Genomic DNA, 144,179 nt, shown 5'->3' on the forward strand with positions numbered 1-144,179 from the left:
GGAGCACTGTGAGAATCTAAGAGTTTGAAAGTAAAGGCAGGGAAGAACCTGCAATCAACTACAGCTAATTCCAAGGCTTTTGATCATGACTCTCCTAGGATGAAAGCTGAAGACCCTCTCCCCAGAAAAATGTATCTCTGCTTTTCATACCAAATTCATGTTATATCTAGAGCCATTTATCCACAGAAACTCAGGTTAAGAGGAACTGACCCCATGAGGAAGCTTCACAGGCAGCATTAAGGAAGACAGACATTTTAAGAGTAGAAATAGAAGGGTCTTTCTTCTTCCATAGTGCTAGTGATTCAGGTGGGTGATCTAGGGCCCTTTTGTGGGCCTTTTAGAAAACATAAACAATTTTAGGAGAGTTATTAACAGTTTAGTGTAAGAAGATTCAATCAGATTATTTTTCTTCTCATACACCATCAAGATCAGAAGGATTGGAGGAAGGAGGGTAGTAACTATTCTGGAGCCTAGAGAACATTGAGAAATGAGATGGACCCAGGAAATGTACATTTCTGAGCTCTGGAAGGACATAGAGGAGATAAAGGACTGCAGACAAGAAGGAGGAATTTCAGACCTAAACTCACCAAGGCCTGAAAAAAGAAACCACGTTGTTGTTGTTTTAAAATATCTACTATGTTCCAGGAATAGTCTGCTTATTTTACTATCACATTTAGCTATCCTAGTAAAACATTTTCTCTCATTTTACAGATTAAACAAACAACAGCAGCTCAAACCACAAAACTCACCAATACAGAATAACTCATCCAACTCAGCTGCAAAGTGATAGAGAAGGTTTCAAAATTCAATGAGTTCCTGTTCCTACCAAGCCTTTTTCCCCACGTAGTTTCTTTGGATTAAAATATAGCCATTCTCTACAAGACTTTCAGTGAAGAAATGCAGGCCAAAGGCTTTCCTTACAAACGTTTTGAAATACCAAATATTTTCTTTTTTTTTTTTTTTTGTCGGTGGTGGGGCTTGAACTCTGGGCCTGGGCGCTGTCCCTCAGCTCTTCAGCTCAAGGTGAGCGCTCTACCACTTGAGCTACAGTGCCACTTCCGGTTTTCTGGTGGTTTATTGGAGATAGGAGTCTCACGGTCTCTCCTGCCCTGGCTGGCTTTGAACCGCGATCCTCAGATCTCAGCCTCCTGAGTAGCTAGGATTACACGCGTGAGCCACCAGCGCCCGGCCCAAATATTTTCTAAGTGGAGGCTGCCTGTGTTCTTCTTGGTGGTGATGCTCTTCATTGTGGAGTGGACCTCATCTTAGGATGGGGCATTGGTCTTATGAGCTCTCCATTTCAGTGCCTGCTTTTGAGAGAATCCCACTGCAAATCTGCTGCCATTCTCCAAGCAAACACATGCCTGGGTGTTATTTAATTAACCATGGAGCTATGAACATTGTGAAGTTCAAGTTTACATATGTTTTCAAACAACATATTTTAAATGAAATTATTTGTAACCAGACAGGAAAGCTCATTTATTCTGTATATATTCAACTAATCATCTATCAAATGTAGAACAGGAATTGCAGCCTTTCTTCAAAGAAACCGTATCTTCTTAAAACCTCGTCAACAAACTTTGAGATGTTTTTATTAGTGTGCCCTTGTGGAGTTTAAATATAAAAAAATCTATGTGTTGAGAAGAAAAGTCATGGAAATAGCCTTTCCACCAAATAAAACATAAATCGTCTCTAGATTTTGCTGCTCATCTGGTGCACTTAAAAGTGTTTCTTGGATGAATGCCTGTCATTCAATCAAAAATCCACCTTGTTGTCTATATGGAGTGCATTATAAGTTGTAGTGAGGGAAAATATACACATGTTCTTAAGTAGGCTGCAGTCTAATAGAAGACCTCACAGGCTAAAATAAACATGAAAGCTCTAGGTCAGGTGGTAGCAACTATTTTCTGCAAAGGGCTTGGTATGTATGTTAATTTTAAGCTGTCCAGTCCATATGGTGTCTGTTGTTGCTACTTAACATTTCCATTGTGGCATAAAAGCAGTCATAAATAGTATATAAATAAATGAACAAAGCCATGTGCAAATAATAAATTCACTGCATTTATAAAATGGAAACAGGGTGGGTTTGACCTGCAGGCTACCATTGACTAGCCCCTGCTCCAGGCAAAAGCAATTTTCTATGACATCTATACTCCAGTTGATGGCTAACAGTGATACTGAGGCATCCTTCTCTTCCTCATCATAGGACATAAGTCCTTCCCAAAGTGATAAGGCCATCTTCCCAAAGGAATAAGCAATAGTTGGGCCAATGATTTCTTGAGTCACTGGATTCCTTTGCCAAAACTTCCATGAAATCACAAATTTCAAACTTGGAATACTAAATTAAAATTGTAAGTGATTGGTGAGAAAAATGGGAAGGCCTTTGAAAATGGAATAGATCTAGACTCAAAAGTGGAAGAGTTTGAGAGTATGAGTGACAGTCAGATGGCAGGAAGGACTATGTCTACAGCAAAGGTCAGTTTCCATTGGAGGATAGGATGAATCCTTGGAGCTAGAATTTTAACTTGATTTGAAAAATAAGCAGGTGTCCTTTAAGCAAGAGATACCATATGATAAAGTTAAGGAAAGGTGGGAATGGTGGCTTACACCTGTAATCCCTGTTATTCAGAAAGTGGACATTGGGAGGGTTTTGGCTCAGGATCAGTTTGGGCAAAAATTAGCAAGACCTAATCTCAATAAAACCAACAAGTACAGCATCATGAGCCTGTTGTAACAGTTACCAGGAGGAGATTGGAAGGCCATTGGTAGGAAAAATCAGTCAAAAACCAGCTCCAGGCAAAAAAGAGCAAGATCTTATTTGAAAAATAACCTAAAGCAAAAAAGGGTAAAGGTGTGGCCCAGGTTATAATGTGCTTGACCAACAAGGGCACAAATCTTGAGTCAGAACTCCAATGCCAACAAAAAAAAGTTGAGGCAAGAAAAATGTGGAGTCTGGAAGTCAAAAGCTAACCAGATCAGTAGTCTAGGTATAGTGTGCCTAGATGAGTTATGGAAGTGAAACTAAAGAAAAGAGAAAGCCTAATAAAGCTTGGTCAAGCTGCCTAAGATGACAGCATCAGGACAAGCCATGTTAGGTGACACAGTCCCTACTTGGGCAGAAACAGGCTAAATATTAGGAGTCTCATGTCAGAAGCAGAGGCAGCTGATGTCATAATGAATCCTAAATCAAGCACACCACATTCACAACGGATGACCTCCAGGTAGTCCAGTATTTGCTTATCTAACAATCCCAAATAGTCCTTGCCAATCAGTTAACACTTAAACTTTGCTTTCCTAATTAATATGGGATATACACAGTTTGTTTTTCTCTTAAGAGACCTGTTCATCCTTCCCTAAACCACATCCCCTAGAGTTTAATCTCTCTGGGATATTTCCTTGTAGCCACCTGTTTTTCAGACTTTGGCACATTTGGGGGGGAAGGGGGGTTTGGTCGTGGGGCCTGAACTCTGGGCTGGGTGCTGTCCCTCAGCTCTTCATCTCAAGGCTAGCGCTCTACCACTTGAGCCACAGTGCCACTTCCGGCCTTTTTCCTTTTTGCTTATGTGGTGCTGGGGAATCGAACCCAGGGCCTCATGCATGCAAGGCAAGCGCTCTACCACTGAGCCACCTTCCCAGCCCCCAGACTTTGGCACTTTAATGTTTTCTTTTCACTTTAATGAGCAAAGCAAATTTCTTCTACAAAATTCTACATTTTTTCTCTATCTTTTTTTAAATTTAATTTTATGTTATTGTAAAGGTGGTGTACAGTGGGGTTATGGTTGCATAAGTAATGTAATTAATACTTGTTGAACAGTGTTACCTCCTCTCTTGTTTACTCCCACTTTTCCTCTCCACCTGATTTCACTCCCCCCTCCAAGTTGTTAAGTTCATTTCCAACACTCTTGTGAGTATCAATGTTCCATTGGTTCACCCTTTGTTCTTTGTCTCACCATTTTGTTATTCCTGTTTCCTTCCCCAAATCAGATAAACGTATATACAAGACATAGGTACCAAATTCAGTGACATTTGTTTTACATCCAAGGGGTTCTGTCTTGTTTTTGCATCTCTATGTCCACTTTATAACAGTAACCCACTTTCCTTCCCATCTGGTTAAATTAGGCCCAACAAATAGTTACTGAGCTTTACACTGTCCCAGACACTGTCTTAGGTTTTGGAGACATAGTAAGAATAAAGTATTACATTTTTTCTCAGTGAGTTTACTGACAAATGGGTTCATTTGCAGTTATAGAGAAAAGGATTTTATCTATAATTTATTAGACATTTGTTAATGATGCATACACCATTGTAGTAAGAGTTCCTTAAGTATTGATAGTAATAATATTTTACACTAGTTTAAGCAAGATTACAAACTCAAAAGTCTTCAGGATTAGGCAGCTTATGCAAATTAATAAAGCATGACAGATGTTAAACTTGTTAAAGACTGTCACTCATCTGAGGACACCTAAATTTAAAATATGGTTCTATTAAAAGCCATCATGTCTCCAGGCTATGTGATTGAGATCATTGGTTTAGTTGTGAAGTACATTCATATGTACTTTTCATTTGACTGGCACAAACTACAAGGCAGGCTAGATAGCCATTACTATGCTTATTTTACCACCATGTAAACAAGTCATAGCACCCCTCCTGTACACCTGGATAAAGCTGCAATTATTGTTCTAGTAAAGTAGGCTAAGTGTCAGAAGATAAACTGGATTTCTAGGGAAGGATCCCTGGAGTTTGACCTTTTAGGATAGAATTATGTAATAATGTGCAATGCTGTCATGGCCTCAGTTATCTAGCACTGTTATCTGCTGCTGAGCCTCTTTGGTTATACCATGCTTAAATAAAGGGCTATAAAAATAGCCTCTTAGGGACACCTGATTTTCACCTATCTTTCGATATTTAGCATGCAGAATTAGGCTCAGTGACCAGTACTTGCCCTTGAGCACCATAGTTGATAAGTAAACTTTAGTATAAGACTGGATAAAAGGAGACTGTGAAGATTTTTCTGCTCCTGTGGTTGGAAGAGGAAGGGCATATAGGCTGGGATGTGTTTAGTCACCTTTTCTGAACGTTGCTTTTGAAATTCACAGCAGTAGCTGGCTCCAAAGGAAAGAAGCACGTAATGTGTGAAAAACTAAAAGTCCTTGCTGCTCCTACAAGGGAAATGGCTAGTCCACATTATTCTAAGTTCTTTGGGGGAAAAATTTCATTTATTTCTATAAACTCCCAGATGATAGCTTTTGGAATTTCTGCAGTGGGCATTCAATAAATTTGAGTTGAAATAGATTTTCCTTTCTGTGTGATCTGAGAGAAGTGTAATGGAAAGAGTAGTGGGGGTATTCTGAGGATCTATTTACCAGTGGTAACAATGCCAGGACAAGTGTGCATGACTGAAATTCTCAGAAACAATCCAGAAGAGGATCTTATGACTAAAGAACCTTATGAGTGAAACCAACATCCTGAGATGCCTAAGGGAAACACTGCTCCCAGTTCTGAAGAAATAAACAGTTCTGTGAAGAGGACACTTATCCAAGAAAAATGATAATTATCTATTATCTCAACCTATTGTCTAGGTTGAGATCTTCATATCAGAATGTGAGTTGGCATGTAAGATGCATGCCAAATAATTCACTCAGAGAACACTTCAGATTCCTGCTTGTGAAAGGGAGAGGAAAAGAGCAGGATTGGACAAAAGAAGAAGTGGGCTGTGATACAGACTTACCATATGCTTTGGCTGATTCCTAGAGGGAATACTGACGCTAGAACAGACCTCCCAAACTACCTGGTTTGAACAAGGATGTGCAGGTTTGTATAATCTACTTCCATAAATTATAAGATGTCAACTGCCCTAGGAAGTGGAGGCATGATTTTGAGTGAAAACTCTTTGAGAAGCCAAGGAAACCCTTTGATTAAAGGCTAAAGATTGTCTACAAACAGTAGTCACAGAAACTGAAGTAACAAGTGTTTCATAAAAGAGGCAGGTGGCATGCATGCCTCACAGCATCAGATCCAGTGGATGACTTAGGCCACTTGGATGGGTTCATTCGTGTGTGTGTGTGTGTGTGTGTGTGTGTGTGTGTGTGTGTGTGTGTGTGTGTGTGTGTGTGTGCGTGCGTAAAGAATGGATATATATATATATATATATATGAAAAGGATATATATATGAAGAATAGAAATATACACATACACGCATCTATTATATTTACACACACACACACACACACACACACACACACACATACATATATATACACACACATATTCTTCCTATTGGGACCACAGTAGGAAGTTCTTCTAAGTTCTTTGATTCAACAGGTCATTGTAAAGTATTGTCTCAAAACTTATGGGTTAGGTATCTATTTACAGGATGTTATAGTGTTCTATCAGGATATTAACTCCTAGGTGGTACAGAATGATGAGAATAATGGGTCTCACATGTCTACTCCCACTCTTCCTCTTCTACAAAGTGAGTCCCTAAACTGAAATAAAGTTACCTGGGATCCTGTGTCAAAGGACCAAACATCCAGTAAGACTGAGTACTGGTACTTGCTGAGGCCTAGTAGAAAGGAAAGACTAACCTATACAAAAATATAAGTCTATTCCTGCCAGTATGAACTGCAGCTCATCCTGAATAGAAAAATTCACTATAGTCAACTTACTACCAAATGACCAGTTGCCTTGTCAGGAGATGGTAAGGAGACCAATCACCTTTTCAATGTGTTGGATTCTACTGGTTGGGCATTGGAAAATGGCTATAACTATAGCACATTTGGTAAGTGGGAATCTATGCTGTTGGCCCACTCAGACTCTCTAACTAATGCAACCACTACTCCTCTCATGGTCCTTCCCATCTAATATGTTTGTTTTCTTCTTTTAAAAAATTATCTTTAAGTAGTGGACATCAGGGATCTCCTGGTTTTATTCTTGCTTCCTTCTTTAATCTTTTATCAGGCACTTTCACTAATTCACTTTCCCCTGCTTAATTCTTAAGCAATAATTACATCCAAGGTTCTGCGATCTTCTATCTTTTCTTCTATAAACATTCTTCACAACTGAATTCTTCCATTGCCAAGACTTCACCCATTAGTTCTATACTAATATGTTTCAGCTTGAGAATGGCCATGATCCTGAACTTCCTACTTAAATTTTAGAAAAAGAACTATTGGGAAATTATGGAAGGTGGAGTCACGCAACCGTAGTTCATTTATTCTATGAATATTCATTGAGTTTCTATTATCCAGCTGAAATTGAGAGAGAACAGAATCCAAAAGACCAGTACACAGGAAAGTGATGGTTGGAAATTCTAAGTTAACTTGATTTTCCTTTTTTTTTTAATTTTCCTCAAGTTGAAAACCTGAAAATCATCAAAGCCTCACCATTGTCATCTCACTCTCTGACCAAATTGGTGTTTAAGACCTTTTAATTCTACCTGTAATACATCTTTATTTCCACTACCCTAAACTTTCTTTAGTCTTGTGTCAGTATGCCCCAAATAGATGGGATTAGCCTTCTCACTACATTGGAAATGAACTTAACAACTTGGGGAAGAGGGAGTTGGGAGGGAGGGAAAGCTGGAGAAAACAAGGGGTGGGGCAATGTTGTTGGAAAAGAAATGTACTCATTACCTTATTTAATCAAATGATTAACATCATTTTATATGGTCATATGTACATAGCTATCAAGTTATTGTAATCCTCTGCCAGGACTATCCTAGGTATATACTAGTTATTACAAATGAGGGGAACCACGGAGCCTATGTTTCTTTGGGTCTGGCTTACTTCACTTAATTTGATTTTTTCCAAGTCTTTCCACTTCCCTACAAATGGGGTGATGTCATTCTTTCTGATAGAAGCATAGAATTCCATTGTATATATATGTAACACATTTTGGTGACTCATTCATCTACTGAGGGGCATCTGGTAGATTCCATATCTTAGCTATAGTAAATAATGCTGCAATGAATGTAGTTGTGCTGGTAGCTTTAGTGTGGCCTTGTTTGTGGTCATTTGAGTAAATGCCCAGGAGTGGGATTGCTGAGTCATATGGAAGCTCTATGTTTAGTCTTTTGAGGAACCCTATGGAGATTTTAAGATTTTCTATGAGTCCTATGTCTAACAGTGTCACAGTTAGGCGCAAATCCAGATTTCCCACTCTTCATTCCATGTTCTTTGGGATTTTTGTTGTTGTTATTGTTGCTGCTGCAAAGGGCAAAAATTTATTTAAAATACTTTAAGCCAAATTTGCAATAACTAGTATATGTCTGAGACAAGCAGAAAAGTTCAGGTAAGACGATGTTAGGCTAAATGAACCCCCAAGATAAGGACACAAGTGGTTTTTTCTTTCTTGCTATTGTTTCTAACGTATTTATAAGGTGATTTTTTTTGTTGCTTTGTATGTCCCTCCCCCACGGTATAACCCCTGTTTTCACTGTATTTGATGTTGGTATAATTTGGGGAGGGGAAGGGAAAAAACAAATTGTTTAAATAGGGAGACAGGGTGACCCATTGCAACAATGAGTAGTACAAGATGCTATGTCAAAAAACCAACTTTACAATTTTGTGTGTGATGGGGGTGGGGGAGGAGGGAATGTAGTCAAGGAGATGGGAAGGAAAGGATGGTAGGGGAAAAAAGGAGGAGGCAACAATGCTTGATAAGAAATGTACTCATTATCTTGCCCATGTAATTGTAATCCCTCTGTACAGTATTTTCACAATAAAAAAAACTTATTAAAAATGTATTGCTTCATGTAGCAGAAAAGTTCAGGGGTAACAGATGGGACCAGTAGTATTATCTATCTCTCTAAGTCTCTCCAATATATCCATTCATAGCCTAAAACTTAAATTTTGTAACTTAGGTAACTCTAATGGAAAGCAAAAGTTATTCTGATACTCAGAAAATAAGGAAAGAAAATATTGTTACTGATACTCTGGTGAAAGCTTTTACCTGTTCCCTAAGTATAGATCTATTGGTAACAACTTCTCTATCAAAATGGATTTGTTTTGCATTTATACAATTTGAAATAGACATTTTCTTTCAGTACTTTGTACGTATCTTTCCCTTCTGATATTTACTGATGAGAAGAAAATCTATTGGTAGTCGCTTTGTGGTTCTCTGCTAGGTATCTGATTTTTCTTGCTTTGTTTTTTAATCATCTTCTATTTAATATTGGTATTCTGAAAGGTGGTAAGGCAGATAAAAAGTAAATTCTGCGATATTGTATAGCATAGCCAAGAAATAGCCTGTATTGTGAAACATATACAAGCTAGAAGGAAGCTGAGTATCTAATCAAACAGTAACCTGAATGTCCCAATTATTTCTTTACCCTATAAAAGCCATGTAGAATACATAACCAACTTGAAGTAAAGATCTAGTCTTCTTGGAAACTCCACTGTATATGCCTCTGGGCCAGCAACAAGTTGCAGCTCTTCCTCAGATGTAGAAGGTAGCTTCTGATCCAGAAGGAAGATGACAGACTACCTCTTTCAGATAATGCAATTGTACTACAATTCTCCCCCACTAACCTCTTTTCTCATGTATCTGACACAGGAAGAAAGAGTGCAGTTATTCGTCCTCATTCCTATCCCCTTTATTTTTGAGATAACATACAGGTAAGTTCAACTAATTAGGGTTTGTCTTTTCCCCTGAGGGGCAAGTCTCTCAGTCCCTTTCCTTGAAGGGAAGAACTCAGAGGGAGCTAGGATCTGTTATTTTGACTCCAAGGGTGACATCTAGAGGCAGAGATGTGTAGCTGTGGTGCTACTTCTAGTATATGAATTTTCTATCCATCAGTTAAGGTCCTATTTCTGTATAACCCAAGATGTCGCTAGAGTAAGAGGCCATGGGTGCAGACTTCTCCTTCAATCACTAGCCACCACCCCCCTTACATTTCAGACTGCACTCTATTCAGACTTAGTCCTCCACCCCCCTTACATTTCAGACTGCACTCTATTCAGACTTAGTCCTCCATTTTAAAAGCCATCAGCAGGGAATCATGATGACCTGTCATAGGTTAGCCAAATGAAAACAAGTCTTTAAGATTTTCAGCCTACACTTCTGAAAAAATACAGTGTGAATTTAATGAAACAAGAAGACTGTGGGAGCAAGATGGCAAGCATTAAAGTTTAATTTTTGGTTAGGTAAATTAATTAATATGATAATAATAATGGTGATAATAGTTCTAATTAATAGTAGTTGTGTGATCTCTGTTGTCTGGGTACTCTGTTAAGCACATCACATGTATTCATTTATCATTTATTAAATGAGCAATTTACACATGCTAGTCACTATTTCAATAACTGGATATTCAGTTTGGAACAAAATGAACACAAAACTCTTCTATCATGTCATGTTTGCATTCTAACCATAATTGTATACTGAGAAAGTTCAGTGTTGGTGGAGATAATCTCTTCTTAGAGATACAGAGGTATCAAACTTGCTGATACACATAGCATACACATATACTTTACAGATGAGGAAAATAAGGCTTTGAAAATAAACAATCCTACAGTCACAATTACTAAGTGTTGGAGGAAAAAATGTAACTCAGGTCTGTTGAAGTGTATGTTGTACTTTAAAAAAATATTTTTAATAAAGTTTCATGAAAATTCACTAGTAAAAAATGAATCACCTTTTAAGAAGTATTAAAATAACATGTGAAATAAATTTTCTTTAGACATGTAAAATTAAAAGTTTTGAAAAAGAAGTTATATAAAAATAATTGATCTATGACAGAAAAATAGTTAACTGAATTTCTTTTCAACTTAATATTGATTTAATTTCACTCTAGTATTGAATTTCTTATATTTCATAACATGAATCACTTCTGAATGCGATTTTATTACATTCCATTATTGCTTTATTTTTCTTTTGTGATGTATGATGTAATTGCAAAAATCCAATTCACTGAAATAAATGAAATCAGTTTTAGTAGGGAAGAACTTCAAAATATGTGCTCTAATCAAAGTAAAGTTATACAAGACTTCTTATAAACATGAATAGCTTTCAGGGCATTTTAACCATTGAAAACTGGGTTCCTATAATAAAAACCTAATACAACTACTTTTTGACAATTTGCCCAATATAAGAAACATTTGCAAACAGTATGCTTTACAGTAAAATTCTAAAGTAATGTTATAGGGAACACAAGAAACACCACATTTTAGGCCAATATAGAGATGAGAGGGAAGAAACCGTGAAAAAGGGATTATTTACCCATTAGCCAATCATCAGTCTGTGATTATGTTAATCACTATTTAGTGAGGGTCAGCATTTGTAGTGTTCACCAAGCTCTTGATTACATCTTCACATTCTATCTTTCATATTTCATAAGTATTGTTACAATATGGCTCATGCTAGCATTGCATCCCCGTCAATCCAGCAACAAATGCTATGTTAATGAGTAAATCTAAATATTATTAAAAGGTTGAGATTTTATATGCTACATCAATATAAATAATCCATGTTTTGGGACCTGGGAGAATTTTGCTGTGAACACTGAAGGAGTTTCATGGCATTGGGGCTCAGACTGGAAAGATAGTTGAGAATGATGTCAGATAGAAGGTTCCAACTAAGAGCAAATAAGTGAATAAAAGACGTAATAAGACAAGTCAAAATATATGAAACTAAGATTTTAAAAATAACTGATTGTCACTTTGGAAAGCAGTATGAAGATTCCTCAAAAGACTCCACATAGAGCTCCCCAATGACCCAGCAATCCCACTTTTGGGCATTTACCCAAACGTTCACAAACAAGACCACACGAAAGCTACCAGCACAACTATGTTTAGTGCAGCATTATTTACCATAGCTAAGATATGAAACCAACCCAGATGCCCCTCAATAGATGAATGGATCAAGAAAATGTGGTATATATACACAGTGGAATTCTATGCCTCCATCAGAAAGAATGACATTGCCCCATTTGTTAGGAAATGGAAAGACTTGGAAAAAATTATATTAAGTGAAGTAAGCCAGGCCCAAAGAAACATAGGTCCCATGGTTTCCCTTATTTACAATATCTAGTATATGTCTGAGTCAAGCAGAAAAGGTCAGATAAGGTGATGTTAGGGAAATGACCCCTAAGATATGTATTCAAATGTTTTTTTCTTTCATGTGATTGTTTCTAATGCATTTATAAGATTATTTCTTTGTTGCTTTGTATGTCCCTCCCCCACAGTATAACCCCTGCTTTCACTGTATTTGATGTCAGTATAATTTGTGGAGGGGAAGGGGAAAAACAAATCGTTTAAATAGGGATACAGGTGTATCCATTGCAACAATGAGATGTACCAGTTGTTATGTCGGAAACGAAATTTACAACTTTGGTCGAAGGGAGGAGGATTGGGAGGGGCAGGAAGAGGATGGGAAAGGATGGGAAAGGGAAACAGGAGGAGGCTACAATGCTTGATAAGAAATGTACCCATTATATCTTGCTCATGTAATTGTAACCCCTCTGTACAGTATTTTTTACAATAAAGAAAATTATAAAAAATTAACTGGTTGAGCTATTACACTGCTGGTGGGAATGTACACTTATACAACCACTTTGGAAAGCAGTCTGGAGGGTCCTTAGAAAGCTAAAGATTGACCTCCCTTACGACCCAGTCATACCACTTCTAGGCATCTACCCTGAAAAACAGGAACCAATATACAAGGACACGTGCACCTCCATGTTTATTGCAGCACTGTTCGCAATAGCTAGGATATGGAAACAACCTAGATGCCCCACCACAGATGAATGGATCCAAAAATTGTGGTATCTATACACAATGGAATATTATGCAGCCATTAGAAATGACAAAACAATGGCATTTGGAGGGAAATGGATGGAGCTAGAAGGAATCATGTTGAGCGAGGTAAGCCAAGAACGAAGAGACAAACAGTACATGGTCTCCCTGAAAAGTGGATGCTAAATCCAAAATGTTAGGTGATATGACAAAACTAACAGGACTTAAGAAACAAAGAACTCCCAATCATCTGGTTGAACCACTACCAAATATCCCCATGCTGCTGATCACATATATGGTATATAACATGTGAGCACCGTTATATATTACAGACTGTGATAGACAATTTGCTCCAGGAAAGTTAGAATGAACTTGTGACTTTAAATGAGCATCATTATCCCACAATACTGTGAATTTCCGGAAATTATGTAATCACTTAATCACAATCAAAAAAAAAAAAAAAGAACCTCGGGGAAGGGAGGGAGGGAGGGGATGGTAGGGGGGAAAACAATGGAGGGGGTAACAATGTTCAAGAGGAAGTGTACTCATTACCTCACTCATGTAACTGTAACCCTCTGTATAGTATCTTTACAATAAAAAAATTTAAAAAAAATTAACTGGTTGAAACTAGGTGCTAGTAGCTACTCAGGAGAATGAGATCTTAGGCTCTCAGTTCAACACTAGTCCATGCAGGCAAGTCTCATAAGACTCTTATCTCCAGTTAAGCACCAAAAAAGCTGCAAGTGGAGCTATATCTCAAGTGGTAGAGTGCTAGCCTTAGACAAAAGAAACAAAAAACAAAAAAACCCTAAAAAACAGCAGCCAGGCCTTGAATTCAAGCCCCTGGACTGGCACCAAAACAGAAAAACAAACAAATAACAGCAATAACAAACCTGGTTGAAGCTGAGCAGCAGTGGCTCACACCTGTAATCCTAGCTACTAGAAGGCTGAGATCTGAAAGAAGGAAGAAAGTGAGGAAGAACAAAAGAAAGAACAAAAGAAAGAAGGAGGAGGAGGAGGAGGAGGAGGAGGAGGAAGAGGAGGAGGAGGAGGAGGAGGAGGAAGAGGAGGAGGAGGAGGAGGAGGAGGAGGAGGAGGAGGAGGAGGAGGAGGAGGAGGAGAAGAAGAAGAAGGAGAAGGAGAAGGAGAAGGAGAAGGAGAAGGAGAAGGAGAAGGAGAAGGAGAAGGAGAAAGAGAAGGAGAGAGAAGGAGGAGGAGGAGGAGAAGGAGGAGGAGGAGGAGGAGGAGGAGGAGGAGGAGGAGGAGGAGGAGGAGGAGGAGGAGGAGGAGGAAAAGGAGAAGGAGGAGGAGGAGGAGGAGAAGGAGAAGAGGAGAAAGAGGAGGAGGAGGAGGAGAGGAGGAAGGGAGGGAGGGAGGAAGGAAGGAAGAAAGAAAGAAGGAAGGAAGGAATGGAAGAAGGGAGGGAAGAATGGAGGAAGAGAGAAAGAGGAAAGAAAGAAAGAGAGAGAGAAAAAGGAGGATGGAAGGAAGGAATGAAAGAAGGGAGGGAAGAAGGGAGGAAGGGAGGAAAGAAGGAAGGAGGAAGGAAGGAAGAAGGAAAGAAAGAAAAGAAGAAAGAAAGAAGACAGAAAGAGAGAAAGAAAGAAAACTGGTTGAAGAAAGAAAGAAAGAAAGAAAGAAAGAAAGAAAGAAAGAAAGAAAGAAAGAAAGAAAGAAAGAAAGAAAGAAAGAAAGAAAGAAAGAAAAAAGAAAGAAGATAGATAGATAGATAGATAGATAGATAGATAGATAGATAGATAGATAGATAGATAGATAGATAGATAGATAAACTGGTTGAGTTCTACCATCTAGAATATAATAACCTGGCAAGAGTATCACTCCTACTCTAACAGTAAGAAAGTTGGGGAAATATTAAAAATCATTATTATTCATTACAGCATCAGAGAACTGGGGTCACAGGGAAACAAAGTATTTCAAGATTTTCTGACAGATATGCTCATGCAAGGACACATGGGATGTGATCACTGACTCACAGCAGAACAGGAGAAGACAGAAAGATGAGTGCTATACAAGCAAATTGAAATGCTCAGCTCCTTTAAAACTCATTTATTATAGGGCATCTATGGTTCTTATGTGCCACAGGCACAAAGGGAACTAATAATTATTCATAGCTTGTGTCCATGGGCCTTTATTGGATGTTCACCAAAAATATCTAGGGCAGAATGGGAGAAAGCCTCTCTCAGAGGTACAGGTCTGGAACAAGAAGAACAATCACCTTCCTTTATAAAATGAGTATTCAACAGTGTTAGAATTTAAGAAATAAACAACCTTGACTTAAACCATTGAACTAAAGGCAAAAATCTTGCTATCATTCATTCCTCACTCACAACAGAAGGAAGCACTAGGGAAAATTTGGAGCTGAAAGTGATGTTTCAATCACAAATCCCAAACCTTACTCAATCCTGACTATATTGATTTAATTCCTCACACTAATAATCTAGAAGAGCCATTTTCAGCCACAAATATTACTTAGTCAAATATCTACTCTTCTATACATGATGCATATATAATTCAATAAAAACTTATAGACATAGGGTTTTTATATTAGATTATGTTTTAGCTATGTATCCCAGGCTAGCCTTGAACTCCAGATCCTTTTTGGCTCATCTTCCCAAGTGCTGGTATTATAGTTTTGTGCCCTCACACCAGATGAAACATACAATTTCTATAAAGAAAAAAGAAATCACTAGAAAATCTGTGGCCTTCAAAACTGCTAGAGACTTTATATGTTTATCAAAATGGATAGGGTGGGCAAATGTAGTCATAATATTCAATGTACATATGTGAAAGTAGAACAAGGTAACTTGAGGGGATCGGTAAGGGTGGGATTGATGGGGAAGATTGATCAAGATCTACTGCACTCATAAACCCAAGACTTACTGACTGAATTGTATAACTACATAAAGACAATAAGAAATACAATTTTTAAAATGGATAGAATTGTACACTGACTAGAGTGAATTTGCATTATTCCTCAATAAACCTAGATTTTATTTATTTTTGTTTGTCTGTTTATGCAATACCAAAGTATTGAACCAAGGGCCTCATGCATGGTAGGCCAACATTCTATCAGTAAGCCACATTCCAATTCTAAACCTTGATTTTAAAAGAAAGTTGTATTAAGGTTCTCCACCAAAACAGAATAGGATGCATAGAGATGTAAGTAGAGACTAAGGAGAATTGGCTCTCACAATCATGAAAGCCGTGAGGTCCCATGGTATGCTCTTAAAACCTGGAGACCAGTCAGAGTCTAAAGACCTGAGAACCAGCAGAGCCAAAGGTGCAACTCTTAGTCTAGAGCAGAACGCCTGAGATCCAGGGCAATGGTGTAGGTATTAGGGTCTCAGTCCTTGAGAACCTTGTTTTGTGATGCCCAGGAGCATGGAAACATGGATGTTCCATCCACAGAAAAAAGAAAACATTTGCTTTCTCTGCCTTTTTGTTCTATCCAGTCCGTTAATATAGCAACCCACATTGGTTATGGTGAATCTTCAACTCCATCTACTGATTCAAATGCTAATTGCTTCTAGAAATACTGTCATCCACACATCCTGGAATAGCATTTTAGTGGCTGGGTACTCATTAACCCAGGTGAAGTAAAGCTGAGAAAAATATGCAATAAACAGAAACGAAGTACCACTGATCCACAGTGGGCCATACATATGCACAGTGAATGTATCAGTTCATCCTGTGGCAGAATCTTGCAAGAAAGTCTCTTAGAGCAGCTCAGGGGGAAATATCCATGGTATTTATTCATGTCATTCTGTGGATACAAGGGAAGGAAAGGTGTTTGCCTGTCTTTGTACAGTATCGTTTCCCACTGAAATAACTTTTGCATCCCAAGGAATTAACCCCCATGGGAAGTTCTCCTCTCACTTCTGGTTTATCCCCTTATATAGTTGCTTAGGATGCCAGATCCTCTTTCTTATGGTTTGGTATTCCATCCAATTGTCCAAGATGTCAGAAGAACAGCTCTTCAGTTGATCATGCCCTGGGACAAGCTAGCTTTGTGGTGATTTCAAAAGGTGAGAACCCAGCACTCTCCTGTACATTTGATTTGGGGACTTGAGTTGGAACGAGGCAGGTTCAAATAGAGTCTAAAGGTATAGGTAGGTATATAAGAATAAGTCCCATGGTGGCCATTTTATTCATTTGATGAACAAATAGCCTACTAAAGTTGGGTGCAGGTGGTATAGTATGAAAAAGAGTGATTTCAGGTGAGAAAGCCTAACTATGAACTGGAGTCAATAAGCAAGGCTGTTGAAGATTTCTGTATTTTCTAAATGTTATTCAGTGGAAAACAACTGGGTTAATTAGCATTGCAGATCATAACACTATCATCATTATGCATAATCTATTATTTCAATTAATTAAATTTGAAGTTTTATTGAAATATAACTGGCATGCAATTAACTACACATAATAAGCAAAGTGTAGAATTTTGATATATGCATGAATCCATCTCAACAATTAATTGATATACCCATTATATATGTTTCGTAGGGCTGCTGTAATAAGGTACCACAAGTTAGGTGATTTGGAAAAACAGAAATGTATTCTCCAAGAGGGTTGTTTGAAGGCTAGAAGCCTTGTTCAGCAATGTTGATTCCTGGGGGCTCTGATTGGGAATCTTCTCTATACCCATACTCAACCTTCTAGTGAGGGACTGCAATCCTTCACATTCCCTGGATTGTAAATATATCCTTCCTGTTCCAACATTTATCTTTATTTGATGTTATCGTTTGGATATGAACACCCCCAGCTTCCACCAGGCTCATGTGTTAAATGCTTGGTTCCTGGTTGTGGCACTATTTTGGGAAGCGGTGGGCTCTAGCTGGAGGATATAGGTCACTGGTGTATGACTTCAAAAGTTATATCTTCTTCCATTTTTTTTAATATTATTTTATTTTGTTTGAGAACATACTGTACAGAGGGGCTACAATTACATGGGCAGGATAATGCATACATTTCTTACCAAGCATTGCAGCCTCCTCCTTTGTTTACCCTTCACCTCCCTTCCCAGCCTCCCCCCTCCCCCCACCCAATTATACCCCCCTCCCGCCCCCCCCACCGACATTGTAAAGCTGTTTTTGACATGACATTTTGTACTTCTCATTGTTGCAACAGGTCCACCTGAATCCTTAAACGACTTGTTTGCCCCCATCTCCTCCACATGTTATTTTGCTCTTTGCTTCCATTCTGCTGTGAGGTGAAGAATCTCCTTAGCAGCAAGTTCCATCTTTATGATGTTCTGTCCTACTACATGGAACCAAACAGCCATGAATGAAAACATCTGAAATTATGAGACAAAGTCAGTTGTTATGTTGTTCCCTCAGGTATTTTGGTCACAGCAAAACAAAGAAATCAATACACTTGGCATTGTGTCTCTGCATTTTCATGCGATCTCTTCTTATAAAGGTACCACCAATATTGGAACAGTGTTCACAGTAATGATGTAATCTTAATTTAAATTTGCAAATACTCCCATTTCCTATCATATCCACCATTCCTTTAGATATCCTCACCCTTAAAATATTTTTTTAATATATAATACTTTCTTTCTGACTGTTTGGCCTGTTAACCAACATTCACTTTAATTATGGGCTAGTTTACATTCTTTTAGCATTTTCTAAAACTGAAAGTGTACAGTTTAAGCAGCTATCCCTTAGTATTTGTGAGGGATTGGTTACAGGGTCTTTCTAATAGATACCCAAATCAGAAAATGTTCAAGTCACTTATATAAAAGAATTTACATACACCTTTTTGCATATTTTCAATAATTTCTCTTACCAAATGTAAATGCAGTATGAGTTGCAATTTTGTACTGATTAGAGAACAATACAGGAAAAATCTAGACACATTCAGTACATAGTTCTTTCTTTCTCTTCCTTCTTTCCCTCTTCCTCTTTTCTCTCTCTTTCTCTCTCTCTCTCTCTCCTTCCTTCCAATCTTTTCTTTTCTTTTCTTTTCTTTCCTTTTGTGTGGCTGGAACCAGGGCATGTACTCTACTACTGAGCTATACCTTGAACCCCTGAAAATATTTTTTGATCCATGATTGGTTGAATCAGCTTTATAATCCACAGATCTAGAATAATAATTCTACTGGTTTTTGGAATGGGGTAAGGGACAAAGGAGCCTTTCACTTAGCATAAATATTTATGATACTCATGTTGATACATAGATTCACTCCTTTTTATTGAACTGTATGATTATATGAATATACTATAATTTGTCTACCCATTTATTTGTTGGTGGAATTTGGTTTGTTTCTACTTTGGGACTTCCAATTAAACTACCACAGATAGTAGTGTTTACATCTGCATGAACAGTTTTATTTTTCCTAGACACCTGTGAGTGGAATGGCTGAGTCATATTATAGTTGTCTGCTTAGTTTTAAGAAACTGTCACAATGTTTTCCAAAAGTAGTTTTATCATTGTTCATCTTTTTCTTTCTTCTTTTTTAGACACTGTCTCACACATAGCCCATGGTGGTCTGGAACTATATTTTACATGCTATTCTTAAACTGATGTTCCTCCTCCCTTCAGCCTCAGAGTGCTGGGATTACAGATGTGTTCAGTATGTGTGGCTGATTCTGCATTCTTACCCACAATGTATTCAAAAGTTCTTGTTATCTTACAATATTCCATAGGAAGTCAGTTTTTCTAATTTTAAGCCTTTTATTAGATATACAGTGCTATCTTGTTATTTCAGTATACAATTTCCTAATAATTAAGATATTGACTATCTTTCTTGTGTTTGCTGTGAATATATTTTTCTTTATGAAATACTTGAATCTGTAGTATATTTTAGCCAATTTCCATTATACTATCCCTCCTCAAAAAATTGCATTGAATCTATTTAACAAGTTAGAGGAATCAAACATATTTAACAAATCTTTTATTTCACAAACAGGGCTAACATGGTATGCATATCTATTTTTAAAACAATTTTTAATTTCTTTCAGCAATAAGTTGTAGTTTTCAGGTCTCTTGCAGGTCTTTCTCATCTTTTGTCAATTTTATTCTTAATTATTTTATGATTATGATGCTATTAAAACTGTACTGGTAGTTTAAGTTTCGATCCCACTTGTTTGTTGTTAGTATGTAGAGTGTTGATTTTCTATATCTTGAGTCTTGCAGAGTTCACTTACTATTCCAGTAGCTTTTCTTTTTTCAAATAATTTATCAGTTTTTTCTACATAAACAATTCTCTTTTCCACTAGAAAATTGTTAAACAGCTTTTTTTTTCTAATCGGTGTGGATTTAATGCTTTTTCCTCCCCTCTTTCCTTTTGCTTGACTGTTGGCAATAAAACCTGTATTTGGCAGACACCATGCATATCATCTTTTACTCTTGGGAAAATGGATTACTTATTAGATAAGAAGGCTCACAAGGAATGATTCAAAGTTTCTTCCAAGAAGGCTTCACAGTTAAGAAGTAATTGAGTCAATGGTCCCAGATCCAGATTTGCAGGACTTCAAGCCCTTTTTTAAAACGTGCTTATATTCTCTCTCTCTCTCTCTCTCTCTCTCTCTCTCTCTCTCTCTCTCTCTCTCTCTCTCTCTCTCTCTCTCTCTCTCATATATATAATACACATATATGTGTATATGGATATATTTACATTTGCTCATATTTTAGCCTCTGGCTTCTAGTGGGTGGTCCACGAATGCTTAATGGTAGCACTATTTTCAGTTCCATTGCCCTCAACCAGCACACTACAAACTAAGTAACACTAGAAGCTCTCTTAGGAGTGGCAGGCAATTCTCCATCTGGTTTCAAGCTTACAGAGTCCTTCCAAGTTTGGTCAACCCCATGACGACCTCTCTGCAGTCACACCCCGCTTCCGGTCAGGGAAGACCCTCATTCTTTGGGAATACTGGTTTTTCACGGGTGCCAGCGAGCACAGCCTTCCTTCCTTTTCCAATCTGGGCTCTCCTGGAGGGGAACAACTGCAGGCACAGACTCGTGGGTCATCAGGAGCCACCCCTTCTCAGTTCGCTCATCCTACCGGGGCCGCTCAGGCTTCGGGGGGGAAAACCCTGCACCCCAACTCAGCTACTCAACAGCGCTGAGCCCCAAATCCCTCACCAAACAGCAGGCTCCGCCCAGCCGCCCAGAACGCCGGAGACCAACGAGACAGCGGCGGGCTTTGCCGTGGAAGATAGAGCGGCCCCGCCCCGCCTGCGCGCTGACGTCACGCCGCCGCCCGCCGGCGTCGGCCCCTATCGCGTCACGACGGTCCGCTTTCAGGCGGGAGCGCCCGGGCGGGCTGCTGGTGCTGGAGGCTCTCCTTGGTGCCGCGGGCTGGGCGGGTTGCGAACCGCACGGCCCTCCGCGCGGTTCCCCGCCGAGATGCCTCCCCTGGAGAACGTGGTGCTGTGTCGCGAGGCTCAGGTGTCCACCTTGCAGTCCCTGTTCGGAGAGGTATGGCGGTCACGGTGTCTTTTCCACATCTCGGCCGGGTGATCGTTTTTGCCCGGCCTCGCGGCCACCAGGTTCCAGTTTGGAGTTGTGAGATGTGGACGGGGCAGGGGGAAAGACAGTTTGACACGCTGTGTGTGTCCCCCACATTAATAACTTCTCTCCGTCCGTGTTGTGGAGGCTGCCGAGGACGGCCTACCCCGCACCCCTGCACCCCTGCACGGCGCGGTCAGCCCGGAGCTGCTCCAGGTGCTTCGGTCCGCTGTCCCATCTGACCAGGATTCGGTAGGGCCGGTGGGTGAGCAGCGGGCTCTTCAGAGAGGCAGCTAGTGAAAAAGAGAGAAGTGACCTTCCGAGGCCACCGAGGACCGAAGTGATGCTTCCAGGCTTAAACACCAGCCAGTTTTTCCAGAATTGTGAAAGCCCCGAAAGCATATGATGCCGGATTCTCCTCTTGACTAGCTGGTCAAACGATGCTTGGAAAGAGAGGTTATGTTCTCTGGATGAGCACAGTTAGGGAGCAGCCAGTCCTTCCTATAAGCAGGAGGTGGCACTTACCCAAGAGTTCATTTCTCTCTTATTCTGTAGCGTCATTTGCTTCAGACTCATTAATTAGAGTTAATTAGGTTCGAATATTACTTGTGAGGTGAGCAAATAAGAGCAACCAACTTCCGGTTTGCTTTTTTTTAAAAATGTATTTTCCTCTCACTAGAAGTTGCATTTCCAGATCACTTCATATATAGGCAAATCAGGATAAGTGATTTTGTGTTGCTAGTAAAACTTAAAGGGTTTTGACCTTTGCTCCTACTGAAAGTTACATTTAACAAAACAAGTTTTCTGCAAGGTGATGTGTGTGTGTGTGTGTGTGTGTGTGTGTGTGTGTGTGTGTGTGTGTGTGTGTGTGTGTGTGAAATAGAGCAAACAAAAAACATGGTTCATACATCTAAGAAGATTCACTTATTCAACAAGTAATTATATACTGAGCCCATTTTCTGTGTCAGGCTAGAACCTAGCCTATTAACATTGTTAGAGTGATTTATAAAGGTGAAAAATTAGATAATACTGAAGGAGTTCATTATAATTTTAGATAATAATAGAAGATGGTAGATTAGTTTCCAAACAATGAATGTGCACAAGTGTGTAGGATTCCAGTAACGGAGAGATTTAGTGTAGCTTAAAAAACTCTTCAAGAGAATAGTCTTAACATGGATAGCAGGAATACTCACCATCATGCATTTAATTATTGAAACATTTAATTCTTGAAACAATATTTGAGCCCGTTTATAAGACTGTTTACATATAGGTTTAAGGATTCATGTACTAAAATATCCGTTTAGTAGATTTTAAGTATAGTTTTAGCAGGTGACCTGCTTTTGCCATAGGAATTTCCATTGAGAAAGCCTTGCCTTGTAAAAGAATAGTTAATGTAGAGACTTGAACCTGCTAAATGTTTGTGAGTAATATTGCTGTGGTAAAAGATAATCATAAAATACTCAACTTTCTTTTAGAAGTCATGTCATCCATTTTTCTTGTATTTCTTATTTTTCTATTTGTTTATTTTTTGTGCCAATACTGGGGCTTGATCTCAGGGTCTGAGTGCTGTCCCAGAGCTCTTTTGCTCAAGGCTAGCAATCCAGCACTTGAGCCACAGCTCCAGTTCTGGCTTTTTTGGTAGATAATTGGAGATGAGAGTCTCACAAATTTTCCTGCCCTGGTTAACTTCAAACCTTCCTCAGGTTTTAGCCTCTTGAGTAGCTAGGATTACAGATGTAAGCCAATGGTGCCTGGCTTTTGTATTTATTTTTTAAAATGTATGTTTTTCTCAGTAGGCTATAAACTCCATTAGAGTAGAGTTATATTTTACTGATATTTGTGTGTTAAGTTCTCAGCATTTGAGTGTCTCTTAAGTATTCATTGATTAACTGAAATATTTGTAGTACTGAGTAGACAATTTTTGTTTTTCTGTAGGCTGCTGATTTAATGTGCTGCAAAAGCATCTTGGTAATATGTATTTTAACTTTTTTTTCCCCAGTATTAGAGATCAAACCTATGACACTGATTGTGCATGGCAAACACTGTACTACTGATCCAATATGTGAATTTAAATATGTAGATTTTAACCAATGTTTGAATTGTTAAAACACATACATTTATGCTGGAGTCAACAAGTACATATAATTTAAAAGTATTCTAAAAGTTTTTCTAAAAACGAGGCCTGATAAGGTCTTAACCCTATGATTATACAGGTTTAGTTCAAATGTTAAAATGTACATTGAAGTTGTAGCCTGCAAAAGGATTGCATTATTTTTAAAACATTTAGCTAAAAATGGAATACACATGAAATTATACTGAAAATTTCTTTAAAAATTCATAGAAAGTTGAAGATGCAGCTTGTATATGTAAACCTGTGCAATAATAAAAATTAAAATATATATAGCAAATAATAAAATATGCCCAATATAATTTTACAGAATCATTCCATTTAAGAAAGAATATTTGCTACTTTCATTTGAATTTAAGTGATGTGATATGATGAATAAGAAAAAATTCCTTGGAGGTTGGTAATTTCTTTTGTTTTTCTATTTTGTATATGCAGACTGATAACTGTCTTTTTTTCCTTAGAAACATCATTTCAGCTTCCCATCTATTTTTATTTATGGACATACTGCCAGTGGAAAAACTTATGTAACACAAACTTTGTTGAAAACTTTAGAGGTAAGAATAATCTTAAGCTTGATATTAACTGATTTTTATTCATAACTGCTAGAAATGGAAGGGATCTCGAGATTAGTTTGTTTGCTTTTTATAGAAGCACTATCTCCATAAAATATTTCTGATCAAGTTTTGATATCTTCAGCCATTAACTATTAATTTGATAAATCCTTGAGGTTAAAGTTCATTTTCCATTTAAAAAGTTGATACAGATAATAAACTGAACACGTTGCCTTTACCTTGTTCTTTGAGTATTTCCTATCTGTATGAATGACCTCATTATTCAGTTACTCAAATTTGATCCTTCTTAAATCTTTTTCTTTCATCCAGTAAAACAAACCAGTAAACACATTCTATCTATCTCTATCCTTAAAGTCATGACAATCTGCCTTTGACCATAGCCATTGCTGCTTTCTCTTATATATACCACTGTTTTCCAAATATTTCTATAAATCTCCTAATATCAATCTATCTATTCTTATTATTGCAGCTAATCCATGAAAATCTTAAGATCTTTAGGATAGTGGTCAGTGATTTGCTGATACAGCAGGCCTTTTGTGAGCTGAATTCAGTTAATCTTTCATAATATAAGAGTTTAGAGTTTGGTCTGTGGAATATGGCAGACTTGTGTTCTTCCGTATTTACTTAGTGCCTTTCCCATCTACAAACTGGGAAAATAATGAGAACCTTTAGGATAATTATAAGAATTAAACATTAATATGTGAAAAATGTTTTCTGCAGTACCTGGTATGTAATATTCAGCAAAGGTCATCTGTTATCGAGTGTTGTTATAACCTCTTTCATATACTAAGCCATGGATGGGCTATATCTATCTGAATGAATATTGCTCTCTTCCACAGCGACTGTCTCTCTACATAAACAATGGTCAGCCAGTGAACTTTGGTTTGCTAAACCCAATCCTGTTCTACCTGAGGATTCATGTTTAATATGGCATACTGAATAATTTATAGTTCCTATTCTCTTTCAAATCTTGTTACCTGCTGCTTTCTCAGCTTGACATTGCTATTCTATATCCGCTTGCTCTATTAAGTTATTTTATTGTATAACAAATGCTTGTTTATTTATTTATTTTATTTTTACCAGATTTCATTTACTTGTTCTCTGAGAAGTGTTTCCTGACTTATATTAGATGCCCTCTGTTTTGCATCTTCAGCTGTGATCTTGTGTTGGGCTCACCTTTTAGAAGGGTTTCCTGAGGTCATCCTCAGCACCAAGCACAGTGTTTGTTTAAAGCTTGCCAGTTCATTTTAAAAACACAGGTGCTTGCTTATTGATGTATGGACATACTCTAGCTACCATAAAGGAGGGAAACCATGTAACCTGTGTTTCTCTGAGTCTGGCTTACTTCATTTAATATAATTTTTTCCAAGTCTTTCTGTTTTCTTATGAATGGTACAATATCATTCTTTTTGATGGATGAGTAGAATTCTGCTGTGTATATATACCACACTTTCTTGGTCCGTTTGTCCATTGAGGAGCATCTCTCAGCTGATTCCATGTCTTGGCTGATTCCATATCTTCACTATTGCAAATAATGGTGCAATAATCATGGTTGTCCAGCCTTTTTTGTGTTCTGTTGGATAAATTCCCAGGAGTAGAACTGCTGGGTCATGGGGTAATTCTATATTTAGTTTTTGGGGACCCTCCATGCCGCTTTCCAGAGTGGTTGAACAAGCTTACATTTTCACCAGTGTGTAATAGATTTCCCTTCTGGGCACATCCTAGCTAGCATTTGTTACTCTTTTGATAATGGCTATTCTAACTAGGGTTATGTGGAATCTCAATATATAGGTGGTATGTAAGCAGTTACAAATGAATTAACTGAGGTGTAATAGACTATGGAGAGCTCATATTATGTAATTCTTTAAAAGACTTAGTCAAAGCCCAACAAAATAAGAACCAGGAAATGGGTCCTTGCAAGAGGGGAGGTGGGGTTAAGGGGAGATGGGTAGAAAGATGAAGAACTGAGAAAAATAGGGAAAGGGATAGGTCAAAGGGGGGTGAGAATGTTGAATGGATGACATAGATCAAGATTCATTGTATGCAAAAACTGCTTTGTTAAACAGCAAAAAAATTCAATGACAAAAAAATTCAGTATATAACCTAAAAATTAAGTGAGGGAAGAGGTAGGTAGGAAGGATTGTTGAAAGTGATATTGACCAAAAGGCTCTATATTCATAAATTGCTTGCTGAATGGCAACTCCTTTGTACAACTACTTAAAGATATCAAAAATATTTTTTAAAAAAATAACACGGGCTGGGAAGGTGGCTCAGTGGTAGAGCGTTTGCGTTGCATGCTTGAGGCCCTGGGTTCGATTCCTCAGCGTCACATAAGCAGAATAAAAAAAGCTGGAAGTGGCGCTGTGGCTCAAGTGGTAGAATGCTAGCCTTGAGCTGAAAAGCTGAGGGACAGTGCCCAGGCTCAGAATTCAGGCCCCACGACCGGACCCCTTCCCTCCCCCAAAAAATACAGGTGCTCAGGATTCCATACTTGACTTCAGAATTTGAATGTCTTAAGATTTTGGCCCAGGCATTGCTATATGATTAACACTACTTTTGCTATAGATACACAAATAGGCACTTAGAATATGCTGTTATTGAAGGGCAAGACAAGCAGTTATTCAAGTAATCAAGACACTTAGAGATATTATGGAAAGGAGTAAAAGGGTTTAGCAAATACTGATAAAAATGTTCAAGTAATTATGTACCTTTTACATTGGTACTCAGAAAAAGGAAAGCTTTGTTATTGGGTTTAGAATGTCACTAAAAACAGCTGCAGGTTTCATTATTTGTACCAGATGCCACAAGTTATGAATGATCAAAACTGCTTTTGTGGTTCAATTTTTAGAACACACTATATTTATTTTGTTTCCTTGTGTTTGTGGATTTTTTTTTTCATGTTTGTATTGTTAGTTGTGGGGCCTGAACTGAGGGCCTAGGTGCTGTCCCTCAGCTTTTGTTCTCAAGGCTAGCTCTGTACCACTTTGAGCCACAGCTCCACTTCTGGTTTTCTGATGGTTAATTGGAGATAAGAATCAACTCATTACCTTGTTGATGTAACTGTAACCTCTGTACAGTATTTTTACAATAAAAAAATGTTTAAAAAAAAGAATCACATGAGATAGCTCAAGGCCATCTCCTCACAAATAATCTCTGGCTTGAACCGTTGAGCCACCTGGTGGATTTGGTGGTGGTATGCACTGATTTGCTTTTCCTGTTTTCTTTTGAGTGAAGACATGTGCTTGGATATAGGAATAGGAGCAAGTGCTGCATTTAACATCTGTGACTACTTCCAAGAAAAACACTATATGCATTAGATTTTAATTTGCTGTTCATATGCAGAGACCATCTGGAAATTCAATTATAGTTTAAACTTTTACTCTCTTGTACCTACCAATTAAAAATTTTTAAAAAGTATTTGAATCTGTGAATAAACAAGCTGGTTATAGCTTCACTCAATTCAATGGAACCACAGCGAATGAGTACTAGACATAGGATGCATTTTATGTTATTGTGATCCTAAAGTGTAATGGCAAGCAGTATTTTGTCTACTGCTACAGATATCCATTAGCCACTGAGAATTTTACAATGATAACAATAAAAGCCACTAAAATTTGGAAAAAAAAAAAAAAAAAAGGAGTCTCATGGACTTTCCTGCCTGGCTTGGCTTTGAACTATAATCCCCAGGTCCCAGCCTCATGAGTTGCTAGGATTACAGGTGTGAGACACCAGGACCCGGGTTCATTTTGATAGTTTCAAAATTAAAAACTCATCTTAAAATTCTCATAGAAGGATTATTATTGTTTCTAACTCTTAAAGTTCTCCTGTGTCCAAGAACCATTTGTCATGAAATATATCGACATAGAATTATAAATAAGACATTTGACTAAGAATTTTAGCATTCAAATGGACCTGAGTTTCTTAATTAGAGTTCTTAAGAGGAGAATACAAGTTTACTTTGAAGCTCTATGGAAACAAAGGACAAAGTCAAAGAAATGATTGAAGTGAATTTAATGAGAGACTATTTTAAAAGTTGAAACTTGAGGGAATAGAAAAGGGATAGGGCCTTTATTCTCCCTAGGCCTGAAGGGACCTTGGATAGTAGCTGTTTCCAGAACCCAGCAAGAGATATAGTATTAGAAGAGGGAGTGTCCAGTTGAAATTTGTGTAGCCTTTGGTAAAAGAATAGCCACTGTCAAACTGGTCTACAGTGGTGCTGGTAGGGAATCAAAAGAAAAAAATATCATGTTTTTCTTCCTACAACTCTCCTTTTTCTACTATTTCTTTCTTTTTCTCCAACCACAGTCAGGTAATGATAGTCTGGTGTTGACATCTGGGACACAGGATGGTTGGAGAATGGTATAGATTTAGAAAGGCAAATAAAGACTATCCAGTACAACCTTAGTGTGTATGTTTTTTATTGACCCTTTTTGTTTTTGGATTTCAGCTTCCACATGTCTTTGTGAATTGTGTTGAATGCTTTACCTTGAGGCTGCTTTTGGAACAAATTTTGAACAAGTTGAGTTACCTTAATGCTTCAGAAGGATGTTCTACTGAAATAATCTGTGAAACCTTTAATGACTTTGTTCGATTATTTAAACAAATAACCACAGTTGAAAGTCTCAAGACCCAAACTGTATATATTGTAAGTAATTCAACTTGATAATATTATCTTTTGTTTGAACATTGATTGTATGTTTGATTAATTTTTGTATATTTGTTTTTGAGACTGTTCTGTGGAAAGTGCTTTGGAATACAAAAATCTAATCAAACTATTTCCTATTTGTAAAGGGAGCTATTTTTAATAGAAAAGTTATAACATATTCACATAAGACTCTATATAGAAAATGTAAGTGAAAACTATGAGATTCATAGTCTGAGGTACATCTAGTACAGCTTTATGAGGTGATAATATTTGAGGTAGACCTGAAAGAGCAAATAAGATAACATGAGGAAACTGAAGAGTGATTATTTAAGATGGAGCAGAAATATTTAACCAAAGGCATATTGCTGGGAATGAAATTTAGAGAGTAACAAGTAGTCTAGTTTTAACGTTTTACAAAGTATGAAGGGAGAAAATGAAGACTAGGGATAATTGGGGCCAGATCATGGAAAGTCTTGAAAATATACAAAACACTTTATTTCATTTCCTAGACAGTGAAAAGAGATAGTGAGGTTTTTTTGAGCAACAAATATCCCTTAGGAAGAATGAAGGCATTTATCTTTTAAGATTTACAGTATATTAAGTAGATGATTTAGAAGGAGATGAAAGAAATAAATGCTGGAAAAATGATTTTGAGACTGTTGTGATTGTTTATAAGGGGAAATTTGGGCGTCTGCTAGCATTGGTACAGAAGATACAACAAGAAATAAATGGGAGAGACAGCAAATGGATAAGTTTGTGGGAAAAGATTAATTGCTTGGTTTTAGATGGGCTAAGTTTGTGAAAATGGATAGCATTTAACCTGTCTTTTTAGAAATGTAAATAGTATTTCAAAAGTTAAATCAGAAGCTATAATTTTTCTTTATATGGAAAGTTCAAGTTTGAATTTGTACTATATTATATACATATTTTGTAAAGGACTTTGTAATTATTTTGGTGTTACATCTTTTTTCTTTTTCTTAAGGTTCTAGATAAAGCAGAATATCTAAGAGATATGGAAGCGAATCTGTTGCCTGGATTTCTTAGGTTACAAGAATTGGTAAGTATGAGGGTGGTTTTCCCTCAAAATAAATGAATTAGATCTATAAAATATGGACAGATGTATTCCCTTATCAGAAGATTTGTTGCCACAACTTTTCATTTTTGCCATATTGATATATAATATCAATAGTATAAATGTAATTTTCATTTTTCCATTGAATAAAGTTCTATTTTTTTATAGTAAAAACAACTTTTGATAAAATTTACTTTTCAATTATTTCAGCTTTTTATATCTAATTACAAAGTAACTTCTATTAACCAGAGGCTAGACTGAGCTCTATAATAATTGAAAATTTTGTTTTCATGTTAATGACATAAAAAAGATTAAGAAGTAGAGCTGTGGCTCAAGTGGTAGAATGGCAGCCTTGAAGCAAAAAAGCTAAGGGACAGTGCCCAGACCCTGAGTTCGAGTCCTATTACAAGTGAAAAAAAAAGAATATAGATATTCTGGATCATTTCTTTATTTTCTTAATATATATTTTTTATTGTAAAGATACTGTACAGAGGGGTTACAGTTACATGAGTAAGGTAATGAGTACATTTCCTGTTGAGCGTTGTTATCCCCTCCTTTGTTTTTTTCCCTACCATCCCTTCCTTCCCCGCCTCCCCAACTCCTCTGCCTATGGTCATTCAGTATTATAACTCTTTCTATATTTACTATTTTAGTTTGTATTTATAGTTCCATTATTGTTACTATTTTTTTAAACCTCCAAGTATATTTTTAATTAACTTTATAAAGTACTTTTGCATATGTTTTGTGATCAGATAGAGCATACTTTTTTTACCCTATAGAGATATAAATTCAGAGATTCCTAGAAATCAGTGATTTTTGTAAGATGCAAAAACATTTGAAAGATCTTTGCTATCATAAATAAGCTAGTTTTTCCCCCCGGGTATTATTCATTTGTTGAACCCCGCTATATTTGTTAGCCCAAAGAATACCTTTCTAAGGAATGATGATTGGTATATAAGCACAGAAATTAGGAATTAGTAAATAATAGAGCATCATAAAAAACAGGTATTCTACACATCCGGTCTTTTTTATTCCTCCTCTTTATAACTAATACTTCTAGACCAGCACAGCTTAGTGTGGCAGAGATAAACTTGCCTGGTCATGCAATGTATTGCCACCTAAGTGGTACAATCAACTGTCTCCAAAATTGAAAAAACAAACAAAAACAAAACAGTGCTATATGTGAGATTGGGTACTATGAATACTTCGGGATCCAAGCAGCTCTTGTACTGAGTTTTTATACTCAAGGCTAGCACTCTCCCACTTTGAGTTATAGTTCTACTTCTGAGGTAAGAGTCTCATGGATTTTCCTGCCCATGCTGGGCTTGGGACCACAATCCTCAGATCTTAGCCTCCTAAAGTAGCTAGGATTACACGTGTCCAGCCTTGTGCTTGCTTTGTAAGCCAAAGACATGTCAAAAGAATATGGAAAATTAATTTTTTTCTGGAGAGTGTGGAAGTGGATACAGGTTATGCATAAGACATTTATGGCTAGACTATAAAGGAGTAAAAGGCCCATTGAAATTGTTCTTTTACTGTTCTTAAAATTGCATGTTTTTACTTACTGGTTTTTTTTTTTTTAATACTAATACAGTTGTCTGTATTTTAATATATATTCAGCATCAGCTTTACTCAATAATATATAAACTCAATAAAATAATAGTATGTCATGTCTGCTCTTCTTTAACTCCATATTTTCTTTTTATATTTACTGATGAACAAAGCTAAGCTTTGCATTTTTGCTTATTGTTTGAAAGCTTATGATTTTAAAGAAGTTCCTATAAGAGGATTTATCTCAACTTTTCAAGCAAATGTATTTTTAACTTCTATAAAATACTTGTGTGATCATCCTAGCATTCATGGGTAACTGAAATGTTGATTAATCTACAAGTTTTATGGAAATTCTAAGTAATTATGTATGAAAATGTGCAAATGGTTGAACTCCTTGATTAGGTTTTCAAAATACAACTTATTAATATGGAAATAATTTGTTATATGTTGGAGCTTTGCTGGATTTACTTGATGAAATATCTAAATAGAATTATTGCTCCGATTTAAGGTTTTTAAATTCAAGGTTGCTTTTATTTCTCTTTCTTTTACAGACTGATAGAAATGTGACTGTTATCTTTCTCAGTGAAATTATTTGGGAAAAATTTCGTCCAAATACTGGATGCTTTGAGCCATTTGTCTTGTATTTCCCTGATTATAGCATAGGTACAGTATTCAGTCGTTTTTGTTTTGAAAGTTTGAAAGATTAAGCTGTACTTTTGAAATATTTGGATGGGTACTAATCTCAAATAAAATGGTTTAGATTTCTGTAGAAACTGAGAGGCTATTTTTGAACATTGAGAGGTTATTCTCATAAAATTACTGATTTTTTTCAATGACCAGCTCTAATATATTTTTATCACATTTAGTGGATTAATGTGTGTACTATATATAGTGATTATAGCTGTTACACACGTGTGAATCAGCCTAGACTGGTAAAGCTTATTAACATTATATTGAGATCTTTATTATAAACTTGGGCTAAGTACCATTTGGAATGTATCCTCTGATTTTGTGTATTCTATTTTTTTAAATGATAACTCACTGTACTAACTGCTAGTTTATTGGGGGTTATATTTAGTCTTAAAATTTATAGGTCCTTATCATTTTTGCCTTTGGAAGAACACAGTGATTTCTTGTATTATTGAATAGATTTGCAGATTACTTAATCTACTGGACAATTATTATATGAAGATGATACTTCTGATTCAAAGATAACTGTGAAGCATAGATGGTTAGCAGACTATGAGTAAAAAGCATCCCATGAGTGATCTTGGCCCTTTAAAAACTATCTAAACCAATAAGCTGTAAACACTTATTACAAAACTCAGCACAAATTTTCTGTCTTTCAGAACACCGTAACACTTCCTGTTTTAGCTAATTAAACTTAACAAAGTAGATGGAACCATTATTTTCAGGAGCTTTCCAAGTGTGGAAAATGACAAAATAAGGAAAAAGGGGGGAAAAGGAATAAATTAAAGAATTCTGTTAAAAAATTTCTATGACTACTTCATCACTGTATTTTTTATATCCTATTTTATTTTTAAGTACTGAAAAGTTAGGGTTTAGAAAATTATTAAAAAATGTTGATTTTTTTAACATTGTCTAAAGTATGATATAATTGAAAAATGTATTAAAAAGATACAAAGTGGCATAAATACTAAAGGGAGGTTAAAGACAGAATTCAATATAGTTATCTTTCTAATGTTAGAGAGTATAGGAAAGTAGAAAATATAGTAAGAACCATATTAAGCCTGATGATTAAATCTTAAGACCTTTTACGAATCATTTTTTAAACTTAAACACTATAATCAGATAAAGCTATTCTAGGAAGCAACATTATTGATAGCTAAACTATAGGATGATTGTCATTCTATTACGCTAATGCAATACACATATCATCTTTAGAAATGTATTGTCTAATGTTAAGAACATGTTTCCTTAGTAGTTAGGAGCCAGATTTGGAAGTCTTTGTGTTTTGATCTTTAGTACATACAGACTACTTTCCTTCAGATAGATTATAATATACTTAATTGGGATTTTGATTACTTATTTATCAGTCAGGCTAGGTAAAGTTTTCTTCTGATAACTATTTGACATTTTTAGTGACATGGTTTAGTGACACACAGTTTCTTATCTCATGGCTGGAGTGTGGTTCCATTAGTAGAGGGCAAGTACAAGTACAAAAAATAAATAAGTAAAAATAATTTCCTACCTTTGTGCTGTTGTTCTGCATATTACTTTTACTTCATTCTTTTATGTTGGCTTTAGTGAAATTATAAAGTAAGAAAGAAAATATTTTTATTATGTTTACTTATTATTCTATCACAAATCATACTTTTCTAATCTAGTAAGTTTTATTATTTCTGGGCCTGAAGTATTTTTTTAAAACCTTTGTTATAAAGTACTATAAAATAAGATAAAAGTATTATATGCTAGATATTTTAAGTTAACTTATGTCCTGTGAACAGGGAACCTTCAAAAGATACTGTCTCATGATCATCCTCCAGAGTATTCAGCTGACTTTTATGCTGCCTACATTAATATTCTTCTTGGGGTTTTCTACACTGTCTGTCGGGATTTGAAAGAACTTAGACACCTGGTGAGTGAGCTTTCCGCTTACATGTGCCTTTTAATATTTTTTATGTAGAAATGGAGACAAACAAGGAGTCAAAAATGTATGTATTCTGGAGATTTGGATATGACTTTTTGAGGCTAATATGTCGTTTAAAAATTCAATGTCTGAATTAGTATATACTTGGACCTGATGAGAAAATTGCATTTATCTTTGGTGTGGTTTTACTTTCCTTAGCCATGTTGCTTTTTCTTCCTCTTTTCTCTAGTTGCAGAAAATGTAGAACGCTATTAAAATCAAAATGAGTAACAATAACAAGAAGTTTTCAACCTTAAAATTGGTGTGTGTGTGTGTGTGTGTGTGTGTGTGTGTGTGTGTGTGTGTGTGTGTGTGTGTGTGTGTGTGTGTGTGTGTGTGTGTGTGTGTGTGTGTGTGTGTGTGTGTGTGTGTGTGTGTGTGTGTGTGTGTGTGTATTTTTGGTACGGGTCCTGCGGCTTGAATTCGGGGCCTAGATACTGCCTCTTACCTTCTTTTTCTCAAGGATAGTGCTCTACCACTTGACCCACAGCTCTACTTATGGCTATTTTTGGTAGTTTTATTGGAGATAAGAGTCTTATGGACTTTGCTGTCTGGGCTGGCTTTGAACCATGATCCTCAGCTCTCAGCCACCTGAATAGCTAGGATTACAGCTTGAGCCACAGATACCAGACTCTGTGTATTTTATTGTATTTATTTTTTGGTAACATGTTCTTCCAGGCTTCCATGTACATAGAAATGTTTGGCCTGTAATCTAGACTTGAGTATAAGGTGCTTTAATTCAGATCTTAGAGCTAACTTAGAGCTAGTAGTTGTTATATGTTAAATGCTCTAAATTAAAAAAAAAAAGCATCAGAATAGCTGTTTGTATTCCATAAGAAATATGGGAAATGATTGTTTAATTTTTTTGTCTCTTTTAATTGTGGAGATGTAAAAGGAAGGTATCAGGACTATCTTTTCTATTTTCTTTTAAGAAACTTTTTATTGGTAACTAAGATCTTTAAAAAAAAGCCAGTAAGATGGGAAGGCAATTATTTTTAAAGTAACAAATTATCTCTTAGCCTGTTTTCATTGCTATGCACTTTTCCATCCTTTGCTCTGAAGTAAAGGGATCCAGTGTATATTAGAATATGTGTTTGAGTCAGAATATGGGAAAGATGGTCATTTAAAACTGTGGTAATATTTAGTATGTTTGTGGCAGTTTGGGATTTCAGGGCTCTTCTGACTTACATGTAGATGTCAAGCATCTTCTCAGCTGAGATGGAACAAACTAGCTCAGGCTAATCGTTAATAGTCTTCTAGAAGTTGAATGCTTTAGGGATAAGACCACTCATATTTAAGGGGAAATGACAACAGAGGGGACTTACATAAGAAGAAAGGAAAAGGGAAAGGTACCTAGAAGAACCATTACTAGGATTTATATGTAGCTTTGGAATATTTTTATATTTATACATCAGCACTTCTTTTGATGCCTGTGAAATTATTGGATCTACCAGTTTAGAACAACATACTGTTTTTTAATGTATTATTAGCTCACAGTTCTGTACGTTAGAAATCCAGGCTGTGATTGAAACCCCACAACAAAAAAAAAGAAAAAAGAAATCTAGGCTCTGTTTTATTCGGTTCTCTACTTAGGATATCATAAGACTGAAAAATACTGGCTAGAATGAATTCTCTCTTAGTTTGCTAGTTTTTATTTTTGTTTTGTAGTATTAGGGTTTGAACTCAGGGACTTAGACTTCCTTGGCAGGCACTCTAGCACTTGAGCCATGCTTCTAGCCTTGAATGAATTTTTGTTCTGGGGAAAATTCTGCTTACAGGCTCACTCAGATTGCTTACAGAATTTAATTAGTGTTGGCTATAGGAAGATCCCACAGCCTTATTGGCTGTCTTCTGGGAATCCCTTGCAGGGCCTCCTAGAGGAAGGTGCATTCTTTACCACATAGCCATCTCTATCAACAAGACAGAAGTGTCACATAAAATTCTCCTATAATCTCTTTTATGAAAAACAGCAGAGAAACCATTCTGTTTATGAAGAACTTGTGATCAGATTTGGCTCACCTGATAACCTCCCTATTGTAACTTTCCAATAAATTCCATAATGTTTGTGATCTTAATTTTATCAGCAATTCCTTGAATAGTGTTTGATTGAATATCTGAGAGAAGGTGTAAAGAAACCAAGGGACACTCTTGGTACTAACTTAGAATTGGTGCTAACCTAGAATTCTGACTTATGTATATGTATCAGACTAAATTCTAACAATTTCAAATGCTATAATGAAGATATACTGAAAGTTTCAGTGAAGAAGAAATGGTAAGCTTCTTAATTTGTCTTACTTTGTAACTTACTCAGCATTCTTTTTTCTTTTTTTTTTGGTCAGTTGTAGGGCTTGAACTCTGGGTCTGGGCACTGTCCCTCAGCACTTCAGCTTAAGGCTAACGCTCTACCACTTGAGCCACAGCACCACTTCGGGTTTTCTGGTGGTTAATTGGAGATAAGAGTCTTGGACTTTCCTGCCTGGGATGGCTTTGAACTATGAACCTCAGATCTCAGCCTCCTGAGTAGCTAGGATTACAGGCCTTAGCCACTGGTGCCTGGCTTATCAGCATTTTTAACTCATTATTTTACCTCTTAAAATGTCAGATTTTTCTTTAAAAGAAGGGAAATATTCTTGAATGAGGCATTGATAAGATTACTAATTTTAAAAAATCCACAAACCATAGATCTGCAATCACAATTTCAAGCAATGGGATCACTATGAACATATGGGCAGATTATACTTTGGTTCTGTTTCCTTAGCTGCCAAATGGACATAATAAATGTGTAGTTTTCAGGAATAAGGTAGTTACAAGTGACCATTTTGAGTTCATGATGATTATGCTTATGTTACTGTTATTAGCATGGATATTTTTGGTGCATTTATTAATTTCTTAATAAAGTTATACCTTTATATTTTTCTCCCTTTTAATTTGTTAAAGAGTTAAAGAGTTAACTCTTAAAGGTAAGGAAGAACACATTTGAATGTAATAAAAGCTGCAAGAAATTTTTTGTATTTGGACAAATATTAACTTATAAAATCCACTTATTACTAAGGATCAGTCTTGTAAGTTTACTTAAATAAAGAAATTGTGTTTGGAAAGTTAATGTAGTCATTATACAATTATATAGTTTTGTGCATTCACTATCTTTATTTGCAATCACATTAAGATTAATTTTGCTTTTATAATTTATGAAAGTAAAACTAGATAATAGACTCTTAAAATTATTTTTATAGCTCTTCATAATTATTTAACATATTTTAATATTTCAACCAAAAAGAAAAGCAGTATGTTTTAATTTAGCTGATTATTTACCTGTTAGTTTTAACATTATAATACCTTAGTGTTATGATCAGTGCTTAGATCTGAAAATCTTAGTTGACCAACGTGGAAATTTCTTCCTTAACCTCTTTCTCAAATTAATATTAGCACTTAGTGTTATCCCCTGAATTGAGATTATATAATTATCTTTTCTGTAGGTCCTGTTACTGGATTATTTCAGTATAGAATAGTTAGGACCAAATTAGTCTTTTTTAATGGCATCAGTATTTTTTTTAATCAATTAGCTTAAATTACCTTTTAATAGAATTTGAGTGTAAGTTTTGGAAAACTACTAAATAGTTATGATAAGTTACAGTTTCTGAGACTTTAAAACACACAATTTTTAGAGAGATAGTTAAAATATAGCTTCCTGGGTTTCATTCTCAGGGATTTTGATTTAATATGCCTGGGTTGATGCCAAGAACTTGAATTTATAACAGTCTCAGATAGTGCTCCCAATCTAAATAGTGTGTCATACTCAACTAGATGATGTTTAATTTGTGATAATGTCCAAATGTTATAAAATACCAGGTAATTCTTTGGACCTGAAGTATTTTATTAAATGCTTTATAATTCTAGGAGACATCATTATTACCTAAAAGTAAAAATAATGTTTTGTTGTTTTATATCCAGAGCCTAATATATTTAGGCCAATTACACAGTTATACTCTTGGACTATCATTATTGGTATTTGTGCTGCCTTACTGTAGTAATAAGTTGTAACTACATTTTACTTGAGCAACTGACCTTAAAATTATTTGAATTATAATAAGATTCATGCTTTCTCTTTGTTTTTCTATCTTTATTTATAGGCTGCACTTAATTTTCCTAAATATTGTGAGCCTGTAGTTAAAGGAGAAGGTAATTATGGAAATTTAATCATTAATATTTCTTTTCAGAGACTTTTTCTAATGACCTAAGTTACTGAAGTTTTCTCCTGGGTATGTGTAGCAGGTGAACGTGATACTCGCAAACTGTGGAGAAATATTGAACCTCACTTGAAGAAAGCCATGCAGACTGTTTATCTCAGGGAAATATCAAGGTAATTTTTCTTTATTTGATATATAAATGATTCTCCTTTATACAAGATGCTTAGAATAACAAATTTTTTTCAAATTTAAGATTTTTTTCCAGATTTTGGAATATTATGTAGACATAATAGTAAAAAAATTTTAAACTACTTGAACAAGATATCAGAACTTAAGAAGCTTGGGGTCTTAGGCCATGCCATCTGTGGTTCTTGTCTGTAATCCTTGATACTGAGAAGGTTGACATCCATAGGATAGAGGTTCACAGCCTATGTAGAAAAGTGCTTAAGACTTTACCTCAGAAAGGAAATCAAGTGAAAGCATGGCTCAATTAGTAGAGCACCAACCATGATAAGTAAGCTCAGTAACTATGAGACCTTGAATTAAAACTTTGGTCTGGGGGGAAAATAAGTTTGGGGTTTTTGGACTTAATATTTCTAAGTTTTGGATTGAGGATGTTTTATTTCTATCCCATCTTCTTTTTTGTGGTACTGACATTTGAATTTAGAGCCTTATATTCTCCAGGCAGGCACTCTACTACTTGGAGTGTTCCATCCTTACTTATATTTTATTTCAGATGTTTACTAAAGTATGTTTTCCTTCTCCTTTTTCATATACAGGAAACAGTTATAGAACACTTAAGATTTGGATTATTATTTCAAGAAGTTATATTATTGGGCAATTTGAAATAAGGCTTTTTAAAAAAATCTAGAAAACTATAAGAAAATCAGTCTGTTTTGTTTTCATATTTATACCAGATATTTTAATACTATAAAATTTGGTTATAAATGAAATGTATAAATTATTGTCTCTCATTAGAAGCTTTGCAATTTTTTCTCTTACATTATGCCAAGTAATCTAAAATATGTAAGCCTTAGCTTCCTCTTCTGCTAGTCCTTACAATATTTAAATAATATACTAAAAATTATTTCTGAATAGTAAAGTCCTCTTATAAGTGTTAGGTTAAGACTCATTTATAAATACAGAACATTTTATAAATATAGAACATTTTTAAAGATTTATTAATCAGCTTTTCTACATCTGATCAATTTTGTTATTTTTCTCATAATTGCCTTATCCTAGTAATTTATTTCTTTTTTAACTTGCATTAGTTAAAAAAGTTAAATTGTAATTAAGGTTCCAAAAATTAAGTAGTTTCGAAATGAATGGAAATATCACAAGCATTCTATTATTCTTCCCTTTTCATTAATTGGATGAATGATTTTAGAAATGACAATAGAAAAGCTTATAATCTTTTCTTTTTTTATTGTAAAGGTGATATACAGAGGGGTTACAGTTATATAAGTAAGGTATAATGAGTACATTTCTTTTCAAGCAGTGTTAACCTCTCCCTCATTTTCTCCCTCTTTCCCTTCCTCTCCCAAGTTGTAAAGTTCATTTCCAACAGTGTCTAGTGAGTATGGCTGTTGCATTGGTTCACCCTTTGTCCCATTGTTTCTGTGATTCGCCTTCCCTTCCCCAAATCAGATAAACTTACATACAAGATAAAGGGTACAGAAATCATAAACACTGACCATGGGGAATAAATTCTGTTATTCCTCTTCCCTTTTCACTAAATTAATTTAGATGAGAGATTTTAGTAATGGCCATAAAAAAAGCTTATTATCTTGTCTTTTAATGGTAGAAAATGTATAATTGTTAAAATTATTCTTAAATAACCATGAAAAGACTTCAGATTTCCCTTAGGATAATTATGACTACCATTAATCCTTGCCTGCATTATAGCTTGGAGTTAAAGATGACTGAAAGTTTGTTTTTCACACAAATGGTGAGGCATATAACTGACACAGTAGAGCTAGATTCTGTTCAGTTCTCATGCTTAAGTGACTACTAGTAAAAGAAACGACCATGGGAATAAGGAGTGGGTTGACTAGTAGCAGTGACATACAAAAGGAATCACCTTCAGAAAGAGTCTATTTTTTAGTGAGCAAATCTTAAAAAACAGTTTTAAGCCCCAAACATAGACCACTGGCTAGTAGAGAATCAAAAGCATGTTCTGAGAGTATATAGGACCAAAGAAAGAAAGGTAGTTTGGGTAAAGTACTATTTGAAGGGAAACAAAGGAATTGATTTGACAGCCCACACTGGTAATGACAAAGAAAAAAGTGAGCCAGGTATGTGGTGTACTTGAGAGACTGAGGCAGGAAGATAATGCACCTGAGGCCAACTAGACTACATAATGAAATCCTGTGCCAAACTAACAACTATGAAAATAAAAAGGAGTAGAAAAACCAAAAAACAAAATCAGAAGATAAGCCAATCAAAATGATAATGGCCCTATAATTTACATATTTTATATATAACATTTATTGAATGCTTACCATATACTAGCCATTGTAATAAACATTAAGATACCAAGATAGCAAAAAAAGCATAGATGACTTGAAGGAAATGTTGCTACTTTCAGAACAATGAAGTTTCAATACAAATAGCACCATATTACCTCTGTGAGAACAGAGATGTTGCCTTTCTTGTTCACTACAACATCAATCCAACATTTAAAGAAATATTACTTATTAGGGAAGAAAGCACTTTAGAATTAAATCTATTGAGTCACCCATAGAATCATAGCATCATTTTAACCTTTCATAGAATCACCTGCCATTACTGAACTAAGTAACTATCAGGCCTTGCAAAATGAAAAGTAGCTAAACTAGAAACAGAAAAAACAAAATGTAAATAAAAAGACACATCACCCCCCCCGTTTTTCAAACAGTATCTTCCAATGAAAAAATACATTAGAAAAGAATAGGAGAATGTGAAACAAAAGTTTCTGGGGTGTGTGTGTGTGTGTGTGTGTGTGTGTGTGTGTGTGTGTGTGTGTGTGTGTGTGTGTGTGTGTGTGTGTGTGTGTGTGTGTGTGTGTGTGTGTGTGTGTGTGTGTGTGTGTGTGTGTGTGTGTGTGTGTGTGCATTGTGTGTGTGTGTGTACATTGTGTGTGTGTGTGTACATTGTGTGTGTGTACACACATGTGTGTGTGTGTGTGTGTATATATATATATACACACATATATATATCATAGTAACTAGATCATCAGGAGTTTTCCTGAATGGTTTGTGGTATTTGTTAGTGCTTTTTGTTAGCATTATATTTATAATCAGGATAAACGATTATTAAAATAATTAACATCTAGGTCTTGCTCTATAAGTTTATTGTTGTAAGATTCAATAAATGATGTTGTACAGTTATGTATTACTTTCCTTGGTTTTAAAATTTGTAAATAAATATAAAAAATTTAATGAAGCAAATTGATTTCATCTCCCTTCCCTCTCTCTCCATCTCCCCCCATTCAGTGTCAGTTGTAGAATTGAACTCAGGGTCTAGACTCTGACTCTGTTTTGTTTTGTTTTTTTCTTCTAAAGGCCAACACTCTACCACCTGAGCCACAGTTCCATTTCCAGTTTTTCAGTAGTTAATTAGAGATAAGGGTTTCATGGGGCCTGCCTGGGCTACCTTCATGAAGCTGTCTTCAGATGTCAGCCTCCTGAGGATTAGAGACATGAGTCACTGACACCCAGCTGATTTCATATACTTTTAAAATTCATATTCTTAATGTATTTTTTTCAGTTCTCAGTGGGAAAAGCTACAGAAAGAAGACACTGATCCAGGACAACTAAAAGGTATTAAAGAAAATATCCAAAAAGTTTCAGGATGTTTCTTTCATTACAGATGGTGAAGTTAATACTAAAGAGTACTCAGTCAGAAAGTAGGGTTATAAAACAGAATGTACTTTTCATGTTGTAATAAATTTTGATTAATGATTTTCCTTCAGTTGAATACTAGTTTCTCTAAATGTTTTTAAAAAACTTTAAATTTTGGCTTGTATCATGTGACAGTTAAGCAACTTAGGTTTCTTTCATGTTTTTATTAAAGCAGTTATGATGCAGTCTTATCTTGATGTATGTTCCAACTTCTCAAATTTTATGGAGTAAAATCCAGTTCTAACTTAACCCTGTTTTGGAATACATGATCATGTTTCAAGCATTGTGCCTTCTGCTTTCTTTAACAAAACTGTTACTTTGGATTTATCCTAAGTAGAACTAGTTTTACTCTTAAAAAAATAAAATCTGGCTGGGTACCAGTGTCTCACACCTGTAATCCTAGCTACTGGGGAAGCTGAGATCTGCAGATTGCAGTTCAAAGCCAGCCTAGGCAGGAAAGGCTGTGAGACTTTTATCTCCAATAAACCACTCAGAAAACTGGAAATGGTGCTGGAAATGGGCTCAAGTGTTAGAGTGCTAGTCTTGAGCTGAAGTGCTGGGGGACAGCGCAGGCCCAAAGTTCAAGCCCCATAACGGACCAAAAAAAAGTATTTTCACTATATTTGATTCTGGTGCCCTGCATCTTTTATATACGTTTTTCTAATTTGGGGAGGGGAAAGGAAATAACAAAATGCTGAAATAAGGATACAGGTTGACCCATTGTAACAATGAGATGTACAAGACACTATGTTGAAAACGAACTTTACAACTTGTTGAGGGGGGGGTTAGAGAGGTGGGGAGGGAAAGGATGGTAGGGGAAAAACCAAGGAGGAGGTAACAATTCTCCATAAGAAATGTACTCTTTACCTTACTCATGTAACTGTAACCCCTCTGAACAGTATTTTTACAATAAAAAATATATACGGAAAAAAACGTGTGCAGAAATTGCTCTGCACTAGTTCCTAATAGTGTGATCAGTTTCATTTGTAAAACTGAAAAGAATATTTAACTAAGTTACTACAGAGATTTAAAGTCTTTAAAGCACTTAGCATTGTCTGACACATTCTGAATATTCAGAAAATATCAGGTTCCTTAAGAATCATTGCCGCTTGACTATGTTATTTATTCAGCAACTCATTATTTCCTGTATACTTGGTATAAAAAGGGGGCATACTAGATAGTTTGTGAGCAAACAGCATAGCTTAGTAAGAGACAGAACTTTTATGTAACTGTTGGCATTAGTTATAGTATTACATTAGATTAGTTATAATATGTGAGATTCATGTGAAATACACAGTAGGAATTTCATAGTATACTATTTTGGGAAAGTAGAGAGTATTAGGGAATGTTTAACTAAAAGTATAGCCTTGAAGGGAAGAATAGGTAAGGATGTAGAAATCAGAATAGAAGCGCCCAAGCAAAAATAGTAATATGAGCAAAGCATATCATAAATAATAATGCTCAGCACTGCAATTCATTGTCATCGTGGCATTTTAAGTTGAGGAAATTTTTGACTAGAGAATACTACATGGAAATGAAAAGATAAATGAGAAGAGATACTGAAAACTTAATGGTAGGACAGAACAGCTTCTTAGAAGGTGAAGATCAGAGAATCACAGTTTGAGTCTAGCCTGGGAAAAAAGTTAGTGAGACTATATCTCAACAAATAAACTGTTGTGATAGTAGGTATCTGTAATCTCAGCTAAATGGGGAACATGGTAGAAGAATTGTATTCAACTGGCTCCAGGCAAAAACCCCACAAGATCCTATACAGAAAACAAAAGGAAAAAGAACTGAAGATGTGGCTCAAGTGGTAGAGTCCCTGCCTAGCTAGTAAAAAACTCTGAGAATAAATCCTAGTCTTGTGCCTCCCCACAGATAGGCCCATTGGTAGCTTGATAAATGTCACCATGAAAGTATTTTTTTATGTGTAGGTCTCTCAGCATATACACATGTGGAACTCCCATACTACTCTAAATTTATTCTTATTGCTGCTTACCTTGCTTCATACAACCCAGCAAGAACTGACAAGAGGTTCTTCCTTAAGGTAATAGTAAAATACTGCTTTTCATTTTATTTTGGAAGATTCCAGAATACTCTTGACTTTTTATATCTATAACTATCACACCTGAAGGTTTAATTATTGGAAGATGAAAAAAACATTGTGTCTATTGAACATGTAAAGACTTTCTTGTCATTCCTTAAATAATGCAGTGCAAAACCTACACAGTAGGTTGTTTACAACTAGTTTATCATGTTACGTAAGGGATTTGAATGTCCTTGGGTTTTGTTCTGGGGATAGGGGCTCTTTTATCCTCCATAAATACTGAGGAATGACTGTTTTAAGTTTCTCAACACCTATAAATTTCTAAGAGTTAGAGCATAGAATGAGATTGCTAAATATGTAATTAGAACTCATTCACTAAAGGCTTTAATATCACAACCCGAAATTGTGTGAAGGTAGGCAGTTTGACAGAAAAGTCAAAAGCCTTTTTGCTCCTCAGAATGTTCTGGTAAGTTATATGTCTTTGCACATGTTCTTTTTCTAGAAAGCCCTTCCTTTCTCCTGACCTGTCTGGTTTCTATGTAAATGTTGCCTTTCCTCCTAAGTAGGTGTTTTGGTGCAAAGCGATTTGCTTCTTTAGGCTTACAACAGTGTCTTGGTTACCATCTCTCAGCTCTTTTGCTCAAGTGAACCACAGCTTCACTTCTCATTTTTGAGGGGTTAATTGGAGATGAGACTTTTCTGCCCAGGCTGGATTCAAACTGCGATCCTCAGATCTCCACCTCCTAAGTAGCTAGGATTATAGGCATAAGCCTCCAGTGCCTGGCTCACTCGTTCCCTCCTTCCTTCCTTTCTTCCTTTTTTCCTTCCTTCCTTCCTTCCTTCCTTCCTTCCTTCCTTCCTTCCTTCCTTCCTTCCTTCCTTCCTTCCTTCCTTCTTTTCTCTGTCTCACCACTCTTCAGTCTCATAAGAGCAGGGTCCACATATACTCCTTTTACCCTTCCTTATGGAATCCTGATGCCTAAGTGCTTTCAGTCAATATTTGTCCTTTAATAAATTAAAAACTCATTCATCTTTGGAAGTTCTGTTTTTGTAGCAATAAATATACATCACTTAATATAATAAATTATTCTAATAAGAATAACTATTTAAAATCATTTTGTGTATTTGCAAAAGTAATCTTGCATCCAGTTCAAATCTAAATCAGCCTAAAGATACTGAAGTCTTTAATATAGAGTATTTATATTATAACCTTGTATAAGGTTATAATATACAAGGTTAAATAAATACAAGGTTATAAGTAAAGTAATTTTGAAAGTCTAAAATATAGAAACTAGTATGCATGACATGTTTTAACAAATTGTCTTTTCCGGTTTTATGTAGTTTTGTATTTTTATAATCTTAAGAATTATTTTTCTTAATTTCAGCATCATGGAAAGATCAAGAAAACCAACTTTCTAAAGAAACATGAAAAGGTATTTATATTATGAATTCTCTTATGGTAGAAACATGAATTTAGGATAGTACAGAAAATGGATATTTGTATAATATAGTTATTCACATATGAGAACTTACGTTGATATAATACCACTTACTATTACAATAGCATTTTGTTACATGAGTACAATGATTGAGGCGCATTCATGTGAGCTGGTAATAGATAAAGCTGAGTTAACATGTAATCTTAGCTATTCACTTGGCTGAGATCTGAGGATCATCATTTGGTTTGCATCCAGTCCGGGTAGGAAAGTATATGGTACTTATTTATCAAAGCCAGAAGTGGAGCTGGGCTCAAATGGTAGAGTACTATCCTTGAGCAAAAAAGCTCAAGGACAGACAGTGCCCATTTTTTGAGGTCAAGCTCAGAACTGGCACTCGCCTGCCCCCCACAAATAACTTGAATTGATAGTGTTTTTAGTGACTTGGTTGATAAAAAGGAGTACCTGGCTTATTTAATCAAATATAGATGGCTTAATATGAAAGTATATTGAATATATTTTTCTCTTTTCCATTTGAAACACCCACAAAAATCACATTGAACAGTTTTTAAAAGGTCTAGGCATGGTGGTACACATCTCTAATCCCACTACACAGGAGGTGCATTTAGTAGGATCACAGTCCCCTGCTAGTGTCAGGAAAAATGCAGGAGTGAGGGTCAAACCCCAAAACTGCCGAAAAGAAAAAAAAAAGAAGAAAAGCAAAATTAAAAGGAATCTCATAAAGACTAAGCTGCTGGGCACTGATGATTCAACTTGTAATCCTTGCTACTCAAGAGGCTGAGATCTTGAGTCACAGTTCAGAGCCAGTCTAGGTAGAAAAGTCTGCCAGACTTCATCTCCAATTAACCATAAAAAAACACCAGTTTAGAGGCCTAACAAGGGTAGATCACCATCCTGTGCACAAATTAGCCAAGAGAGTTCAAGCCCAGTAATCACAAGCATGCACACACAGACACAAAGACTAAGTTAATGAGACCACCACTATTTGGAATTTGTAATTGCATAATATTTAGATATTTAGGTCCCTAAGCAAAGCTGATGAGACCAAAACAGAAGACTAAAATCAAGCTGATTGGTCTGAAGAATCTGGCAAAGCTCAAGAATGAGTGGCATTTGTTGAAAGAAGGTTTAAATTATTGGGATTCCTTTCCATTTGGTACATCAAAACTGCTTCTCTTTGCTGAAGATGGAGAATTTAAACAGAGTTTAAACAGTTTAAGCTATGAGCTGGAGCTGTTCTCCACTTTAAAGCACATTTATGTAGTGTTCAGTGGTGTTCATTTCTAAATTGGTAGCTTATTTTCCCTCTGGACTTGGAAGACATTGTTTTATTGCATTTTGCCTTTCATTGTTGCTGCTTAATCTCTTTTTTCTTTTTTGGTTGCTGTACTTCGTTTGTTTTTGTGGTGGTGATGGTTGATGTAGTGGTGGTGGTGATGGAGCTTAAACTCAGGGCATGGGCACTGTCCATGAGGTTTTTTTGCTCAAGGCTAGTGCTCAACCACTTGAGCCACAGTTCCATTTCTGGATTTTTTTAAGGTGGTTAATTAGAAATAAGAGTCTCATGGATTTTCCTGCCTTGGCTGGCTTTGAACCGTAATTCTCAGATTTCAGCCTCCTGAGTAGCTAGGATTACAGGTGTAAGCCATAGGCACCCCACTTCTTAATCTACTTTTAATTTCTTTTTTTCTTTGTTCTTTTTTTGCATTTTACTGTAATATATCTGGGACTGAATTTCACTTTATTTGGGATTAGTTTTGTTTCTGAATTTGAATAGCATTAACTTTATTCAGTTCTGATATTACCTCTTCGCCATTCTTTCTAATGTATATTTCTGAGACAGTGTGTTAGATCTTACCATGTCTTTGTCAAAGCCATTCACATTTGATCTCTGGGCCTTATGTCTCTGGGGTAATTTCTTCAGATTTGTCTTCTAATTTGTGTATTAGAGAAACCTAATAACTCTCCCACATTTGGATAGTTAATAGGTGATAGAACCAGCATCAAGTTCTAGAACTGTTTCCAAAGCCTTCCGTTACGTTTAAAACCCCTATGCTTGTATTCATATAACAAATGATTAGTAAGGAAAAAGACCAGAGTGCAGTAGAGAAATGGGTGAATGATAACCAAAAGGAACTTGAATGTCTATCAGTTCCATTCACTATGATGCAGATCATAACAATGAGATGTTCACACTATTAGAGTGAAAAAATGAAAAAATAAGATTCTTTGTGCTTTTGATACTGTAACTTAAGAGCCTACTTACTCTGTAGGTTTGACACTATCCTAATAACGTTAAGTGTGAGTGAACTTTATATTGGGTCAGGATAACCTGAGCTATACTGTAGTGAAAATCAAACCCTAAAACTTTCAGTGGCTAACACAATAGATTGTTTATATACTGTTTCCAAAATGACCAAATATGAGTTTCATGCCCTAATGGTAAATTTGAGTGACCTATGGTAGCTAGCCTCTAGAGGGGAAAAAGGAAGGATCTAGTGATTTGAATGGCCAGGTTTGGAAATGCTACTCATATTGCAGTGGACAAACTCAATTAAATGACTTCTCACTGGAGGAAAGACTTGAGAAATGAGGTATTCTTATGCACATAAAAAGAAAAAACAGTAGTGGAAACACGTATTATTGTCTTTGCCTCATTTTCTAGTCTGTCAGTCCTACTTTATACGAATTATAAGAAGGAATATATATAGAATTATTAGCTATAATTTTACTTTAATAGTGATTATCAATTTTTGTATACTGGAGTTTTGGATTCAGGGCCTTAACATTTTCTAGGCAAGTGTTCTACCACTTGAGCCATGCCTCAGTACTTATGTGATGATTTTTGGGGGGTAGATATATGGTGATATAGCATAAAATCAGATACTAGTAGATTGATTCAAGTTACTTGAATATTCAAGGATTAACCTCAAAAACACAATGTGAAAGAAAAAGCAGTGCAGTAAAAAGATGTGTTCATCAGAGTGCACTGGCTCATGCCTGTAATTTCAACTACTTGAGAGTAGTGATTTGAAGGGTCACATTTCAAGGCCAGCCAGGGCAAAAACTTAGGGAGACCCTATCTCAACAAATAATTTGGGATGGCTTTGCACACCTGTCATCTCAACTTCCTGAAAGGCATAATAGGCCAGCTCAGGCAAAGAAAGTAACAAAAACAAAATGACAAGCATGAAATCCTGAATTCAAACTCTAGTACAGCCAGTATATAGGTGTGCATGTCCAAATTGATACAGTTTATAGAGAATTTTAAATCATTCAAACAGTGCTATATCTTGTTTTGTGGACAAAATCACTAACAATATAAAAACTGTTATGAGTGTTTAAAGCATCAGTTCTAGATATCAGGTCCTTTTAGGGACTGAAAGGGAAAATGAGGAAAAAATTTAGAGTTCCAACTTAATGTAATGTGATAAAATTTTTCTTTGTATTACATAATATTAGGACTTGATAAACTTCATTGGTGTGTTATTAATCTGTACTTTTCCAAATATTATAAGCGTTTAGTGAGACAAGCATGCAAAATTTAAGACCTCAAAAATTATTTCTAAACTATCTTTTAGTACAAATAGTGAAACAAATAATGCATTTTGTGGGCTGGGAAGGTGGCTCAGTGGTAGAGCACTTGCCTTGCATGCATGAGGCCCTGGGTTCGATTCCTCAGCAAAAAGAAAGCAAAAAGAAAAAAGCCGGAAGTGGTGCTGTGGCTCAAGTGGTAGAGCGCTAGCCTTGAACTGAAGAGCTGAGGGACAGTGCCCAGGCCCAGAGTTCAGGCCCCATGCCCGGACCCCCCCCAAAAAAAATAATGCATTTTGTATTTATGAGCAGGAGTTTTTCTTTATAGTCATTCTTGTAAATATTCTCATGCTTATAAATAGTTTGCCATTTTATTCATCTTTGCTTAGAATGTTCCTAAGTTGTCCGATTTCTACAAGAGTTAACTGTTAATGGAAAGGAATTTACATTGCAATTTTTTAAATGCTGTGATTATATCATATGAGTTTCTATACAATTATGAACATTTTTAATTAATTTGACATCATTTATAGGCTGACAGATTATTCATACATAAATTATACAATTTATTAGTTTCCTAGCTATGTTTATCATAATTGCTCTTTTTTATTAATGGTGAATAGTTTCCAGGAAGTGATCCTAAGAAGAATGAAAAGGAATTAGTGGATTCTAGTTAAGAAGTTAAGAACTTGGTTTTGGCTGTGCATTATCTTGACAAATCACTTGAAAAAGTCATTGAACATCTAATTTTAATAGCAAATAGCAATTTTCAAGATTTTACACCATTAAGAAAGATTGTAGATACTAAGAAAATTTTAAGACATATTATATAAAGTTTTAGCTGAAGGACTCCATAGGTTAGTTTTGTTAGCATTTCTAGGGTGAACATATGCAAACATACTGCTATTGAGATTTTATGGTTATAGAAAGTGAGTGTTTTGGTGAAAGAATAAAACTCCATTTTTTTTTTGACAGACAAGCAATCATCTCCTTGGACCAAAGTCGTTTCCATTAGACAGATTATTAGCAATATTATATAGTATTGTGGACAGCAGAGTTGCTCCAACAGCAAATATATTTTCTCAGGTAAGCTTAGAATATTAGATTATTATCTATATTTTTTAATTGTGATTAAGTGATTATATAATTTCCCAAATTTCACAGTATTGTGGGATAGTGATGCTCAGTTAAAGTCACAAACACATTCTAACTTTCCTGGAGCAAATTGTCTATCACGGTCTATAACATTTATGAGTTGCGATACAGTTATTTCTTCCACATTGGGTGGTATGTACATTTCTTTTGTTTTGCATAGCATCAGCTGTTCCCTCTTTCCCATTTGTTCCCTCCTTCCCATCACTGCCATTAAGTTGCTTAGTTCATTTTGGTCAATGTCCTGTGCAGCTAATGGGTCCCGCTGTTGTATGTTTTCCCTGATTCCCTCTAGTTCTGTGTCCTCTTCCTGGTTCCCCTTCGGTGTACACATATATACCATACATGTTATTATCTATATCTTAAAATTGGTTCTTTTGGTACTATGTTGATTTAATTCCATGTTCAGTTTTGTGTTCAACCTATCTTACCATCTTAAAATAATTTGTTTTTGGTTCTTCTCTCTTTCTTCAAAAAGGAGAATTTTCAAATTCTCTTGCTGATTAAACAAGTGATTCACTGATTAAATTTATGGACTTTAATATATAAATAAGCTAGTAAAAACAACATTTTAAAAATGCATTTGCAAGCTGTGCTCTGGTGGTTCAGGCTGTAATCGTACCTACTCAGAAAGCTGCTATCTGAGGATTGTGGTTTGAAGCTAGTCCAGACAGAAAATCCATGAGACTCTTAACTCCATTAAACCAGCAAAAAGCTGAGAGAGGAAGTGTGCCTCAAGTGGTGAGCACTAGCAGAAGGCCCTGAATTGAGGCTCCAGCACTGATACTTTTTCTCACACTCACGTATATACACACATTGCTCTATATATTGAATTGAGATTATTGAAGATAATCTTTAATGTGACATTATGTACAGGTTGGCTCTTTTAAAAAATTGGTCTATTTTCCTGCATACTTAATTTTTCAGAGTTTCACTAGGTGGCAGTAGAAGCATAATAGAAAATACGATTTATGTTTTTAAAGAATGTTGCATCTTAGTTGACGTTTTTAAGAAAAAAAATTATTGAAAGTATAGTTACAGATTTCTTACATGGTTCAGAAAGATAATGCTTAGTACATGATATAAATGGAAGTGAGACCACAACTAGCAATTTGTAGTTACTCAAAGTCAACAGAAATTACAATGATTTTGTTTAGTTTTTTTTGTTAAGAAATATATAAGTAAAAGTTACATTTTAGTTAAATTCATTATGAATAAATTTGTTCTCAGACTAGATGTCAGGTTTTATAATCTATTATATTGTAGTGGCTTTTAATTAGTTATTGGGAGGTTTCTGATTTTGAGATTTTTCTGGCTATTCTGGATTTTGATTATGATAAACAGTGTCACCAGTTTTTATGGTTTTAGCAATGCCAGTAATGTAATTAAGGGGTCCCTAAGTACATATTTATCTGCGAACATAAGTTCTTTCCATAAATTTTTTTCAGTCTTGGCAGTTGAAATTGTTCATACTTTTTAATCTGTTTTTATTTGCATTTAAAAACTAAAATGAGTTGTACATTTAAAACACTGCACTAAATGAATTTCCTTATATTCATTTATTAAGTCATTTTAGGAACTTGGTTGTTCCCATTTGGGATACAGAGGGTAGAAAAGTTCACAAGATGAATACAACAGTGAATATACCATAGGGGGATGAACATACAAAAGAAAATCACACAGGGGGCTGGGAAGGTGGCTCAGTGCTAGAGCACTTGCCTTGCATGCCTGAGGCCCTGGGTTCGATTCCTCGGCACCACATAAGCAAAAAGAAAAAAGCCAGAAATGGCGCTGTGACTTAAGTGGTAGAGCACCAGCCTTGAGCTGAAGAGCTGAAGGACAGCGCCCAGGCCCAGAGTTCAGGCTCCACGACTGGACCCAAACAAATAAACAAAGAAAATCACACAGTACAACAAAGAAACAACAAAAAAAAATGTCTTATGTCCATATCTTGGGGTTCATATCCCCTGTTGTCACTGTGTTTGATTTGGGTACCCTTTGGGGATGGGAAGGAGAATAACAAAATGCTGAAACAAGGACACAGGATAATGCATTGCAATCATGATACTCACAAGACACTGTGTTGGAAATGAACTTTACAACTTGGATGGGGAGGAGGGCGAGAGGGAATGGATAGTAGGAAAAAAACAAAAGCGGGGGTAACAATGTTCAACAAGAAATATACTCATTGGGGCTGGGAAGGTGGCTCAGTGGTAGAGCGCTTGCCTTGCATGCCTGAGGTCCTGGGTTTGATTCCTCAGCACCACATAAGCAAAAAGAAAAAAGCCGGAAGTGGTGCTGTGGCTCAAGTGGTAGAGCGCTAGCCTTGAGCTGAAGAGCTGAGGGACAGCGCCCAGGCCCAGAGTTCAGGCCCCACGACCGGACCCAAAAAAAAAAAAAGAAATAGACTCATGTAACTGTAACCCCTCTGTACAGCATCTTTACAAAAAAAAAAAGTGAATACAAGTAGCCCTAAAGAATTGACCTTCATTTTACTTGGTTATAAAATACTGCACACTCACAGCACAGTATGTTGGAAATGAACTTTACAACTTGTGTGAAGAGGAATTTGGAGGGGGAAATGGAAGAAAAAGGAGGGAGTGGGTAACAATGTTCAACAAGAAATGTACTCACTACCTTATATATGTAACTGTAACCCCTTTGTACATCACTTTGACAATAAAATTAAATTAAAACAATACTGGGATCAAATAGATGGCAGGAATTATACCTAAAAGAATATAATTTCTATCACATGCCTTGAATTTGTTTCTATTTTTCCTTTTTTATCTTTTTGTTGGATCTATCAAAATATACTTTTTGCATAGGAATCACAATCTGTATTTAACCTATACACTCTTAACACTCTTAATTTTTGATGAATAAGAGTAACACACACACACACACACACTCTCTCTCTCTCTCTCTCTCTCTCTCTCTCTCTCTCTGTATTGGAAGTGCTTGTTTGATTTGAACACTAGATGGCAGTATAGTTTCATTCTAGCTTTAAATTAAGTAAAAGGGGAAAAGGCTTTAATGTGTTAACTTTATCTTTGATAAAGAGTTTTTAGGTTGACAAGTTGGTTTTTGAATGAAAGTAAAAATTATCTGAAGATATTTAATAATACAATGTGTATACACTTTCATGACAATGTGAATAAAACTGTTAAGCAATTATATTACATAAATACTTTCCCAGGAAGTAAATTACATCTGAATGAACTGATGATATATTATTTTTCTGTTCATCTAATCTATGTGCAATTATTTAAGGGTTTATTTTATAGTAATATGTCCTTTTTGTAGCTTGATTTACCACTTATGATTATTACATATAATGTAATAAATTAACCAGGTGATAAACACATTCAGGATGACTTGAAGCAAAACCCTATTTTTATTGCATTTGATTTAAATTATTCTTATAATGAAGGTGTAAATTAATAACTTACAGCTTTAAAGCATATTAACATTCTGCTTGTGAACAATAATCAAATTTGTGATAATATCACATTGTATTTAGTATTCTAAGTTATTGAATTGTTGGAACACTTTTTTATTAAGAATTTTGTCTCAAATAATTGAACAGTAGTAGTACATTTGATATTAAATCTCATTAGTGCTCAGATTTATTGAACTTATGGAAAATATAGTTAAATATTTTTACTTTTGAAATCATTTCCATTGCAATTTTTACCTTTGAAACACTTTTACAATCATTGTCATAGGTTATTTAAATTTTTTTCACTCAAATACTAAGTTACATTCCTAAATATCAGAGGTGACAAAACATTGTTTCTGATGTTTTATAATTTTCTCTTTTCCTTCTTCTTATGTGGATAGAATGAGTAAATCATTCCACTCACATGAAGTATATATGTAAAGTTTTTAGGTGTTACCTGTACTGTTACTATTAACACTTTGAAAATAATTTTAAGCTTATTTACCATAATTTTGCTTTTAATAGCTTAAAATAAGTTACTTTAACTGTTATAAAATTAATTGTGAATTAATATCAAGAAAGAGAAGTAAGGAAAGGATTACTTAAGAGACTTATATACCATATTGATAATTGAAATATTTTAGTAATCTGTAATGTCTGAGTAACTTCATATTATAGTTGTAGAGAATTTAACAAGAAATTACAATTGAAATGTCCTTATAAATTTGTTTATTTATATGCTCATGAATAAATAGTACTTTGAGCTATATACTAGAATATATTTGCATATATTTGTTTAATTGGTTAGCTTTTCTTTTTGGTCAGGAATCAAGTGAATCTTTGATCAGAGAGGTTGCAGTTGTGTTTGTGTGTGTATACCTGAGTAGAAAGTTTAACAACATACTCAAGTATGTTGTTGGTTTAGGAGCTAAATAGGATATATTTAAAGTACTTTTTCTACATGAATTATTACTAATCAAATAGCAGAATGATAATTTAATTATCAGTTTTTAAAAATAAATAATGTACATCTAATTTGCCATAGCTATAGAAAGGTGGTTTTGCTATACTTACTAGAGTTAAGAGTACCACTGCCAATGTGCTCAACCTACACTGGAGCAGTAAATGGAATTCTCAAATCTCCCTCTACCCCTGGTTTGGATGTATTACCCTTCTTCCTTCACACTGCCCTGTGGTAGGTGCCTATTCAGAAGATTTTAAAAAACAATTTTGGGATGCTTTATAATTGAAAAGAGTAAATTTGATCTATGATTTTCACAAGCTGTGCAGTTGTTACAAGGAATACTAATAGTACTTATTAACAAGGGTAGTAAAAAAGAAAAGACTGTTACTCAACTGTCCAAGGCAAAATGTTATTTTTATTCTCATTTGTAAAAGAACAATGTTTTCTTCTGTTCTTTTCTTTTCTTCCCCAAATCTGGTGCTAAATTTCCTCAGTATAACTACTTTGCCTTTGTGAATGTATCAATCCAGCAGTAGGCATTTTTACTGAACTCTAGAAAAATGGACCATTGCTTAAGGGGGACATGTAAAATACTGCCTAAGGGATAAAGGAATTGCATAAAATATTTGCTCTCTATTTTTGTATAAAATAATACACTGGTGCTTTATTTTTGTAGGTAGTATTTTACAGCCACCCTTCTCAAAGCCTAGTATTGCTTCCAATAAATATGTCAAATGTATCTCTGTTATTTACCTTTTTGGGGGAAAATGTATCCAATATCAGTAAATCTTATTTGACTTACTATAGTTTTGCCTGAAAACACAAAATTTGTATGAATATATGCTTGCAAATGCATATGTAAGGGACAACGGTATTACTATAGTGACTACAGGCAACTCCATTTAGTAGTTAGAGCTTTATGACTAGATTGTTTTAATAAGAAAATAAATGTTAATAAGAACAAGTTAAAAGATAAGTGACTTAGAAAAGTCTCCATTATAAAAATATGTGCTACATTTTAAAAAGATGATAAAAGAAATGGTGATTGCTTCAGGCATTTTCCCATGACAGCTTGCCATCGTTAATTGGAGTTCTTTAGAGGAGACAGGCTACACCTGCTCATTTGTAGGAATATTGCACCTACCACTTATGACATACTGCTGCTGGAAAATCCTTGTCCTTTCTTCTAAATGAGAAATTAGTGTTCTTGGTACTGAGTTACCTTTAGAACCTTATTGTTCATTTACCATCAAGCATTCAGAATTTTAGTGTAGAAGGTAATTATGGCCTTAGAGTTCAGAACTCAGTGTATCTATAAGTATTTTCTCTTTTGCTGGGCATCAAATTCTGCATATGTTGTTGCTGGTCTTTGAAGTCTATATTTCTGTTTTGATTTTTCATTCAGATTGCCCCAGACTGAGTTTTACCTCAGTGTCCCATCTGTATCATGCTCCATATGATAAACCAAATAATTCCCTAAAATTTTCCATTGGTTTTAGTCTTAGATTTTAAAAGTAATCATTTGTTTATTGGTCCTTTACTAATTGTCATATACAGGTTCTAGAAAAAAGAAGACAGATAATCAGTTTTTAGCTTTTGTAGAAATATCTCTGAATTCTCTTTTTCTGTTTAGTAGGCTAACAAATCCAGGCTGCTTTTCCTCCTTACTGTTGAATGTATTTCTTTCCTTCTACCATTACTGCAACTGCCTCAAATTTATAACTTCTTGTTTTTTAGAGTATTACACTAGCTTCTTTTCTGCGAATCTTTCACCTCTTTCTATACAGACCTCAGCATAAACCTTAAAAAATAAATTTGTCCTTTTGAAATATATTTTTAATGTTTCTTTTTTTTTTTTTTAACAGAACCAAGTCTACATTCCATATCCTTCTCATTCTGGTCCAATTCTTCCACTGCCTTCATTTAGCCTACACACTTTTTATAATGAGCCTGTTTTTTTCTTACAGAGCATACTAATTGTTAATTGGTTTGGTATATATACTCTCTTCCTAACCTCTTTTATACGTCTAGATCCCCCCCAATACTATTTCATAATGAATAACATGAATGCTTTCCCTCCACTTCTGTTAGTTCCTTTTTTTGTAGTCAGATAATTATGTTTACTCCTGTCATTACTATATCACTTATACTGTATCAATATTATGCCATTATATATGTGTCTCCCGTTACCTTGAATTCTCTGAAGATGTAAACTTTTTCATTTTTTTATTGTGAAAATACCATACAGAGGGGTTGCAATTACATATGCAAGTTAATGAATGCATTTCTTATCAAGCATTGTTGCCTCCTCCTTTGTTTCCCCTTAACAATCCCTTCCCATCTCACCAACACCCCCCCCATGCCAAAGTTAGAAAATTCATTTTCGACATAACATCTTGTACATCTCATTGGTGCAATGGGTCCACCTGTATCCCTATTTAAACAATTTGTTTTTTCCCTTCCCCTCCACAAATTATACCAACATCAAATACAGTGAAAACAGGGGTTATACTGTGGGGGAGGGACATACAAAGAAACAAAGAAATATCTTATAAATATGTTAAACACAATAGCAAGAAAGAAAAAAACATTTGAGTCCTTAACTTGGGGTTCATCTCGCTTAACATTCTGTATTCTCATGCACAATTACCCGTTGAATTAATGACTCTCTGTTTTTCTTATATTCACTTAGGGTCTTCCTGGCTTTGGTAGCCAGGAAAACCAGAGTTAAAGGCACTGTCTTTAGTTCCCCTATGTATAAAAATGCATGCCAATTTTTATTGATCTGAGAGTATCAGACATTATGCCCTTATTTTTTTGAGGGGGATAATAATAAAAATATTTGCCTATCTCTTCTATGTGCAATATTTACTTATTGTTCTCATTATATGTAAAACGTCACTAAACAGTTGATACCTGTCATAAACCATCACGTCTTTTAACAGCTTGAATATATTATTTGTTGGATTGTATGAAGCTCAGACACTGACATTTCATTTATTAAGATTGTTTATCTAAATAATGCTTTGGTTAAAAGCTTCTCCAAGGGTAATCAGGATAGGATATTTAATAAATCAGTTGATATACGTACCAGCCTATGAAAGTATAAAAATAATAAGCATGTTAAAAATTAATTACAGTTGTAAATTGATTTCCTTCTTTTTGGCAGAAAGAACAATTTATTAACCCAGGGACAAGTTCACACTGTTTTTACATCAAGCATTTCCAGCTGAAGCTTGTTAGTGACTGCCTCTCAGCTTAAATAGAAAAAAAAAAAATCTCACTATGGTACATGAACTCCTATTGTTAAGACATAAATAATCAGCTCATCCCCTACATGGATGAGAACAAAGAAAATAATAATAGAGCAAAGATTAAGCAAATACTGCATATCCCTATTTGAGATGTAAATCTAAACATTATGTATAAATAGATTTATCTTTTTTTTTCTTTGTGAATGTCTCTGTTGTAATGTAGGAGCTGAAGAGAAAAAGTATATATTTTGGTTTTGAGTCAGATTATTTTAAGCTAGGTTAAATCAAAACGCTGCTTATGTATGAAAGTTAGAGAAGTACTATTGTTCTCTGCTAGCAAAATGTATCCAGTTTGCTTATTCTTAAACTGAGGACAGAAATAAACAATTTTAATTTTGAAGAACATCACCAGTGGAAGTATATAAGAAAAACTTAGAGGTAAAAGAATTGAATTTTAAGTCTAACTTTTAAGAAAAAGACATGAAGCAAAGAATTTGTTATGAATTTTCTGGTATGTAATACAAATCCTGACTTTGAAAAGGAAAACCGGGGCTGGGAGGGTAGCTCAATGGTAGAGTGCTTGCCTTCCATGCATGAGGCCCTGGGTTTGGTTCCTTAGTATCACATGAGCAGAAAAAGTCACAAGTGGTGCTGTGGCTCAAGTGGTAGAGCACTAGCCTTGAGCTAAAGGGTTGAGGAACAGTGCCCAGGCCCAGAATTCAGGCCCCACAACTGACAAGAAAAAAAGAAAAAACCCACTGCCTAGGATACTTTTCAGTTCATTAAATATCATTTATTTGACTTTGAGCTTAACAAAGTAGACAAGAAAAGCAGCTGTAGAAAGAAGTGTATATTCTGCTAAAACCTTAACATTATTTGCAAAAGAGTATGTCTATGTCTTATAGGTTACAGAAACCCAGAAAGGAAATAATTACATCTCCACACATTCTTGACTTTCTCTGATAATTAAATTGACTTTTCCTGCAGTGATTCCATTCTGCTGTTTCGAAAAACACTTTTTCATTGCTTTTGTTTTCTAAAGATTTTGATGTTTAGCCCAACTTTTAGTATATTCCTAAAGTTTTATGATTTGTAGCTTTGATTTTTTTCTTTTGTAAATGGTCTTTATTCCACAAATATGGTAGAAACTGCCTTGGAATATCATTTTCAATATTGTCTAATAGTTTCAGATATTTTTTCAAAAAGCAATCTTCCCCATCTTAAATCATCTTTTAAATTACAAATTTTAAAAACAGTAACTGTTATATAAGATACAGTCTGAATATTTCAAATATATGAGTATTTCAACCATGTCTGATAATTTTACTCACAGAATTGTTGCTTGTTGCTTCTCTAGGTGATTCTGTGTTCTTGGGATAGGACATGGGCTCTGTTGAAATGCTGGGGTTTTTTGTTTTTTGTTTTTTTTATATTGCTCCAGTTTTACTTAAGACTTTTCTTTTGTTACCTCTGCAATGGCTGCTCCCAGATTTCTGTCCTCCAACATATCCAAGTACTCTTCCAGTGTGGAACACTGTCAGAGTTGTCATTTTCACATCTTTCTCTGTGAAGCATTTCTTAATCTACCCAGCAAAATTCCTTGCATCCTGCAGCTTTCTTTTTGATCAGTTTAAGGATTCAGATAGTATTTCAATCCAGTGCTCTTGCCCTAACAGCTCAGTGACTGTCATTATTTACTGACCTCACCAAGGTTTCTTCATCTGGAAAATAATGTTTATTTTTAGTACCTGATTTGGAGGGGATTGTTGTGAGGATTGAAGAAATTAAAATCCCTAGCACAATGTTTGTCATAAAGTCTAGAATAATAAAATGTTATTCCTACACCATTAACTGCCCATGATTGCTAATATTAATTCTCTTTTTTTCCCCTCCTTTTTCTATAGAGTATGTCTTCTAGATTGAATCTAGGAATGAGTGAAAACCGATTTACATTACTGTAATGTTAAATTATTCTAAGTATTTTGAAAGATAAGAGAAAAGATACATGCACACAGACTAATGAGGCTTTTTTTCACAATACTAATAGTGTCAGAAAACTGCTTTCTAATATTTATCAACATCCAAAGTAAGGTATTGGTTAGCTAGACATTTTTAGTGTGTTAAATATTCTTAAAATCCAAGTGCTTAATTTAAAACTTTGTTATGACAACTTTAAAATGTTTTCAAATAAACTTGTAGCCTGGCATGAGTTTTTTGATTTGTTTTTTGTTTTGTTTTGTTTTGTTTTCTGGAGCTGTCAACACTAAAAAATTGTAAAACATTTTAGTTTGTTTCATATGACTAACTGGGTACTGGTAATGCCAGTCATCCTTATATGACATGTTTTCTCATCTGTTAAATTAGACATTGAATAAAAGTTTACAGTCCCCATGTGGTAGCATAGAATTTTATTTTCTGATTATCTTCATATTGAAATATTTAACTTATGAATAAAGCTTTTTTGGTTTTTTTTTTTTTTGTCTTTGTTGGTCATGGGGCTTGAACTCTGGGCTTGGACACTGTCCCTGCACTCTTCAGCTCAAGGCAAGTGCCACAGTGCCACTTCCAGTTTTCTAGTGGTTTATTGGAGATAAGAGTCTCACAGACTTTCCTTCCCAGGCTGGCTTTGAACTGTGATCCTCAGATCTCAGCCTCCTGAGTAACTAGGATTATAAGCATGAACAACCAGCCTATTAATAAATTTTAAATGTGGATGGTTTTTATAGCCCCTAAACAAAAATAGAACTTTTATCATCTTAAAGAACAGAAATAGCCGAGCGCTGGTGGCTCACGCCTGTAATCCTAGCTATTCAGGAGGCTGAGATTTGAGGATCGCGGTTCAAAGCCAGCCCGGGCAGGAGAGACCGTGAGACTCCTATATCCAATAAACCACCAGAAAACCGGAAGTGGCGCTGTAGCTCAAGTGGTAGAGCGCTCGCCTTGAGCTGAAGAGCTGAGGGACAGCGCCCAGGCCCAGAGTTCAAGCCCCACGACCGACAAAAAAAAAAAAAAGAACAGAAATAAAATGTAAGAATTAGTGAAAATAAAACACTCAGGTTGGTATTTTTATTATTTGCTATAATTCTCCTATATTACAGAAGACACGCTGCAATTTTGTGACAACTTTGTGAGATTGTTTATGGCTCAACAACCTGAAACCAGTGGTACACATCCTCTGCCTTTAAGTGGGGGCAGAAAAAAAAAATTGAGATCTGTAAGTGCTTAAGAATGTATCCAGATGGCAAATCAATACTGAAATAATTAACTTTCTCTTATTTTTCCATTTTTGGCCAGGCAGATTAAAAAATTCTTGTTAAGTTTGGGTCTGAAGTATTTTATTCTCACAAGTAGATTTTTTTTTTTATAGCTGCATGGATACTTAAATATTCGTAAAGGTGATTGTTTAAGGTTTTTCTCCAAGACCGCTGTATTTACAAGTGGTTTAATTTTTTCATTAACTTTTTTTTGAGAAAATTATAGATGCATCTGCAGTTATAAAATGTAACAGGCTCTTCTTGTATGTTCTTTATTAGTTTTCCCAGTGCTACTTCACTAATAATCTTTTGTAAATCTACAGTAAAAGGTCACAACCAAGGAAACTGAATTTAATGCTATCTATTGATATTATTCAAATTTCCCCACTTATATATGCATTCATTTTTGTTACTTTGGGGTTTGATTTGGTTTGGATTTAAAATATTTATTTTTTGCTCTGAGTCTTGCACATGCTGAGTATGCTCACTAACAGCTCTGCAAGGACCCCAAATCCCTGCAAGTTTTTATTTTTATATGTCTATATCTTTGGTACATGAAATTTTATCACATGTTGAAGTTTGTGTATCACCATCACAGTCAAATATACAGACTAATCAAATCATCATGAGAATTTCTTTGTTTTCATACTCATTTATAACCATACCACTTTTTTCTTCTTCCCCTACCCCAATCTCTGAAAACAACTCATCTCTACTGCTATAATTTTATCATTTCAAAAATTTGTATAAACAGGATCTTATCATATGTAACATATAGGAATAGGCTTTCCTGCTTGCCTGCCTCCCTCCCTTCCTCCCTCCCTCCCTCCCTCTCTATTTCCCTCCATCCCTCCTTTCTTCCTGAACCTCCCTTCCTCTCTCTCTCCTTGCTTTATAGAGATTGAACTAAGAACTAAGAGATTGAACTAAGTGCTTTGACTTGAGCCATCCATTAACCCTTTTGTTGGTATTTTGTTTTACGCTAGAGTCTTGCTAATTTTGCCCGAGTTGCTCTAGAATGCCAAATCTTTCTGTTTCTGGTATTGTTTGGATTATAGGCATACACTCTTGGCCTTTGTGATTTAACATAGTTTCCTCTAGATTCATCCAAATTTTGCATGAGGATATCTGACTTCTTTCTAGTTTTTAGCTGTTTTTTTTTATTTGTTTTTAGCTGTTATGAAAAAGGTTACTTTGAGCACGGATATACATGTTTTTGTATGAATGTCCAGTTCTCTGTGATAAATGTCTGAGTGAAATTTATGGGTACTGAAACCTTACTTATATTCAAGTCCTTTTGCTTTTCTACCTTTCAAATATTGCATAGAGTAGTAGCTGCTGTTACAATTTTTAATCAAATCCATTTTAGAATACTTAGGAGGAGATACTCTACCTTTTCATTATATTTTTTAATATTTGAGTTTTCTCCTTTATCATTTTCTTTGAAAAACTTCCCTTAGCCATTTTTTAAAGGTATGACTGCCAATGACAGATTCTTTAGTTTTCTCTTATTTAATGCTGAGATTCCACCTCACCCCAGCTAGAATGGCTATAATCAAGAAAACTAATAACAACAGATGCTGGAGGGGATGTGGCCAAAAGGGAACCCTACTGCATTGTTGAGGAGTGTAAATTTGTTCAACTACTCTTGAAAGCAGTATGGGGGTTCCTCAAAAGACTCCACTGATCCATTGTGATGATGAGATGTACAGGACCCAGTAATCCCACTTTTGGGCATTTACCCAAAGGATCACAAAGAAGGTCATACCAAAGCTACCAGCACAACCATGTTTATCACAGTATTATTTACCGTAGCTAAGATATGGAACCAACCCAGATGCCCCTCAGTAGATGAATGGGTCAAGAAAATGTTGTGCATGTGTGTGATACACACACAATGGAATTCTATGCCTCCATCAGAAAAAAATGACATTGCCTCTTTTGTTAGGAAATGGAGAGACTTGAGGGGAAAAAAAAATCAGATTAAGTGAAGTAAGCCAGGCCCAAAGAAACACATGGTTTCCCTTGTTTACAGTGACTAGTACATGTCTAGGACAAGCAGAGTAGGTCAAAGGCTATGTACATACAACCATATGAGATAATGTTAAGCAAAATGTACCCCAAGACAGGGACACAAGAGGTTTATTATTTTTTTCTTGCTTGCTTGCTAGTGCTTTTAATGTACTTACAATAAACTATGTGATTCTTTTGTTTCTATTGTATGTTCTTTCCCAATTGTATAACCCCTGTTTTCACTGGATTTGATGCTGGTGCTCTGCACCTTGTATATGTATTTTTGTAATTTGGGGAGGGGAAGGGATATTGCAGAACTTTTAAATGAGGATGCAGGCTGATCCATTGTGATGACGAGATATACAGGACACTATATTGAAAAGGAACTTTACAATGTCGGGGCGGGGAGTGGGAGAAGTTGGGGAGGTGGGGAGGGAAGTGATGATAGGGGGAGAATAAGGGAGATGGTAACAGTGCTCACTATGAAATGTATGCATTACCCTACTCATGTAACTGTAACCCCTCTGTACAATAAAAAAAAAAGAATGCTTTTATTTTCAATTAATCTATGAATGACAATTTTGATTTAGAATTGTCTGTCATTTTTTGTTTTGACAGTTTTCTCTTTAGTTCAGGAGGAAAAAGCTTGCCTGGAAACCTTAAGTTGCTAAGTTGCATATTGGAGGTGTAGGGCCTGGTTTACATACACCCAATATTCTTCTTACAGGCCTGCGGATTATAAATTGATGTGGTATTCTTCCCACCTTTCCTAGTTCTCCTTTCCTGGTTACCTCTTAACGTTATTTACAGGGTTTATAGTTGAACTTAGCAAGGAAGAGTCACAAATACGAATCTGTGCCATCCTGTTTGGAGTAGAACTTTTTATTTATTGTTTTTTTCTAAAGATCCTTTGTTACAGTTAGCATTTTGTTCATGAAATATGTTCCAGGATAGTTCAAAGTTCAATTGAATGAGAAGCCTTCTGTAGATTAGAGAGTGCTAAAACTCATTAAATAGTATTCAAGTGCAGTATATTTTGCTACTATTATTGAGAGAACCTTTCTCTAAGAAAGATTAAGTCTATCTAAGATGTTAACTCATTGGCTGCAAAAGATTCTAATTATTCTTGCTGAAACTAGAGAATGTAGGTATAAGCCACTTTCTGCATTTGGGAAACTAACAGAAATGTTTCTTGTGTATCTCTTTTCTCTGAGGGACCCATTTGTCACTGAGTCCTTAACAGCCAGGTGGAAAAGACAAGTCTGTCCTCTGTCTTATGTGTGCCAATGCATTCTTCCTGATAAGGAGTCTGAGTATCTTCACAGTCTAGAGACTCCTGTCATGTCTACACTGACCATATTGGTCTACTTGGATGGAGACCAGGGCTCATTGTGTATCAGGAGCATAAAGTTGAACAAGGAAGTGTGTATTTTCTGTGATCTTACTCATTTTTGAATGCATAGTACCTAGAGTGAGTTCTAAAGACATTTGTGGACATAAAATTCTAAATGTAAATTTGATAATTTAGGGTTTGGGTAATGGATGGATATTCTTACATTTGTCACATATCCGTAGTTTTTCAAAGGTTTTATATATTTTTCAAAGGGTTTTACTTAGTACATTTATGAATTTGTGTAGTTGAGATTCAAGATATTAACCCCCATAACTTTTGATTTATTCTAATTTCACTGCAGCAGCATTTTGTTAAACTGGAAAAGTACTTTTAAAGTATTTAAAACTTAGCACTGCTTTATATAATACATCTTTTCCTGAACTAAGTATTTATATGTTGTGTTTTTTGAGTAATTCTCATATGATAAGGCCATAAAATAAAGAGCCCTGAAATGATTTTTTTAATGTGAAATTCAAGCCTCAACTTTTTTTTTAGATTTTATTTTTGTGCTGTAGCTTTTCTATTTTATCTCCCTGCTCCCTCAAAAGAATGAACAACCTTTTGGCTGCTATATCTTGATATGGTATTGTGTCCTTCACACAATTTACAAGATCCATGGAATCCTGCTAGAACTCAAAGTTACCTCAAGAAGCTATTCCAACATTTGCCTTTGGACATTTGTTGTGACTAATAAACTAATAAAACTTCTTAATGTGTATGAAGCATTTTAAAATTCTCACTTGGATTAGAATTTGTGGCTTACTATGAAAACTGTAGATAAATACTTCAGTATATAATATAAAGGGTCTTTTTAACATGTGATAATATTTGAACCAGAGAATTAGAAGATATAAGTAATGAAAAGAAAATATACTAAGGATGCTTGCCTCTAATTAGAGTTTAACGTGTGAAATTCAAAAAACTATTACTAACCTATTTTACAAATTAATCTCTTACGGAAGAATAGAATGGGTAAGAGTTAATGTAGTTTTCCATACAAGACTATGATAATTCTTTTTCATACAGAAATATTAAAAAATGTTATTTAAATGAGAACATGCTATGAACAGTTTGAATCAGCTGTAAACTACCCCTAGCTGTTAAACAGGGATTTAAAACATATGCACAGATCTGTATATGTAAACTTCAGAGTAATAATATTTTTGCATATATTTTTATGGACTTATTTAGATTCTTTGTAGATATTTTGCAGATTTATTTAGATATCATTAGAGAGAGGGTATCATGTAATCTCATTAACATGGTTCCTCATAAAAATATTCTCTTTGTTTTTAGATTACCTCTCTAGTGACCCTTCAGTTGTTAAGTCTGGTTGGCCATGATGATCAGCTTGATGGACCAAAATACAAATGCACAGTTTCACTAGATTTCATCAGAGCTATTGCAAGGTAAGAGAATAATTGTTAATGAAAAGTGTCTTAAATGATATAAATGCTATACTAAATACCGAAATTAACATTCTTTCTAATAACATCATTAGTTACTGAAACAAAGACCATTTAAGTGCCAAGAATGAATAAACTTTCCTGTAGAATGAATCCTTTCATAAACTTACCAGTGATTAAAATTAGGATCAGGAACTAATTCTTTAGATGACACAAACTAGGTCTGAAATTTCTTAACAGACTAGAGTAATAGTTTGATCGTATCAAGGTAGGATTTAATAAGATCATTGGCTAGGAAATAAAGTTCATGGTTATTCAAACAAGAAACATGGCATATGTAGCTTAAGTCCTGATGTTTTAGCTGACTGTAGGGCTTAAAAAAATCCTGACATAGGGACTAGGAAGCTGGCTCAGTGGTAGAGTGCTTGCCTTGCATGCATGAGGTTCTGGGTTCCATTCCTCAGCACCACATAAGCAGAAAAAGCCAGAAGTAGCGCTGTGACTCAAGTGGTAGAGTGCTAACCTTGACCTGAAGAGCTGAGGGACAGCTCCCAGGCTGAGATCAGGCCCATGACCGACCCCCCCCACCCCCCCAAAAAAAAAACCTGACATAGGTGACTCTGATAGAAATGCAGTGTCTTGTTCAGGTGATGTAATAGTTCTATGTTGCCATAGGAACATCAAATCTGGTGTACTGTGCTATGCTTAGAGTTTTAAGAGAATTGACAAGTGGGTACCTGAAGAAGGGATAGGAGAAAGAGGACATGTTAACTGTATGAAGTATATCCCGTGGGCTGGGAAGGTGGCTCAGTGGTAGAGCGCTTGCCTTGCATGCATGAGGCCCTGGGTTCGATTCCTCAGCACCACATAAGCAAAAAAAAAAAAAAAGCCGGAAGTAGCGCTGTGGCTCAAGTGGTAGAGCTGAAGAGCTGAGGGACAGTGCCCAGGCCCAGAGTTCAGGCCCCACTGACCGGACCCCCCCCCCCAAAAAAAAAAAAGAGTGGGCCTCCTGGTCTTGCTGTCCATCATAAGAAGTATATCCCGTGATGATATGTGCAAAATGGATAATTGGAGCAATTTTAGAGCATTAGAAGTTTACAGGAGAGAGTATGTTTGTCCAAATGAGAGCTGTTTCAGCCCTTGGACAAGATACTATATTTCTACCAGTGCTATTGAAAGCCTTACAGTCAGTTTTCAGAGGACATTGAAATCATCAATCCTTCAACTGCCAGCCTTGGAACCCATATTCCGTGTGTGTGTGTGTGTGTGTGCAATCCTTCAACTGCCAGCCTTGGAACCCATATTCCATATTCTCTCCTTTGTGTGTGTGTGTGTGTGTGTGTGTGTGTATGTGCGTGTGCAATCCTTCAACTGCCAGCCTTGGAACCCATATTCCATATTCTCTCCTCTGTGTGTGTGTGTGTGTGTGTGTCAGTTTGTTCCTCTTTTGACCTAAGACAGGGGTGTGTGTGTGTGTGTGTGTGTCTGTAGGACAGTTTGTTCCTCTTCTGACCTAAGATAAATTCTTTGTCCTGTGCTCAGAGCATCTGTTGATCTCAGGCTATTTGTCCTTTCAGTGGCACCTAACACTTAACTACTCTCTGAGAGGTCTTTGCTTTTAGAGCCCCTGGTGCCATGATTCTGATTTCTTCTTTATTCTTTGGTTATTTTTGCTAAGGTTTATTTTCCAGCTTATCCTTTCCACATGGCCTTTAAATAGAGCTGTTCCTTGAGGCTTGATCCTGGGTTCTTTTTTCTTAGCTACATATACGACTTCAACCGTGTGTTTATTAATAACTGCCCTATTATCAAAGGCTAGACCTTGTAAATAATATTTTTACCTATATTGATTGTATCCAGCTACAACCATATATTTCCAAAACCAAGCTCACCTCTGTTTTTACCCACCAACACAAAGGGAAAGATCCAGCTTTCCTCCAATATTCATGTTTGCATCTGATCATTTCTGCACTCTACTATGTTGCACAGATCTGATGCTTGGGAGTCATCTTGTTATTTCCCACATGCAGATAGGTCATTAGTCCTCTAGTATATTGTAGATTCATTCACTTGCTGTCATTTGTACTTTTGCCACTTTAGTAGCCTCTACTAAACTAGAATGATCTTTTTAAAAAAAATGTCAAGCTCTTATTTAAGTGTGTTTTATATTTCTGATAACTCTTTGGCCTATAAATAATGTGCCTCTTGCTTCTGTCCCCAACACAACTAGCACACACCATTTCTACCCCATGTATGCACTTTAACCATTCTGCCTAGTTCAGTTTTTCATGTTAACCATCTAGCTTTCCATCTTTGCACTTTCAGCATTGTCCCACTTCTCTCCATCATCTTGTCAATGGCTGTGCAGCCTTCAGATTTCAGTTTAAATGTTTCTTACACGATCCTTCTCAAATGCCATGGGCAGGGTAGGCCTGCTTCCTGACACTTATGGCAGAGGGTAAGTGAGAAGACACAGTGCTGCCTGTAATCCTAGCTACTCAGGAGGCTGAGATCTGAGGATCGCAGTTCAAAGCCAGCCCAGGCAGGAAAGTCCATGAGACTCTTACCTCCAGTTAACCACCAGAAAACTGGAAGTGGTATTGTGGCTCAAGTGGTAGAGCGCTAGCCTTGAGCTGAAGAGCTGAGGGACCGTGCCCAGACCCAGAGTTCAAGCCCCACAGCTGACAAAAAAAACAAAAAGACACTATGCAGTTACCGAAAATCTTTTAAAGGATAAAGCTCAAATAAATACTTATGCTATATGCTTAAGTGGACAAGGCAGTTATATATAAAGTTGTATACACAAGAAAACTTAAGGGAAGAGAATAATGGTCAGAAGTCAAATGCTGCCAAGAACTTGAGCAGGGTCCTCTTGTTTAATGATAAAGCAGTCATTTGTAATGTTAGCAGGAACACTTGGTAGGATAGAAGCCCAATTTTAAAGATTTGAGCATGTCTAAAAATTGATAGGGAAAACCATCAAAAGAGAGTTAATGGTATAAAACAGAAAGAAATTAAACCATGGGAGTTATTATGTAAGCATGAAATTTAAAACATGAAGTGAAAGAGTCCTGGATGAGATACATTCTAACATATTTTTTTTTATTGCATCCCTATTTATTGCATTATAACAAGAAAGAAAAAGATTTCAGTGAAACTAAGTTTGAAGTTTTAGTACCAAAAGAGTTCTGATCTGGTGGCTCCTATTTTCCCAGTGAAGGAGGAGGCAAAATCATGACTAATGGCAGAAGTAGTAGCAGTGTGAGAGAAATATGAGATGTTTGAAATAGTCACCACAGGGAATGGAAGAAAATGCTGGGAGGGTTAAAGTTCTTGACCTTGAATTTACAATGGCACCAATCTGTGAGACTTGTGATCTTTTCCTGCAGCATTCCATATGCTAGATACTAGGGCAGCAAAGAATTATAATTGAAATCACATAATACTGGGGTTTTGCCAGATGAGTTCAGATGAATGCTAGCAAGTGAGCAGTTGGAGTGTAAACTGGACAGAGAGGGGCTAATAGTTCCGTGTCTGGCACAATTTTAAATACTCAGTATCAAGATTTGTGAACTGATTGGCCTAAGATGTTCCAGATAGCTCAAACTGAGCATATTGAGAGTAGAAGGTAGAATGTCTAAATGGATATTTTCTGAGCATAATCATTGGAGATGATGAAGACAAATGTGTGTCGCCAAGCTAGTGCAGGTCTTAGGATGCAAAGGAAGAACAGAACTGAATGTTGAATTTTCAGTGACTAAGAGATGATAACCAGGTGGGTAGATGGTGGTAAGTGGAATGTTCTGGTTCTCAGAAGCACAGACTATTATTATTATTATTATTATTATTGTACAATGACATCAACCCCAACTGGCAGAACTTGTCTGGGGTAGCACAGTTGACTCACTAAATCTTCCCGTCCCAAGTTTCAGTTAGGCCCAGAAGGAGAAAAGGAAAATTTATTGAAGAAATAGAGAATATAGACAGCTTTGTTGGTTTGAACAGAAAGGCAGCAGGAAGCTGGTTCCTGAAAGGGAATACAGAATGTGAAATAAAGTTTGGAGAAGACAGAGGAACTGAAAACCTTGTACAGTGCTGTTCTTGAAATGTTCTTAATGTGAATGAAAGTTCTAAGTTCATAATTGCTTTTCCTCCATAGTCAATGGGAAGTCAGTACAAGATATTTTACAATTACAGGTTAGTATGATTGTGAGTAGTCAGAAAAAAAACGATTTTTAAGAGAACCTAAAATCAGATAACCCACACAAGTAAAAAGAAATAAAATAGTAACTTGTGAGAGAAAAATAAAATAGTTCAGTGTAGAGCAAAAGAATTGACAGAGTGAAGTAAAAGGATGTAAATAAAATTGTACCCTAAAATATATATCATATCATTTACTTGTATTCTAAATTCTTTTTTTTAGTTATCTTTAAGTAGTTGTACAAAGGAGATGCTATTTAACATATCTTAACCAATGTTACTCCTTTCAGCATTCTTACTTGTATTAGCTTAAATTCTTTTGCCACATCCCCAGCTCTGTTTTATATTTTAGATTGGGTCTCAGTTTTTTGCCCAGAGCCAAACTCAAACCTGTATCCATCCTCCTACCTATTTTTCCTTTGTAGCTGGGATTACAGTAATGAGTCAATATGCCTAGCTTGTTTCTTGAAATGTATCTTGCTAACTTTTTTGCCTAGGCTGTCCTCAAACTACATTTACCCTCTTCTCTGTTTCCTCAGTAGCTGGGATTACAGGTATTTACCACCATGCCTGCTTGCTTTAGATAACAACTGATTTGAGTTCTTTGGGAGACAGTATTTGCTGTAAAATCTTAAAATTATATTTATATGAGTCTAATGTGCATCTGAAGCCAGAAAAACGCATAGTGGTAGGTCTCTGGTGGGTCACACCTATATTCCTAGCTGCTTAGTAGCCTGAGACCTAGAGGATTGAGATTGAAAGTCAGCTCACAAAGAAGTCAGTGGTACTCCATTTCCAATTAACCAGCAAGAAACTGATCTGCAGGCATGGCTCTAGTAGTAGAATGTCAGCTGCAAGCAAAAAAATCCCTGAGGCCCTGAGTTCAAGACCCAGTACTGGCATATGTACACACATTAGTCAGAGAAAATAGGTGTAAAGTACACAACTTTATTTGTATTTAAAATGGGTTGTTTTTCCTTCAAAAAGTTAACTTTTGAAACATGTTATTTAATTTTTGATGTTGCCCTGGTTATTTTACCAAATTCTGAAATGCAGACTTATTTAAAAGAATACATATGTGTTTGTGGTGGGGGGTCATTTAGCAAGCCACTCATCCATATGGGTGAATGACAGAAGGAAGTAGACACAGAGTCTAAAAATCTCACTGTGAGTCAGTTTGCTTGAGGACTTCCCAGTGACAAAACAGAGAAATGGAGTGGAATCAGGCTTTTATGAATTTGTGTGTGTGTGTGTGTGTGTGTGTGTGTGTGTGTGTGTGTGTGTGTGTGTGTGTGTGTGTGTGTGTGTGTGTGTGTGTGTGTGTGTGTGTGTGTGTGTGTGTGTGTGTGTGTGTGTGTGTGTGTGATGATTAGTGGTTGAAAGTCCACTTTTGTTATTAAAAATTACTGCATGATGAGGCTGGGAAGGTGGCTCAGTGGTAGAGTGCTTGCCTTGCATGCATGAGGCCCTGGGTTCGATTCCTCAGCACCATATAAGCAAAAAAAAAAAAAAAATTACTGCATGAACTATGCTGTAGTGTAGTGTATAAAACAGTATAAGTAGATTATTGAAAATAAATGAGTCCTTTTATAAGTAAATCTGAGAACTGTTATTTGTTTATGCCCTCTTCTAGTAATAGTCTGTTAGACAAACATTTTTCTATAGCTAATTCAACATAATTATAACTGTTCACCTTTCACCCATAATAGTGTAGATACAACATTGTATTGATCATTTTGTATGGCTTTATACTACTATGTAATTGAATCATACCCTATAATGTAGGAATTCTCTAATGTTGGAATTTAAGTTGTTTTATCTTAGCTTCTTCTGAACTTTTTGTTTTCACTTAGGGCAAAGTGAAAGAAAAAGAAAAGAAAATAATATTCTATTTGATCTCGTCATTTGATATTTGCAACCTTAAGACCCAAAAGTTATTGTAAGGAAGAAGTGTACCTGGAGAGATATACAAATTCCAGTTGCCCTTTTTTCCCTCAATAATTAAAAGTAGCATATTGTTTCTGTTTCCTTTCTAGGTTCTCTTAAAAAAAAAAAAAAAGATCCTTTCCACCAATATCATGACTTTTAAAAATTATTTTTATAGGTACCTTGTTATCAGTAAATTTCAGAATTTAAGACTTGAATAAAACTAAAAATAATGTAATTTAGTAACCATACTTATACATGAGGTAAATTTTTAAAATTTAAGTAACTGTCTTTAGTTTTATTCACTGTTCATGCTAATGGGACTGTTTTTGGCAGTGGTTTTATGACATTTAGAAAGGTTTAGTATTCTGCAGAGATGACATGGTTGTTGGTAGTCGTTGGTCTACTGTGAGGTAGCACAACAGCCATACCATCTCACTTGAGCTATTTTTAAATGTGTTTTCATAAGCAGTATCTATGGATGATATGTCAGTCATTTGCTTAGAAACTTCTAAAGAAAGTATATTACAGAGTGATAGACAAAAACATTAATTGGTTATGGTTTAATAAATACGAGCATGCAATTAGAGAATCTTTAAAAGGCTGTTCTCACTTGAATGATTAGTTTCGTAGAATTGAATACTTAAAGCTTTAATTTTATACTTATTACTCGATCATTATATCTAATTATTTTGACCATTTATTCAAATAATAAACCTCCAAGTCTGAATATTTATAGTGAAGAGTGAGTTTGGTGAAAAGAAAATAATTATATGTCTCTTTTCCTCAGCTATTTTACTCTGCCTGCCATCAGAGTACAAAAATATACATCTACATCGTCTGTTTATCGTATTCTTGGATCATACAGATTTAGTTACAATACACATGCAGGTCAACCACTGAAAAGAATGAAACTGCAAATGAGGACAGATGAGCTGTACATTTATGTAAAGATAAAACAGGTGTTTTGGAAGAGCAACATTGTTCAGAAGCATAGAAGATTTCAATACTTTTGCATCCCTAATTACTTTATTCCTATTATTAGACAAAAAGAAAATAGCTTTCAAGTGAAATCCGAGCTTCTGTAATGTAATTGAAATGCAGAATATTGAATGGCTCTAACTTTTTCCTTTGTTTTTTTTTAAAGAAAAGTAAACTTTATGCCTGGCAAAACAAAACAAAAAGATTTTATATGCACTCTAATAACTTTAAAAAATAGTGTTCATTTAATAGTATTGTAAGATTATTTAGCTTTAGTTAACTAATTTCACTTGTGCTTTTCAGAATCATACATAAACTGAGCAGTGTGGAGATGAGGATGCTAACGTAGTATCTGTTTTTGTTTATAGGACGGTGAACTTTGACATAATAAAATACTTGTATGATTTCTTGTGAAAACAAGCTTCAAAGCCATATGGACATTGTGACAATGACTAAGCCAAGCTGTGTTCATCCAACTCCTTAGCTGGCCAGGGAGAGGAGTTCTTTGGCTCTCTTGGATTTGTCCAAACAGGTGCTGGCCCAGCATGGAATCTGATGAAAATATTCTGATTGGTCTGGGTAGATGTGAGCAGAAGACTATTTACCAGGGACCCTGGAGTATTTGGAAGCAACGTGTTAATTATAAACAGCAGGGTTTGAGCACAATCTGTTCTACTCTTAATGATGTTATCTTAACACTGAAATTGCCTGAAACCCATTTACTTAGGACTACATTTTGCTCTGTGAACTATCCCCTGCGCTTTGAACGTGCCAGCAGCCCTTGTTTATATGCCCAGTCTTTTCACTTCCTCTCCATAGGAGCCTCTATGGTTGCTTGCCAAAGCAGATTTCCTAAGGCCATTATTTTAAAAGATCATAGTTGCAAAATATAATAAATTTTTTTAACCTAAACTTGTATGTTTCACCCTAATTTTCTCAAAAGGCAGATCAGTTGTAGACCAACTTTCCATCTCTAAGCCTATTTGTTAATTTCACATGCTATGTAAGGTCAGTCTGGCCACTCTCTTTAATTAACTCCCTAACCTGGCTTATTTTTTTTATCAGCATTTGGTTTCCTTTTCTTTTTCTTTCTTATTTTTCTCCCCTGCCCTTCCCTTTTCTCCCTCTCCCTGTTCTTCCCTCCCTTCTTTTCATTTTTTAAAATCATTGATCTTAGTGAGTCCGTAATAAAATTCTTTCTTGTTGTGTATCTTGGTTCTCACTTTCTTTTCATCATTTTAAAGAAGTTTTCTGTTAGTATTTGAATGCTTGAAATTGAGCAGATTTAAGGTGCTTAGAATCTTGTTTAATTTTCAGTGGCATTTGATTCCTTCATTTCTTTTGTGAAGAAAAATTCTCCCAGAAAGCATTTCTAGTTAAGAAACCTTTTTACATAGTGATTGTCTGAACTGTTTTAAAGAATACAGGTCTTTTCAGTTTTTCTACTTGCTTTTATTTTGTGCTAATGACTAAGGAGAAAAGGAATGGAGTTTCTTTTTGACTACTTATATAGGACAGCAAAGGAAAACTTCCTAGCACAGAGGAACATTGCTCACAACTAGTGAGCAATGCATCCTCACTGTGAATCTCATTTCCCACAGAAAGGGGTAAGTTTTATGTGTCATAAGATGCTTAGGGAAACAGTACCAGAACAAAGCCATGTATAGTACGGATTGGAATATTTCTCCACATAGAAATCCATATTGTCAAAGTAGAAATCCCATTTGGGTGTTGCGTTCAAGGGAAGAGCATTGCCACCTGGGATGGTTCTTTCACCTCCTCATATTTTGCTATGCAGATGGGCATCTGCTACATAGGCTGTCAAGGACCAGTCTGAATTTTGGGGGTGAAATTCTGGGTACCAAAGGTAAGGAGATATTGTCAAATAGGGAAATGGGGATAAGGACAGGAGATAAAGTTCCTCCTAATCACTGTTGGTCAACTGTCCCCTGCCCAGCACATTCTCTATCTGTACCCACCCTATACCATATTGCCTGCCCCAGGTACAGCTTTCTTGTATGGTACCTTGTAACTATGTTTTTTCTTACCCTGACTGAACATTGAAAAGTTTGCTCTTTTGTAATTTACTCTCTAATGGCTTGCTAAATGACTCACTAATTTGATTAATTCATTTAAATGAATACTAACAGAGCTTAATGTGTATATTAACATTTTAACAAGGGTCATCTGCAAATGGAATTCTCTAATTGTAAGACATAAACCTCTAATTATAGGAGGAAATCTAATGATGGGAATTATGCTGTCTGATGGGCCAGATCTTTGTTAATATTAGAGGCACGTAAATGCAGCATCTACCTAGACCTCATGGTGATTTGGGCCATAGAAGATGAAAGCTATTAAAACTCAGAATCTTTAGATTATTTATATGTAGACTTCTTTCAGTTACCAAAGCCAGGTATACAAAAACTTCACTCCTGCTTCCTTCTTACTTACAAGTCATTTTCAGTCCTGAGACCAGTCTTCATTGATAAAACAGTTCTTTTTCAACAGCTCTGAAAGAGACTTTGATCCACAGAGCTTAATCTCATTGTCTTAAAGTCACAAACAAATGCAGTCTCAATACTAATATAGCAGGTAAGATTTGGGTTCTAGAGCCAAGCTACCTTAGATGAAATATCAGCTGTATCACTACTGGCACTGTGATGATAGACTTGTTATATTACCTCTGTGTGTTCTCTGTTCTCAACTGTTGCTCTGATTTTGACAAGTATCCCCTTAAATGTGTTAAAGGCTTGGTCCCCATCTTATGGTACTATTGAAGGTAATGGAACCTTTACAAGGTGGAGTTTAAGGGGAGGAAGTTAGATCATTGATTGTGTATCATGAAACGAATATTGGAACCTCAACCCCTTTTTCTTTTCTTCCTGACTGCAATGAGGTAAGCAGATTCTTTTCCTATCTATCCAGTCACTGACCCAGGCTCAAAAACAACAGGTCCAACTGATCAGATAATACTCTAAGCCTTGTATTTGCTATTTTGTTGCAGTACTACAAAGCTTGCTGATAAAACCTATACAACACAGAAGAGAATTTACCTCATAGAGTTGTTTACTGTATTAAATAAGTTGATATATCTAAAGCAGCAATTGTCAGGTTGGGGCAATTTTGTCTGCCAGAATATATTTAGCAATTTTTGGAGACATTGGGGGTCACTACCAAGCAGGGGATGGGAAGGGTTAAGGCCAGAGAAGCTGTTTAATACATTAAAATACATATCCCATGATAAAGTTACCCAGTCTAAAATGTGTCAGTTGAAACAAGGTTAGAAACAGTACAGATAAGGTACCTGGCACATAGCAAGTGTTCAGTTAGCTACTGTCATAAAATATGTATTTATGTCTAAGAAAGGAGTACTTTACCTACAGAAATTATTATTATGTATTTGTACAAAGAGTTTACAGTTTTGTAAGTCAAGTTATGAGTATAATGCTTTTTGGTCAGTGTCACCTTTCATTTGCCCCTCTTTTCCCTCTCCTATACTCTCAAATTATGTAGCTCAGTTTTTACACAATGATCATTGGCTATAATGACTACATATGCTCACCTTCCATTCCTTCTTTTCTTACTTGAAATTTAGAATCAGTCAAATAGTCACAATGCTCTGTGTGTGTGTATGTATACACATATATATTATAATTACAGGGTTGTTCACTATGTTCTAATCCACATTCAGGCTTTATTTACTTTTCAGGATCCTGTGATGTAGTGGTTGTACAGTGATTGATTCAGAGAGCAAGTGCCCACCTACTTGCATTGTTTGCCCCCAAGGTGTGATGACTGAACAATTAGTGGTATAGCTCCAACACACTGAGTCAACTAACCAATGATTAATGCAGTTAATATTTTCTAGGGCATGGAAAACTACAACAATCAGAAACCTACTCATTCTTTAGCACTTTCAGTGCTATGAAAAGTAACAACAAACTGAAGAATAATGTACTTCTTAACACAGAGTACTTGGTACAGCTTAAAAGTAGTAAATGAGATAGAGAAATTGCATGTGTGCAGTCAGAGCTGAAAGTGCCTTCCATTGCTACCTGAAGTCTCACAATATCATGTATTGTAATTGCTTGCATTTTATGCCTTTAGCCATAAGCAGACACTTGGATTGGAGGTAATTAGACCAGAAGTTGATATTATTCAGCTTCATCTCCTACATTTTGAAAGCTTCATCTACAACGTATGATTGCCTATCACATGTGAATAATTCAGATAATTTTGCATGTAATTTCAGGCTGCTGACACAATTTGCTTTCAAAAATGCTTAGTAGAGCTCAAATCCTTCCTATCAAGATAGCAACATTTCACTCAAATTTGCCGTTAAATGCCTTGAATACACAGTTAATGCTCATTTTCCAGCAGTAACACACATTCATGAGACACAGTATGAGAAGTAGAAATTTGGTAGAGCAGAGAATATTATAATCAATTCATTCAGTTAACTGCATGTTGATGCACAGAAATGATGAGACTTTTAGAAGGCATCCCAACTGTTGAGTAAATAGTTGGGACTTTGGCATGTTGAAAGTTGCCGGGGTGTAAAGCATTAAAGATTTGCTTTGGTTTTGGATAAACCACTGTCCATTTCACTGGTCTTTCAGGAGATGAAGGTCTAATTTAATGGCAGGTTTCATAAAAGCAAGCACTATTCATTCCACACATACTAAGAATCATCTACCTGCCAGCTGTTTTGTTAGGTGCAGTGGATACCACAGTGATCAAAGGAGACAGATTTCTGGCCTTTACAGAAATCTGGTGCTGTTATTGCAAATGTAAATGTAGGTAATATCAGAAACAGGCCATCATTACTGAGTTAAATGTCTTAGTCATTAAAATTGTAGTAGTGAGGGAAAAACCATCTTGAAGTAGGCTAAAGAAATTATATAGAGGGGGCTGGGAAGGTGGCTCAGTGGTAGAGCACTTGCCTTGCATGCATGAGGCCCTGGTTTCGATTCCCCAGCACCACATAAGCAGGAAAAAAAAAAAAGCTGGAAGTGGCATTGTGGCTCAAGTGGTAGAGCGCTAGCCTTGAGCTGAAGAGCTGAGGGACAGCGCCCAGGCCCAGAGTTCAGGCCCACGACCGGACCCCCCCCCCCAAAAAAAAAAAAAAAAAGAAATTATATAGAAATACTTGTAACTTTCCCCCTCTGCTTCCAAAACATAGGTGCTCTGGCTTCAAGAGCTAATGTGGTTAGAACACAGAAAATAAGGGTAGTGGTGGGAACTGGGTTGTGAATGGCCTTGGAGGACATTGAGTAACTTGGTTTTGATTCTGTATGACTTGAGTGCTGAGAGTGCTGAGCAGAAGGATCTTGCCTAGGTTTTGAAATGAGTCATTACTTGTTATTTTGAGAATATCTGTAAGGAATCCAAAAAGCATAGCATGTAGATTAATTGTAAGCTATTAAAATAATGAAGATAAGAAATAATGAAGGCTTAGAAAAGAGTGTTAGCATTGGAGGTGGTGAGAAGTTGTCAAGGGTTCTGATACAATTTGAAAGAAATTTGTGCAAGACTTGCTAAGTAATTAGGTGTCAATTGTGAAAGAGGAAAGAAAAACTGCATTTTGACCTGATAGCTCAAACGGCAGGGTTGACCCTAACTAAGATGAGAGCCACTTTAGTGGTTGGTGGAGAATACAGCTAGGGAACTAGATGGGGACTGAGTAAGTTATTCTTCACCCAGTGTGAGGGTCTTAAAGCAGAATCTTCTGGAAGTGATTAGATCATCAAGGTCCTATTCTTAGGAATGGATTAGTGTCCTTATTAAAATAAAAAAAAGACCAAGGGAGCTGTTCACCCTACTATTCCTTTCTATTTTATATGATCTGAGGACACAGCATTCATCTCTTACCTCTTTGCTCTATGTTTCTTCTACCATGTTAAATCAGAGTTCCTTCTATATGGAGAATACAGAAATGAGTCCCTATCCTGGAATAGAGAGGTTCATCACCAGACCTCCTGGCACCTTGATCTAAGACTTCAGCTTCCCGAACTGTGAGAAATAAATTTATCTGTGATTACTAAGTAGCAGTTTAGATGGACTAAGAAAGTATGAGTGACAATCAGTGTGTGTGTGTGTGTGTGTGTGTGTGTGTGTGTGTGTGTGTGTGTGTGTGTGTGTGTGTGTGTGTGTGTGTGTGTGTGTGTGTGTGTGTGTGTGTAAGGGAATAAGAAGGAAAGAAGGGAGGGAAGGAGAAAACAAGGGAAGGAGCGGGTATTTCATAGTGAACCTATAGTAGTTTCATAGTGAACCTATAATAGTTTGAGCTTACAGCATTTTCTCAGTAGCTAACAACACACATCAGCATATCAGTTTATATATTCATATTTTATATATTGTATATGAGAAAAATAATATATGTAGAAATTTATAGGGCACTATGCTCAATAACTTCAGGATATACATACTTTTGAATGCACAGACAATATTAGCCAATATGCTGACAAATTCTGGAATATTGCAATCATACAAAAAAAGAATTAAACTGAAAAATTGAGAAGCAATAATAAAAAATATAACCAGAACATTCACCCACTTCCAGATGTTTGGGCGCTAATCAAAACCTTGTAAATAATCTATGGGTCACCGTAATAGGTGGAATTGAGATAGATAAAAAGGGCAACATTGATCAAGATTCATAATACTCATATATGTTGAATTTTTTAAAAAGAAAGAAAGGAAAAATTACAATGGAAACTACAAAATATTTTAACCCTAACTAGTTAAAATGTAAGATAAGATTTAGGGTAGTAGTTGTTGTTTTGACTAAAATAATGCTTAGAGAAAGATTTATATACTTAAGTGCATACAACAAAAAAGATTTTGATGTCCATGATCTAAGCTTCCATCTTTAAAAGATAGAACAGCAGTTTAGGCCAGATAAATAAAAGACATACAGAGAATAGAAATAAATTTTTCAAGTGAAAAATAGATAAAAATTAGCAGAAGCCAAATGGGCTCTTTTAAAAAATTAAGGCATTGGTAAAGCCCTAGCAAGACTTACAAAGAAAGAAAAGATACATAGATCAATAATATGAGAAATGAAGAGAGGGATAGCACTATAGACTGTGCATTAAAAAGACAATAGTGCATCATAAACAACTTAATGCCAATAAAGCTGACAACTCTGGATGAACTGAACAAACTTCTGAAAAATCATGGTCCAAAACTAGAGCAATAAGAAATAAGAAAAAATACATGTACTCCGATATTGGCTGAAGAAATCAACTTCATAAATCTTTCAACAAAGCACATTCTAAGACAGGGCCTTGCCTGTGTATTCCACTAAACACTGAAGAAAGAAGGAATGCCAGTTTTACACAATCAACTGGGAAAAAAAGTAAGTTATCTTTGTACAGCTAGAAAACCTAAAAGATTATACAAGCAATATATTAATGCTAGTACTGTTTCCATGTAATAGTAATGGGAAAATTAAATAGTGTCATTTACACAGGCATGAAAATGAAGACTTACCAAAAGATGTGTAATGCCTCTGTAATAAAAAGTACAAAATATTTTTATGGGTTTTTTTTTTGTCGGTCGTGGGACTGGAACTCTGGGCTTGGATGCTGTCCCTGCTTTCTTCAGCTCAAGATGAGCTGTGGCTGTGGCTCTACCACTTGAGCCACAGCACCACTTCCAGTTTTCTAATAGTTTATTGAAGATAAGTGTCTCATGGACTTTCCTGCCCGGGCTAGCTTTGAACCATGATCCTCAGATCTCAGCTTCCTGAGTAGCTAGAATTGTTATAGGCATGAGCCACCGGTGCCCATAAAAATATTCTTATGTATTTTTAAGATCTAAATAAATATTCATGGATGAGAAGACACCATATATCAGTTTTCCTCAATCTGATTTTTTTTTTGGGGGGTCCAGTCGTGGGGCCTGAACTCTGGGCCTGGGTGCTGTCCCTCAGCTCTTCAGCTCAAGGCTAGTGCTCTACCACTTGAGCCACAGCGCCACTTCCGGCTTTTTTCTTTTTGCTTATGTGGTACTGAGGAATCGAACTCAGGGCCTCAGGCATGCAAGGCAAGCGCTCTACCACTGAGCCACCTTCCTTCCCAGCCCTCCTCAATCTGATTTTAGTCAATGCTGTACCATTCAAAATTCAAAAAGAATTTTTGTAGAAATTGAAAAACTGGTTCAAAAGTTTATATGTAGGGCTGGAGATACAGTTCAGTGGTATAATGTTTACCTAGTATGATGTGTAAGACATGGATTTGAACCCCAGCATTGGAAACACACAAACATACACACATACACACACGCACACACAGACCTAGAGTTGATGAATTTCAGTTTTTTGGGGGGGAATGGGGGGGACGGTGTTTAGCTTTGTAGCCCAGGCTGGTCTGGATTGCGATTTCCCTGTCCTGCCTCTGCCTCCTCATGCAGGGATTACCAATGTTGACCACACATACCTGGCTTGATAAACATTTTGAAAAAGAAACAAAAAAAAAAAAAAATGGGAGAGTAACACTGACTATTCCCAAAGCTTACTAGAAAGCTACAGTAATTGAGATAGTAGTTTACTGATGGAGGCTAGATGATAGATGAGTAGAAGGAGAGAGTCCAAAAACAAATGTATACATATATAACCCTCAGCTTGATGACAGAAATACTAATGTAAATCAATAGGGAAAGAATGTTCTTTTACTGAAGAACTTGATCAGATTTTGACCTCTCCTACAGAAATTAATAAGACTAAAACCTACTTCAGTAGTGGACTATTTTCTAAACATGTATACCCGTTTTGACCCCCAACACTGCAAATCAATTAATTTGATATTTATTAGACCTTCATTAGAAAAATAGAACAATCAGTATTCTAGGAGAAGAAGAGAGGAATAATATTGTTATGACCATAGATTAGGCAAAAATTTCTTGCAAGAAATAACAATAAAGGAAAAGTGATAATTTGAACAAAATTAAAGTTTAGGAAATACAATTTATCATAGGTATATTAAAAGTGAAATAGCCTTTCATAAGACTGAGAGATGACTTTAGCTTGTCATATGTCTGATAGCTAATGACCACAAGATAAAATGTCTATAGTTCATAATAAAAAATCCAACAACCTAATTTTTTAAATGGCTAAGAACTTTGAGACACTCCACACAAAAGTATGTCTACATGAAAAATTAGCATATGAAAAGATTCCCAGCATTATTATTCATGGAAAGCAAATCAAAACCAAAATGAAATAATACTTCAGAACAGCAAAAATCAGCTCACATACAATGCTGATAGAATATGTCAAAACTATTTTAGGAAACTGCTAAGCATGAGGTCTTGAGTTCACACTGTAGTATTGCAAGTGAATGAATGAATGAGTGAATAGAAATACTGATAAAACAACAATCAATTGCAGTCCCTGGGTTATGCTTAAAAGCCTTTAATGTGTTTGCCTACTGAAGGCTGTGCGTAGATGTTGCTCACTCCTATAATCCTACTTACTCAAGAGGTTGAGACCTGGTGGATCACGATTCAAAGCTAACCCAGGCAGAAAAGTCTGAGATCCTATCTCCAATTAAACAGCAATAAATAAATAAATAAATAGCGGAACTAGAAGTATGTCTGAAGTGCTAGAGTGCCAACTATGAGCCAGAAAAGCCTGTGTTAAAGTTCTGGTGCCAGCACATACAAACATACAGATGTGTATTCGAATATTTACAGAAGCTTTGTTCATAATCGTCAAAACAAAACAAATATTAATGGAATAACCTAAAAATGATTTGTTCTGCCAGATTTGGTGGCATATAACTATCATGGAGGTAGAGAAGTTTCAATAAGAGGACAATCCAGACAAAACGAGGAGCCTTTCTAAAAATTAAGCCCATAATTGTGGCACACACCTACATTCCCAATAGGTGGACATAGGAGGATCAAGGTCCAAGGTCATTTTGCACAAAGTTAGCTCAGGAACCTATTTGAAATGCAAATTAAAAAGGCAAAAGGTGGGGCTGGGAAGGTGGCTCAGTGGTAGAGCACTTGCCTTGCATGCATGAGGCCCTGGGTTCGATTCCTCAGCACCACATAAGCAAAAAGAAAAAAACCGGAAGTGGCGCTGTGGCTCAAGTGGTAGAGCACTAGCCTTGAGCTGAAGAGCTGAGGGCCAGGCCCAGAGTTCAGGCCCCACGACCGGATCCCCCCCCCAAAAATGGCAAAAGGTATCACAGCATGGCTCAAGTGGTAGAGCACTTGTCTAACAAGTACAAGATCCTGACTTCAAACCTCAATACAAACAATAGATAGGTATGTAGGTAAGTAGGTAGGTAGGTTAAAAAAAATGATGTTCTTACAATGAAAGCATGATTTAAAAAAAAATATAACTCTCAAAGGCATGTTGAATGAAATAAACCTGACTTAGGAAAATATAATCCTTGATCATCCATAATTGGTTACTTTGATGTGTGATTATAAGTGGTGGGGGCATTATTGACTGCAAGGGATTATAATAAAGCTTCTGGAGTAATAGAAATAGAACACTGGTGTGTTTACACTGGTGTAAATAGTGTAAATAAAATTCAAATGAGCTTCACATTTGTAATTTCTGAATTTCACTGTAGAAATTCCCCCCTCCCCGAGTTTAAAAACAACCAGCAAATTAAACCTTACACATAGCAATGATTGCATGTTGTAGACAGTGCATAAGCTTTCCTATGAGTCTCAGGCTAGCCACACTTTACTTATGTTGTATTGCAGGTACAGTTTTGGTGAGGCTAGTTCAGCAGTGCATTTTCTATACTAAATTTTACCAAAACTGCATACATCCTTGAGAAAAACTCTGGAATCGTAGTTGGTGGGAATGTAGATACCACAAACACCAGTTTAGGATTTCTTCCTTTCCCTCACCAAATGCAGAGTCCACATATTTGCCTTGTACAATGTCCAGAGGGGTCCCAAAGTGTTTGTGGAGAGAGGCAGGCCTGTTTCTCATTTGAAACATTGCTCAGAGAGTGAGTACCATCAAGGAAGTTAATGAATAGGGAAGAGGCAGGCAGTACTGACAGGTTTAAGTCAGGCCTGTGTCTTTCGGCCCCCTTGGAGAAATGCAAGGTCACAGTGAGGGGCTGCAGCTGAAGCTTGTAACCCCACAGTCAATCTCAGCTGAGCTTTTTAGTCTTCCAGTAAGTCATGAGCAGCTGGTGGGACCCTGTGGGGTTCAGTTGTCATGGGAATCAGACTTTTAAATGCTGACAGCAAGGGGAAGAAATTGCATTGGGCATAACAAACTGCTTTAAAAATCTATGATTTATGATGCTGAGACAGTGTGATGGACTTATTAAGAACACAGCAAGAGTTGAAGATTATTTCCAGAATACCACAGCCTTATATTTGTAGATTTGAAAACTTCATAAGAATCATTTGATGTCTATATTAAAATCATCTGATAAAAGCTTCTCTGACACTGTTTATAAATTAATATATCTGAAAATATATTGATTAAAATATGTGCATAAAAGTTCAACAGCAACATACTGAATGGTGAGGGAATATTCAGACAAGGCTAAGGTTCAGGTTAAAACTCATGGATGACAGACTTGTAAATATGCTTTTTAGGATAAACAGAGCATTAGTCATTATTGATAATTATTCTGGTTGACAAATGAGGGTCAGTATAAGTAAAAATTAAACTATACATTGACAGGAGAGAATATCTATAAAGGCATAAATTAACCAATATAAGCAAATAACCAAAGTGAGCATTCAAAGCATAAGTCATCATGGTGTTTAACATCTATCATCCCAGCTACTCGGGAGGCAGAAGGGATAGGAGGATCACTATTCAATGCCAGCCTAGGCTAAAGCACAATACCCTATCAAACACAAACTAAAGCAGAAGGGGCTGAAGGCATGACTCAAATGGTAAAAGTGCTTGCCTAACAAGTACTAGGCCCTGAGTTGAAACCCCAGTAATGCCAAAGTAATAATAGTATTGAAACAATAATGGCACCCATTGAGTGTTTCTAGGTTTGACAGAATCATTTAAAGGTCATCCAACCACATCCTTGACAAATTCAGGCATTTTACTTAAACACAACATCTTTATAACCATGTTCTACTAAATATTTGTTGAATGAAAGAAGCACAGGAAACTATGTCAAAACATATGCCAAGTGGTAGGGAACAGGTAACTGACTTTGCCATCATTCAGTAGCCACTAGCTATCTAAGAAGGTATCCTTGGCTGAGTCATTAAGGGCAGCTAATTATCCCAGTTGATTGGATTCCTTCAGGAATTTGGGTGACTATATTTCTAGAACATTGTTCTTGGTTTTTTTTCTTCAGGATTTTGAAATGATGTTTATGGTTTTTATTTATACCCACAGAGGCCTAAATAAAAATCAGAGTCAGCAGACTAATTTAGAAAATCAGTGATATCTTGTTAGGTGACAAGGACAGAAAACCATCTGACTTTATCAAGTGATTTGGGGCCTCATTATTTCTTATTTTATATTGTTGAAGACTGTTAGGCTTCTCTCTACAGCACCCAATCATCTGAATATGATTGGTCCTTGGAGGTAGAATCTGGGAATCATACCAAATTGGGAGTCTTTTGAATGTCATCAGTTTATGAGTGGCAACAGAACCTGTGGCTGTGGACGACATACTGCAGAAAGGAAAAAAGAAAAGTCCAAGTGGGGTCACAAATGCCAAAGGAGAGTTTACAGCCAGACAGGTGGCCCATCTCTAGAATCCCAGCATTTGGGTGGCTGAGATGGTACAATTTTGAGTTTGAGGCCAGCTTGGGCACATATTGCAAGATATTAGTCTGTTTATGAGTGTATGTGTCCATGCGTGGGTACAGTGGAAGAGAGTTTCAACTGGGAATATAACCTTTATAAATAAAGACAAAATAGATAAAGCCAAAAATATATTTGTTGAACCTGATCATTAAGTTAGATGACTTGAATATTCCCATTTGAGTTTAAAGTGCATAAAATGCAAACTGCAGTTACAAATAAAGGATGAATTCCAGATAAAGGAACACATAGTCAATGTTGGTTTCACAGTCCAAATTCTTATCTCCAAAAGAAAATAATTATGAGCCTAATTGTGTCACCCAAAGAAGCTATACCTTTTACTCCTAACCCTATAATGCTTCAGGCAGGAGGCCCATCTCTAGAATCCCAGCAACTTGTTTACAGTTAGATCCGCTGCAGTTTAATTCATTAAGATGGGGCCATTATGATGGTACCTAATGCAACAGGACCAGCATTTCTATTTTTTTATTGTAAAAATACTGTACAGAGGGATTACAGTTACATGAGTAAGGTAATGAGTCCATTTCCTATTAGGCGTTGTTACCCTCCTTAGTTTTTCCCCTACCATCCCTTTCCTCCCCACCTCCCCAGCTCCTTCCCACTCCCAAAGTTGTTCAGTTCGTTTTCAACATACTGTCTTGTACATCTCGTTGTTACAATGGGTCATCCTGTGTCCTTATTTCAGCATTTTGTTAGTTCTCTTCCCCTCCCCAAATTAGAAAAATGTATATACAACATGCAGGACACCAGAATGAAATACAATGACAACAGGGGTATACCATAAAGGAAGAACATAAAAAAGAAACAAAAAACATCACATAGTACATTCAAAACAGCAAGAAAGATAAAACCTCTTGTGCACCTATCTTGGGCTTCATTTCATTTAGCATCATCTTATATGGTCATATGTACATAGCTTTTGAACTTTTCTGCTTGTCCTAGACATACCCTAGTTATTGCAGATAAGGGAAACCATGGGAACTATATTTCTTTGGGCCTAGATTCTTCACTTAATATAATTTTTTCAAGTCTTTCCATTTCCTAACAAATGGGGCAGTGTCATTCTGATGAAGGCATAGAATTCCATAGTGTGTGTGTGTGTGTGTGTGTGTGTGTGTGTGTGTGTGTGTGTGTGTGTGTGTGTGTGTGTGTGTGTGTGTCACATTTTCTTGATCCATTCACCTACTGAGGGGCATCTAGTTTGGTTCCATATCTTAGCTATGGTGAATAATGATGCAATAAACATAGTTGTGCTGGTAGCTTTAGTATGACCTTGTTTATGATCATCTGGGTAAATGCCCAGAAGTAGGATTGCTGGGTAATAGGGGAGCTCTATGTGGAGTCTTTTGGAAAACCTCCATATGCTTTCCAAAGTGGTTGAACAAATTTGTACTCCCCTAACAATGCAGTAGGGTTCCCTTTTGGCCACATCCCCTCTAGCATCAGTTGTTTTTAGAGTTCTTGATTATAGCCATTCTAACTAGGATGAGGTGGAATCTCAATGTTGTTTTGATTTGCATTTCTTTTATGGCCAGAGAAGTTGAGCATTTCTTCATGTGTCTTTTGGCCATTCTTATTTCCTCTTCAGATAAGTCTTTCTTTAAGTCACTTATTAATCAGGCAGTTGTGTCTTTGAGGATTTGTTGTTGGGGGATTAATTTTTTTGAGTTCCAGGTATATTGTAGATATGAGATCCTTGTCCATTGTATGGCTAGTGAAGATATTCTCCCAATCTGTGGGCTTTCTATTGATCTTGCTTGCTCTGTCCTTTGCCAGGCAGAAGCTCTGCAATTTCATGCAATCCCATTTGTCCAACCTTTCTTTGATTTGTTGCGTTTCTGGGTCTTTATTAAGAAAATTTTGACCTGTGCCAAGGAGCCCTAGAATCTCTCCTATTCCTTCCTGTAATGTTTTCAGGGTGTCTGCCTTGACTTTGAGGTATTTGATCCATTTGGAATTGATTCTGGTGTAGGGTGATATATAAGGATCTAGCTTTAGTTTTCAACAAGTAGTTAACCAATTTTGCCAGCACCATTTACTGAAGAGGCTGTCTTTCTTCCATTCTATTTTTTTAGCTCTCTTACCAAAGATTAGATGGCTATAGGATTGTAGGTTCATTTCTGGGTTTTCAATTCTATTCCATTGGTCCTGAGGTCTGTTCTTGTGCCAGTACCAAGCTGTTTTGATTACTATGGCTTTGTAGTAGAGTTTGAAGATTGTTATTGATATTCCTCCAGCAGTGTTCTTTCTGTTAAGGATTGTTTTTGCTATTCGGATCTTTTATTGTTCCATATGAATTTTGGTATTACTTCTTCTATTTCGCTGAAGAATGAGGTTGGAAGGAATATTGATAGGTATCGCATTAAATTTGTACATAGCCTTTGGCAGTATTGCCATTTTCACGATGTTGATCTCCCAATCCAGGAGCATGGGAGGTTTTTCCACTTCCTTAGTTCTGTTTTAATTTCTTTTTTCAAGTTTTTAAAGTTTTCATCATAGAGGTCCTTTACTTAAGTTAACTTCTAGGTATTTTTTATGGGGCTATTACAAAAGGAGTTGCTTTCCTGATTTCAGCCATGCTTTTCTCATTGTTGACATACAAAAAAGCCATTGATTTTTTGAGGGTTAATTTTATACCCTGCTACTATGCCCAAGTTTCAGATCCAGCTCAAGTAACTTGGTTTTTGTTTTTTGTTTTTTATGTGGTGCTGAGGAATCGAACCCAGGGCCTCAGGCATGCAAGGCAAGCGCTCTACCACTGAGCCACCTTCCCAGCCCCATCCAGCTCAAGTAACTTGGGAATAGAGTCCATGGGGCTCTTTAAATACAAGATCATGTCATCTGCGAAGAGGGAGAGTTTTACTTCATCTTTCCCTATTCGGATCCATCTTGTCTTATTGCTGTAGCTAGGCATTCTAATACTAAATTGAAGAGAAGTGGAGAGAGTAGACATCCTTGTCTCATTCCTGAACTTAGAGGAAACGGCTTTAGCTTTTCTCCATTAAGTATAATGCCGGCTGTAGGTTTGTCATATACAGCCTTTATTATATTGAAGAGTGTTCCATGGATTCCTAGTTTTTCCAGAGTTTTTGTTGGATCTTGTTAAATGCTTTTTCTGCATCTATTGAGCTAATCATGTTGTTCTTATCCTTGCTTTTGTTGATGTGGTGAATTATATTGATTGATTTGTATGTAATGAACCAACTTTGCATCCCTAAAATGAATCCTGTTTGATCATGTGATATGATTTATTTTGGATGAATTGTTGAAGTCGATTGGCCAGAATTTTGTTGAGAAGTTTTGCATGAATGTTCATCAAAGGAATGGGTCTATAGTACTCTTTCTTTGATGAGTCCCTGTCTGGTTTTGGGATGAGGATTATGATAGCTTCATAGAAAGAGTTTGAGAGTGAACTTTAACTTTCAATTTCACTGAAGAGTTGGAAGAGTATTGGTGTGAGTTCTGCTTTGAAGGCCTTGTAGAATTCCGCTGTAAATCCATCTGGTCCTTGGCTTTACTTGGATGGGAGGTCTCTTATTGCTGTTTCTATTTTGATGCTTGATATGGGTCTGTTAAGTTGGTTTAAATCATCTTGGTTTACTTTGGGCATGTCAATATTTGCTAGAAATTCGTCCATTTCTTCCAGATTCTCAAGCTTATTAGCATAAAGATTTGAGAAATATTCCCTTATAATGTTCTGAATCTTGGTTGTTTCTGTGGTGATGTTACCATTCTCATCTCTGAGCTTGTTTATTTGGGTGTGTTCTCTTCTTTTTCTAATAAGATTTGCTAAGGGTCTGTCAATTTTGTTAATTTTTTTTGAAGAACCAACTCTGTTTTGTTCATTCTTTCTATGTTTTTTTGGACTCTAATTCAATTAATTCTAATTTAATTTTAATTATTTGTTTCCATCTACTGGATTGGGGTTTAGCTTGTTGCTCTTTTTCAAGGAGCTTCAGGTGTCTCATTAAATTGTTGGTTTCAGATCTCTCCAATTTGTTGATGTAGGAACTCAGAGCCATAAACTTGCCTCTGAGTACTGCTTTTGCTATGTCACAGAAGAGCTAGGACCATCTTTTCTATGAGAAGAAATTTGGACACAGACATACACTCAGAGAATGCCATAAGAGCAGGGAGACTGTCATCTGCAAACCAGAGAGGAGCCTGGGACATTGCCTCCTCTCAGAACACCCCAGAGGACTGATGCTGCTGGAAGATGGTAACTTTCCATTGTACCACCCAGTTGGTGGTACTTCGTTAAGCAGCCCTAGGAAATACATACACCACACAAACTATGCAGAGAAATTCAGGTCTGTGGAATTCAATGTACTTTTATTTTTAGAAAGCTAGAGAAAGGGTAATTGATGGGGCAAAGGGATGACATTAACCAAGAGATTTTTAAACCCTTAGGTGGAAACTTACAGTACAAAATAAAAATGCATTTTTTAACCAAGGCATCTTAGCTACTCAGGAGTCTGAGACCTGAACATTGCAGTTTGAAGCCAACCTGGACAGAAAAGTCTGTGAGACTTATCTCCAATTAAGCAGGAAAAAGCAGCCAGAAGTAGAGCTGTGGCTCAAGTTGTAGAGTACTAGTCTTGAGCAAAAATGTTCATCAGGGACAGCACCAAGTCCCTGAGTTCAGGCCCCAGGATTAGCACCAAACAAACCAAAATCATTTTATAGCATGGACAAGGTGCATGTGCATCGTTTAAACCATTTTAACTTACCCTTACTACTTTTAATAAATAAATAAATAATAATAAATAATAATAATAATAATAATAATAAAAACATGAAGTTAATCCCAGATATTAATTACTGTTTCACAGATTGTGAATCATACAAAACCAAAACAAAAGATGAAAATACTGGCTGTAATCAATTCTTTTAGTCAACACACAGTGAAGAAATGTTTCTGGGGTCATCAATGTATTAAATAAGACACAGGCTTTGTCAAATATAGGCTTTCCCTAAATGATTCCTTCTTCTTTAAGCAAAGTTCTGATACATGTGGTTACTATGCCTTATTCTGTAACAGCCAGTGAGGGTTTTCAAAGTGCTTCTCCTTGAGGCTTCTCTGGCCCTCTTAGCCCATAGTGTGACTATAAGATGAAGAGCAGATAGGATGTGTTAGTTTCTCAATGCTGCTGTAACAAATGATCACAAAGTTAATGGCTTAAAGCCACAAATACATTATAGTTCTGGAAGTAAAGTGTTTATAATGAGTTCCACTAGGCTAAAAGCAATGTATCCTTTGGCTAGAGAATTCTCCCTGCAGGCTTTAGGAAGAATCTATTTCCTTACCATTTTCAGGTTCTGGAAACTACCTTACCATGCCACTTTCTGTCAGCAAACCTCCGACCTTGACCACTTTTGTCATCATGGCTACTTCTCTACCTCTTCTACATTTGTTCCCTATAAGAAGATGTGATTACTTTGAGCCCACTTGGATAATCCAGGGCAATCTTCTCATCTTAAGATCCTTAATTTACTCTTATCTTACAAAGGCCCTTTGGAAACATAACACGTTTCAGGATGAGGGTGTAGCTATCTTTGGGGAGGCGATTATAATGGCTCATTTGAGGACTCTTTTGGTCAAAGAAAAAAGTAACCAGATTCGAATACACTGGTGTTCATCAAGGCTCTACCTATCTATGATTTGGGGCCTCTGCACAAGATTCTCAAAGGGATGAGAGCCTGTTCTTTCCCACCCAAGATTTATCTAGTCTGGGAAATGAGACTAGGACACACATTCATGCTGCATTATGGCCAAGGAAGGCACTTGGGGTTCCAAAAGGCAGGTATCATCCATAGGGGGAGAAGGGGAACCTCTTTGTGGCTGTTTGGGATAAATACTCTGATATTAGTACATAGTCCAGAGGCGGGAAGAGAGCTAGAGGGAGATGGTGATGCTGAAAAAGTAGTATGATTTTAGGCCTGTTGGAGACAAGGTACATTTTCTCCTCTGGAAGTCATGGGCCCTTTGCATTCACTTTCCTTGGCTTAGAATATTTTTTTCCTGGTGGGCTTATTCTTTTCCTTAAACACCAGAGGGAGGCCTTCCTTGTCTCCTTCCCACACAAGTAACCCACTTCATTCTCTAGCCTCAATATTTATCCCCTACCCTAGTCATTTTCTCCACTCATCTTCTCAGTACCCGATGATTTGCATGTTATCTGTTCCCTTTGCTCACGCCATGGAAGCAGGAATCTTGTCTTATTCACCGTGATTCTCCTCAGACTTGGGGCTCAATAAATGGTTTTTAAAGAAAAGAGACAGACTAGGATCTGAGGATAGCCCTTGGAGAAACAAACAAACAAATGCCCACAAGAACTTATCTGAAAAATAACTGAGGCAAAATTGGTTAGAATGTGGCTGAAATGGTAGAACAGTTGCCAACCAAGCATGAAGTTGAACTGAATTCCCCCAATACTTTTTTTTTTATCTTACATTCCTGAATCAGAGTAGGGCATTAAGAGTACATATAATTTGGGTAGGTATTAAGATTTTTTTTCCTATAAAGTTAGGAAAACAGTTTCTAGAAATTTAAGTGTACTAAATGTTACAACTTCTGCCATTATCAACTTTCTTTTTGTTATCGTAAGCAACCCAATAGTGGGAGTTGCTTGTTCTCCTTGGAATTTATCTCCAGTAAATGCCACAAAGAAAGCTTTGGGTTGTGATATGTTGGATCCCAGAAACAGTTTGACAGTTTCCTTACTGCTTATAACCTGCAGTTCCCTACAGAGGCCTCCCCTCCACTGCAGTTTCTGCCAAGTGGTTGTCAGAGCATTAATTAAACTGGAAGAATAAAGGCATTGCATGTCATTTTCTATATCGGATGCCTTCGTGTTATGGATGCATTTCCATGGAGAATCCCTTACAGAAACTGAAAACAAATGTCTAGTAACAAAAGCTCAGTCAGAATATTGTTCAGGGGAGAAATTTCAGTACACCAAAGTGTAAACTCTGTTGTACAAATCATATATTTTAAATGTCCAGAGTAATATGACTTTGCTGATTTTTTTATTCTTCAAATTATATTTCTACTTCTTCCCCCAAACATTAAGTTGCCACTGCTTTTTAAAATAACTATATAGATGCAACTGTATACAGATAATAGGCTCAACTGCTCTAAAATAAGAGAAATATATTGCTTACCATACTCATTATATTGATAACACATTATTTATTTTTAGAGGCTCCCAGGTATCACACATACAAACTCTATTAAGCGTACTGCATTTTAAGAAATATGTTTTTAATAACCGTGAGGATAATAAGATACAAAATAAGCTAAGAACAGTGGACTTTCTAACAGAAGAATGGAAGGCTCTGGAAAGAGAAGGCTTAAACTCCACATTCCAAAGGTCAACCCACTGGACTTCACAGATTCTGGACCTCTCGAGGCCTTCTCCAAAACACATGGAGGACAGCACAGAGAATAAAGCAAAGGACCAACCTTGCTAAGCTGAAGGGTGGCCTGGAAGGAGGCACCAAGAGTCTAGCAGGGGCAGGAACGAGGAGTGAATTCTGAAGCTGAGTATAGACGGGCACTTCGGGCACTTACTATATTTCTCTGGCTGTCAGTACTTGCCATGCTGAAAGAATGGAAATTAAAAGTGTTTCCAGTTTTTTTTATAACAGTTTGGCAGAATAGTTATATTTCATTCAGCCTCCTATATTAAATTCCATGATTAATTTCATTATGATTTTTGTAATTACTATTACAATATATAAAAATCTTGGTTTAATGCACATCAGAATTTTTAAAAATATTTATTGGGTGTGATGATGCATGCCTGTAATTCCAGCACTGGAGTCTGAGCTTGGACAATCATGAATTCCAGGCCAGCCTGGATTATCTAGTGAGATATGGTCTCAAAAAAAAACTGGTTGTACATAAATCTGTCAAAGTGTACACTCTTATCAGACTGAACACAGAGAATGGAAGTACAGATTGCTCTCAGTTTTATTAGAAGCATCTCCAAGTTTTACATTTCCAAAAATATCACATTGGCGGTCAGATTATTTCTAAGGTATCTTCCTATTCTGGTTGTGTGATTAAATATTTAATAAACTATGTGGCACTCAATGTTGCACTTAGTAAACAAATTAGCAAAATTGAAGTTTATATTCTACTGAGATGAGACAGTAAAAAATAAACATTTAATTTGTGTACCTCATACAAATTAAAACCGTAAGTCATCATTAGAAATGTGACAATGTAAAGTACCAGAGTGACAGAATTCAGGGAAGTGATCATGTCTACTACTGTATGGTAGTTATGATAAACTCATTCAGAAGGTGACATTTGAATAAAGTTTGAACATCATGAGAGGTGCCTTTATAGAGGATGACTGCTCAGGCTCAGAGAAGAGCCAATGCAAAGACCTTGGAGAAGCATAGCTGGGAAGATGGAGGCCAGGGAGTAGCATGTAGGCCAGTGAAGGGGAGCTGAATAGTCAAGGGGAGATGAGCAAAGAGATAGTATCAGAGTCTTGATGTCTTTGGGTCTTATACCATTGTAAGGACTATGGCTTTTAGCAAACCTGGAATAGAGAGGCTTGGGTATAGGGAGGCATTCTTATCGCTGTGTTTAGAATATAGTGAGAGACCAGTTAAAAGAAAGTAGAATCAACTTTTTGAATCTTAGATCTTTTTTTTCTATCATGACAACTTCAGGTAATGCCCATCACGTATGAAGATGACACAATGAACTGGCACTTCCATCCTTCCTCTAACTCCCCCCCCCCAAAAAAAAACCATGACTCCAGGTACAAAACAGACTCTTAACATTTTTTATGGCATTAAAAATACTGTCCTCAGGCTGGGAAGGTGGCTCAGTGGTAGAGCGCTTGCCTTGAATGCATGAGGCTCTGGTTCGATTCCTGAGCACCACATAAGCACAAAGAAAAAAGCCGGAAGTGGCACTGTGGCTCAAGTGGTAGAGCGTTGAGCTGAAGAGCTGAGGGACAGCGCCCAGGCCCAGAGTTCAGGCCCCACGAACAGACCCCCCCAAAAAATAAAAAAATAAAAAATATATAAATAAATAAAAATAAAAATACTGTCCTCTTATCTACATACACGACAGATCATTCTCACATGCATCCTTTGACATGCTAACAATCTCAGTGTTCTGTCACTACTTAAAATCTTTTAAATAATAAATCTATATCAGTATCTAAATAATATTAAATTCTTAGTCATTTTTTTATCTTTGAGAAGAACTTGGATATTGACTTTTACTTTGCTATCCTGGCTTCAAACTCCATGATCCAAGGAGATACTCTCAATAGAGCTTTAAGAAAACATGAATTAAAGCTAACTTGAATTAAAACACAAATCAAACCTGCAACTTAGGTCTTTCCAGCCACCCCTGCAGTTATGCAGGGACTTAACTTGATACCAGAAGATCCTCAAACAAGCCCTACCCAAAGGGCCACTGGAACCAGTGAGCCTTCAATATGGCACTCCAGAAGGTCATGTGTGTCAGACATGTAAGCCAGAAAACTGTATTTCTTGTTTTAACGATGCCCCTTCTGAGGTCGGAGTTCCAAAACACCTCATCACAGGGCCCTGACTTCTTGGATTTTGCTCTGGGGGATTCTTTGGTTTTAAAACAGAATCTCACCAAAAAGTTGTAAAGACACAACTTACAGGGGAGCACCTCCTAAGCATGATCTTCACCAATGATAGGCCTGCATTAACATCCCAACTGAGGTATTAGTGAACAGACTTCACGTTTACTTGACATAAAGCCAGCTAGTTGATGCCTCAGTTTTTAAATTCAAAGTGTTGGATTCAAAGCTCTTGAATGTTCAAACATCTCACTCCTCTGCTTCTTCATATAATCTAACACTTGCCAAATGGTAGTCACATTGTATCCCCTGAAACTCCCACAATCTCCCTGTGCAAAATCTCATGAAAAGGGAGACCAACATATCTCTTCCAATTTCTATAGTTCAGCAACCTTGGGCATTTATCTTGTCTGGATTGAACTTCAGCCAGTTCTTTTTCAGCCAAATCTCCAAGTTAGGCAGCCAATAGGTAAGATACAAAAAACCACCTTGTCAGAGTCAGTTGAAAAAGAAATATAGGCTGTGGGTTCTTGGCATAATGCTGAAGCAGGAGGTCCAAGTCCCTTGCTGGTGTTTTAAGTGGTCTCCTATTGACACTCCACAAAGAGCATCCTCCTGGCAGAGTTCACCAGAGCAGCGTCCTCCCAGTGGAAGAATAATCACCACAAACCGCTTTGGGGGGCTTTTGGTGAAAAGGGTGGATTTGCTGGAGCCCAGACAAAACTACATCCACTCCGCTTCAGCACCCCAAAGTGAATAATGTTTGGCAATGTACAAGGAGCACAATAAATATTAAATCAACCATACAATTTGATTGACCGGAGGACTCAAAAGTGGGACACCAAAAAGAATCAAAATGACTCTGCTTGTCCCTTCTGTTCATCTGCTACCCACAAGTGTGGTTCCTTTTCTCTCTCCATTCCATCTGTCTAGCACTCAGTCAACAGAAGTGCTTTGAGTCCAGGAATCTTAAGAAAACCTAGTGAGAAGGTGATTGGGCAGAACATGTGGGCAGGCGTAGAGCTCCTGTTTCTTTTCATTCAGAAACAAGGACTAGTATAGAAAAAAAGGATGCAGATTTAGGAAAGAGCCTGAAGCTTCTGAAGGGAGGAAAAGAGAAAGAAAGAAAGAAAGAAAGAAAGAAAGAAAGAAAGAAAGAAAGAAAGAAAGAAAGGAAGGAAGGAAGGAAGGAAGGAAGGAAGGAAGGAAGGAAGGAAGGAAGGAAGGAAGGAAGGAAGGAAGAAAAAGGGAGAGGACAGAGACAGAGACAGAGACAGCAAGGAGGATAGGAATGGATAAACAAAAAAGGGAAAAATGGAAATGAGCTGAAAGGAAAGAGAGGGGAAGAGGATCCTGGCTACAACTCAACAAGGTTCTCTGGAATAATTTGATTCAAGCAAGTTTATCTTTTTAAAATCCATGGAGAATTTTAGTATGTATAACAGGTATTAAAAACAAACATCTAGGATTTTTTTTACTTAACTGCTGAACCCCAGTGGGACTGAGCCCCATCTCCACTGCATTCTTTCATAGACACCCTAACAACCTGATCCTGTCTGTTCACGTGCCTATGTTCTCCTGTGGATTGAGAGATTATCAATGATGGAGACTGACTTGCTCTTTGTATGTATATAGTCCTTGCTTTTAGCATGAGTCAGGCTTTATGGCCCATACTTAATAGATATATGGAAACTTCCTGTTGTTGTTTAAAATTACTTTGTGGACATAAAAGGACACATCCTATGCGAAAGCTCTAAAACAAGCAAAATGCGTGTAGGACTAAGAATTAGGATTACTTTGGAATAAAAGTGATACATGGGAGGTGGCAGAAGGGAGTCTGAGCAATAATGATGTTGTTGCTTGATTAGGTGTTCATTTTTCTGTGTTTCTTGGGTAGAAATTATTGAGCTATCCACTTTGGGTTTGTGCTCTTTTGTATATGTATATCATATATGCCTCAAAATTTTTTACTGAGAGAGAGTGCAAATAGCTACTCCAGAGAACCTATCAGAAGAATTTGAGGCTGATGAGAAATTCTAATTATACACAGAGCTGTTTCTCCTTTCTTTCTTTTACTGAGTATGAATTAGAATTGCTTGCAAATTATGCAACAGCCCTCACCAGCATTCCCCAAACATAATTACTCTGTAGCATATTTTATATCACTCATCAATCATTGATCCTTAACAGGTCAACACATATGTATGTATATGTATGTACAAATTACAATCTAATTAAAGAAATCTACAGTATCATGTTTGGGGCTGAGCCAAGACTTTCCTGTTAGTAATTGTTCATGATGTCAGATGCTGAAAAGTGAATTGTGCCTCTGATTAATTGACTTTAATAACAATAATTTTATTTATATAGAGATCTCTCCAAGGCATTCAGAGAGCTGTAAAGTAACTCATAGTCAATGATTAAAGTATTATACAAGCAATATATAATAAGCTTCCCTTCCCAAAGTAAAACAAAGGAAGAGATGGATGGAGCTGAGCTATGAAGGTGCAGAAGAGAGGGAAATAGGCTGCGGATTCAGTGTGGGGATGGTGATAAATGCTTCACTGGGGAGAGGAGGGAGTTTCCTGGGACTGGAGAAGGCGTGTAATTTAACAGCATTGTACTGAATTACTGGCGTATGGGGAGTCGGTCCTTGCCCTGCAGAGATGTGTGCACTTCCTCCTTCCAGCACCTGATGTTGGGAACTCAGATAATAATCACATCTTTCCTGCCAGCTACATCCCAGCAATGAGTGGCATTTTTCACAGTGATCTAAACAGCAGAAGTTAAGGCAATACTTATAAATTATTCTTTACTTCTTCACGTTGGCACACGATCTTGGTCATTTTTTTTAAATTAACTCTTGGTGAAGCTCTTGAAAATACTAAAATATATTTGAAAGTGATTACGAAGGTGCTTACAAGTGTGAATATTCCGAGAGTACAACAGCAGGACCTGAGAATTCAATGTGACTGGTTGAAGTCTCCCTCTACAGCCCACTCAACCCACACCCACTCTCCTCCCTCATGCCCAGCCCCCAACCAACCCCCTGGCCTTCTGCCCTGCCAGCCAAGCCACAGGTGGCCTTCCTCCTTACTATGGCTTCCTTGTCTTCTTCTAATTTTTTCTTACCTTTTTAAATTATGGCTGGCAACCATAAACGTTACTTAAGATGTCAATAGTGGAGAAATACATAAAGAGGTTGAAGAAATTAACCCTAGTCCAACCACCTTAAGGCATTTGAGTTTACTGAAGTATTACACTAATGTGTGTGACTGTGAAGCAAAAATACACACATGCCTATGAAAAATGTTTGATGGACACACACAGTGTGATGGTATGAGTTTTTTTTAGCCTTGTATCTTTTGTATAAAGTTGAATAAATTGAAATAATTAACAAAATCCATGAGCTGATAAGTGGGAAAATTAAAAGTGACACAGCCTCACTAGCAAAGTCCAGATACATACAATTTAAAGTTCAGATATGATACAACTTAACAGAAAGGCCAAGACTCATTAGGCATGGTGGCATATACTTGTAATCACAGCATTTACTCAGAAGGCTGAGGTACAAAGATCGCAGGTTTGAGGCCAGCCTGGGCTATATAGTGGTTTCAAGGCCAGCTTGGGGAACATAATGAGACTCTATCTCACACACAAAAAACATCAAACTGCTAAAGAAAATTTCCTTTCGTCAGAGCAGGGGCAAGAATCACTGGTAAAATAAAACAAAATCTTCATTTTATGTGAGTGAATAAGATATACCCAACGGAATCTTATGCTGTCTGAAATGAAGTAAACATATTCTAAATCCCATTTTGTTATTCATTATCCTATCTTGGTTGGCTATAATCTTGGGCCTTTGTATGACGAGAGCTGAAAAGATGTTCTGGCCGGGGAGAAAGGGGAGCCAGAGTTTACTGGGAATCCTTGGGCAATGAGTGATTGATTAGCGGGTGAGGAGTCAAGAGAGAGCTAGTTGCCTTGGCTTGAATAAAAGAGCTTCCATTCTTCAGAGAGTGTTAGAGAAGGATGGGGAGAGACTGCATGGAAGGCTGCCATGAGTCTAAGAGAAAAGCAACTTTCTGGGAAAGAAAGCAGACATTTAGGGCGAAGAAGGCAACCGTACTCTACCCACTGAGCATAAAATTTGACATTAGGGAGGACAGGAGATGAACAGAACAATTCTAGAGAGAGGGAGGTTGCAAACTGTTAACACTTTGTATGTTTTGCTTTTGTGGGAATATTTCTCCTTCGATATTTGCCTTTGTCCTGATTGCAAATTATATAATTACCAATTTTACAGGTTATTGTATTCAAGATAAAGATTTCTTAAAGCCTTTGTAAGATGCTGCAGGATTGTTGTCTTATCTCTTTGGTATATTTGTATTTGGCTAGAGTAGTTGGTACATGGGACTATATCAGAAGAGAGAAAACTGAAAAGAATGCCAGGTTTAAGGACCACTCAGAGTGGTTAGCAGCTGAGTGAAAGCTAGGGTTTTCTGGTGACAACCGAGACCTTTACTTGCCTTACGCTAATGTGAAAAGGCTTTCTCTGAAAGCCTGTGGGCTGGGAACAATTATCTCCCATAGTTGTGAAATTGGTCAGGTAGATTACCCAGAATATTTACAAAATGAAAGAAATAGAATAGAAAAGGTCATACCAAGTGCATTGTACATGGCGATGGTAAGTATTGCTTCACAAAACTCCTTCACACACCTGGGGAGGATGCACTTTATTTAGTTTCAAAGTAAACTTATTTTGTAACTATTAGAATTTTTTTAAGTTTCAAAGCTACTGTGATGCAGTAGCTCCCCATTCATACAACCAAATTACAACTTTAAAAATATGGAAGTATTTTTAAAAAGTCTCCATCACTTTGGAAAAGTATACTTCATTGCAAAAATTTTACACAAGGATATTCTGACAAGAAGAATCCATGTTTAGGCCAGATTAACAAAAGATGGCTTCAGAAACAGACTAAACAGACTAAATCTCTTAGTAATACCAGTGTATCTGTATTGGGGAATGTTTGACTTAACATTTTACCTTTTCAGAAAGCTCAAACATGTTAAATACGTATATATTAATCTTTTTTATACTTTACAATAATGTAAGGGAAATATGTACGTACAGGAATTCAAAAATAAAAGATTAAAATTCACATTTATTTTGGAAATGTGTGATTTTTCTTAGGTCTACGTTGCTATTTACACTTAAATTATGGATGTTTCTAAATGAGTCTTCTCCTTTGGGTACAGATTCTTTGGCTATAAAAGAAGGTATATAACTCAGAAACAAACCTAGATGAAAAATGTCACTTGAATGTTAAAATTTTCTCCAAAAGCTAGGTGGGGTGGCAGACACCTGTAAGTTCAGCTACAGAGGGGAGGAAGAGATCATGAGATTAACATTTCAAGGCCAGCCCAGCCAAAAAGTCGATGAGATCCCCTCTAACAGATAAGTGAGACATAGTGGTTTACAAGGGTAATCTCAGCTACAAGGGAGGTGTAAGTAGGAGAGTATGGGTCTCAGACCAACCCGGACAAAAAACATGAGGCCTTGCTTGAAAAATAACCAAAGCAAGAATGGCTGAAGTAATAGAGTACTTGCCTACCAAGATCATGAGCATGAATTCAGACCTCAGTACTACCCAAAACATAATTTTCCTCACATAATCCACAAAATGTCTACTATAATTCATAGAGATTCTGAAGCTAAGAAAAATTCTTATCATATATTTGATCATTATTTCCTCTATTACTGAGTGTTTGTCATAGAGAAAAATTCAGTTAACCTACTTAATCTTGGGTCCTATTGAAATAACTTTGACATAGAAACACACACAAAATTACTAAGAACATTTATACCAAAGTTTGTGTTAGTGTGGAGTGAGTGGGTAAGTAATGAGCAGAAAATGCAGAGGGGCACACAAGTGAACATTTGTATTGGTTAGGCATGAGAAACTTGTAAAGGGAGCATTGTGAAATCAATTTCTTTGACAGCAAAGCTACCTAAACTTCTGGGCAATCAGACTTCTAACAAGGAACATGTTAAGCGCTTATACCAACAGATTGAAATATGGTTGTAAGTTTTTTGAATTTTCATTCATTAAAAATTCATCTTTTTATCTGTTCCTTACTTTCTCTGTCATGGGACTATGTAGTACTCTTTTTAATAATTAGCAATCAGATTTCTTCAACAGGAAAAGAAATCTCTTGCAGAAGTTTTTCTTTTTTTTTAACTTGCTGATTAAAGAGCACTAGCTCTGGATAAGAGTGGTGTAGATTACTTTCAGCACCCATCTTTATTCATGAACACTTTGAAATTCAGTTTTGCATGTATTTAACATAATTTTTTCAAAGTGAATGAACTTATTTGAAAATGATAATAGATACCCCACATTAGATCTTTGGAACAATTAAGATAGTTAAATGTGATTGTTCTTGAAAACCTCCTTGCCTAGAAAATCTTATTGGCTCCCATCTAAAAGTCACTACTTGTATTAAAAAATATAAACAAGATCTTATCGTTTTTGCTGAAATTGGCATGCTGAATTTATCATTCGTGTGGACATGCAGGAGACCCAGAATAACTAAAGGGATCGCGAAAAAGAGGAGCAAAGGTGGAGGTCACATCCTTTCCAGTTTCAAAACTTACTACAATGTTACAGTAATCAACACCAGCATCAGAAACCTAAGACCAAAAGAGATAAGGCAAGATAACAGATTAGATGCTTCCCGCATATAACTCTGTTAAGAAAAGTCAGAGTAACAAAAGAGAGACTATATTCCAAAAGAGAGAAAGAAGAGAATAGCGTCAAGAGTCACAAACGATATGAAATGCACAGCAAACAGAAAGACAACAGAGAAAACAACCTGAGACTCCAACCTTGGCTCCCTGGGAGAAAGACAAGCTGAAGCCACATCTGTCAGGTAAGCCAGAAACACCTGCTGACAATGGACTAACTGACCTAACCACAGACTATGACCTCACACAATCCCCTCATAGGGATTGGGTTCGACAGTGACTCCACCCACATAGCGTGAAAGGATTGGAGACCAAAAACATTCCCTCGCCCCCTGGGTACCATCATAAAAGAAAACCTACTGTTTAAGAATGACTGATCTATTTGGGAGGCCTAAAAATAATGATTGTAGCTCTAGGTCCCCAGCACACCCTGCTGAGATATTTGGGTTGACTGTGGACACAAAAGATGTCCACAGAAAAGCAAGTCATCGCAATTTCGGTGATTTCTCAGCAATAAAAGTCTGGAGGGTGTGGAATGATGTATTTAAAACTTGAAAAAGCCGAGCACTGGAGGCTCACGCCTATAATCCTAGCTATTCAGGAGGCTGAGATCTGAGGATTGAGGTTCAAAGCCAGCCCAGGCAAGAATATCCATGAAACTCTTATCTCCAATAAACCACTCAGAAAGCCGGAAGTGGCACTGTGGCTCAAGTGGTAGAGTGCTAACCTTGAGCTGAACTGCTAAGGGAGAGTGCCCAGGCCCAGAGTTCAAGCCCAATGACCAACCAAAAGCAAAACAAAGCAAAACAAAAAACTTTAAAAAAAAAAGTAACTGCCTACATAGATAACTATATTTAGTAAAGCTATCCTGTATAAGTGGAGAAATAAAACCCTTCTATAATAAATACAAATTAAGGTAATTTATGACCACTTACCCAGAACTGTCAAGATTCTTGAAGGAATCCTATACATACCAAGAAAGATAAACACAACCATGAGAATGGGGAAAGAACAAACCTCACAAGATGAGTAAATAAGCAAATGAGATTTAGAAAAGACTCAAACATAAAAATAATACAATGACAGAGGAGGGTGGGGGAGGAAAAGCAGGAGAAAAATGACAGAAGGGTTAACAAGTTTGACAAGAAAGGTACTTATTACCATGCACATGTAGCTGTAACCCCTCTGTACATCACCTTGATGATAAAAAAGAAAAAAAAACCTCTCAGCTCTAATGGTTTCAATTCTATAATAAAATGCCACAGAGTGGTATTTTGGATTAAAAACAAGGCCCAAACATTCGTTGCCTACAAGAAACACACTTTAAGGCACTGGTGGCTCATGCCTGTAATCCTAACTACTCAGGAGGCTGAGATCTAAGGATCTTGGATCAAACCTGTTAGCCTAACCTCCTTCACCTTAGGAGCACTCTGCTATCTTAGGCCCTGCTATAAAGCATGGGCTTTCCCCGAAATCTGGTGACACAGGCACTGCCCAGAAATTAGCTGACTTGGACCTTATCAGGTGACACAGGCAGCTGCAACCATAAATCTTAGCCTGCCACAACAAAATCCCCTGCTCTCACGTTCCTCATATCTCACCCAAACATGATATAAATGGGCTGGTAGTCCCCTCTATCTGCTACTCTCTGCCCAGGAGACAGACATTAAACTTCTTTGTTTGCTACCATGTGTCCCAATGATTTTCATAGGGAAGCTTTGCAAAACCAGCCCAGACAGGAAAGTCCTTGATACTCTTATCTCCAATTAACCACAAAAAAGGCTGGAAATTGAGCTGTGGCTTAAATAATAGAGCACCAGCCTTGAGTGAAAAAGCTAAGGAACAGCACCAGGCTTTGTTCAAGCCCCAATACCAACACACATGCGCATGCACACACACACACACATACACACACACAGAAAAAGAATAAGGTAAAGAGAAAGAAAGAAAGAGAAAGAGAGAGAGAGAAAGGAAAGAAAGAAAGAAAGAAAGAAAGAAAGAAAGAAAGAAAGAAAGAAAGAAAGAAAGAAAGAAAGAAAGAAAGAAAGAAAGAAAGAAAGGGAGGAAGGAAAGAAAGAGAGAGGGAGGGAGAAAGAAGGAAGGAAGGAAGGAAGGAAGGAAGGAAGGAAGGAAGGAAGGAAGAAAAGAAGAGAGAAAAGGATGGAGGAAGGAAGGAAGGAAGAAGGAAGAGAGAAGAGAAAGAGCAACAAATACACCAAGATTCAGGGATGGAGGGGAGGAACTCTTCTGCTGGTGTGAATGTAAATTAACTCAGACACTATGGAAATAAATACAGGAGTTCCTCAAAAATATTAAAAGTAGAACTCCCATGCTATTATATGGGAGTGAAGCTATACCACTTCTAGGTATATAACCAAAACAAGCGAAGTCAACTTTACTATAGAGTTACCAATATGCCTATGATTATCAAGGCCAAATTATGGAATCAGCCTTGCTGCTCATTAATGGGTATAGCAAGGTATGGTATATATACACAATGGACTTTTACTTAGCCAGTAAGGAAAAAAATATGCCATTTGCTGAAAAATGTATGGAATTAAAGATCTGATAAGGGCAACTATCACATGTTCTAGAAGATAGGGGGTAAATGTAAGTAAAGGGAGAAACCTAAAGATGTAACTCCCCTGAACAAACAATTTCCAGGAAATGCAAACTTTTTTGTGTGTGGGGGGGAAATGCTGAGGGGAATACAGGAATCAAGTATTCAATATATACTATGTAAAAAATAAACTAGACAATTTCTGGGTAGGAACAGGAGGGAGGAAAATGGGGGAAAGCAAATAAAAGTGAGACATTGTCCAAGAAGCATTATGCTCATTATCTGACTTATGTAATTGTAACCCTTTTGTACAACTCATTAATAATAACAATAAAAAAGAAGTGAAGAAACAAAGAGAAAGCAAGGAAGAAAGAAAAGAAAAACCTACAGTGAGATACTACGCAAACATTAGGAAAGCTATGATCAAAAAGGTAGACACTAGTATGTTGATGAAGAGGTAGATGAGTTAGGACTCTCATTGCTGGTGGGAATGCAAAGTGATGTAGCCATTTCAGAAATCTTTTCTGGCACTCTTTCAAAATAGTAAATGGAGAGTTACCATATGCTTCTGAGATTTCACTCCTGCAACAAGAGAGTTGAAAACATATGTTCAAAGATTTGCACATGAATGTTCATAACAGTATTATTCATAAGAGCCCCAAAGTAGAATCAACCCAAATATCCATTAGCTGATAAACAGACCAACACAGTGTGGTGTAACCATTCATTGGGTTTAGCCATGAAAAGAAACAGAGTGCTAATTCATTCTACAACATGCCTGAACCTTAAAACCCTTAAGTGAAAAAAGCCAGACAGGAAGACCACCTCCTATATGATTCCCTTTATATGAAATGTTCAGAACAGGCAAATTCACAGGAGAATACAAATGAATGATTTAGGAGAGAGGAAATGGGGACAAGGAATAATTGCTAGTGGGAAACTATATCCTTCGGGTGATGAAAATGGAACTGAGTAGTGGTATGCCAATAGGGTATAATAATACCTTTAAACTCAACATTTAATAAAAAGAAAGAGAATCCTTATGGTATAGGAATTACATTTCAACAAAGCCAAAAAAGGCCCTTTGGGCAAAATTTAGTTGTGGTCTACATATTAGGTAATATTAGGGAATAGATGCTATTTTTTGCAGTGCTGAGATTTGAACTCAGGGCCCTGCAATTATTAAGTAAGCACCTTACCAGCTGAGCAGGTAAAGGAACATTTTTTTAAGTGGGGTTATTTGTATATATGTAGAGGTAAAGCAAAGTTAGTAAAATATTAACAATAGGTCAACAACGGTTCCATTTAGGTGATAAGTTCTACCATTTGTTACATAGTGAATACTTTCTCTTATCTTCCTCATGGATTAGTTGTGAGAATCACTTTTCAAAATGCTGTATGAGTGTTAATGGCTTCTGCTTTGAAATTGCCTTTTAAGAGCATGGAGTGTCTATCACCAATGACTTGTGAGAAATATAAGATCATTACTTTGGGATAAATTGAAATTTTACTGTCATTCCTAGTTTATTTTCAGATGGTGTTTCCTTTTGTAACCCAAGCTGGCCTTAGATTTATGACCTTCCTTCTTTACTTCCCAAGTGCAGAGATTAAAGGCTTGTGCATCTTGTCTGGATACCTGTATTCTTTTATTTTGTAAAAGTAAGACATGGTCTGCTTTCTTATTTGAATTATTTCTGAAAAATTTCAGGGCCACCTATGAGATTAATAAACACCTATTGTTTGCATTCTAAGCTGCTGGGAAGAGTGCCACAGGGAAATGTACAGCATGAGGGTCTTCAGAGGAATAGATAGATAGATAGATAGATAGACAGACAGACAGACAGACAGACAGACAGACAGACAGACAGACAGATAGATAGATAGATAGATAGATAGATAGATAGATAGATAGATAGATAGATAGATAGATAGATAGATAGATAGATAGATAGATAGATGGGTAGGTAGCAGGTAGCAGTTACATGGACCTCAATTATTCTATTAGGAGAAGGCCATTCTTAAATGACTGAAATATATTTCTTTCTCTTTCTCTATGTATATGTATTTCTCGCTCTTTCTCTATATGTATCATAGCATTGGATCTAAAACTCATCTAAAACTCTATATAGAGAGAGATTAATATAGGTATTCATATAGAGAGATAATATATAGAGATATAGATATATGTATATTTATATATAAAGAGAGTGGAAGAGAGAGATCTATCTCTAGCTTGGTTTTTCTCTCTGTACATATATATATAGATATATAGATATATAGATATATATAATCTATATATATCTAGATATATATATAGAGAAAAAAATATATATATAAAGCTTCATACCTATTAATACTTTTAGTGAGAGTAAAAAAACACTTGGTCATTGAAGAATGGCCTATGTGTGTTGAGTTATTACTGCAAAAATAAAATATACTACTGGAATGGCCACTCCCTCACTGTCTGACAGTAGCTTGTGGTGGAGGTTATATCTCTTATGCAGGAAGGGATCTTCTGGCCCATTTTGCTTGGATGTAACTTTTACTTACATCTCTTTGTTTTAATCATCCGTATTAGCAGATTGTTTACATTGTTATTTTTTGTTTTCTATGTCTATATGGTTTTTTCTTACTGTGTTAGCTAGGATAAGGACATCTAGTTTTTCCATCTATTTCTATTTCATTTCAGTCATCTTTCATTACCTTCACATAGGACTGTGCCCCAAGCAGCTACTCTATTATGAATCATAACCTAATTAGTTGTTACCAACTACCGCATTACCAAGGTCTCCTTTTCTCCATTTTGTTGACTTGAGGCCCCATGCGCTTTTCTTTTAATAATAATTCATTCAATCCCTTCTGTGAAGTGACCACACAGCCCATCTGGTTGCCTTTTAACTCAGATGATTGAGCAGCCCAGGAAGAGCCTGGGGAATCAGAGAGGGTATAAACAATAAGACTTGGACAACTTGAAGTTGTTCTAAACTACTACCTTTCATCTTTCCTTTCAAGATGTATTCTCATTATTCCCTTTCTTTCCCATTCTAAAAGAAAACTCATAAGCATTGTAGCCAAAACTTATTAACATTATGATATAAACAATGGCTGAGATTGAAAGGCTCTTTTCCTTACATTGATTATAATACAATAACCTAAGAAAGTTTAAAATGAAAAAGTGAAATTCAAACCAGGGAATTTTGAAGTCTTTTTCTGGACAGCTTGTTTTCTTTTTGTTTTTTTGTTTTTCTCATCTCTTAACATCTTTCTATCTAAAGCCAGCACGCTTTCTGGGAGTGTCCAGTCCACATTTGAGGTTGGCAATGATTCTGTTCTCACCTACTTGGTGACGACTTCATACTTATGTGAAATGAGGTGGTAATTTCATTTCCTGTCTCATCTACACAAGGTTCCCAATGCACAAACTGCATCTAACAGATTTCCACCAATAATTAGCACTTTGTAGGAAATCAAACACAAGCAAGTAAAAAGCCCGGGGCGGGGGTGAGGGTAGGGATACTCTCTCCTCTGAGTGTTTACTTCTTTGATTGTTGTTTGTGGTGCTGATCAAATCCTGTGCAACCTAGAGTTCTGGGTAAGCACTCTACCACTGAGCTACACCTCTGGCCCCTGCATGTACCAAGGTGACACATTCTTCCACCAGGAAAGCTGACAAGAAGGAGAAGGATGACTTAATGAGAGTTGTGCATTCACCAGAATCTGATTGTCTAATGGTCTTGAGAAAGCAGCTTAAAAGTTTAACATGAATTTAAAGATACTTTTGTAAGGAGAACCAGGAAAGCACAAATGCCTTTCTGATTTACAGCTGCAATAGCAGACTCAAGATGCATTTCTGAGGATATGATCATCTTCTGTAAAAATCAACAGCTCTAGTATGGACTCTGTATAAAACATTTACTGACTTAGTTGATAATAAAGTCATCAGGATATGAACATTTCTTTCTCTGGGTGCAGTAACAGAGAACCACTATGTACAGCTCCCTGCCTGAACAAGCCGAAATACCCTTGTCAATCATCCACAAACACTGGGGCCCCTATACAAATGGAATGTGGATCCAGATAATATTGATATTTAAAGGTAATATACTGAAATCTTAGGTAAAAAGTGTCAAATGTAATGGTCGTTCTTGGTAGTTTCTATGTGAGATATTGCCATTTTAAAGGAAACCCATACCTCAGAATACTTAACTTAATCATAGTTACATAAGAAGTGCTCATGAAATTTCTTTCAAATCTCTGCTTTGCATGTATATGGTGTTTTACCATATATAAGGCAGCAAAGTGCAGTGATTATGAATAACAATGTTGGTAATGCTGACATTGTGAACTTATTTAAGGTCACACGAGCTCTGTGGCCTTGGATAAGCATCTATGCCTTTCTATATTCCAGCTTCTTCATCTATAAGATGGGAATAGTAATCATGGTGAGGACTAAATGAGGTAGGTCACATAAAGCATTTAAACAAGTGTCTGACAAAGAATGAAGGCCTACAGGTGTTAGTACTAGGCTCTAGTCTCTTTCTCACTTGTTATTGCTATTGAACTTTGCAGTGTTAAAATATATTAGTGTGGTTGCCAGTGGTAGACAAAGAGGGCACTTACTGACTTATGGAACCAGAGAAAGGTTGGGCCCTCAAGACCTTGGGAGAGACCCAGGCATCTCTGATGTCAGCCTCTGGCAGCAGGACTCTGATGTCCCCCATTCCCTCATGACATGCTCTTTTCCATTCCTTCCTTCTTCTGAAATCAGTCTAATTTGCCTTGTTGCATATTGCCTCACTGATGAAGGGCTGACTGCTTCTTTATCTGCTCCCAAGTTTGAAATCTTGGAAAGGGATCCTGATTGATGCAAAATAATAAATGGAGGCTAGGAAGAAGTATTTTATGAAATGTGTACTAGGGTTGATGGGAGTACACTACAGCATGAAAGATATTTGAAATTTTTGTTGTTGGTATAAGTCATATATCATAAAATTCACCCTCTATGTGTGTGTGTGTGTGTGTGTGTGTGTGTGTGTGTGTGTGTGTGTATAAAATTCAGTGAATGCTAGTATATCCAAAGGTTGGACAGCCATCATTTTTATATAATTCCACAATACTTTTTGTTCTCCCTGAAGAATCCCTTTAACCATTAGCAGTAAATGATCATTCTCTGCTCTAACCAATTTTTTCATATCTATGGATTTGCCTATTACACAAATGGAAACATAAAATATACAGCTTTTTGTGTCTGGCTTCTTTCTCTTACCATAATTTTAAGGTTTATCATGTTAGAGTACGGACTTACTTTACTTGTTATAGCTGAATTGTATTTTGTTGATTGGATATACTGAATTTAGTTTATTCATTGATCAGTGAATGGATATTTGGGTTAATTTCATTTCTGGCTTTTTATTAATAATACAATTGTAAATGATTATATGTAACTTTTCTCACACACACACACACACACACACACACACACACACACACACACACACACACACCCTTATGTTTTCAACTCTTCTAAATATATACCTAAGAGTGGAATTGCTGAGACATCTAGTAATTATATTTAAATTTGAGGAACTGCAAAACCATTTTACAAAGCATTTGAACGTTTTACATTCTCACCAGCAAGTTATAAGGGTCCTATTTTCTCCATATCTTTACCAATACTTATAATTGAATCATTTTTTATTAAGGATACTCTTAATGTGTATGAAGTGATATATCATTGTGGGTTTGACATGCATTTCCTTAATGACTAATGAAGCTGAGAATCTTTTATACATGTTTATCAAACATTTAAGTATCTTCACATACTGGGGACATCAACTTCTTCCTAAATGTATTATTTTTGAATGTTTTCTTCCATTTTGTGAGTAGGTTTCTTTTTAATTCTACCATTCTAGGTTACTAAATGATTTTTCAAGGATCAGTATTATGTTGGGCCAGCTGAAGATGGCAAGGCAATTTAGGCTGGTCTTGAACTCATGGTCCTACCTTAACCTCCCAACTGCTGGGGCTACATACCTGCTTATATTTTTACTTCATCTTTTGAGACACATATATTTTTTATTTTCATAGCATTCAATCAACTTTTGCTTTTTGTGGTTTGTTCTTTTGGTGACATATGTAAAAAATAATTGCTTAATCCTAGGTAATAAAGATTTAGTATGTTTTCTTCCAAGAGTTTTATAGTTTTAGCTTTTACATTTATATTCTAAGATCAATTTGTGTTAATTCTTTTATATAGTATGCTACTGTCACCTTCTCCACAATAAGCTTGATCTACAGTGCCTTCACTAAACACAAATCTCTACTGCTGATGTAATATAGTCCATCCATTTTCCTCTCGTGGATTTAATTTCTTATGTTCTGCTTCTGAAATTTAATGCCTCTAGAATATCACAGACATTTTCTCCCACATTTGGTCTTATTAGCTTTCTATTATTTTATTGATTTTGTGATTATACCTCTCATATTAGAGCTTTAACCACTTAGGTGATTGTTTTTGAAGACAATATTGGTTAATTACTTTTCAACACACATTCTCTTGGGTGTTTTTTAGGTGTATAATCTCAGTTTTTCATGGAACATTTGAGGATGGCAGAATAGAAAGGTAGGAATACTTTGATGATATTACAGACTGGCCCTGCATCTAGCCCTGCATGCATCCAGTATTCTCTTCTAGAAGGGATAAGCTTCTGTTTTGGCTTTGTTGTTGCTGAGGATATGTATACATATACCTTAATCTAATGCTGATTAAGGTAATTCAACATAGAAAAACATCCTTACTTTTCTCTATATGGCAATAGCCCATTACCAAATAATTCTTAGGTGACAGTTATTTTTTTGCATACATTCCAACCACATGTACTAAATGATTCCTTGTTTTCTTATTAGCTGTGATACTCCCTCCATGTTGTATCAAATTCTTATATATGCATGGGTCTTTTACAAGAAACCCCCTACTATTCTGCTTTGTGTTAACCCAGCATTCAGATATACATTATTAAATGTGTTTGCTCTCTTTGTGAAAATAATTGTTTCATTTTCTTCTCACATAAATATTAGTATGTTTGAGCATTAAAATCTATTTGAACATTAAAGTCTAAAATCTCTTGATACTTAATAATAATTTATTAGATCCTTACATATGCTTATTTTCCCCATCAATATCTAAAAACAATTAGAAACTATCATTCTTTCCAAAGAAAATATACTATCATTTTCTTCCTTGTTCACATAGCTCCCTTACCCTATTATATTTAATTCTTAATTATTATGGGTGTAATTTTACTTGTTCACATTGACCAGTGCCTCTTTATAACCTTGTTGTTTAATCACCTTCCTCCTCATATTTATTGCATCCCTCTATGTTAATATAGCTTTCTTTGCCATAGTACATACTCTCATTGTTTTGAAGAGGATGTTGGTGTATTAAACATTTTGAGATACTCACACCTGAGATATTTGTGTCTCTTTATTACATTAAGATGATGGATTAGCTGATTACCAATTTCAATGTTGAATATTGTATTCCTTTAGTTCTTTTTTTTTTTTTTTGGTCAGTTGTGGCTTGAACTCTGGCCATGGGCACTTTCCTTGAGCACTTCAGCTCAAGGCAAGCACTCTACCGCTTGAGCCACAGCACCACTTCCATTTTCTAGTGGTTTATTGGAGATAAGAGTCTTCTGGAGTTTCTGCCCAGGCTGGCTTTGAACTGTGATCCTCAGATCTCAGCCTCCTGAGTAGCTAGGATTACAGGCATGTGCCACCGGGGCCCAGCTCATTTAGTTCTACAAAACAACGTATCTGTCTTCTTCTGTACAGTTTTGCAGTTGAGAAATCTAACTTCCTTTTTCTTTGATGTTTGAAAATTTCAGTATAACTTGAGGTGTGGCTCAAGTGTTACAGCACTTGCCTAGTAAGATCAAAGCCCTGAGTTCAACCCTCAGTACCATAGTTACACTTTAACATGTTTAGGGTACTTTTTTCCCTGTGTCTTATTCCTCACTATAAATCTTACCACTCTCCAGTCTTGAATGGTTCTTCAGTTTTGGGAGGCTCTTGGTCTTAACTCTTACTCCATGTAGCCTTTATTTGTGTCTGGGACTCCCATCAGACAATTCTGATCTGTCTCTTAGATTCTAACTTCTCTTTCATTCTTAGCATCTCTATCTTTTTTTTTTTTAGAGCTTTCTAAAAAGATCTCCTTGACTTGATATTCTAGCTCATTTATGTCATTACTTTCCCTTGCAAATGTCCTGCTGCTTCTTTATCAACAGGAAGGCCACTCTTCCTTTCAAGTGGAAGGTTTCACACTCATACTCCTTTTGTACAACTACTTAAATGTAATAAACTAAGTTAAAAAATCTAGCAAAAAAATTTTTTAGTGTAATAGGATAAAATAAGGAGAAATGGAGAAGAGAAAGTAACATTGCTTGCTCTCTGTGTAGGAAATGGGCAGTAAAAAGGCCCAGAAAAAAAAAATTGTGTTTCTAACATGCCTTCATGTATCTTTGAGATTTAATATCTATTTAAAATTTTGTCTGTTTCTTCAGCCCTGCTTTTCTTTTGTAAGTTTTTCCATATTTGTCTTGATTTTATAGTGTTTATACTCATGAGATAGCACATTATTTGTCTCGGAATTATCAGATAACTTGGTGTTCTGGGAGTCTTCTGATTCTCTCTCAAGAACCACTCTCTACCCCTCCCCACCCTGTTCAGTGCCCCTGGAGGTTGACCTGAACAGAGAGCAGCACTATGCTCCCTTGCTTTCTGGCTTCCCATTGGTTTAAGCACTGTGGATCTCCAGGCGGAGAATATTAGCAGGAAAGAAAGTGAGGTTAAGAGTATTTATTCTCTTCCTAGGCTGTCAGATCTGTCCTGGACCGTAGTCCTCAACAAATGACTTTCTCCTTGAGATGCCACCTTCTCCCTCTCTCTCTAGAGATATTGCATATATTCACATAATTTAAAATAGTCTTGCTATTAAGTTTCCTCAGTTTCCAGTTTCAATATGTCACTGTATATCACTGGAGAGAGAGGGAGTGAGTATAAGGATCTCATAAGGCCTCCAAGTGAGTTAGGAGATGGCGAGTGCTGACTCAGTGATATTGGGAAGTGCTTCATGATGGAGAAGCCCTTGTGTTGAAGACCAAGATTAAGCCTTCCCTGTATTCCCATCTCCACTCAATGACCCTGACCAGGAATGACTAGGATGAGCAACATCTTTCAATGTTGCTCATCTATAGGGTAGTTTGAGGAGCAGTGGGTTCCGGTTCCCAGGTTCCTGACAATTCATCTGTAATTTTACTCTTTGTTCTACCTCTTCAGCTTCCAGATCTCCCAGAATACTATCTGTTTACTCCTGTGGTTGTAACAGAGAAGGCAATGATTGTAAAGGAAATTTGGGGAAGATTGAAAAAAACAGAGTTAGAAAATGTCCTGAAATGCAGGGCACCGGTGGCTCATGCCTGTAATCCTAGCTACTCAGGAGGCTGAAATCTGAGGATCGTGTTTCAAAGCCTGCCCGAGCAGGAAAGTCCATGAGACTCTTATCTCCAATAAACCACCAGAAAATTGAAGTGGTGCTGTAGCTCAAGTGGTAGAGCACTCACCTTGAGCTGAAGAGCTGAGGGACAGCGCTTAGGCCCAGAGTTCAAGCCCCACAACCAACCAAAAAAAAAAAGAAAAGAAAGAAAGAAAGAAAGAAAAAATGTCCTGAAAGCTCATCTCTATTTTCAGCTCTAGAGCACATTCCATTATCCATCCCAACTACCTACTACTTCTCAAGGAGTTTCTTACACTATCTTTCTTGGCTTCATTTAGGTTTGCTTGGGTAAAGTAGACCAGTGAGATTTCTTAGATCTGTGATTAAACATGGCTGCACAAATAGATACTTATCTTTTGTCAGCATTGACATTCTGATTTACTTGGACAATAATTGTTTGCCCAGGGAAGCCTTCTAACTGTGATTGATTTATGGGTTGATAATGGACAAGGTCAACTTTCAGAGGTCATCCAATCTATTCCCCTAAGAAAGTCTGCACTCAACACTGTCATGAAGAAACAGATAGGAAGTCTTTGCCCAAGTGCAAGAAGGTCTGTACCTACCAACTATGCTTTTTATATGCACTACTAAATTAAATATGATTATGCTGAAGCATAATCTGCTGAAGCAACCAAGGTTTTCTTTATTGGTAGCCACCTGGTACTGCCAATAAATAAACTGTTAAATGCCAGCCCTTTGAGGAATTGATTTTGCTGAAGAGAAAAGAGGAAATATTAGTGTAAAAAAGTAAAATAATCAGCTTGAATAAAGTTTCTATCTCTAAGTAGCTCAGTCTTACTAAAAATACAACAGCAAAGATGATAATTAAGGTACAAAACAATAGGTGATGAGCCAAACAACAGAGCTGGCATTTATGGCATTTGGAGAAATACTCATGATATCCTTATGGACAAGGTCAATTATAGAAGATCCTATGGAAAGGAGTTGTGAAGAGTTTCTTGAGGCTGGACGGAATCAGCTAGGATATATTGCAATTGTTAATTAGACACAACTCTATTTGTACTGTCTATTTTATATCAACAAGTTAGTATTTTGTTGAGAGAATTCAACCATTGAACAAACAGGAAGGGTCAAATGCAACTGAGTTTTATTTCTTTGAATGCCTACCTATCTTTGCAACAACCACGTAAGAAGGATATTATTATTTTTGACTTGGAGAAAAGTAAATGTAGCACAGGATGGTTAAATGACTTGCTGAAGATTATGCAATTAGTAGGTATTTGTGTTGGAACCCAAAGCCCAAAAGTCAGAGCCTAAGCATATGTTTTTTCTGTTTCTGAGGCAGGTACTCCTTTCCTTAGAGATATTAAAAGATGAGAATTGGAGTGAGTCTGTTTATGAAGTAATAGGTATGGATAAGCAACTATGCCTCTGGGAAGAAAGTTTGTTTTTCATTTCTCATCTTTTCTATAAAAGCAATTCTTACAGCAGCTCAAGTTGTAACACAAGCCAATGAAACAGGTGCTCATTAGACCTGCAGGCTGGTAGAACTCTCACTTGGCAATTACTGGAAAGGGTGGAGAAGATGAACAACCCTAAGTGTTCACTATAGAAACTTGGGCATCATTTATATTCATGTAGAGTTCATTAGCACAGATTTCTTTAACTGTGTTTTATGAAACAACCACATGCTACTGAGTGGGGAAGGACAAAGTAGAAAGTGATATATTTAAGTGGTAGAGTGCTAGCCTTGAGCAAAAGGAGCTTACGAACTTAAAAGTTCCCAGGCCCAGGCCTAGCAATGAGAAAAAAAAGAAAGAAAGTAGTGTATTTAAAAATAAGCTGATGCTGCTGGCTCACTCCTGTACTCCTAGCTACTCAGGAGGCTGCTATCTGAGGATCACGGTTCAAAGCAGCCTGGGCAGGAAAATCCATGAGACTCTTACCTCCAATTAGCCACCAGCAAACCGGAAGTGGACTGTGGTTCAAGCACTAGGTTTGAGCTGAAGAGCTGAGGGACAGTGCCCAGGCCCCACGACCGAAAAAAATAAATAAAATAAAAAAATTTTTTAAATAAAAAAAAGTAAAAGAGAAATCATCCCTTGATACCTGTTTTTATGGTAGTCTCTGATCTACATAGGCCTAGACTACTTTAGTGCTTTTAGGGAAAGTTAAAAACATATTGGTTTAGAGATGAGACAATACCTGATGGCTGAATTATTAGAGTTTGGCCTTTGTGGCTTTAATGAGCAGAAAATGTGGCACACCATGAGATATCCGGGTCCATGCATTCTTCACAGAGACAAACGAGGTTTTACAAACACAGGGAGAGCTATGTATTGGTCTCAAGGATTCCTGAGATCAATGATTTATGTTCATGACTCTTCCTTGTTATATGACTGCTGCCAATAACTTGATGATAGACATGGGATCAAAGTTCTGAATCCTCCTGGATTAATCATTTTCTTCTTTATCTGCATCAAAGCTCTCTGATTCAGAAAAACTTCCTTTCTCAATAAGACTTACTGTATATTTAGTCTTCAATCGATCTTAGTAAATATTGACTTGGAAGGCCATTGCTTACTTGAGGGAAAAGGGTTATCATACGAACATTTCCCATTTACAAAACTTTTACTCTACTGCTTTCTAAAAAGAAGAGAGATTATGTCTTTTAATCTTACTAATTTGTAAAAAGAAAGTTTAGCCAACTTTCTTCACCATCTTGCTTTCTTATTTCAAATAAACACTTATGTGGGTTTATTCTAAGTTTGTGGGGATCACAAAACCTAAGTTGATTTGTGGCTCCAAATTTTTTGACTGACATTGGGCAAAGCACTAATCTTTACAAAAGGAGACAAAGACCTATGTTTCGTGGCAGTTTTGAGTGGTAAAAGTTATAATGCAAAGAATTTAGTTCAATGCTAGTACAAAATGCTGAATAAATATTAGCTCTGCTATTACAATATTAAAACACATACAAACATGCAAATTCCAATGTGTTTTCATAATATATGCACTTTACATAATCTATGCACTTTACATAATCTATGCACTTTAGATAATCCAGATCAAAATAGGCTTATTTATTTTTTTCTCAAAGGATCAATATATCTTTTAAAATGATTGAACAGAAATATCACTTGTGGAGGGAAGAACACTTTTTAAAATTTAATTTAAATTTATTGTAAAGGTAATGTACAGAGGGGTTACAGTTACACACATAAGGTAATGAGTACATTTCTTGTTGAACATTATTAACCCCTCCCTCATTTTCTCCCACTTTCCCCACCCTGACTCCTCTCCCCTTCAGCCCCTCTCCACAAAAGTTGTAAAGTTCATTTCCAACATAGCATCTGGTTGCATTGGTTCACCCTTTGTCCTTTGACCCACATTTTGTTATTCCCTTCCTTTCCCCAAATCACATAACTGTATATAATAGACACAGGGTACCAAAATAAAAAACAGTGACAACAGGGGATAAGCCAAAGAAAAACCAAGGAAAGAAAAAACAAATAACTTCACACAGTAAATTTAAAAAAAAAAGAAAAACCAAACACCTCTTGTTTCCATATCTTGGAGATCATTTCAATTAGCATCATTTTATATGGTGATATGTAGATAACTATTGAGCTAATGGGATCCTAGGACTATCCTAGACATATACTAGTCATAAATATGTGATGCTAGGACAATCTTAGACATATACCAATTATTACTAATAGGGAAACCATAGAGCTTATGTTTCCTTAGATCTGACTTACTTCACTTAATATGATTTTTTTCTCTGTCTTTCCATTTCCTTCGAATGAGGAGATGTCATTCTTTCTGATGGAAGAATAGAATTCCATTGTCTATATATTCACCACATTTTCTTGATCTATTCATCTACTGAGGGGCATGTGGGTTGGTTCCATATCTTAGCTATGGTAAATAATGCTGTGATAAACATAGTTGTGCTGGTAGCTTTAGTGTAATGTTGTTTGTCATCATTTGGGTAAATGCCCAAAAGTGAGATTGCTGGATCAGAGGGGAGCTCTATGTGTAGTCTTTTTTAAAAAATTAATTTTATTGTAAAGGTGATGTACAGGGGAGTTACGGTTACATAAATAATGAGTACATGTCTTGTCAAACATTGCTAACACTATTTTTAAAAAAAAATTAGGCATGCCCGAGTCTATTCCATTTTGTACCTAAAATAGTAAATGCATATTCACTTTAGAATTCCAATTGTATGTTCACAATGCTAGTAGATAAAATAACTTGTATGTAAATATGTAATAATTTCAATGATAATAGATGCTAATTGGATATCACACATTGTGGGTGGGCACTGATGTGTGTGTGTAAATATGACCATCAGCATTGCAAATAAGAGACCATAGGCTGTGAACTGGTGGTGACAGCCTCATTTTAGCTATAAATAACTATGGGTGTGCACTGAAAAGTAATCTTTTGTATTTATATGTGTGTCTATGTGTGTGAAAAATGGATAAGTGAAGCTTGTTGAGATTGATTGGGAAAGGGGGGATAGGGAAGAATGATAAAGTGAATCAGATCAAGTAAAAATGTATACATAGCTGGGTGCCACTGGCTCTGGCCTGTAATCCTGGCTACTCAGATGGTAGAGATCTGAGGATTGTGGTTCAAAGCCAACATGAACAAGAAAGTCTGTGAGACTCTGTTCTCCAATTAATCACAGAAAAAGCCGGAAGTGGTGCTTTGGCTCAAGTGGTAGAATGTTTGCCTTGAGCAAAAGGAGCTCAGGGACAGCACCCAGGCCCAGAGTTCAAGCCTAAGGACTGGCAAAAACAAAGAAAAAATAACAACCAACTGCATACATACATGGACATGTGAAAATAAAACTTTGTCAGCTAATTGATGGTAATATAAATGTTGTAAGTTGAATAGAGAGGATAAGAAAGAATAACAGGGGCGGGGGGGGGATGGATATGATCAAAATCTATTCTATCCGTGTATGGAAGTGTGATTCATCGAAAATCTAGAGAAAATTTAGAATTATTTGACAAAGGAAATGACCTAATATCCAAAAACAATAAAGCATCATTCCAAGGCTTTCATTAAGAAAGCTCATTAAATTTAACCATACCAACCTAGATGTGCAATGGACCAGCTCGGCCGGAGCACTGGGACCGACGGGACAGGGATCTCGGGATAGGTGGGCAAAGGAGTCGGCGAAGTGACAAACAGACACAGACTCAAAAGAGTTGCATCTGAGTGTATCTTTATTGAGGAGAATTAACATTTTTATACAGTGTGTGATTGTGACATAGATTCTTTGTTTATTTAAGCACGTAATCAATTTTTTAAAGGCAAAGCATTGATGAATTACATGAAAATTAATGACTATCCCACCAACTGTTTAAGCTAAGTGGTGCGAAACAAGTCTAGCATATTGTTTAATAGAATACGTCATCTATTCAGCCTTTTTTATGTTTAATAATTAACAAACCTAAGACAGGGCTGTACTTACATTATACTCTTTTTAATTTTATCCAACTAATTTCATCTTTATAAGCTCCTGTATAAGGAAATGGTTCTTGGTTGGTTCAGGAAATATGTCACTAACTTTATATTTTGTGTGAAAACACCATCTATTCCCTATAATGTAAGTTGGACTAAACTTAATCATAACTGTTGGGAGAATCTTTCTTTTTCTTTTATAATCAGAGGTCCCTTCTTTTTAGAACTCTCTAAACTACTGGGATAACTCTTTCTAACTTAGTTTAGTTCATTGATTTTGTCTGTTAGACATATCTAGAAATTTTAAGTCTTTATATTTACTATTCGTGAGCTGCAAAACCGCTTGTGAAGTTGTAGGAGTTTCTGGAGGCAACGTCACATCAGATGATAGATTGATTGGGGGATTGCCCACATTTAATCTTTGGCCTTAGTCTTTATTACTTAGAGAAGCCATCTCTATTGGACTGGAAAAATACAACATGCTCTGTTCACGGATCAATAGAAAAATAGCCAAAATGAGAATAAAGGCAACGAATGTACAGCCAAGAAGAATATAGTAAGAATAAAGGTAGAGGCTATAAAGGTGCAGCCAAGTGTATGGGAAGCCTTGAACCAACACCCCCTTCCTGGGGGCATGCTTCCTTGAAGCTCTTTGTCCAACACAATCTCTCACGCAGACTCCGCAGAAGGTGGCGGGGCACCCACTGGTCACAGAAAGATGTCCACTCAGCTGGAAATACCAGGAACCACTGGAAGTGAAGAAACTTAAGTGTTTGACCTTGTTTCTCTGGCCAGAGACTATTCATTGAACTTGCAGTCCCTTATTCTGTTGTCGAGGTGAAATCAGAAGCCATCTATCCACCACAGGCAGCTTTATGGAAGTGGTCCACCCACCTGCGCTGGCTTCTCTTTGCTGAACCCAGCTAAGGACTCCTTGCAGACACATCTTCATGGCTGCTTTGCCTGCTGTGATCTCTGCTCCTTTCCAAACATTTGCTTCGGCAGCTTCCTCTCCATTGTGCCTCTCGGACTGGGTTCCCATGGTGGTTGGATGCTGAGCTGCTTGTTAGAGGAGGAAACAAGGGTTGTTGTATACAATGGCAGGCCTGAATTGGCCTGGAGGCAGGACAGACGCTCTCCCAGGTGGGACTTGTCAGGGCACAGGGCAGGCATCCTGCTACTGGGCCCTGGGTCACTGTGGTGAGCAGCAGTCACACTGGAACTTCTCTTTCTCAGAGAACAAAGGGTTCAGTCTGACCAGATTGTTTTTTTTAGGGAATCCAGTTCTCCACCAACTCCTGGGGGATGCCTGGGGCTTGAGTCTATGTCAGGCTCCACTCCTGTCCAGAATCTTTCATTCCAAAAGTTTCAACCAAGTGTATGTGGCGTGGCATAGATGTTTCCTAGAATTGCTATGAGAGTTAATGCTATGTGGTTCCCTTTTTCAGCTTCAATATTTGAGTCAGCTTCCTAACTTCTAGTTTTCTCTTCCTTCTGTGATGGATGGTGGCAAAACTAAGTCATATCAGTTTGTTTTGCATCAAATATCATGGTCTCTGAGGGATTCATACTGTGTAGTAAGACACTTTTGGTACAAGCCTTTGTACATTAGAATAGTTTTCTGGCTCAAGTTTTTCTGGGGTCCCCATGGATTTTTCTACATTAGAGGAAAAACTTGAGGGGAAGGAGAATGACCAGAAGTTGACTGTTCATCTTTTGGCTTACATTTTCCTTCTCCTCATCTTTGAACGTATGAAATGTGAGAATGAGCATTTGAATAAATGTATATGTGTGTAAATGTGTGTGTATCATAACTTTGAAGCACTTCACACAACTTTTATGATGCAGTGAAATGCTACCCAAACAGCTAACCACTTAAGTGGACAGCTATTTGGATTTGTGTTTGTTTCCCCTTCCCAACCCTTCCCATACTCTCCCCACCTCACCCCACCAATTCCTCCCCCCAGCCACCAAAGTTGTAAAGTTTGTTTTTCGACATAACGACTTGTACATCTCATTGTTGCAATGGGTCCACCTGTATCCCTAGTTAAATGATTTGTTTTTGCCCTTCCCCTCCACAAATTATACCAACATCAAATACAGTGAAATCAGGGGTTATACCGTGGGGGAAGGACATACAAAGTAACATAGAAATCATCTTATAAATATGTTAGAAACAATTGCATGAAAGAAAAAAAATCATTTGGTTCCTTATCTTGGGGTTGATTTTGCCTAACATCAACTTATCTGACCTTTTCTGCTTGACTCAGACATATTCTAGTTATTACATATAAGAGCCAGCACAGCTATGTTTATTGCAGCATTATTTACCATGGCTAAGATATGGAACCAACCCAGATGCCCCTCAGTAGATGAATGGATCAAGAAAATGTGGTATAAATATACACAATGGAATTCTATGCCTCCATCAGAAAGAATGACATTGCCCCCTTTGTTAGGAAATGGAAAGACTTGGAAAAAATTACATTAAGTGGAGTAAGCCAGGCCCAAAGAAACATAGGTCCCATGGTTTCCCTTTATTTGTTCAGATATCTTTCTGAGTGAAAAATGAGGCAACTGTTCCCCAGTCTTTCTTCCCCAAACTTATACATCCTTCTCTCTGCTGGAAGAACTTGTCTCCTTTTTGACCAAACCCACTTCCTTTGTGGGAAAAGAAAAGGAGTTGCTCTCCTGGACATTGCAAAGACCTGTTAGTAGCTGTGACTTTTCTATGGCCCCCCTGTGGCTCAGTGACTTAGTAACCACTCCAGATGTTCTCATAGAACAGGCCCAATCTCTGTGCAGATGCAGAGATGAAGCAAGGGAAGGTACATTTCTTTCCTAGGTGATTCATAGAAGAAAATTTGTGCTGACCAAATTGTATATCTCTTCCATCCACTCCGCTAGAAAGTGTGTACTTTCTTCAAATGAAGAGCCACAGAGATTGTCTAAATATGCCATATGTAGGGGGTTTTTTCCTTTCCTGAAGAAAATCCTGCTCAACTTTGTATTTCACCACTCATAAATTATCAAGTTATTTCTCACCTATGGCATAAATATCAGTCTGGTTGGTAAATGCACCCACACCTCAGCTGAGCCTGAGAGAGCTAAATTTAGAAAACATTAAATCAATAGCATGTGCAAATGGGTAACCAGCGTGATATCCCTCCACTTAATAAGGCCACAGCATTACTGTTAATCACCTGTTTTGCAACTTCTGAAGTTTTTTTATTTCTAATTTTATAGTGTTTCCAGAAGATAGGTGATTAAAGTTTCTTCCTCGGAAGATAGGAAAAATGTACCTCCAAACAGAAAATGATAAATTATCTCAGCAAAGGAAAGCCCATGATAAATCCAAAGTGCTACCACCATTGAAAGATGCTGTATGTGTAAGGAAGAAATAACTGCAGTTTAGTTTGTTTTCCTTGTTTCTATTAATGAGAAACCTTAGAACAGACAAGACTGCCAGATGTCTATCCTGAAAATACCAGACCACCCGATGGGAAATGGGAGGAGTTCCACAGGAACAAATGAATAAAAATAGCATTTATTCTCTCTCTCTTGTCATAGGACTCCCCCAAAGCATGTCTACAAAGCTATGAGGAGAGCTTAACAATCCTCTTTCCTTAAAAACAACTTCCTGTATATAGAAGTACCCACCTGAACTATAAGGTCTCCTTTTATATTAAGTACTAAACCTGTGTCATAATAGGAAAGTTTTGAGTTTTTGCACTGGATTATTTACCATTTCAATAACTTTTTCTAAGAAAATTATACTAAAGAGTCCCACCAGCAGATAAGAGAGATTCATGACCACCATGAATTTGTGGAAGCAATGGTCCTGAATTATCCTGTGGGAATGTAAGAAGGACTGCTGGCTTGAAGGGAGCTATGCTGGTAGGCACATGGTGGGCCTCTGGACAGCAAGTTGTCAGGGTGGACTGTGGGAGTAAGAAGAGAAAAGGAAAGCAAGACATTGGTTGGAATTGGAAGAGAGGGCAAAAAATACTGCCTAATAAGGATGCTTGGTAGGTTTTGGTATTTTTGCTCCTTCATCTGCCCAGCAGATAGACCAACTCGCCACCGCTATTTTAAACTAGATATGGTATGTGTGTGGACTTCCTCTTACTTTTATCACAAACACACAGGTAGTTTTCCTACACAGGGGTGAGAACAGGCAAGAACTCATACTAACATGATACACAAGAAAACCAATCTGATACCTTGAAAAATCAGACTAGGAATGGACAGAAATTCCCAGGAATATAAAATGGCAAGTTCAAGATAAGGACATGATCTAATCCCCTAAGAAACATGAGATGATTTAGGAAAGACAAGAGAATTAGAAAAAGGAAAACAATCTGAAATTATATTTTCAAAGAGATTCAAGAACAAATTTTTTAAATTTTTAAATTTTTTAATTTTTTTTTGTCGGTCATGGGGCTTGAACTCTGGGTCCGGGCACTGTCCCTGAGCTCTTCAGCTCAAGGCTGAGCCACAGCACCACTTCCAGCTTTTTCTGTTTAAGTGGTGCTGAGGAATAGAACCCAGGGCCTCTTGCATGCGAGGCAAGCACTCTACCAGTGAGCCACCTTCCCAGCCCTATTTGGATGTTTTTAAAATTCATGAAATATCTCTGGAAGAATATATAAGGAATTATTAAACAGCTCATTTGTAGAACTGAGAGATAGTGAGAGAAACTATACTTGTTACTATCTGTTTCTCACCTAAATTTTGTCCCAGGAAGAGGATTACTGCTTAATATTTAATTAATAATATATATAAATGAAGAATAAATATAAAGGAGAATAATGGGAGAGGTGACATTGATCAAGATACATTGTACTCCTAAATAGATACGTTGAATAAAGACCCGTGGGTACAATTTATTGAGATAATTTTTTTAAAGATTAAGCTAGCCCAGCACCAGTGACTCATGCCTGTAAACCTCCTACTCAGGAGGTTGAGATATGAGGATCACGATTCAAACCTAGGCAAGCAGGAAAATCTGTGAGACTCTTATCTCCAAGTAAAACACCAGAAAACCAGAAGTGGTGTTGTGGTTCAAGTGGTAGAGCACTTGCCTTGAGCTGAAGAGCTGAGGGACAGCGCCCAGGCCCAGAGTTCAAGATTCATGACAGACAAAAAAAAAGGAGCAGTAAGGGAAAAAAGAGATAGAAAATTTCAGTGGTAAGCTCCATATTTAATAAAGGGGGGAGAGTATGAAGTTATGCTCAAGTATATTCTCCTGTGTTCATGTTCTCACAGACATGCTGAGCTAAGCAATTATTCATGCACCAAACCATCTCCATAAGAGCTAAGGAAATCAAGAAAAAGATCACAGTGCCTGCTTTTAATCGAATGAAAAGAAAAGTCAAGAAGAAAGCTGGCAAGAAAGAGTTACCCATATCACTCCTTCCTCAACTCCAAGCAGAAAACATGCACACACACACACACACACACACACACACACACACACACACACATGCGCGCGTGCGCACACACACCAAAGGTATCTTAAGCACAAATAACAAAGCAGGAGCCATTATACTACCTACCACAGAGCCGTAGTAATCAAAACAGAATGGTAACAGCATAAAAGCATACATGTAGACCAATACAGCAGAAAGCCTGCAGTAAGTTCATGCATCTATAAACAACTGATATCAAACAAAGGTGTTAAGAACACCATTGAGTACAGACAGTCTTTTTAACAAATGGTACTGGAGAAACTGGATACAGACAAAGGGACTTACACCCATCTTACAAGTTATAAAAATCAACTAAAAATGGTTCAAAGATTTAAATGTAAGTGAAACTTCTAGGCAAATGGCTTCAAGACATTGTAATAGACAATTATTTGGAGGGAGGGGAAGATTCTAAAAGCATGGGAGATAAAGTTTTATGTTGACAAATGGAATTGCTTTCAACTAAGAAGATTCTACATAGCAAAGGAAGCAATCAACAGATTGAAGACACAACCTTTAGAAAGGAGAAAATATTTAGAAACTGTACATCTGACAAAGAGCACAGCTAGGATATATGTATGAAATTCCAAATATTAAAGAGAAAAATGAAAGATTAAAGAAGGGAAATTACTCTAGACAGCATTTCTCCAAGGAAGACAAATAAGTAGAAAACACCAGACAAAAGCAAATCAAAATCTACAAAATCTACAGTCATCTCACCCCAGGGAAAATGGCTACTTTGGAAAAGGCCAAAGATAACAATTGCTGGCAAAGTTGTGGGGGGAAAAGAATTCTCCCATGCTATCGGTAGAAGTGTAAATTAGTATAATCATTATGAAAAACTCTATGGAGTTTTATAAACTAGACCTGTAATAGGATCCAGCAATCCCACAAATAGGCATATATGCAAAGAAAATGAAATCAGCATGTCAAAGAAATATCTACACTCTCCTGCTCATTGAACCTTATTTGCAATAGTCAAGAAATGCAAGCAACTTAAGCGTGCCAATCAACTGATGAATGGATAAAGAAAATATGGCACATATACATAATGGAATATTGTTTCCCCATAAAAAGAATGAAGTCTTATCATTATAACATTATGTTCAGTTAAATAATTCAAGTACAGATAGACAAGCACCACTTATAGAAATGTTGGTGTCCTACATGTATAAATGTTGAGAATAGTATGATTGCAGCCAGTGGTCATGGAGGTTAGGAGAGGATGAGGAATGACTGTCAATCAAAGTATACTGAGTTATAGTTAGATAGGAGCAAGAAGTTCTGGTATGTTATTGCACAGTAGGGTAACTATAGCTAACAATGACGTACTACACATTTGAAAAGCTAGAAGAACTTTGAAAGCTTCTACCATAAATAGTAAATATTTGAAAAGATTTATCCTGCCTTAAACATTATGTAATGCATACGTGCATTGAAACATCCCATAGTACCCCATTATATATAACTTTCATGTGCCAGTTAATAAAATAACCAGAAAAAGAAAGCTGAAAAATAAGGGACATAATTAAAGAAATAACTAGAAGAAAGTTTCTCTGAGCTAAACAGAGACATTAATTTGTAGATTAAAATTACATTCTTATATAACTTTCTTTTGTTTTAAAATTTAACTGTATAAACTATCATTGTAAACTGCATAAATGGCAACTTTTGTAATAGGCAATGCAGAAAAGGATATCTGAGAGAAGAATTAAGCTAACATCAATCTGAACTAGATTAGTTGTAAATTAAGATTGCATCTACTCACCAGATTCTAAGAAGAATTAATGGGTAAAAAACATAAATAGGAATATCATTATGGAGTTTCAGAATTCTAACTACAGAAGAAAGATACTAAATACTTCCATGAAAGAAAAAGGTATCCTTTTATAAAGGATGAAAATCAAAGTGTCATGATAGTGCCTTCAAATAATTAAGGAAAATAAACTAGAATTTGGCAAAGCCATATGTGGTTTGGAGAAGCTCAGGAAAGTTGTCTATGGAAAAACGAATGAAGACAGTGTACCAGAAATGTAAAGCCAAGAGGCATAGAAAATCTACGCTAACTGTCCTCACATTTGCCAGTCACATTTTCCTCCTGAGGTGCAGTAGCTCTTTGCTTTGTTTTCAGCAAGGCGTTATTTCAATCTCTTGTGAAGTTTGCTCACCTCTCCCTGATTCCTCCCCTTCTGTCTCTCTTCCCTTTTCTCTTCTTCTTGTCTTTTCTCTCTCCTTTAGCTCCTTGGGATGCAGTAAACTAACACTGAGACTCTGAATATGTGACAAATTCCTGTACTTAGGATATCTGGCCCAAATTAGCTCATCCTTCACCTCACAGAAAGTTCTAATTGATAGATAAATCAACTTCTGTGAGGAAGACGAGTTCAGCATTAGTTAAACTGGAGAATGGGACTTGGGAGTGTGATAAGAGAAGATTTCTTAATCCCAAATCCCAGATTTGGCCAAGTTATCCACCTATCACAGGAAGGACAAGGAAGGATGTGGCATCCACCTGGAAAGATTTTACCACTTAGATTGACCTTGCACTGAAAGGAGACTGCCACATATGCTTTCTGAATTCAGATAAATTTCAGAGGAAAGACTAAAGTACATAGTCACAATCTCTGCTCCTAAAGTTACTTATTGGATTAGACAGTCCTCTTTTCACAAGGATGAAGCAGTGTGAGACAATGCAAGAGTATATGTAAACATACTCTGGATAGAAACCTGTAGAGAGGAAAATGCTGCCATGTAGTCCAACTAGAACTGGGTTAAATGTCTGATTTCCTATTCATATTGTCCACTCTACAAAAAGGCAGGAAGTCCTTCTATCTACCCTAAAACGGCAAGAAAGCTGCCACTGTGGAGAAGAAAGCAGGCACAAAAATTAAGTCAGTCATGGGGAACAAAACATGCTGAAACACCTTTAAAAATACCTATTTCTCCCTCTATAGTAAGTAGAGAAAGTTACATATATTTCTGATCTAAACTTCTTATTCATGTCCTTTTCACGAGATGAAGGCAATAATCTTATAGGCACCACAATCTTTTATGACCCTTACAATGCTGCAATCAATTCTGGGTCAGCAGATGCAGCTAATAGCCAAGGACTTCTTGCAAATGATTGCTTCATTGTGTTCTACCTATTGTGGTAGATAATGTGACAGATGCCTTCTGGAATCACAATGAGATTTCCCATAGAAGTCATTCTTCATGGGCAGATTGTTCATGAAGGAGGTTTGTTAAAAGCTTGAGTTCCTCTGTCCTTCCTTCCCAGTCACCCACTCTGCACTGCATGGAATGCGGGCAGTTCATATGATACATCACATGAATCAAAAAGCTCAGGCACAAACTACATGATGATGTTTCTGTTAACAATGACCAAATACATGATGATGGTCCAAAAAATATATTGTTTGGAGATGTCATAGCCTTCTTAGTTTACACGAATGTACTCCATGATGTCCCCACAAGGATGAAGCCACTTAATTATGCCTTTTAAAAAGTGTGTTCTTGTTGTTAACACATAACTAATTTTGATCTTATAGCTCTTTCAGGAAAGGTGACTTGCTATAGGTTGTTGACGCAGGTAGCCCAGGTTGCTGGGATTAGATATTGTTCTCCTAGCCTGCTAATATGACTGAAATAATGATCACTGGGCAGAAATGTTCATTTTGTATCAATCAATCATTCATTTAGGAAATTAAGCATCCAGGAACCTTGTTACCAGTATCATTTTTCAAAACAATATCATCGTATAAGTACAGAATTCTTTTCCTTCTTTGATGAGAAAAAAAGCCCCTTCTTTCCTGACAAGTCCAATTTGATAGTGAAAATGAGATTTGTCCAAAGTGGTGAGAAATCTTAATGTTATCTGATAATTGTGACTGAGTTATTCAAAGTAATTAATTGCGATAGACAACCCTGAAATCTCTGGGGGATAACACAATGAAAGTTTATTTCTCACTCTTATCATAGCCTCCGTCTTCTAAGACATCTGGAGCACCCACTCTCCAAGATTGCCTCCCCTAGAGAGCAGAGTGAGGGAGAAGACATACCTGCTCCTGCTTGCCTCAGCCTGGAAAGGGAGGTGTTGAGACACCCTTTGTAATTTAGTCAGATGGCCCTAACCTAACAGAGCAGGAACTGGCAATGGGTAAGAAATGTATAAGCTGATGTTTAGGATAAAATTACCAAGTAGCATTGTGTCCAGCATAATTTTCAAAGTCACTACAGAGAGATCTCATGGGTGTTTGTTAAATACAGTCTTTGGTAGAGCATAGCTCACAGACTATACGTTAAATGAAAAGTGGTTGATTTTAGTGAGACATCTCTGCTACACTCAGACTCTATATTCTAATTCTCCAAATTTATAAACAAAGTAGGTATTGGCATGACTAAATTAATCTTCATATATTATAGAGCATACACGTTTGGTCATTTTCTAAATTTGTTAAAAAGCTTTGATGCAAAGGATACTTATTTACAACGACTTCTTACATTTCTGAGACTTGTTAGTGTTCTTGTATCAGTTTCAGTAGACCATTTATAATGTCTCCTAAAAAGTCTCCTACCACATTACTTAAGAAATTGTTTAATATTTCTGGGTTGAGACAGATGGTACAGCTCAGAAATAAAATGATCTGCATGCACCAGAGGTTTGATCTTACATGGGAATCATAAATCTTCAGACAATGAGCATTGGTGCTGGTGAACATTTTCCCACATGCTCATCAGATGTGTTCATAATGGTGCAGCCAGAGAACCGAGTGACCCTATTATAGTAATTGTGTATTACACAGGCAATCAAATCACAATACACACTCTGTAATTTGCTTTATGATAGAAACAATCCCAGCACAAGAATACCAGGAGGTAGCCTGTCACCAGATTGTTCAATTTGTTTTAGTATTAAGGTTGTATTCATTTACTTATCAATATACCTGAAGATGAATTTGTATTGTTAATTTCCAATTTTTTTTCAGAAAGTATCACCTGTCTGTTGTTATTAAAGACTTATACTTAAAAAAGAGCAGCAATAAATATGCAGGCCTTCAGTGAGTCTGTTCTTAATTATTATTTTAGAATTTCTCTAGTTACTTTCATATTAGAGTTCTAGAAACTCACAGGGGCCCAAATCACTAATAGCAAACTATAACTACAAATAAAATAGTATAGGCATGTGAGTATATAAATTCAGGTACAAATAACAGCTTTTACTTCATTTTATATATGTTGCAGACAATTGACTACAGTGTTTTGAATTTTAATGGAGAAACGCTGCTGGTTTCATAGCCTGGCAGTTGAAATCCTCAACTTTTCTAAAACTCATATAGATGTTCTACAGGTTAAGGAATTGCTGGTGTATTTGAGCATCAATTCAAGGCTGTCCTGCTTCATCACTGGTGTGCTCCCAGCTCTTCTCATGGAGAGAATGAGAATGCTGCTACCTTTGTGAAGGGGTACAAGCATGTGTGAGTATTTAGGCAGCAAAGGCTTAGATAAAAGACAGCTGCTTTGGTCCTGAATTTTCTTCCTAAATTAATTACCATAAATTGATGAGTTAATAGATGTGTAAGCACAAACATTTTTATATTAATTACATGTGTAAATTTCTTTTCTTTTTTTGGGGGGGTCAGGTCGTGGGGCCTGAACTCTGGGCCTGGGCACTGTCCCTCAGCTCTTCAGCTCAAGGCTAGCGCTCTACCACTTGAGCCACAGTGCCACTTCCAGCTTTTTTCTTTTTGCTTATGTGGTGCTGAGGAATCGAACCCAGGGCCTCGTGCATGCAAGGCAAGAGCTCTACCGCTGAGCCACCTTCCCAACCCTAGATTTTTCCATTAATGTGTATGTATGAAGAATTTCTATGAAGGGAGGTGAGTTTAACCTCATGTAAAGGACAAAGTAAATCCTTTTTACATATACAATTTGTTTCTTAGGAAAGCAGACTACAGTTGTTAAATAGTTTGGCTTTTAATCAAACTTCCTGGGTCTAAATTTCATGTCAGAAACCTCTTTGCTATGTACTATTTCGTTTCTGAGAATCAGTTATAGAGTGAGGTAAATAATATTATGTACGTCACAATGTCATTTTGGTGATAATCAGATTGTCTTCATAGAGAATTTAACATATTTTTCACTTAAAGTTAACATTGTTTTCTGTATTCACTAAAGCAAGAGCTACTGAGGTGCTGTCCAAGGTCCCAAGATGAGTTGTGATACAGAGTTCTGATACACAGAACAAATATATATGTCTTGTCTGAGTTCTTATCAAGTAGACGACCTCCCATTTTGTCAGGCTATATACAAGTGGGCCATCATTTTGACTGAACCAAACAGAACCCACTGACAGACTGTTTCACATACATTTTATAGTGAGATTAAATATCACCAAAAGAACTAGCCATTTAAATAGACAGTTGCCTTGATTTGTTTTATACCCTTGCCCAATGAGGTATCTTAACTTATCAATTAGTATATTTCCTAGTATGCCTTAATTGTAAAATAAAAATTACAAAATTTTATTTCTGATGATGTAGTTTTGTTAAAGGTCAACCAATATATTACTACTAGCCAAGACTATTAGCCTACGTGTTAGTAATACACAAAAGATCTGCAAGCAGAACTTTTATTATTACAATATATACTATTTTTTATTTGGAGCACTTCTATATTACAACATGAGGCAACTGCACACCATTTTATGTGGTTGGGAATCACAGCAATAATGTAAAATTAATCTATATTATGTAAACTTATCTATACCAGCATCTCACACTCAGGATTTTACAAAAATAAGGCACAGATTTATTCCATTGATGATAGTAAGAGCTGAGGTCACTAAACCAGGAACACTGATCCAAATAAGTTCTTAAAATAGGTAGTGGATAAAGAATATGAAGCCAGTGTTGAGTTTAGGAATCAGGTTAGGATGGGTACAGTATGTGCTTTACATGCAGAAGGCTCTCAGTTTGATCCCAGAAGCACTAAAATATCAGGACAGGACATTGAATACATAGTCAAAAGGAGTGCCAATGGGAGTAAAAGGAAGAAGAGCAACCAGAGAAAACATGATAGGGAGTCTTTGTCCCATGTTTGAAAATTCTCTTTGATGGAATGTACAAGTAGACTGGCTCCAGTTAAAGTTCAAGGAATGGAAACAGACACTTTCAATCACCTAGTCTCTTTGTATCTTTACTTTGCATGTCTATTAAATAGAAAAACAACTCATATGATAACACCAAAATAAAATGAGAACAGAATATTTGAAAAATAAAATACAAGTATCTTACATCCTTTGGGACATAGAAGGTAACACATTACTACTTGTTGCTTTGCAGCAGGTACTTGATATTCAATATTGAATCATAAAGAAACTTTTAGAGCAAACTTTGTCTTAGGTTTTAACCCTAGACTCAATTAAATCAAAAGCTCTAAGGGGAGCTCAACAATATTGTAAAGCTTTGATTGATATTTATAATGTGACGCCAATATTTAAAAAAACAACAAAGTGAGATAATTACTACCTTCTCTCCATTTTCATTCCTAGACAAAATGTTTAAATATGTGTCAAGGGAGATTTATTGCTAGAGTTTTCTTTAATATGAGAGACATCTTACCTATGATATGTTCATTTCTTAACTTCTTACGATAAGAATACAATATCCAACAGGTTGATAATCTGCTATCTATTAAGCTATGCACAATAACCAAGACTTTCTAGGGATTGCATTATGTATTATGTGACTTCATCTTCTGCTTGTTTGTCTGCCTCTTGTTGTAAGAATGTAAGCTCCAGCCGGGCGCCGGTGGCTCATGCCTGTAATCCTAGCTACTCAGGAGGATGAGATCTGAGGATCAAGGTTCAAAGCCAGCCCCAGCAGGAAAGTCCGTGAGACTCTTCTCTTCAATAAACCACTAGAAAACCAGAAGTGGCGCAGTGGCTCAAGCGGTAGAGCACTCGCCTTGAGCAGAAGAGCTGAGGGACAGCGCCCAGGCCCAGAGTTAAAGCCCCATGACCAACCAAAAAAAAAAAAAAAGAATGTAAGCTCCATGAAGACACTGAAGCCTTTGCATATACAATAATCCTAGAGCCATGAAATATTCAGAGCATAAATAAGACATTCAGCAACTGTTTGTGAAATGAATAAGTCAATGAATAATTTTGTAATCAAGAAGGTGACCACTTTCAGATTGTAATCTCTCATATTGTCTTTGTCTAAAGGAATGTCACCTAATTAGTTCAGTACCTGCATGAAGTCAAATAGAATGAAGTTAATGTGTGTTAACATATTCGATAACCTAAGTGAAACACACAAATTAAAGGGACACGCAAATTTTCAAAATTGACTCAAAAAGAGACAGAAAGTTCGATATATCATGTAACAAGACATTGAGTTAGTCATTTTAAAACTTTGCACAGAAAAATCTTACATACTCCCAAAACATAGGAGAGGACGTGCTTCCTAATGAATGAGGTCAGGATTATCCCATAGTAAAATTAGATGACCACATGAAAACTATAGACTAATACTTAGGAATATAGATGTAAACATCATCAGCAAAGCAATAACCAGCCAGTTCTCTATATGTTAAAGTATAATTTTCAAGTATATAAACTATAATTTTAAAGTATAATTTTCCAAGCAAAAACAGTTGGCTTGACATACAAAAAGCAGTCATTATAGCAAATTTAAAAAAAAGAAAAAAAACCACATGATCATCCTAAAGGAAGCAAAAAGGCATTTGATAAATTGCAATATCTTTTTACAATAAGAACATACACTATTTGCACATGTTGGAGGTCAGTTGAAATGATCCTTATTTTTCTTGGCTAGATGCTATTTAAAAAAGTACAAGTACATTTTGGGTAATGAAGAATATGCTTTCAAATTCAAAAAATGAGAGGATTTTAAGTCAGAATTAATATTTTATTGGCAGGAAAAGAAAATGATTCAATGATTTTATTAAAAAGCTAAGTGTCATCTCTATTTAATAGCCCTCCCAGAGAAACATTGAAAACTAAGGATTCATGAATCTGACATGGTCCACTCCCCAAATGGAACACATTTCCAGTGATTTGCTGCAGCCATCGAGTGGGAATTGTGCAGCAATAAGAACTAAAACATTAAAGCTTTAAAAAAAATCTCCCCAAATAAAGGAAGGAAGGATGGGGGAAAAAAGAAAGAGGGAGAGAGGAGGAAAAGCAGAGAAAGAAAAGGAATCCTCTCCTCCCACACTGTAGAATTTGCACAATTTTCATTTTGAAATGATTCAGACATCACAAATATTCAAATGTTTCTAAAATCATAACCATATCTATGTGAATACAAGAGTGATCTATGAAACAAGATAACACTTGTGCCAAAATAATTTAGTAGTGGAGGGGAACAAGTTTCTTTCATTTTTTTTTAATCCCCAGAAAAATGCTTTGTTTGGAGCCCATTGCAGAACAAATACATCTTTTGAGTGTCAGATTTCATATGCTTGCATCTTTTCCCAGTCCCTTACCTGTCATTATATGAAACTTTTATGACTAGTTGCAGACAAAAGCCAGAAACACAGAGAGAGTGAAAAAGCAAAGAGTTTTGTAAATAACAGATCAGCAATTTAAGCTCAGCTGGGGAATTAAACTATCTGACCCTAGATTGCTGAAGAAGCTGGATTCAGGTGACATTGAAACTGGTGAGTCAGAAATATGAGCAATAATATCTCTCATGGCCTTCTGTGAATGGTGCTAACTCTGCTTCGCTTACTATCTATGGGACAGAAGCTCACATTAATCATGTAATCTACTTTAGTGTTTCCTTACCTCTGTAAAATAACTTTGATAGGGTTGTATTCATTTATAATATTGCTATAAAATATTGTTAACTAAAATAATTATAACAGCAAATAACTATAAATCATTAAGTCTAGAATAAAAAAGGATATATTTCAAGCATAGCAAGATGTCTCTGTAGTAATATCAATATCGTAATTATATCTACAATTAAGGACGATTTTACTATATGCAAGGAAATATTTTAAATACATTACTTAGTCTAATGCTTATTTAATCATTTTAAAAGTTCCAAGAGTTTCATTTCACCTATAAAATATAAGAAATAATAACTCTGTATCACAGAAATGTTAGAACAATCTCCAATTTAGGGAGAACAGAATAGATGCTAGTTGTATTACTGTTTCACATGTCTTAAGAACTCAGGAACTTGTTTTTCTCACAATTTTTAGGTCCTTTGTTTTTTCCACAACATCAATAAGGTTTTAGATAGTCATATACATGTATTCTTTCCATACATGAAGTGCATTTAAAGCTACAATGTATATTTTTACTTGGTGCTTTTCCTATTACCCTGTCTTTTCATTTCCTTTTTATTGAGATTTATGCTGTGCTTGCCTTAATAATGAATCCTATTTGATAAGGAAAGAGGGTATAGTTGAGTATGAAGGTGTATACCTGTAAGCCTAGCACTTGGGAGGTTGAAACTAGAGGACTGAGAGTTTGAGGTCCAGGCTACATAGTGAGTTGAAGGTAATCCAGGGATATGTAATAAGACCTCACCTAAAAACAAATTAGCAAGCCCATATACAAAGTATTGTACAAAGTATTTTACATGTGCTATATCTAGGCAGCAAAGTAGTCCTTAGAGTTGAGTTTTACAGTGAGGTGAGCTTCAGCATAATCTTTTAGGTTCAGTCCTGCATTAGCATTTACTAACTGTGAAATTTGAAGTGATTCACCAGCCATTATCCTCAGTTTTCTTTGTGTAACATAAAACTACTAAAATTTATGTTTAAATGACAACATGGATAGGGTTTCACCTAGTCCCTGGCACAGTAGCAAGTATGCACTGTGACTGTTAGTAAAGATGGCTATTTGGAGTAATAACAGTATTTGGCTTTCTGGTCTGTATTCCACCTCCTAGAGGTAGCCTGAGTGATTCATTCTCTTCCGGTAACTGGCTTTGAATTCTGTGAGACAGGAGGGAAAGTCTACAGGGAGTTTATGGAAAGACATTGTTCTTGTTCTTAAGAAAAAAAACTGTAAAAGGAACTATGACTCATAGAAGACAAGAATTATCGTGACATATCCCGCAATTCCATGGGTTAGTAAAAGTTTAATAAATGCTCGAGAAAATTTTAAGCTAAAAATCATTCTTTCAACTTACTAATCTCAAAGGAAAAAAGATAAGGAAAGAGGGTATAGTTGAGTATGAAGGTGTATACCTGTAAGCCTAGCACTTGGGAGGTTGAAACTAGAGGACTGAGAGTTTGAGGTCCAGGCTACATAGTGAGTTGAAGGTAATCCAGGGATATGTAATAAGACCTCACCTAAAAACAAATTAGCAAGCCCATATACAAAGCAGAGATCTAGGGGATTATTATAAGATTAAGATGCAGTAAGGCAAGCTAAGTTTTCCTTGTATTGGCTGCATGATTTAGTTAATTGAACTATGCCCTGCCATTTCCTTGGCATTTCTATACTTGTGTGTTGTTAACCAAGTTATCCAACAACACAATATATATGATTGATTTAAAAAATCCCTCCCAATTTGTCAATGAGGCCAAAAGGATAGAACTAGAATTAGTCATGGTTGTTTTTTAAATGCATTTTTAATTGAATAAATATTTTCATATACCTTAGTTTGGGATGCCTCAGTACCATAGATTATGAACAACAGAAATATATTTCTCTTGGTCTCATGGCTGAAAGTCTGAGTTCAGGTTGCCAACATGATTGGGGTCTGGTGAGGGCCCACTACTGAGCTGCAGACATCCATCTTCTTATAGTACACTCCCAACGTGGAAAGAGCCAGGAAGCTCCCTACATGAGTCCCTGCACCCAGGTAATGAGAGGATGAGAAAGCACTGGTAACCACACCTTCTCCGTAAACCAGTGACCAGCAGGCCATTATTTTAACTTAAAAATCAATTATTTCTCAAATTCTAAAGTACAATGAAAGATTATTGGTGATCATATAGTGTATCAAGTGGAAGGGACTCTAAAACTCCTTTTTTAGGCTTTTGAAACTTTAAAAATTTTTTTATAATATATATATTTTATTGTAAAGATACTGTACAGAGGTATTACAGTTACATGAGCAAGGTAATGAGTCCATTTCCTATCGAGCATTGTTACCCCCTCCTTTGTTTTTCCACTACCATCCCTTCCCTCCCATCTCCCATCTCCTCCTTCCCCCTGCCCCTCCCCCCAAGTTGTAAGGTTCAATTTCAACATATTATTACAATGGGTCAACCTATGTCCTTATTTAAGCATTTTGTTATTTCCCTTCCCCTCCCCAAATTAGAAAAATGTATATATAAGATGCAGGGCACTGGAATCAAATACAGTGACTGCAGAAGTTATACTGTGGGCAAAGAACATACAAAAGAAACAAAAAAATCACACAATACATTATAAATACATTAAGAACAATAGCAAGAAAGAAAAGACCACTTGTGTCCCTATCTTGGGGTTCATTTCGCTTAACATCATCTTTTATGGTCATATATACATAGCTTTTGACCTTTTCTGCTTGTCCCAGACATATACTAGTTATTGCAAATAAGAGAAACCATAGGACCTATGTTTCTTTGGGGGGGAGCTGGCTTACTTCACTTAAAATAATATTTTCCAGATCTTTCCATTTCCTAACAAATGGGGCAATGCCATTCTTTCTGATGGAGGCATAGAACTTTATATATATATATATATATATATATATATATATATATATATATATATATATATCACATTTTCTCGATCCATTCATCTACTGAGGGACATCTGGGTTGGTCCCATATCTTAGCTATGGTCAGTAATGCTGCAATAAACATAGTTGTGCTGGTAGCTTTAGTATGGTCTTATTTGTGATCATTTGGGTAAATGCCCAAAAGTGGGATTGCTGGGTCATAGGGGAGCTCTATGTGGAGTCTTGAGGAATCTCCATCCTGCTTTCCAAAGTGATTGAACAATTTTACACTCCCACCAACAATGCAGTAGGGTTCCCTTTTGGCCACATCCCCTCCAGCATCTGTTGTCATTAGATTTCTTGATTATAGCCATTCTAACTGGGGTGAGGTGGAATCTCAATGTTGTTTTGATGTGCATTTCTTTTATGGTTAGAGAAGTTGAGCATTTCTTCATTTTTCTATGGGCCACTCTTATTTCCTCTTCAGAGAAGTTTCTCCTTAAGTCTTTAGCCCACTTATTTATTGGGAAGTTGTTTCTTTGAGGATTTGTTGTTGGGGGATTGATTCTGGTGCACTGCATCTTGTATATACATTTTTCTAATTTGGGGCGGGAAAAGGAAATAACAAAATGCTTAAATAAGGATACAGGTTGATCCTTTTTAACAATGAGATGTTCAAGACACTATGTTGAAAGCAAACTTTACAACTTGGGGTGGAGGGAGGGGGGAAGGAGGCAGGAGGTAGGGAGGGAAGGGATGGTTAGGGAAAAACAAAGGAGGAGGTAACAATGCTCAATAGGAAATGTACTCATTACCTTACCATGTAACTGTAACCCCTCTGTATGGTAGTTTTACAATAAAAACATATATAAAAGCTTAGAATTTTTAAAAGTTCATATTTGTCACTGTGAGCCTGACAAATTCTTGATACTTGAAACTTCTCTGATATTAATGAGTACAAATTCTTAAGCACATAGAATGAAATATGCCAAAAGTTGAAGAGCTATGTAACTCAGTGAAACATGACTGATGTGTGATGTCACAAAATCAAGAATGGAGAAAATACCATTTTTAAAAACAGACCAGTAAATTTTAATGTGACATAGTATGAAAAGTTCACTAATAAGATTTCAGATCTACCTTGTAACCAGCCTTTAAGACAACTACCTGTTTGAATTTTGCTATCATATCAAAAAGGAATAGCATCAATTATATATATATAAAACTTTCTTCCTATTCCAAGTATTATTTGTTTGAGGCCAGATTTTCCTATCTATACTTCATAACTGCAGAAGCAGATATGAGAATCTGTCCATATCCTACTAAAGGTATCTTTTTAAAAGTAAACTTGCTTTGGAAAATATAGATACTCTAATAACCAGTTTTACTTATGTTAATATATTGGGTTTATTGTTTTATAATGAATTATAAGTAAATAATCAAAACATTCTCAGTTTAAATTTTACTTCTACAAATTGCTAAATATAACCAATAAAACAAAAGTTTTAGAGAATCTTAGATATTTTTCTAAAGTTTTAATGATTTCTAAAATTGAAATGTTTGTGACTCCCTATCTTACAGCTCTAAACTGTGATTTCAAAAGCATGATCCATAAATCACCTGTATTACAATAATTAAAAATAATATTTGATATAGTCACTTTATTCATGACTTCTCTTTGTGTAGATTCAGTTCTCTGTGGGCAAACATGACCCAAGAATATTAAAGGGAAAATTCCCAAAATTAATAACGTGTAAGTTTTTGGGGGGGATTTAATTTTTTAATTGTGAATGTTTTTGATCATATATGATCTTAATTTTTTATTCGCATGCATTGGGGTAGTGCAGGGGGTTTCATAGTGAAAATTCAATAGTTCCATAGTAAGCTTTGGGTGTGCAGGAATCTCTCTTGTATGTTTATACTCCTTCAGATCTATGCCCAAGTGATATATTAGGATTTCTTGAGCTCTTTATATTTTGCAGATTCATTCTTTAGCTGATAAATATGTGGCAAAGAACTTTTCTCTCATTCTGTGAGTTTTCTCTTGATCTTGGTAATTGTTTCTTTGATGTGTTTTTAATTTGATGTAGTTTCACAGCTTTTAAGTTTTAAACTGTACAGCCCTCTGAGTAGCATGATGAAATCTCCTGCTGATCCCCTTCAGTCCCCTGGGATGTGAATCATTTCTTCATTTAGTGTTTCCACTAGTCACTTTGGAGCTCTCCTGTTAAGTAGATGGGCTGTTGGGACAGCATAGTGTTTGTGTATTGGGTCTAGTACTATCTGTGGCTTCAGGCATCCACTGGGGGTTTTGGGACATTTCCCTCAGATAAAAGGAGATTATTCTTTTCAGATATATAAAATGACAGCCGAGCACTGGTGGATCATGCTTATAATCTTAGCTACTGAAGATCTGGGGCTCAAGATTCAGAACCAGCTCCCGGCAAGAATGTCTGTGAGACTCTTATTTTCAGTTAACTACCAAGGAAAGCCAGAAGTGGAGCTGTGGCTCAAGTGGTAGAGTGCTGGCCTTGAACAAAGAAGCTCAGGAACAGCACTTAGGCTCTGAGTCCAAGCCCCAGAACACACACACACACACACACACACACACACACACACACACACGCCCGCACGCACACGCACACGCACACGCACACGCACACACACACACACACACACTGTATAAAATGAATGTTTCTGGATCCTTTGCCACATTCCAAAAGCAGACTCTAGCATCATGGAGATGAGAAAAACCTCCAGGGGTACAGTTCGGTGATAGTCCCCTTGCCTAGCATGCACAAGACTGAATTTGATCCCCAGTGACACAAAGAAACAAACAAAATTCCTATTTAAAAGAGAAAAAAAAAGAAATGCTCTGTCATCGTGAGAAGTGACATGCAAGGATCCTGCAATGGTAGAGTCCTAGACTCCGTGTCCATTGGGTGATTCTGTAAACTTCTAGGAACCCTAGAATAATAAAGTGAACCTATGAACTTTCCACAATAAAGGTTTATTCAGATAAAAGGCTTTAAAAACATCCTATCTGTTGTCATTTTGTAAACTGCATATATTAAGTAAATGATTAAAGTACATGTTGCCAAGTCATAGCCTTAACATTAAGAACTGTTTTTTTTTTTTTACAAAGTGGTCTTTAAAAGGCCTTTTTAAAAATAATCTGCTATTATTTATTCATTCCAGAAAGTCACAGGGGATATTTTTGTCTTTAATGTATATTAACCCCAGTTCTAAATCCAACATGAAATCTCCCTATAACACCCATTACCTAAAAAGAGAGACCAAAAGGAAACATAAAAAAAGACCAGCTTTCAAATAAATAACAGTATGAAACTCAAATACAGAATGAATCTGAGGTGCCCAGGGCCCCTGAAAAATGAAAGCTTTTTAAAATGAGAGATGATCCTCCTGCCTGGGGGTTGCATAAGGAAAGAGTTGTATGATCCCTTTAATGTTCTAACTCCCCAAGTCCAAAGCTCCATTCCCCTAAACTCCCTAAGGCAGGGGATAGCGGGAAGTTCCTAAAGCTCACTTGGAAACAGTCCTTCAAGAGCTTTGAAAGTTAACAGAAAAAAGAAAAACGCTTCAACTTAATCTGTTGCTCACACAAATATCCATTCAAACAAGACTGTTTTGCTTCTCTGCCTTTTGTGGGGAATGGTGGGGCTCCCGTTCTCAACACTTACTCCTAGTAACAGTTATAAGCATCATACATTTTCCTTGGTGCCCCCATTACTGGCACATCATTTTAGACAAGAAAATTATTCTGTTTGTTTTTAAAAAAATAAAAATATTAGTAGGGACTATTTATTAGAAGTGTGCCTGTCAGATACTTAGTTCAACAATTAGCCCAACAATTCTAGGGGGCAGAGGAAGAGACTGAAACACACGAAGCTTGAGTAACTCCCTGAGCACTACCTAGAAATAGGTGTTTGCATTTGGATTCAGTCTCATTCTATGTCATTCTAGGACTTGAGGTCCAGGAGAAGAGAGGAGATAGATCTTTATAAAACTTGTAAAGGCCAGTGATAGTGTTCAGTGAATCATCATCTCAATATATGATTAAAAAAAAGAAACTCTGGTTTTTATTAAAAAGTCACTCACATTTTCCACTCAGTTGTTTTAATGTATTTGTTCATTGGTGGCCCATTTCATTTGTGAAGGGTAGAAAAGCCTACAATTTCAGGACCATAATGACCAAAAGTTTCCCTTTTCCAAATTTCCCCATTGATCAGAGTTTAGGGCAAGATCATGAGTCAGAATTTGGTAGCATGGTTTTTATAGAGATATAGTTGAAATACAAAGTTGAACTTTGAGCTCATTGTCTTTATATTGCTCATTTTCCAGCACCATAGTATCTCTTGTTGACAATCTCTAAAAATTATTTTCTTGTATTGTACCTGAGAGGAATGGCAACTTGAAGAAGCATCTGAGAGGATCTTGTTTTTAGAATTCGTGATAGGGATGGTTATTGGAAGCTCTAAAAGACTGATTTTTTCCCCCTATTTCCTTCTACCCTCCAACCTCAAAGCTGAGAATGACACCACAGTTGTTAGCTGTCCCCAGCGTTCTTTTTGTGAGAATCATCCAGTTCTGCCCCCAGTGGCTTCCTTTCTGGTGTCTTCTACTCAATACTGATATTTGTTTTCAGTGTAAAACTTACTTAAGTCATTTGGGAGTTATCTGATCATTGATTTGAACTTACAGAGTGAACGTACTGCAGAAATCTCACTCACAAAGAGTCAGCTTTTTTGCTAAAGGGAATGACACTTAAGGGAAAGAGGCTAGGTGAAAACTTGATATTCTAGAAAGCATATATTCATTTCTCAGATTCTTTCAAGGACACATTTTTTTATTATGATTAAACTTCATGTAGAGAAAAGATGAAATCTTACAAGAATTGTTAGTCTGAATTTATAAGAGAGTTGGGTTATAGAAAATGTTAGGAAAGAAAGGTTTTGGTTTGAAATCAAAGGAATCAGATGTCTGCCTTGTTGACAGTGAATAGGGGGTCTAAGGACATTTTTAAGAAAATTTGAAATGTAGTTATATATAAATGAGAGGCCTCTAGCCTATGACCTATAATTCTCCATAGAAACATATCTTTGAAATGCAATTACTATCCTTGGTAACAAAGACTACCGACCTCTGAAGTTCAGTTTCTTTTTTTATTTTGTCCTGGTATTGGACCTTGAATTCAGAGCCCCTTGTTCTCATTCAGCTTTTCATTTATGGCTGGAGAGATACCAGTTGAGCCACACCTCCTGTTCTGCCTTTCTGTTTGTTAATTAGAGCTTAGACTCAGAGTTTTCTGCCCATTTGGTTAGAACAGTAATCTCAGATCTCAGCCTCCTGAGTAGCAAGGATTATATGGGATCCACTGGTATATGGCTATTCCTGAAGTTTCATCTTCTATATTTCAGTTGGAAGTTTAGCCATTTTACTGGTGACTTAGAATAGATACATTATCAGAACTCCCCCTCAGATCTTTCTTCCACAGTTTGTGGTCAATGTCAAGTGCTGATTTGGGGTTTATCATTCCCTTCTCCAAGGAGAGACAGTGTGAAGCTGTGAGAAAAGCTTAGGATTTGGAGTAAACAGACTTGGACTAAAATTCTCCAGCCAATTGCTAGTTATATGATCTTAGAAAGTTTAGTCAATATTTTTATGTTCAGTTTCCTCACACAGAGAAATGGGGTGATAATGACAATACATTTTTCTTATGGGATTAAATTAGATAAATATATAAAGGGCCCATCACAATGTCTAGTGCATTTTAGATGACCAACAAATGAGAGTTTTACTCCCTTCTCCTTCATCAGGTTTCCCATTACTCAGCTTCATTATTAGTGCACTGGTCTTATGGTCCTCCTACTTCCCTACCTGCTTCCCAGATAGTCAGGACCTGCTTAGTTTCCTGTCTGTCTGCAGGATCATGCTTATCTGGGAATACTTTTCCTCTCCATCTTGCCCTCCTACTTATCTTAAATTCAGAGCTTAAGTCATGTAAGAACTCTTCTGAATTAAATATACTTAGTAATTTATCCTTCTATTGAGTATAATGTTAGCTTGGCCATTTGTACAGAATGAATTCATAGAACTTGGAATAAATACATAAAAGTATCTTTTACCTCTTCATCTGTTCTGTAATATACAGTAGGCAATTGGTTGCTAATTCAAATATCAGTTAATACATAACTTGTTCTTGCTAAGTTATTCTGTGAAGTGAAGGGTACACAAAGGCTCTGTAATGAACTACTGAGAAAAAAGGAACAAGTCATTTTGTTCTGTGTACTGTATTCCAAGTATCTATGATTTTAATTGATTAAAGTACCTATTACAGTTTATATGATTAAAGGGCAGTAAATGATGTTTGACTCTTAAAGAAATAGATACCATG

General features: G+C 36.4%; 1 protein-coding gene and 1 long non-coding RNA gene across 3 annotated transcripts; one reads left to right on the top strand and one right to left on the bottom strand.

Moving 5' to 3' along the window:
- The first annotated feature begins 20,987 nt into the window (after positions 1-20,987).
- On the top strand, positions 20,988-74,125 carry Orc5 (origin recognition complex subunit 5). Its single transcript, XM_069996299.1, has 14 exons — positions 20,988-21,176; positions 23,796-23,888; positions 28,354-28,551; positions 29,534-29,608; positions 31,726-31,837; positions 33,643-33,773; positions 37,955-38,003; positions 38,094-38,184; positions 41,759-41,811; positions 43,827-43,939; positions 45,325-45,372; positions 49,906-50,016; positions 65,699-65,811; positions 73,284-74,125. Exons 1-14 carry the CDS (start codon positions 21,105-21,107, stop codon positions 73,327-73,329), a joined length of 1,305 nt encoding a protein of 434 aa, XP_069852400.1. The 5' UTR covers positions 20,988-21,104; the 3' UTR covers positions 73,330-74,125.
- A 16,469-nt stretch (positions 74,126-90,594) lies between these two features.
- On the bottom strand, positions 90,595-102,220 carry LOC138810074 (uncharacterized). 2 transcript variants are annotated; one of them, XR_011367013.1, is made up of 3 exons: positions 102,182-102,220; positions 93,171-93,309; positions 90,595-90,810 (listed from the first exon to the last, which is right to left on the bottom strand). It is a non-coding gene; the product is annotated as an uncharacterized lncRNA (long non-coding RNA). The 2 variants fall into 2 exon arrangements; XR_011367014.1 differs by lacking the exon at positions 102,182-102,220 and adding an exon at positions 99,954-100,014.
- Positions 102,221-144,179: the final 41,959 nt, after the last annotated feature.

This window comes from Dipodomys merriami, unplaced genomic scaffold (genome assembly GCF_024711535.1).
Source record: "Dipodomys merriami isolate MVZ:Mamm:240054 unplaced genomic scaffold, mDipMer1.0.p SCAF_5, whole genome shotgun sequence".
NCBI classification, from domain to species: domain Eukaryota; kingdom Metazoa; phylum Chordata; class Mammalia; order Rodentia; family Heteromyidae; genus Dipodomys; species Dipodomys merriami.

Excerpts from the sequence above, each read along its gene's own strand:
- Orc5 (XM_069996299.1), top strand. The coding sequence starts at position 21,105 with ATGCCTCCCCTGGAGAACGTGGTGCTGTGTCGCGAGGCTCAGGTGTCC. Across the intron at positions 23,889-28,353 it reads CTTTGTTGAAAACTTTAGAG|CTTCCACATGTCTTTGTGAA; the intron begins GTAAGAATAATC and ends TTTGGATTTCAG. Across the intron at positions 41,812-43,826 it reads TGATCCAGGACAACTAAAAG|GTCTCTCAGCATATACACAT; the intron begins GTATTAAAGAAA and ends TTTTATGTGTAG.